The following is a 144,179-nucleotide window of genomic DNA, read 5'->3' as shown; positions in this document are numbered from 1 at the left end:
ATCCTTTCCTCCCTCTCTATCTCTCTCCCGAACTCTTCTCCCTCGGTGTACACACACGTACATTTTGCTCATTTTCATCCTCAACGTGTACCATTTCTTCCCTTTATCCTCTTTTCCTCCATGGTTCATTTTCCTCTTGACTTCCATGTGTTATTTATGTTAGAGTTTGACACATGAAAAAACCACCACCTGCAGAGGAAAACATGTGTATGGCAACCATCATATCTTACTATATCTAGCTTGCTCAAATATTCAGTAGAAATCTGTAAAAATGACACATTTTAACATTGCTAAACTAATATTAGACATGATCACCATGATTACAAAGTCTTTAAGTGTAGTTTTTGTATCACGTATTCCCATGTCAAATAGTTTGAGAATTCTAAATGATTGCTTTCGAGCACATAAAGACTTTCCTGCACAAAACCTGATAAATGGCACAGCTGAAGATAACAAGGTTTATGGTAGATTTTTAGAAAGCGTAGCACCACAAATGGTTTGTTAAATGGATCGTAAAGATAGTATGAGTTGAGTTGGCAAAAAAACATAATTAAGGCCCTGAAAACGTCTTTACGTAGTATCAGATTCTCACTCTGAGTAATGGGGTCTTACATAAACACACTGTTTTCTGACAAAGATAAACTCTTGATAATAAATAACTAAGGCTGTTGTTTTTTTCCAAACGTTAACTTAAATTTTTGCTTATTTAGTCATAAATGTTTAATACTATTGAAAAATACTGAAAATCAAAGCCAAGTTTTCGGGGCTTTAAGCTGGACCACTTAGAATCATTGTGTGACCAAGATACAGACACTATATTGTGAAAATAAGTTACTATGTATTAACAAGATAGTAGTGTACACAAGTTATTGGGGAAAAGATCAATTTATTGAGGGAAAAAGTTCCCACCAATAATAACTTCCAACAATTTAATATTGATTTAGTTCCCTTAAGATATTTCTATTTCTATTTTCTATTTCCTGCAATATAGTTTTATGTTCCCACAAGATCTTGTTCTTTCAAGAACACCATGTTTGGGGACGCTTTGGAGATTTTTCTGGTTTGAAATACTATGTAGTTCCAATAAGGTTTTTGCAGTAAATTTAAGTTTATTCCAAAGTATCACATTGAATATGTCAATCATGTATTAATGTTCAATATGTCACACATACTTCCTTCTTTTTAAATGCCTACCAAATATGTTGGGGAAGAAAAGAGAAAGTGTATAAAATTATTGGTAAGAGAGGAAAAAGAAGAGCATCAACTATTTCCTGCCGACAAAAACAGGCACAGCTGTGCATCGGTGCCCTGAAAAAAATCCTTCTGTTGAACACCTGAAACTCAATTTGCCCGTGCTGGTGGACATGTTTGTAGTTCATTTTGAGACACATGTTTTCAGAAAAGCTTAAAAAATCTCAGGGTAATACATGCAAAAGTCATGGGGGGCATTGAACTTGAATAGATAGATGAAATAATTAATTAATATTAGTTGTAATTATAAAAAATAATAGAGCTACAGCCAAAAAAATAGAAATAATCATTTTCACATTGTACAGCTGGTCTGCTACATGGATCACCCATAGTTTTCAAATAACACTAAAAGCTTTTATCAAACTTTAGTCACACAGCACACACACCATCTTTCAGTGTGATGAGCAATAGCTTGAATGTGTGTGTGTGTGTGTGTACATGCGGAGAATATGGAGCTTTATGCATACAAATAGATGTCTGCATAATAATAGGTCAGAGTTATACAGCCTGCTGTGCCTGTACATCTGTGTATGTATGTACGTGTACACACGCAGATGTGAGTATTTACATGCTTTTGCATGCACATGACCTCTCGCATCATTTAGTCGCTGGTGACTCTCCAAACAGGGCCGCCCCAGTGACAGCCCATAATACAGTGTGTAATAATGGGAGATTTGCTTTCATGAGCTAAGCTCCGGGAATGTTTGGACCTCCCATTTAGACTCAACAGGAGCTTGGCACAGATTCTGCACAGGTGCAGACTGAGAGAGGGGGGGGTGAAAGGAGGAGAGAGAATTGGTCCTGCAAACAACATTCAACATCTGTGTCAATGGCTGTTGCACAAATGTTCACCAATAAAACAGAGTAAGGGGAAAGGAGAGAGTCAAACAGAGAGAGAGGGATAAGGAGGAGAGCGGGGATTCAACATCTGTCAGTGCCGGTTATGCTTTCCACTAAATTGAGAGGGAAACTGAGAGAAAAGGATCTAGGAGCTTAAAATAGCTGAGAGAGAAAGTTGGTGGCTAGCCAAGCCAGGATGAAGCAATCTCCTTCCAGCTGTTGTACTGTTTGTGTATTAGGGTGAGGGGAGGCAGGGAGGACGGGGAAGGTAAGAAGCTACTGAAGGTGGGGATGTAGAGCGGGATGAAGGCAGAGCAAGGTTAAAGTAGTAAGCCATAAAAACCAGGAGGTAGTGAGGACGCAGTGCCTCCACAGGTTGGAGTTATGAATAGGAACTATATTACTGACTGTAGGACAGTATGTTTCTCTCACCTTGAACATAACAAAACAGTCACCCCACTCCAACTCCATCTTACATTTTTAAACTGTATGTGTCTTGAGCCTGATCTCACTGGTCCAAATACATACTTACTTGAAAAAAAAATGGTGTGTTTAAAGTTAAGTAAGTAAATCCATGTCCAAAACTTTACTGTAACTGCAATTATCTACACCCACGTATCATGTGCAAGGTTGTGGAGGGCAGGAGCCTGTCTCAGAATGCATTTTGCAATAAGAGAGGTGCATCCTGGACAGGTCACCGGTCTGTCACAGGGCTGACATACACACTCCACACGGAGAGTCCCCCAACAGTGCCAGCCACCCAACAACTGTAATTATTTATCACAATTTCTTTTTTTATGACAATAAAAAATATGGTGAATAATTTTGTGTTTAGGACTGTGTGTCCACTGTCCTTGAGCAATAGCGCAAACAGATTAATCCATTTGTGGGAAACAAATTAATATTTACAAATAAAACCATTTCTAATTTTTTTATTTTTTCAATAGCCACTTTTAAAAATAAAAAGGACAAACAATCCTATTCACTTCAAAACAGATTTATCCTTCACAACGGCACAATTTAAGCCAATATTAATTCACATTCTTTTTATCATTTACAATAAGCTCTGAAAAACATGTTTTTTGTTCGACAAAGCAGGCAGGACAAGTCAAATTGAAAAGATCGCCTTGCCTTTTAACGAAATTTTGATTTGATAAATAAGTGGCTCCAGTGTATTTGGTGGAAAAGTGAGTTCCACTTCTGGCACTCTTTTGACATCATGTCCTTGTTCATTTTTTTAACACCTTCTGTCAGTTGTGGCTGGTTCTTTTATCTAGCAATGATATGTGGCTTCTATGTGTGAATGTGAATCTTTTTGTATGTTTTACCACTTTTTGCTGGATAGATAAGTGGCAGTTTTAAGGGGAAAACGTTGCTTATGCTGAAATCAACAAGCTTTTGGAATTTGCCAAATTGACAGGCTTGAATAGGGAACTGAACAGGTGGAAAGTAATGCACTCTTAATGTGATTGCATGTGTCAGAATGAAAAACAAGCTTTTTTTTCATGAAGAGGCAATTTATTTGAGATGTTTCATTTTACAGTCAGAGGGCTAAAATGAAGCCATTTACAAGCTGAGTAGACTTGATGGAAAAAAACATGGTAGCCGTTGACAAGAACACATCTTCTTCAAGTTTTTATTTGCACCACAATTTTTAACAAGGTCACTCTAAGAAATCAATAAATACAATCAATTTCATGTCTGTTGCTGGAGTCAAACTGTTGTTGTCTCCAACTCCTGAGGTTGCTTGGACTTATTTTCAACACCCAGCCCGATCCTCGTTTTTTGGGTCTCAACTCACTCTCAACAATTTTCTCTCTTTTGAGTACCTTGCATTGACAATACCAGTAAAGATTGCTTCCTAGCTGTTATCCATGCATAGAAAATGCTGCCACAATGTTGTGGATTGCACACAATGCATAGAAAGTAGATTCTATCGTTATTTTTTGTGGACAGTTTTGGAATCTGTCAATACTGATAATGACAACCGTCTTTTGTAGTCAGAGAAAAGGTGTGTCCTTTCATTTTGTTTGGATTTTCTAGCAGTTTCTGGCAGACTAATATTCGTTCAAATTTTAAGAACAATAAAATTGCAAGGATGAAGGAGATATTTGTTTTTCAAAACCAATTGTAATGCAAGGAACAACATTGTATTTTTAACACCTTTCGAGATAAGCAAGGCAAATAGATGGATATTGGTGAAGTTATTGAGTGGCCAACTGAAGGTTGTCTGTCCTGGTAAGTTAGATGAAAGTGTGTGTTGTTGAAAAAGAGCATGTGCAATCAACCCACCCTCTATAGACAAAGTGAAGGTTATTTGAATTATCAAAGTGGTTAAAGGGTCAAATTATATGCACACATAAGCATGTGTGACAATAACATTCACATTGCTGTACGTATGTGAAGCTTCAATTATTTTTTTCTTACTTTGTCCTTTTGTACTACTTACTAAACGTACTAATGTACTAAAATGCATCTTCACATCTCCATTTTGTAGATTTGTTGCTGCTTTGTTAGAATTTATCTCCTCATTAAGATTCATAGAGGCACAAAAGTAACAGCTCATCAGTTTAATGCATAACCTCTCACAATTAGCAAGATTAAGGGACGCAGCTCTCTTTAAATGGAGAGAATGAGGCGAGTTTATTATTACTGTTTATGTCCGAAATGTGAATTATGTTATATGGTCTTTTAGGCAGTTACTCCTTCTTCTGCATATAGATCCAAGTTGTAGGCTATGTTCCTTCACTCCTTCTTTTCACACACATAGAGTTGTGTGAGCATATGCTTTTCAGATGCACACACACACACACACACACACACACACACACACACACACACACACACACACACACACACACACTCCTGTCTTCTGCGCAGGCTATTAACCTGTCTACTTTCTGCAGAATCTCTATAATTTGGCCATCAATTATTAAAATTCTACCTGCTGGCACATGGCGACTGAAAAATTCCCTGGACCCCCAAAAGGACTGACTGCTAACACACATGGGAGTGTGACGTCCTGGGTACTGCAGGTTTGACATTGGCCCACCACACTGAGTGGATAATTGTATATGCGAAGAGAAGGGTGGGTGAAAAGGAAGGGCTGGTGTTTGCTTAACAGTACGAATTTCATAAAAAATCGGCCACCAGTGGTGTTACTGTAATTAGGGACAGTCATTTCATGTACTTTATATATCATACAGTAATGGAGCCTTGATATTTAAACAAGGACACCAGGGGTGTCGGAGTGGGGGTGGAAATGGGACTGGGTACCCCAGCTGTGGATGCGGGGAGGGGCCCATAGAGAATGCCTTTCTACAGGGCCCAGAATGTTATGCTACGCCCCTGAAAGACACAATGTCATTGATACATACAACCTGAATCAGGCGGAGCAAATAGCAGAGACGACATAAATGTGTACATCTGCAGGTTTAAACGACTGCAGCGGCATTACTTTCATATACTCCTAATGATTGGTTGGTTGGCTCGTTTTTTCCATCTTTTCTTGTTAGTGGCTCACAGTACAAACAATGAGATGCTTTGCATTTAATACAAATATTAATTATCACTGACTTACTCAGAGAGAGAAGGGGGGCGGTAAATTAATAGATAAGTGAAATAATAGAATTGTTCGAAATACACTTTTTCATTTAGCAGTGTCAAGTGTTCAGGAAGTTATTGCACCCGTAACACCAAAACATGTTTTTTTTAACGCTTTGGTTTTGGTATGGATTTAAAAACGAAAATGTAAAGTCAGTTAAAGTAAAGTTAGTGAACTTTATACAGTAGGTGCTGGTAGGTGGGTTTTGGTACCTTTGTTTGGACAGAGCCAGACTAGCTGTTTCCCCTGGTTTCCAGTCTGTGAGCTAAGCTAAGCTAAGCTAAGCTAAGCTAAGCTAAGCGGCTGCTGTCTTTAGTGTACAGTCAATAGATGGTATCAATCTTTGCAAATGTTTGTATCTGTGTTTAGTATTATACTTTTGTGTGATTGCGTCCATTTTCAATGTTTATATTTGTATTCTATTTTCATTTGTGTAGCGAATACTAAACGAGAAGTATAGTATTACTCAACAACTTATACAGCAGCATGGAATTTTCAAATTGATCTACTATGTTTTTGCAGAGGAATGGCGGACATAAGTTGCTCGTGTAGGCTTGCAAAAGAGAAAATGCAAAATACAGCAGACTGCCGTTGAGTGTGTGGTTTGTGTGTTCATTGTGTATTTATTTCTGCAAGATTATGCCAAAAAATAAGACAATATACCGATCCATATTGAAAAAGGAAGAACATCACCACCCTTTCCTTTCAGTCTAATACGAACCATGCACTCCCCCGCGACAGCTCGCCAAGAACAAAATGGTAATGGTGGAACGTTGAGGGGGTGCGCTTGATTATTTATTTGTGTTCCAACAGGGGAAACCGGAGCTCCGTCACCACTGTGAGGCTATGAGTCATAAAAGCCTGTTTATTTAGAAACTAGAACTTGCTGCTCGACAGGCCGTTACATCTGGTGGCAATTATATCATTCAGCTCTCTATCCCACATGCTGAATTCAACTCATATGTGGGAGTTGCATCACACCAGTGTGTGTGTGTTTGTGTTGTGTAGCCTCACTACATGGTTTTACTTGCGATCTGAAAAACAAAACACGGCATTACAAAGGAGACACATTTTTTGACTCATTACTTTACAAGAGAGTTCAAATCCAAAAAGTCATATTTCTGTCCCTGAAAGATGAGTCTTTGACCGTTGACATTCATTTGACTGAGAATGTCAGTTTGTGTTCTCGTCTTGGTCAAGATTGGTTTCCATTAGCTTTTATCGCTGAACTGAATGAGGTGTGGGTTTCAGAAGAATGACTACGGTTTCTGTTGTGGCTTTTCTTATGCGGCTCCAGATCAACAGCTGCTTCCCGCCTTCACTAAAACAGAGCTTGGACGTCGAAGGAAAACATCTTGTTTCATTTTAGCCGTTCTGTTGTTAAAGGACTTGGAACACTCGCTCTCTCATCTTCTCGCCGCTTGCTCGCCCTCCTCTTGCCTCCTCCCCTCTCTCCCCTTCTCCTCACCTCAGGTCCTGTCAAACCTCTCACCGGGGGAGAAACGGAAGGTGTGTGGCTCCTTGGTGATGTGTGTGTTTTTATGTGTGTTTCTGCATTTGTGCATGTGGGCTTGCGTTTAAGTGCGATCTTGTCTGTTCAGCTGTGTGTGTGTGTGTGTGTGTGTGTGTGTCTGTCTCCATGTGACTCAGTGTGTGCTCTGTTTAAACCCGCTGTCTCTAAGCCTTACAAGACTCCCTGTGTATAATTGGTGACCTATTACTTTCTGCCCATTGCATTTGACAGATATGAATTGGAGACTGCCAGGCGGACATGCTGATTAATGACAACTGCAAGTGGTACATTTTAATTGCCAGGGATGAGAAGTCAGGCACTGCAGAGTGAAAGAGAGTCGAGAACGATAAACACACACACACACACACACACACACTTTTGCATACATCTGCAATAATAGGGTTGGTGTTTGTTTGTGTCTCTGTCTCTACATGTATGGACCATTTCTGACACTGGGCTGGAGTTATTCTAATCAACCAATGGTGGAGCATGATGGAACCAGCTGTTTGCCAATGACGCTTCTCTCTCTGTCTATGTGTGTGTGTGTGTGTGTGTGTGTGTGTGTGTGTGTGTGTGTTTTCATGTATGTTAACCCATATGGGGGATTGGGTCTGCAGGGGGATGGCATTAGTAATGTGTGTAATTTAGCACATCTGGTCATATACACTTCACAAGGGAGAGAGGAGAGTTATATTAGCGCGCACACTTGAACAGATCTACACACCGCTAATTAACCTGGTGCTTCTCACAGCTGCTGGCCCCGACTTTGCTCCTGCAAAAGCGGACGTGGGTGGCTCCTCAAACTAAATCAATCTGCACTAATTGCTGGTCTACGCTCCCCTGCGTCTTTACCTTGCTGCCTGTCAGCATCCTATCTACCTGTCTGATTTGACAAGCAACTCCCACATCTTTGAGCCACTGTGATCACTCAGGAAACTCGAAGGTCTCAGTGTTTTGACGTCACCACAATGTCACTTACATTGCATTGCCGAACTGGCTGCAAGCTTATCAATGACCTCTTGCAGTCGTGAAGCGTTTGAATGAGGTAATCTGTGGTTAAATGCATGTATCGCTCCTCTGTGAATTCTCAACCTGATAGCTGAACTTTTTCTCACTGTACTGTGCCCTTACTGTGCAGCCATTTCCATCCGGAGTTCACGTTAAGGCTGCTAAAACTATTCATCACATTAGCACTGACAAAAAAAGCCTCCCTTCTAAATCGCACATTGATTCAATGGTGAAGCACGTTGAGTTAGATTTAGAGTTGAGGTTTGGAGATGAATGAGGATTAAGATTCATGTTAGGGTGAGTCTCCACTCACAGTTTTCTGCCTCTTTTACAACTTATCTGGCATGCTAACCTATTCTTGTCGCAGATGCCTATGATCAATTACACTCACTCCATCCGCAGCTTGCAAGCCAACCAGGAAGGGTCTTGTCATCAATAAGCAGGTTGCCAGGATCCCTGGGTTGAGAACGGGACCAAGAACTGAGGTGGAGGCAACTGAATTTATATGTAGCTGAGGAGCTGAGCAACTCACAGCCAGCAGAGCCTTAAAAGGGAATAGGTATAAGGAGAAAGTAGCTGTTCTGTGTCATTTCCACAAAAGCAGACATCTGTCTTATTATGGCATTTCTCCCCATGCTGAGTTTGTATTGTGTTAGCATGAGGGTAACAGTGATTCTGTCCAACTCAACATGGAATGATATGAATGTGACAAGAAAGGCAAGGAGCACATAGAAATAACAGAAACATGAAATAAGAGCCTACAGATGTAATTCATTTGTGAGAGAGGTTGTCCATAGAAGGCCATTCATTTTACCTTGAATAGGTCATATAACTCCATATTAAAAATGCAAAGAGATGATGGTAGAATGAATCTATCATTTAACTATTTGTGCTTGTTTCACTGTTGTTACAATTGGACCTGAGCCCCCTATTAGCTATAAGCATAGGGGAGGGGAATTATGTGAATGTGTGTAGCAGGGGAATTGGGAGAGAGGCACCATACCTCCCTCTTCCCCTCCCACCCTCAGACGGCGCTGTAAACAGCTGGAGGAGGGTTGCAGAGGGGCTACTGAGAAGGAAAAAAAGCACTAAAGAAAAGGTGGGGGCACTGCGAGTCCTTTCACTTTTCTTATTTAGCAGTTGTGTGAAACTGTTAATCTATCACCTATATGTCAGCAGAGCTGGTAGCACTAACAGACACATCTAGTTAATATTTAATTCAAGTGTATGATGTGTGTGTGTGTGTGAGCTCAGTGGGGGACGACAAGCAGTATTGTGATGGTGTCACACCATACAGTGAAAAGCGGTTTGCAGTTATGAGAGAAAGTGTCAGTGAGTGTGTGGAGGAAGAAATACTGTGACTCCATCCCATAATTCCTATATTGTACGTGCTGCAGTAAAATGAGCTTATACAAGGATTACAAAGAAACATTTGACAATTTCAAGCAAAAGTGTATTTTGTAGTATTAAAAACATTTAAAAAAATTTTTTTTTTGCAAGGGTGACAACCAAACAACATAGTGATACTTGTCTCTCTGTCCAATTGATGACAAATTATTTCACACTTCCACATGTGAAACAAATCTTGAATTAGATTAGTTTTTGTCATTCTGTATACTTGACTCGACTGGATATGAGAAGGATGACATGAATGAATGCAGCGTGTGTGTGTGTGTGTGTGTGTGTATCGTGTGCGTGCGTACGCGTGCGGCGGCGTGCGGCGTGTGTGTGTGTGTGTGTGTGTGTGTGCGTGTGTGCGTGTGTGTGTGTGTGTGTGTGTGTGTGTGTGTGCCCCCTACAGAGTGTCTGCTTCCCACGAGGAAAACATTGCCATTCTGGACTTTTTCTGCCATGTAGACTCACGGCTGCTTTCTCCGATTTGAGGAGATTTGTCAAAACCGATTTTTGATCAAATCCATTTTAATGTTAACTCACAATCCAGAAAGCCCTATGAATAGTAGAGCGGTTGACAGTACTAACATTCACATAGGCACAAACTTATACTCGCATTTGAAAACAATAACCTCTATGTTAAATGCCAATATTTATTACAGTGTTTGTGTCTTTTCTATGGCTTTTATATGACCAGCATGTGGATTATATATGAGTATTGATGTTATTACAGCTCACTGGCAGATGAGTATTATGGTAAGAAAACATAAACGCAATTTATGCAGCCGTTTCCTTTTCCACATTACTGCCTAGTTTTTTGCCATTAGCAGCCCTATAATGAAGTTTAGACCAGAATGGAGTCAGGTCATGCTCTGTCTAACCACCCACCTCGAGGCTGTCACAGTCCCAGAAACCCTCCTAAGTCAAGGGGACGGGGAGCAGCGAGCGCTGGGGCAGTCATGGACGGCTGTACACCGACTCTAGAGGATGACTGGGAGGCAGAGAAAGACAGACTTCAAACCCAGATGGGCTTTGATACGGACTCTGAACTGGTCCCTTGTCATCTAATAGATGGTGGTAAGAGAGAAATAGAGTAGGGGGGAGGGGGTGAAGGAGAGGGAGAAGGGAAGGAGAGAGAAGGCCTGAGGAGTTTTTCAAGTGAATATACGTGTATTATGATCAAAGAAGAGCATGGAGAAAGGGAGGAAAGAAAAAAGACAGAGAAACCTAATGCCCTTCAGACTTTTTTTTTAGCGGGAGTGAAAGTTAAGTTAAACTTTACTGAACACATGGCTTACTTCCAAATGTGTGTGTTTTTTTAAATAATATTTTACAGTTACAGAACTGAATAATAGAGAAAATGTAAATATGAAAACAATTCAATACAAAATGTCTTAACAGTCTTTATATGAAAGTAACTAAACTACGGTATTTAAAAGTATAAGGTATATAAAAGTGTTTAAATTAATTAACACAATAATAGTGAGTTAATGCAAATTCCTTTTAACGGCACAAATTTTTGACGTGCGTGTTCTGTGATTTCGCTTCATAGTTTGGGAAATCAGGAAGCGATGCAGCAGTAACGTTGTGGACAGTGTTGCCAACTTGACTTTGTCGCTAGATTAAGTGACTTTTCAGACACTCTTAGTGACTTATAAATATATTCAAATATATTTATATTGTAATTCATTCCCATGCAAGCAGTCCACGGCTCCTCTGTAACTGTGCTCTTGCGCAGCAGCACTGCACAGGCAGTCAGTAGAGGGGGTCTTTTCAGTTTCAAGGCAAGTTCAGTTTCAAAGCCCTTGTGTGCATGTACTGTCGATGTGAATTGAATTATCACCGGAGTACATTGAGTCTCAAATACCATTTTACATTTAGAACAGATAGCAAATGTGCGATTAATCGTGAGTTAACTATGGACAATAATGCGATTAATTGCGACTTAAATTTCAATTCATCGACAGCCCTAGTTTAAATATATAGTTTGTGTTAATGCATGTGCAACACTGTTTTTCTATACGTCAAGTATCCCCCAAGTGTTCGTGTAGTCATGTAGCTCTGATCAAATCTGTGTGTGTTTGTGTGTGTGCTCTGAGTTTCTATGGCCTGTGTTCTGACATCTGTTTTGGGTGAGAGTGCTAAATGGGTCTTGGACTTGCTCTGTGACCAACTGTCTGTCCCAGAGCGCAGAGAGCTTGACTCTGTGACCACTAAATCAGCCCAGCTGAAAAGCTGCCATCCAAGCTGGACTTTTTTTTTTTTTTTTTTTTTTTTTTTTTGTGTGTTTTGTTTTTGTGTGTGTGTGTGTGTGTGTGTGTGTGTGTGTGTGTGTGTGTGTGTGTGTGTGTGTGTGTGTGTGTGTGTGTGTGTGTGTGTGTGTGTGTGTGTGTGTTGTTTTTTTTTTTTTTGTGTGTGTGTGTGTTGCATTGTAACTTTTCTGAAGTTGACAATACATTAGCTAGCCCCAATTTGCCCATACAAATTTTGAGGTCATGTTAAACGAAATTTGTACATATTGCTCATATGACATCACAAAGATAGGAATATAAAGTGAAATAAAAAAGGAAGATGGGTTTAAAGGTTGAAAGTGGTTTTAAGAGGAATACTTGTTATCTCTCTGCTTGATTAGCACTTCTCTCTCTCGCTCCCTCCCTTATATCCTCTCCTCTGGGCTCATTTTTAGTGGGAGAAGTGGTGGTGGGAGAAAATGTGAGATCCAGATGTTGAGCCCTCACTGCAGATGTGCTCTTTTAGAGGCCAAGAAATGCTAATCTGCCTTGCCGTGCCACGCACACACACACACACACACACACACACAGAAGCACAAAAGTGAGCACACACGTTTAGGCCTACATAAGCCCACATTTTCATGAAGAAAACCACATTCACAGAGACAGGACTGTTCGTAGTTTTAAAACCAAAGAAACACAAAGAAAAAATGCATTAGACCTGCTTTAATCTCTAGAGCAGAGTCAGATAGACAGACAGACAAGACAGACAGACAGACAGACAGACAGACTGCTCTCCTCATGCATCAAGGACTTTTGGTACAAAACCTCTCTGCTGCATTTTGTTTACTTAACAGTCACCACACACACACACACACACACACACACAACACACACACACACACACACACACACATGCTTAATGGTTTTCAAAATGGTTTCAAACATTAATGTTTCCTCTGTTCGCTACTTACATGCCTCGTAGCCCATTATTGTAGAAACAAGCTGCGTTCGAGAGACCTCGGCTAGCCTTGTCCAAGGACATGATGCTAATGAAATGAGCGGGGCATGGACGCATTGAACCACTTGCATTAAGGCCATCACACAAAAATAAAATATGGGACAAACCAGGCACAGGTATTTAATTCCCGATTATGTTCTGTGAACTGTCGTCACTGTAACAAGCAGTGGACTTGTTCTGGTGAAAATGACGGTTTGAATATAGACAGAAGTAAATGTTGCAGCGGAAAAATGTAAGAAACAGGATTTATTAAACTGCAGCACATCCACATATTTAAAATCACTTTAATATTATTTAAACCTCTTCTTGTACTTCATGTTGAATTTAGGAGAGATGAATAAAATTGAATAAAAAAAACTAATAGATCTTGGGCTGCATGAATTATTTTAATCATCAATAAAAAGTTTTTAATCTGTAATTATTAACTTTATAATGAAATGAAACAGAGAAAATCATTATATTGGAGAAGAGAAGAATGTTTGGCTTTTTCCTTGATAAATGAGTTAAACAATTAAACTATTATCAAAAGTGTTTCATCATTTCAGCCGTACATAGAAAAGAAGAATTTTAAAGATAATCCCCTGTTACCTCATCCTGCAGGAAATTTTTTAAGGTTCCTATTATTACGATTGACATTTCAGAGACATTCTGAGTTGATCTGTTTTTTGTTTTGCCTTTTAGCTGTATTTTGCCTGATTGTTGGTTATTGCCCTTTTTTGCAGTGCACTGATGATTCAATGCTTGGATCTGCTTAGGTGTACACTGTATGAAGTGTGCAGTTCATTGCGTGTCTCTCTATCTCTTTTTTTCTCTCTCTCAGTGTGTGCCTGTGTGAGTGTGTGTTGGGGGTCATATGTGTGAGACATCAGTGTGTATATTGGGGTGAATGGGTGGAGCTATAGAGTGGCTTTGAAATATTCAGTTGAGAGTGAGTGTGTGTGTGTGTGTGTGTGTGTGTGTGTGTGTGTGTGTGTGTGTGTGTGTGTGTGTGTGTGTGTGTGTGTGTGTGTCCTTGGCCCGTTGCTCAATATTCATCCTTGTGTCCTCCCGGTCAGTGATTATTGATTGGGCCATGTTAAGTATGGAGAGGGCACCTTTTGGTGACAGTTTGACTGGTGCTGCAGAGCCTTGATCTTCTCTGAAGGGAGGCAGGGGAGGCAGAGGGATGAAGGGAGGGCGGGAGGGAGGGAGGGGTATATTGCGATGTGAAGCTGCGTGTAAACTTGGAGGAAGATGGCTTAAGTCATAGGCTGACCAGGGCTATGCAATTTGGGGAGGGGCTACTCACTGATCCCCCTATAACTAGTAACTTTTGGAAAATAAGGTATGCCAGATTAAGTAGGCTTCAGCTGTTTTTTTGTGTGTCAGATACATATTTGATCAACATTTCGGTAAAAATAAGTTTAAGATTGGATCAGACTTCTTATTGGCAGATACATATACTAAAGGACTCCGATCAGGATCAAGGCCAAAAAAACTTGATTGGGACATCCAATTTATATACTGTAGGATACACAAAATGACAAGAGGTGCCATTGCCAAGTATTGTGATGAGAAACTTGAATATGAGGAGCCAGGGTCATGGAGGGAGAATTCAAATGACAGGGCTAATACACTGTGGTAGGAGCATGTAGCAGCAGGAATGAACAAAGTACAACCAGCAGCACCAGCATAATGAAGGAGGAAGCACTTCTAATGTTATAACGACCGCCTCACTATTTCATTAAATGTGATTGGTGACATGTCAGCCGACACTGATCAGTTGTGACCAGCAATGACTTTAGTGCTCTGCCAGAGCTGAAGCAATTCTTCATTTGATCTTCCATTTGTTGGTTCAATTACTCAGCCCTCATAGCCTGGAATGCATAATGGAAGTTGTAAAAGTTCACATCGTTCATGGAGAACTGAGTTGCAAAACATTGTTTCTGATGCTATGAAATTTATCATAGACCCATTTATCAGTTTATGACTCAAAATAGTTTCATGTAGGACCTGCAACTGGATCCTGCAACCAGTCTTTGGCTTGTTCATTCCCCAAATGTCCTAATCAGTGGCTCCGTCATTGACTGCTTTGACACTGAACAGTTACTTCAAATGAGCCTGAGGCTGTTTTCATCCAGCATTGTGTTCCTTTAAAACATGCTGTTATTGCGCATTCTTAATAACCTTTAACAATTGCTCCATTTTCATCCTTGTTTTATAACCCTGTTTGCTTTTCTTCTATACATATTTTATTTGTTGTTTACCCCATGGATTCATTTAGTTACAACATAGACATTTATAGATTAATTCCTAAAGTTTCATATCTTATCTTGAATTATCCTTTGTTCTTACTATTATTAGTAGTAGTAGTATTAGTGTTGTGACCAAGTCATCTTTGCTCAAGTCCCAAGTAATTCTCAAGTCATTTGGTCTAAGTCTGAGGCAAGTCTCAAGTTATTTTTTGCGGGGCAAGTCACAGGTTATGTCAAGTCAAGTCAAGTCCTTAGTTAAGGCAAGTCATGTCCCAAATCAAGTCACTTTTTCTACACCCAAGATACACACACACACACACACACACACACACACCTCTTACCTGTAGTATTCTGATATTTGCATGTCGGGCTAACTTTAGTAAGCAAGCTAACGTTAGCTGTGAGTGAACAGATTGTATCAAGCTAATGTTCTTGCTAACATCAGACCTTGTGGCAGACATTTACCGATCAGAATTAATCTTCAAATGATGAACAAAGTTTGTGAGTTTGGTCCGACTAATGAGGCTTCATCAGGGGTCTTCGATGTTATGTGTTGCCATAGCAAGGAGTTTGACTGACAGCCAGTCATCCAATCATGACAATCACATACTGGGAAGCTTTTTGAGTCATCCAATTATGATTCACAGTTTGCGCTGCTGCTGCTGCATAGCATACTTGATAGCTAGACAGAAACGTGACAACAAAAAATTATATTTTATAGCTAATGTAACCCACTCTCAGGGCGTCTGCCGCCTGGAGGTACCTCTCGGCACTGCTGCGATACTCTGCGTTGTGTCGTGTTAGATATTAAGGGTGAAGTGCGGAGAGAAGGAGTCACGGGACGCTGGGTTGAAGATTGTGGCTGAGACCATCAGGTTTTATTGTCACAGAGAAGGCTGGTTCCCTAATCCCCTTAACATAGCACATACAGTTTTAAACAAACATGGCTATTATACAAACAAGTTTATTTAAATAACACTTGCCTGCTGGCTTCTGCTGTCTGCTGCTGCTACTGCTACCGGCAGTAAGATGAGTACTTAGGGACGTCTACAAATTACAACACTGAAAAGAGATACGACAAAAATATTTATTAATTTAACTTATTTTTTAAAAGTGCTGTAGTACAACTAGCAGGAGTTATAATTTAGGTAAGTTTGGAGACACTACCTTATTTAATCATTACATAACCTCATACATAACATAATTTGTACTAGTGTAGAAGTTTGGTATCATTTTGGGCATTATTAGTGGGGTAATGTACAAGATACACTCTTGGATCCATTAGCGCCTGCACTAAGCTATTCAGCTGATAACGCTAATTCTCCCAATATTTGGCCCAGGTGGTCCAAAAGTGGTCCCAAGCTTCTGGGGGGTTGTTTGGCTTGAGGTCATGGTGCAAAGGACCTTTGGGTGAAATTACTCCGAACCATCACTTTAAGGCTACTACCTTACACTAAAATTCAAACTTATGAATACACACAAGTCATCTGAATCATGATGCCTCGAGTCAAGTCAAGTCTCGAGTCATTAACTTACAAGTCCAAGTCGAGTCTCAAGTCATTTATGTTTTGTCAAGTCGCAAGTCACCAAAACAGTGACTCAAGTTCAAGTCACCAAGTCTCAAGTCCACATCTCGGAGTAGAATTGTTGTTGTGCATGTGCAGCAGTTACCAGTCTTGCTGCTACCTATCACTACAATGTCCTAAGCCGGGGCCCTGTGAAACAATCCAACCTCTGGAATCCAATAACACATATTTTGATTTTAAGCATGGTCGTGCAACTACTTATAGCTAATAGCTATCGTCTTGCTTTACCGAAGGGGACGTATAGCTCCTTATCCATCCTGGCTAATTGTGCAGGGAGTGAGAGGACACAGGTATGCCTGGGATACTGCATATTGTGAAAGGGTAAAACAAGATGCCATGGCATTACAATACATTGAGACATTGAAAAAGTGTTATAGTGATCTATAGGCCTAGAGAATGTGAAACCAGAAGCTAAGTCTAGAAGCTCTATATTTAATACAACTTTTGGTATACCCCAAATCATAACTTATCCTGTGAAAAGAAGTGTTTTAGTTTAAAGCAATTTCTTTGTCCCCTGTGGAGAATGTCTTTTTACTTAATAATTTCTGCTTGCAAACCTATGAGTCAGATCTTCGTTGAATTGTTTATTTTTGAAGAAAAAGCTGAATCTATTTATTACATCTATTGAATCCATTTATTTCTCTCATTGTGGTTGGATTGCCACAGATAACACGCCACTATTCATTCTGTTAGTTTAGGATTTGGAGTGTCGTCTGTTGGCTTGCATCAGTGCCCTCCTGTTTGTTTTCTCCACAAGAGTCGATGAGTCAACTGATTGGCAGTCAGACGGTACGCTAGATGATAGCACTAAACCTTAGCCCCGCTGTTCAATTATTCACAGAAAGAGAAAGAAAGAAAGGAGTGGTGTGTGTGTGTGTGTGTGTGTGTGTGTGTGTGTGTGTGTGTGTGTGTGTGTGTGTGTGTGTGTGTGTGTGTGTGTGTGTGTGGGAGAGAATGAGGAAGACAGAAAGAGAGAGAGAGACAGAGAGAGAGCCAGGGAAAGAGCGAGAGAGCCAGGGAAAGATAAATAAAGAAAGATGAAAGAGGGCAATTAAAATGCTGAACGTCACCTAATTTTACCAATTGCAAAAGATCTTATTATGATTCTTATTAGCATCCACCTTCATTGGTGCAAGCACTGGCTAATGCATTAATGTTAATGCTAGCCACTGCCACCCACCACAGAGTGAGACACAATAAAGTAGCACTACCTCTGCCTACACCAACACACACTCCAAGCACTCCAGCATATGGGTCAGATCTAATCGCAATAATTTCATTTCCCCCCTCATCAGCTCCAAGCCAGATAGACTAAGTCCCATTTGTAACCACTGCAGCGCTACTGGAAGGAAATATGATAGATAAGAGGACTCTTGTAATAAGCTGGCTGTGTGGATCTGATAAATGAAGAGAGCTTTTGCCAGTTAGCTGGAAAAATATATTGTGGAACTGCAGAAGCCCAAGTGTGGTGGCTTGAGGATTCATAAAAATAAACGGGGAAACAAATTAACTTTGTTGATTAGCGGCAAGATGGAGGAAGCCGCTTGGAAATGACTCGACGCCGCTTGGGAAATCTTGGGAGCGCGAGGCGGAGTTCTGGTATCAAGGAGACAGAAAAAAACATAGATGTGTAAGATACAGTAAATCCTCGTAGGCATCTTTTCATCGACAGAGTCACTCCTCTCTTTCAATAACAAATCTCTTTATCTCTCTCTCACACACATATCCACAAACACTGTCTGCAGAGAAAAAAATCCACACTTTTCAGCTGTTCCTAGTTAAAAGACAGATGTGCAGCGCTGCTTGTGACGGAAAGTGTAATACCTGTTTAGAGCCTGGGCCTGTATTATGCCCATATGGTTTTCAGTGAGAGAGGTGGAGTTGCTCAAGCGGAATTTGAAACGTAAATAGAAGAAAGGATTGTGGGAGGTGGTTAATTTCAGCTGTTTCCATGGCAGGTAAGCCCCTCGGCAGGGCTGTGATGTTTATTTGTGTGCCGTTATTTCTCTACACAGCATGTAGAATTATGTTTGACATGCTTTGCACAGTTCAAGAATATGCCTGAAAAGGTTTTTTTTTATCAGCAATAAAGGTAAAGTTGCACTGTAAGAAAATTACAGTTTTACAGCTAGATTTTTATAGCAGGGCTGTTTAAACAGGGGAAGAATTGGGGTGAAACGGAGAGCTGTTTGAACATTATCTTACAATTCTGAACAATCTCTGAAGAGGCTGTCTGAAAATTTGTAGATATTTTCTGCAAAGCGTATTCCCATGAAAACGGGTCAAAAGGAAAGTCGAGGAAGTTCTCCTTGTGTCGTGCTCTCTCTAGAGAAATGCTTCAGTGCATCTCAGAGAATCATCCATGCGAGACCAACACATAAACAGTCACATTGTCAGTCACCTTGTCAATCAGTCAGCCAATCCGTCAGTGAGTCAGTAGGCCAGTCCACCAGCCTCGACCTCTAGCCAACCAATGACTGATCGTTCTCTTTTCTTCCCATCCACTCACCCTCTATCCTCCAAACACCCCAACACCATCTCGTCCACTTACTAATACTTGGGAGATTTACAGGCCAGGACCTCTTCTTCTTCCCCTACACATCCAGACATGCTGCTCTGCGTTTTTGGGTCAAAATGATTTACGTTATGTTATTTCTCTTTCATACTCTGATTTCATATCAGTTTACTTAATGAGTCAAAAGCCCTGCCCTTGGGGCGACCTCTAGCTCACCCAGTAAGAGTGTGCACGCCATGTAGGCTGAGGCCTTTGCAGCAGCTCGGGTTCGAATCCGACCTGTGGCCCTTTGCCGCGTGTCATCCCCCAGCTCTCTCCCACCTTTCCTATCTATCCACTGTCACTCTGAAAAAAAGGGAAAAAAGCCCCAAACAAATAATCTTTAAAAAAAAAAATATATAAATAAAAGCTCTGCCCTTTTGGGGACATTATTTAACCCACGGCACATTGGCATAATGACACGTATTCAATAGGAAAGCTTAATACACCTAACCTACCAGTCATCATCAGTGTAACAGCAGACATTTTCATGTTTTTTAAACAATGAACTACACAATGTATTTACATTTTATAAGCCACTTCATCTCACTCCATATCGATTTAGAATCAAATAAAGAAAAAAATTGTTTCTGTCTTTTTTCTGCTCTTTTGAAAAGAAATAGGTGTGCTTGAGAGGGTACTGAATTGGCATAATTACATGGGTTTAAATGCAAATTTACAATGTGCTTATTAATTCTATTCTGCTCATTTCAAATGACTGACTGCACTTAATTAAATCAGATTGATTAGACCTTTTCTAGACTTTCCCTTTACAACCACATAATTATGACAAAAAGAGCCACTTGACACCAAATCTAGTGCAGAGGACTGAGCTTTCTTTTCTCTACCATTCAGGGTCATTCAAGTCCTGCACGGGGATCTACAGGTGGGTTACGGCAATGTCCAAATGGGCCGCCACATTATCCTGAAGGAATACAGTTTATTTCTAGAGGGATTTAGGCCGCTGACCTGTTGTTCACATTTTACCTAACCATACATGAAAATATTACATCAGCCATCTCCTCCACCCACACACAACATTTTACTCAAACACCCCAATTCCAGTCTGAATCCTCTAGACAGATTGTGCTTGTTCCATTTCATGATGTTCCTCATGAGCACACCCACATATTCTGGAGAAATGGACCACACGTGTAAATGGATATTGGATAAACCAGTATAATGTTGAGTCTTGCTGAGCTCCTTAATTGGAGCCAGGATGTGTAAAATAATATAGATGATGGCTCAGTATCAAAAAGTAAGCAGTTTCTTTAATTGGATATGATTTCCCGCTGTTGCATACAACAGTGGTGACTCCTTTAAGGTGAGTCCTGAAACTGGCTGTCTGTGCTGTTTGTATTTGGTCTCCTTTCTATTTCCTACAGTCTAATGAGCATACATCAATTGTTGCTGTTGACAGTGTGAGTCAGTAACCAGAAGAAAACCAATCTAGAAGCCTTCTTGTAAATGTGGTCCTTTGTCTAATACAGTCTAGCGAGGTCATGCAAGTGTACACAGTACAAAGGGATTGGGAAAAAAAGAGTGATTAAGTGCATCAACTTTTTAATATTCTTTTGTCAATGCAGTTACTCAGCTTGAATATTAATACATCCCAAACAGTGCTAATGGTTAGTTGAAGACAAAGAAAAATAGGAATAATAATTAAGTAGAAAAAAACATGTGGAAAACACATTAAAAGAAATGTAATATTTAAAAAGCAACACCCCAGGACCTGGCAAGTTAATGGCTGAAAGGGCTCCTGCTCCTCAAGTGTTTTTCTGAGCTTTGATTGCAATTTGGAGAAGGAATTATCTCGTTGGGGTGCGTGGGTGGAGGGAGGTCGGATCTGACTGTGAAGTGCTTGTCATTACCAAGATCTCTCCCTTTCTATTTTCCCTTGTTCCCTTTGTCTACCTCTTTTCCCCTCTGCCCTTTGTCTTACTCCTTTAGTTGTGGTTGTTCTGCAACTGCAGCTTGACAATGTCAAAATATTAGTGAGTACCATAACACCACACACATTACAGTATTCTGTGCTCTATGTTTATATATTAAGCGATACACTAAAACACATATCTATACGTTTGTAGCATGATATTTAATACCATCCAACATTGACTGTCCTGGGAAAACACAACTTCTGGTGTAATCCTTGCAGTCTATGATTATTGGATTGATTAATACATTTTAGAAAAACATAAGTAAGAACATAAATCCATGTATCTACACACACGTACCTGCAGTTCATTTACGTTCACCTTCACACGCAAGCGTGTACATGCATACTGAATCTGTCTTTTTCATCACGATGCACCCCATCAAGACAGGTTCATTTTCCACATTCCTTCCCCCTCCCACTCCTCCATTGATTTGACAGTCACTGTGTAATCTCGGGTATAAATGACTCTTTTTAAAAATGCCGTGGTCAATAGGGTCATGATATTTCCCCTTAATTACTGTGCCACATTATCACCATAAAGCACTTTCCACCTCTCTCGCACTTGTAATTACATTGTTCCGATTGCCGTGACACATCCTTTCATTCGCTGATGCACTTTGCAAGCAAATGTGTGTGTGAGCAAGAAAGGAGAAGAGCAAATAAAAAAAGGGGGAGAAGGCAGCACCATAACGCAAGCTAGTAGTCTTCATTACAGAAATGCTCTAAATCATATCCACACTCACTGAACACTTGTGATTTGTTGCCGTGACAGTTATAGTACTGTTGCAACAAAATAAAGAATATTCATCTGATCTGAACAACAGAGGAATGTGTGCCCTGTACTCAGGATAAGACAGTTGAAGGCAAAATAACACATGGCATGCACAGAAAAGGCTAAATTACTAATACCCAAAAAAGACAGGTTGGTGTAAATTTAGTAGTGGTAAAATAATATAATAAGTTTATTTTATATAGCACCTTTAACAGACAAAGTCACAAAGTGCTTCACATGACAAACATTATATTGTTGCACCATGTTGTGAAGAGGACATTGTAAAATCTCATGTGGATCACAGTAAGTAGATACTTTTATTTTGGAGCGTATGGGTTGGCATTAACAGTGTTATACTCTATTTTCATTATGTTCCTAATAATGGTGTTAATATGTTAAGAATATAGTTGCGAGAATAAATGTAATTTCATGTAAAGATCGGTCAGCGAGCTTTACTTCCTGTTTTCACTTTCTTCTGGGAAGAATGTAACGCGTTTTATTTACTGTGTTTACTTTCAGTATTTTATTTATATATATATATATATATATATATATATATATATATATATATATATATATATATATATATAATATATATATATATGTGATGTTAAGTTGCTTTCAACAAATGCAGTCAATATATTGAAATTGTAATGGTTCAGAGCTACAACTGTGCTCGTTTTATGCATACATCTGCTAATTAAGGCAAAAGTTGTAGAGATATGTGAGGAGCACGGCTGCCGTGTAGACCTTATATTGTTACACTGGCGCGGGGAGCATTTATGCAGGAGCAACCCTGTAAATGTTTCTCTTCATAACTCCAGGTATGTGACTTTATGCAAGGTTGTTGTTTCTCTACTTTTTCTTAAAGAACGTACAGTATTTTGTTATTTTTGTAAATTGTATTTTTTTTCATTTCATTGTAATGTAAGAAGTCATATGCTTCCTCTTTTCACCTGGACTTTATTCTGGGAGGGTCGCGGGCAGCATTTATGCAACAACCCTGTGAATGTCTATCTCTTCATAATTCCAGTTGCTGCTGAACACTTTGAAATAAAATGCTTAAAGACCTCACCAGAAAGTGCAGTTCTTACCTTTCACACCACACAAGGCAGGGTGAGATCCATGAAACACATACTGAGAACACCGTACCTTAATGAGAATTAGTAGGAGTACACGTTTGTATCTTATTCTTATTAGCAGTATTTCCTCTGAAATATATCAAATTGTCATATCAGTAAGTTCTCTTTCAAGATGGTTTTCTGTCATTTCTGCTTCTTTCTTCAGTGCAGTACAGCAGAAACAGACAGCAAAAGCAGGAGAGAGACCGGAGGCGACGTAGTGTTGCATTCGGATGTTAATGTCTGAGGAATACATCCAATATCTGTCTAATACCATCAAACGACTGACACATTCCAGGGTTCTCCCTGGGTTTTTAGACGGCTTAGGCGCAAATGATGTCTTACGCTCATTTCAATATTAGTGATGTCATCACCCAATTATTTGCATAAAGCTTAGTGGTTGTGTCAGTCGTAGTAAGGGAGAGACCCCCTAAAGCCATATGAGAGAAATCTTAAGCCATATAATCACAAACTCACTTCAGGGACATAATATAACCTATTTGAGTACAATTTTAAACAATCTACAAAGGGAGGGAGACAACTTTGCTTAATTAGATTAAATAGAAAAATCCTCAAAAAAACATGTTACTGGCATGAAAGCTATGGCGCTTACACTACTACAATGCACCACTTTCTCTTGCTTCAAAAAGTTCCAATCCAGCAAAAGTTTCAGAGCGAGAGCTTCAACCTAACTACAGAAACTTATTACAACTAAACTTCCACTCCTTCTGCGTCCTCCTCCCTGCCCCACACCTACTGACTGACAACGAGCGCCTGTCCTGTGCCTTTTTTAAACCACATTATTACATCTATTTTTTTTTTTTAATTACTTCACTGTTGGGGCAGCCTCTAGCTCACCCAGTAAGAGCGTTTGCCCCATGTTGGCTGAGTCCTGCAGTGGCGTGGGTTTGAATCTGACATGACATTTCTCTCCCCCTTTCTGGTCTATCCACTGTCATTAAAGGGAAAATCCCCAAAAAATTATCTTTTAAAAAAAATAAATAAAATGTACTTCACTGTCTTTCTATACACTCCCTGGCAACAGTAGAAGTAACCCCCAGGTTACAAGTACCCCTGGGTGAATCAATAGGCCCTTAATGGTTAAGCTGGCATTGGAAGTAGTAACACAGCCAAATCTGCATCTGTGTACACACACACACACACACACACACACACACACACACACACACACTAGATGCTTTCTGAATGCCCGTTCAGTGTAAAAAAGCAATGCCAGCGCAATGACGGATCTTCTTTATGGCAGTATTGTGGAATATCTGTGTAAAAAAAGCTACTGATTTAAACTGCATGTATTCACCATGTGCAAGGCATTTCTCTTAAGTTGCTTCACAATAAAAATTATGTTTTAGTTACTAGGAAAATCTTTAAAAAATATTTAAAAAATATACTTGAATTAACTGAATTTAGTTGTATAAAAGTAGTTAGTTGTATAAATAGTTATTATTCATTGTCTACAGAGAAGCTCCAGGGTGTGCCTCTTAATGATATTCTGCCTACTGTTTAGCTTAAGGTGAGACGTTCGAATTAATAAAAGAAAACTCAGCTTTACAGTACAGTAGGAGGATTCTGTGTTGGGCTTTCCCATTTTAAACACTCCCACCCCAATTTACTTGTCACCGTGTTCACAATCTATTATGAGGTCTTTCTACTGGTTTCAGTGTGGGATGGAGGGAATAGCTTGGGGGCTGCGGTTCAACCAGGTGGGCTCTCATGGTAAATGGCCAGTGCTCACTTAATGTGCCCATTAAGGGCAGTTAAGTGTTGGACAACCCCTTTCTGTGAACACTGTATGAACCCTGGTGTGCTTCCATTGTTGGTCTACATTTCTTTTACTCTAGTCTGTCTGTCTGTCTCCCTCTTCAAACCATAGCCGTTACACACTGACAGTGAGAGTCATGGGCCCAAGCCCTGAACCCTCACAGACTTAACTGGTGTCACCTGGTAAGTGACTAAATGCGAGAGGCTGCAGGGGCTCGAATGGGTATAAATACAAATGTGACAGTAATTGGCTGTGACTTATCCCGTTACCTTGATGACAACAAAACATGTTGCGTTGTAGGTTTGGGACTTTTTGTTATACATTTTTTACTTCCTTCACGGCTAAGGCACTTAAGGGACCGACTGCCTGATTTGAACGTCTTCCAGGCTCTTGCCTCACGAAGTAGACAAGAGGCTTTTGTCAAACAATCAATTTACTTGTTTTTGCAAGCATCATCAAGCAAAGTTTAAAGAAATGGTTGATGAATTAACTAGGTGTGTATACAGTATATAACCTCAGCTTGCATTCCTCTGATTTAATGTTTTTTATGTATCTAAAATCTTAAATCCTTGTTAATATTTCTGTGTAAATGTAATATGCCAGACTGAACAGTCATGGGCCAGCCCTTCTTGATTACTTTTTTAAACTTTTAAACGCTTTCGGGCTTCCCCTAGTAAACCTGTGTTTTAACAATTTAAATTGTGGGTAATTCCTAGACTGATCTGCCGGCAATTTGATTTCGCCCTGCAGCTCAGGGCTGGAAACGTGTACGTTCATCTATCCTCTATTCCTTTACACATTTGCGGGAACCAATCACAAACTGGCTTATCCACCTGGCACACTATTGGCGGGTTTAACACGATGACGATAGAGAAGCGACCAAGCAGCTTCTTGTTTACATTCAACAAGCCGACCACCGAAGCGCAGCAACCCGTTGATGCCGCTGTCGCTGCTACGTCACCCGGATCGTTGGTCTGATTGGTTGAAGGACTATCCAATTGCATTCAGAGTCATTTGAACTATGCCCGTTGATCACGCCTCTAGTGCAGTAGAAAATACAGAGCAGACTCCCCAGACTAATGTCCAATCTTAAAAGATTGAGCTTGGTCTGGTAATAGCCAGACTAGGCAAAGTCCGCAGAGATGTGGACCTACGGAAAGTGTGCAAAAAGGGCTTAAAATGTTTGCGAGAGAGCCCTCAAGCACTTGACGTATTTGACAGTGGGACAGCCCTCGTGGAAGTACCACGCCTGCACTAAGCTATTCAGCTGATCACGCTAACTCGTCCAATGTTCGACCCAGGTGAAAAAAGCTTCTGTGGGGTTGTTTGGCTCGAGGTCATGGTGCAAAGGACCCTAGGGTTAAATTACTCCGAACCATCACTTTAACTCTCCTCAATGAAAGATGGTATAGGCTGCCTTATTAGCTTTGCCATCTATTATCTATAGTGTGTGCATGTGCGGACAGCTTCACCAATGCATGATTACAAATTTTATTAAAAACATTCAGTCTTACAGTAAATCTTAAAATATTGCATTTTAAAAGGAAATCATCACTTGCACATTAGAAATATCTTTGCAAATTGCAAATGTTATCCTCATTAGGTTTGATGAGTGTTAAAGAAGTGTTAAAGTTGGCTAGTAGGCTAATATAATACTGCATCTATTCTGTTGCTAGTTATTTCATCTGTTGCTATAGACACTGGGGCTGTGCAGCATCAGCACTGGTATTTGTCTTTAACATACGTCCATGCCACATTCAAGTAAAATGTCATCTTTCAGTTTTGGTTAATGTGCCTCAGGTCGAATATGATTAACCTAAATATGGAGTCCTCTGTAATTTGGTCAATCATTACTCCTCAAGATAAACAGATTAAATACTTCCGAAGTAGTATTTTCTTTTTACCTATATTTTTATAGACATTTAACAGGTTAATTGCATTACTTCAAACTAAAGTCTCAACATCTTTTAACATTAATAAATCCAACTTCATGTTTTATTTACCCTACTGCTCCTGTAGTTGTGTTAGGCGGTAAGCATTTATATGTACAACAGATAGCCTTTATTCATAGATCTGAGTATCGTGTATCCTACATTGTCAGCAGTTGGATGATCGGCAGTCATGCAATGCCATTACTGTCATGCTTTTGCCATTTGCTATTGTTTTCCTATAAAATATAAAATACAGGTATATGGCTCTTCCATGTGTTACTATAGCTACCATATTACATATATCAGTATGAAATAGGCACTGTCCAAGGTCACACATTTGCACAATACCCTCCTAATATAATACAAGACTTCGCTTATCATGATGACTTTTCAATGCTGGGGATGATGTGGAGGGAGATGGATTGCTTGAAAGGGATGAGAAATGGATGGGTGTGGGTGAGGTATCAGGGTCTGTCCATTTGTCAGTGTGTGATTGCATCTGTGTGTGCATACGGCACATTGGAAGCAGCAATAAAGGTAAACATTAATAGAGGTGTGCGTGGGCCGTATGTGTTTCTGCTTCTATGTATGAATATGACTCGGTTGTGCGTTGCTTTCAGCCTTTGATGACCTTTTGCGTTTTGCTGCTGTGAGCAGAGTGACCCGGCTGTACTCATTAAAACCAATGGAACGGATCATTCCCCGCTAATTGTTTTCCACTGACAAATGGCTCCTCTGACTCCCAAAGACTGCTGCAGGGGCCCAGCCTGACTAGAGCACACTGACTTCACTAATGAGACTGCGTGCGCGTGCACATGTGTGTATTTTTGCTGCCAGTCACTGTGCACTGGCATGTGTAAAGTCGGAAACACTGCTACATTAGGCTCAACATAAGCCATTAAGGCATTTTTGTCTTGTCAATCATCCTAACACCAAGATATTGTTAACACTGCTTAAAAAGTCTTTATTTACAGTCGAACACATTTCATGCGATGTGGGGACGGCATTCATTTTAGTGAGCTGGTGGTGATATTGCCCTCATTTACACTGTAGGTAAAATATTTCTACTGTGTCAGCTTTAGCGTGGTTGTTATTACAGATCAGGTGAAAAAAAATCTGATACCTGCTTCTCCTAAACCACCCCTCTTCTCTGCCCTCCCATTGTGTCTGTGTCACATTTAATCGTTTTGTTTTCAGGCAAACGTAACAAGGTCATCTTTTGTCCAACACATCCTCCGCGAATGATGCTTATAAGCATCTCCTGGTCTGATGCACCTATCGGCTACATCAAATGTGAGTGCCTCCCAAAACAGCTATAAATCACTGTTGCACAAATAAAACCAGCGAGCGCCACAATTTGGTTAGGTCTAGTCATGGTTAAAAGGTCATGTCATGGTTAGAAGAAACCAGCATTGTGTGTGGATGGAAGCGAACAGCAGTCTCCCGTGTCAAAGCGATGTGACAACACTATGGTCATGGTTTGGTTAGATTTAGGCACACATGTCGTTTTTCTCTGGAGGACAGTATCCTTTTGTCTTGTTTGTTCTTTTTTTTCTTTAGCTTTTGGTGTATTTCAATGGTTCTTCCACCATATTCTCCTCCCCTCATCGCTGCCGCCTCTCTGATTTATGCTCCACTCTTTGCATCCTTCCACACACACGTCTCTTTCTCCCCGTTGTCCCTCTCTCTCCTTCCACCTGTCCCATGGTCCACTGGATGACTGTTGACTGTTAGGGGATACCCCTCAGTACCACCACCTCTTCCCCAGCCACGCTACCTGGCACTAATCCATCAGAGGGGCAGTGAGGCTGTGCACCACTCCTCTACCACCCAATCCCTGATACCCGCCAGTGCCCAGTGCTGCAGCAGAGGCCCCAGCTGGGGGACTGCCAAAGCTTGGTCGTTATCAGATGACGGATAGCTTCATATCAGGTGTATAAAGCGGGCGAGCGTTGGCGAGGGCCATCTGGCCGATGATTTGGGGGAAGTTGGGAAGTCGGGTCCGCAAGCGAGGTATAGCACGGTGGGTGATGATGATGGATGGGGCCAGGAGCATCGCCGCCAATCACAGCAATCTTCAGCAGCTATTATACATACATGTTTCATTTTCAGTTTTTTTCTGTTTCAGTTTAGTTTATTGCCATTCAAACATAAGACATGAAGTAACGGAATTTGTTACCCAGGGTGTAATAATAACTTAAAATAAGTGTGGAAGTCTGTATCACAACCACATAAGTATGCAGGCATGTTTAGACTATCTGTACACACAATCTCTCTAGTTTCACCTTTCTCTCAGTCATCTCTTTAAATCCCTCCTCTTTCTACCTTTTATTTTTCTGATTGCCTTCCTTCTCGATCCTTCTCCTGTCTGTACAGTACATTTGCTGTTATCAATCCAGGCAGAAAAATGCTAAATCTCATTCAAACGTGCTGATATCATTTTAAATTCATTACCTGAGGCTGAGGCATGAGTATTCTCTCAGCACCTTTACATGAGGTTTGGTGAATGTAGCAGGCTCCCTTTGAAGAAGTCCCATTTTAGTTCAACACTGTAAGAATAGCAACGATTGGGACACACTGACCTTTTATCCATTAGCTGATAGAGAAGACAAAGTGAGTCATTGTCATTTTAATTTGGACGGTTCAATTCAATTTGTATATACTTTTGGACTTGTTGTAGTATTTCAATCTGCTAGTATAGTATAATCATAATGCAGTTATCATAGTATCACCAAACAAAAATAGGTCAAATGAATCCAACATAAAAGATAACATCACTTTGTCAAAATTGTTACTTGTGAAATCTTAATGAATGCATTGTTTTCCATGATATTGCTCATGCATCTATAAGGCATTATATGTGTCCTATGTGTGATGAGCTCCTGTACAATTTAGCAGTTAATATTACATGCCCTGCTGTTTTTGAGTTGTAGCGTGTGTAAAATCCCAAGGATACGTAAAGTATACCTGGCTTCCGAAATTTCCTGAGATGTTTTTCAAAGGTCTCATTGACTGAGTACACTTCCAGTTGTTAAAACATGGTCTCGTCTTGGCAAATGAATTCACTCCATCATCCCCGGTGTAAAATCAGGACTCAACTTTCAGAGGTTCTGCTCACTTTGACAGACTTTCTGCCAGACCAAATGACAAGGAAAGCAACAGAACATTTCTCGCATCTTGTCTGTCTTCCTCTTGTCTGTCAACTTTTTTCTTTTCCCGACCAGAGGGAACACAGGAGTGGCGAGAAGGGGAGGAGAGGGATGGGGTGTTATGGCAAACAAGAGGGTTTTTTTTTCACGGGTTCACATCAAATGCACATGGAAAACTACAGCACCTCAAAGCATTGTGGGATACCTTTCAGGCCCCAAGAGAGAAGCAATGGCAGGCGTATACAGTATATCTGCCATTTTGGGATTTGATGTACGCAAAAGACAGTACAGTGGGGATATTGCTATTTTGTCTTTTTTCTCTACTTCCACAAACGAAGCATCCTCTACATCATATTTAAATGTAATATATTAATTAAGATGACAACCTGTCTGTTTGCTTATTAGATATGGATTTTGTCCTGTAATATACTATGACATAATAAGACATCGTTACCAACAGTATGATTTGAAAGTTATTGTCTTACATGTTTGCATGCTGTCAGGATATTTAGCCAGTCTTCTCTAGAAGTTGGAATGACTCATTAACATTCTCATGGAAGACGGCAAGGTTGTCAGTTTTCGCCCACTTAGTTCCTCTCCTTTGCTACGAGCCAGACGGTAGGTTGAATTCCAAAATACCCCAGTGTGTGAGTAAGATCCCTCTCCAGACACTGCACCTGCATAAGATGCTGCACTGCAGCTGCTATCCCATCATGCAACTCTTTCTCTATTCCTCCCTCCCACAATTCCTTTCCATCTCTATCAAAGGAGGTAGGGTTGGGGATTCCGTTTGAGTTGAATTGAATTGAGTTGAATTGAATGCATTGCTTTTAATACTTTCGCCATGAGTGACAAGTATTTTGTGACATGATAAATAATTGTATTTGATTCATTTAAGTTTTGGTATGTCAATTATGGAATCAATGAGTCATGCCATGTGGCAGAAATACTTCAAGTTAAACCAAATACCCCTAAATATTGCCTCAAATTTTAAATTTGAGCCAGTTAACACAACATCCCGCACTCTTTCTTGTGTGTGCACATTCTAATCAATTAACCTTGGGTGGGCATTCAATAAAAGCCACATTTCTCCCTTGACAGGCTGGCACTCCTTTTCTCCATCAATGCTACTTTCATTTTTTTCTATAGCAGATTCATCAGGTTTTTAATCTTTGCTGAATCACTTGAGGACACTTTTAAAAGGTACTGTTACCTTGGACACAATTTTATGAAAAATTAATGTATTTGCTGGTGTACCCCCATTTTCTCTTGAGCTGTTCACCACAATCCAATCTGCAGAGGATTTTTGCGGAGGAACTGAATGTCCTCTATTCAATTCCTCAGTTCAGTACATTTGTTGTAACGTATGTGGTTTATCTGCAACCCAATTGCCAAACAAGAATGGCAGTATTAGACGATACAAAAAATGGCCCCTGGGAGTGTTTAACTATTCTAGATTATATCACTGGATTATTATTACTGGTGCATTAATATGTATGTAGCATTTTTATTGTTGCAGTTGGTCAAAATGGGTCTAATTTAAACTATTTTATATACAGTTGGATAGTTTAACATTGCTCCCGTTGTTCCTGTAATATATATATATATATACACAAAGACATCACTGCCCATTTTGGAGACTAAAACGCTACAGAAATCATAAGAGATCATTAAAGTACATCTACACACTGCTGACCCAAAAGTAGAATTGAAACGGCTCATTATTACCAGGGTTGAACACAAAAGCACGACTCAAAGAAAAAGGTAGGTTAAGTTAAAAGTTCAGTGCTACTCGTGGTCAGAAACAAGCAAAAGTCAATACTAGATAGGCAACTAAGGTAAATCAAACTCATCCAGTTGGGGATCAGGCAGGGACTGAAGTCTAGATAGCAGGCAGGGGTTCATGCAGAGAAGATGGCTGAAATGCTAAATTGAAACTACATGAGCTATATACTACAAGAGCGGCAGCTCTATGCAGAGCTTTCACCATAGCCTACATAAGTGGTCTTTGGTTTATACCTGTGCGCTGGTAACTGCGTTGTTCTAGCGTATCTCTTTATGACAATAGGGCCGGCATGTGTGTATGCTGGGGAGTGTATGGTAGAGCGAGTGAGAGAGTAACCCTAACCCTAACCCTTTGGAGCGAGTAGGGACTCTAGAGGCATAGTGGGAAAAACAAAATTTTTTGAGATGTGCACGTCAGGCTACGCTGTAGTGTTCGGCGTAGGGTCGATATCTTTACATACCTACGCATGTACCCATGGCATCGTAACACAGGACCATAGATTGGGCTTAATGGGGATCTGGGAACAGGTGGGAGGGGTAGGTCAAGTGAAGGGTGATACACAAGGGTTATTGCAGGGCAGGAGGAAGTGGCTGGATCTGAAATGACGGGAGAGATAGTATATGGGGAGTGAGCAGATAGAAAATGTGGAAGTAGAATTGAAAGTGTCAACGATCTAAAATTGATTTGATTGTGAAGAACAGAAGCATTGTTATTTTTATGCGTACCTTTCTGGCTTCAACTCAACTGTTGATGTATTTCACTAAGTAAGCTACTTTACTTTAGTTGTCTCTCTGCTTATGTTGCTTTTGGAACCAGTGGTGTTGATGATGTTAATGGTAGGCTGCTTGGCCTCAGGCTATGTTGACCCAATGGCAGAATAATTACGGGGGGGGTCAAATGGCACTTGTTTACTGTCAACACCCAACTTAAATTCGTCTCATTCTGGCTTTGTTGTCTCCATGAATGTGTGTGTGTGTGTGTGTGTGTGTGTGTGTGTGTGTGTGTGTGTGTGTGTGTGTGTGTGTGTGTGTGTGTGTGTGTGTGTGTGTGTGTGTGTGTGTGTGTGTGTGTGTGCGTGCGTGCGTGCGTGCGTGCGTGCGTGCGTGCGTGCGTGCGTGCGTGCGTGCGTGCGTGTGTGCGTGTACATGTGTGTGACTGTTACAGGTGGCCGCCCAGTAGGTGGGAAAATGCAGGAAGTCTGCTTGTCTGTGTCCACATGTATCAGACGCAGCATGTTTTTCCCTTTCAGAGGCGAGGTATCCTGTGTGTGTGTGTGTGTGTGTGTGTGTGTGTGTGTGTGTGTGTGTGTGTGTGTGTGTGTGTCGCTGATCACACTGGGCGGCTGACTTCCAGGAACCCCTGCAGCAAAAACAGGCACTGTGTGTTTCCTGATCTCACGCACCGTTATCACAGGACACACACAAACACACACAGATCATTGCCCTATTCTCTTTTCCCCTTGCAGGTTTCCTCAACGCCTATCCTTGTGCCTCCGGCTGTCAAGATGTTTTGCTGTGATTGCCATGAGAGAACTTGCTCTCCGGGAACAAACCAGAGGACACAAATAGGCGAGGAGTGACGGCATCCTCACATCCCGCTGTTTTTTTCTGACCACCTTTGCTGGCTGAGTTTGAGTGGGCACATTACCTCTGCACCTTTCTCGTGTCTGATTCAGAGGCCACTTCTTTTCTCAGACATGCATTCACTCTTCCCTACTTCATTTGTTTCATTATGAACCACGTCTCATTTTCTTTTCCTCTCTTCTGATCGTTCAATATTCCCTCCCTCCCTTTCCTTTACTTCCCTCACCTTCTCCCCCTATATCTATTCACACATCCTGTGTAGTCCACTGCCTTTGTCAGAGATAGACAAAGGGACCCAGACTGGAAAATGGAAGTAGAGCACAGAGTCCTTGCTCTGGGCTCGTGAGAGTGCCAGAGACTGTATCTATCCATATTCCCTTTGAGAACACAACGCAACCCACCGCTAAAGCAGTAAGACAAGGGAGAGATGAGAGGGAGAGAGAGAGAGAGAGAGAGAGAGCGAAAGATGAAGTGAAATAGAGAAATGCACAATGGCACTCTTGCAAACAATTGCCATTAATGGCATCATCTTTTCCCCATAGAGATTGCGTTGAGGGAACAATGTGCTCCACGTTGATGGTGCGCTAACAATCCACTGATTGTCTTACATACAGTACGAGACAGACACAAGTGGAAGATGTTACTTTTGCTGTGATGATGATCCATAAGCTGGATGAAGTACATTACAGTAAACATTATTGTGTTAGTAAAAACAAAGAGTAATAGTTGTTGTTTTTCAGGTGGAGCCTTTGTATTGCCTGGAAATTACAGCCCATTTAACTAGCAGTAGTAATCTGACATCAGACAAGAGTTCTGACAATTCATAATTGGACATGTCTTGCAATTAAGTAAAGTTTAGTCGCTGTTGCAAACACTACCTTATTGATTTGTTTTAGCCAAAAGGCCTACAAGTGTATGAGTGTTGCAGAATAAAATACAGTACAAACTTTTAATTTATGAGATGTTACTGTATGAACAGGCTTTGGTGCATGACTTGTTCAACCATCCAGTTCAAGTGGACCGGTTGTTATCACCGAGTTGTAAACGTAGCTTCTGCTCTGTGCTTTCACTGGCTCTGCGGGCAAGATGACTTCCAGATGGTCCAGGGAAAGTGTTTGCCTTAGGTTACGGCAGGCCAGCCTGCCTGTGCCTTTTTCTGCTCGATAGAGATACTGTGTGTGTGTGTGTGTGTGTGTGTGTGTGTGTGTGTGTGTGTGTGTGTGTGTGTGTGTGTGTGTGTGTGTGTGTGTGTGTGTGTGTGTGTGCGTGTGTGCATGTGTGTGTGTGCTGCCAACCAGCTCCTCAATGCACCCAGTTGGCTGGGTCATGTCCATGACACTCTGCTGCTGTCTATGCAAAAAAAATAACCTGGTTTATTTGATGTAGCTGAGGTATAGGCATAAGTATTTTGATTTAATAACTTATAACTCTCCACATTAAGCAAACACAAAATTTAAAGGATAGCTTCACATGTTTTCACGTCTGTCTTAAAACAATGCCCACATGTGCATTGAAAGAGTTATTGGTCGCTGTATTTGTTGCTTTATCTGAATTGAATAAGAGGCATAATCTGTCAGAGTTAGACAAATTAAGTGTCTCTCTTCCAAAGTTTCAGTCTTTTTATACAGAAGTCCCTAACAGTAGCCAAGTTTCCAACCCCAATTTAAATTTCCAGAAAATCAGCAAAAGATAATGCGAAGTAATGCACATTTCCATCCATTCCTGTTATGTGAATATTAACAGTTGAGCGCATCTAGATAAGAGATACGAGTTTGTTTCATGTATTAATTTAAAGAAAGGTTACTGTCTCCTCATCGCTCCACACACATCAGATGTTTTCATTCTTTTCTGTTGCAGTTTACATTGTCAAGTGTAAAACAACAGAGTCAGACAGAGTTAAGACACGCACAGATGAGAAGGGTATGTATGGACTTATCTAACTCTGGGGGATACGGTGAATAAGCTAAAGTCCCAATAAGTCGGCGTGTTCCTTTAATGTAGGATACCTATGGGCATGCAAGTATTGTTTTAAAACAGACTTGGAAAAAAATGTGAACCTATCCTTTAATTCTTGACTAATATGTGATGACACACATGCGCCTTTGGGTCAAAAACCGTAGGGGTGATCTCCCTGGGAGCCCTTGACGTGAAGAAGCTTCGGGAGCCGCTGGTACAGTAGAAAACACTTCGACTTGACCTGACTCCGCTTTTTCCAACCTGTTTTAGGACACACAGATGCTGGCTGCTGCCCAGTCGCCGCCTCCTCCTCCTCAGCAGCGCTCCAGTCCCGCCCACCGCCACCTGGCTCTGCTGCGCACCGCCGACTGGAGGCAGAGTGCCGCTACTCCTCTTCCCCACGCCAACGGAGACGCAGAAAACAAGGAGCCCCTTGACCGAGGGTGTGTACATGTTTTTTTCCTCATATTTCAAAACCGATTTCTACAATCTAGACCGACTCGAGGTTTAAAGGATTTCGGAGGAAAGTGCAAAAGACGGATAGAAAATCAGACGGGTGCCCTGCGCTCTACTGCATCCTCCCTCTCCACCTCTGTCTCATCTCTCCTCTTTCTCTGCCTCTGCGCGACTCCCGGCTTCTCCCGGCTTCTCCCATCCCGAATATCCCTAGTGACTGATCACTTATTGCAAAGCCTTGAGCTGCCCTTCTTCTTTTGTCGGAGTTTGAACCCCATTTCTGAGCTGCTGGAAGTATACCGCCAGAGCCCCTGAGAACTGGCTGGACTCTGTAGCTTTCGTCTACCCGATACAAGCGGATCATCGAGGGGACCTTGCGGGTAGTTGGCTGCCCTTTGTCGGAGTTTGAACCCCATTTGAGCTGCTGGAAGTATACCGCCAGAGCCCCTGAGAACTGGCTGGACTCTGTAGCTTTCGTCTACCCGATACAAGCGGATCATCGAGGGGACCTTGCGCGGAGTCAAAAGGACTGGAAATTATTTAGCCCTCTCACATCAACGTACCGCATGGTGGGAATTTCTGCCTCTTTTCAGTGTAAGTGGCCTCTGTCTTTGCTGTAGTGATTATATTTTTTTAATTACGCCTTGGCTGAGTGTTTTGTGCCCTCATATAGATATATGCCTGACATATGTGCTCCATATTAAGAAAAAAACATGAAATAGCCACAGAATTTGACATTTATGATTTTGCTTCATTTGTTTTAATGTAAAGTAAGCAGAAGCTACGGGGCGCCACAATGACAAATGTGTGGCGATTTGTATAAAAACACCACATTTAGGCCTATATAGTCAGCAACTACATTATTTATTTATTTTCATTTCAGTGTCTGTGATGAACTGCGGTGACAAATCTAGGCTATTTAATCTAGGAACAATAATGCGCGCCTGTGCTGTGCGCAATAGTGTATGTTAGGCTACCGTAGTTACCAACGCATTTCCTTCTAATGGGATAAATAGGCTGAGCAGTGAAAACTGATTTTTGTTTGGATGAACTGAAGTTGAATATCGGCTATAGGCTAAATCCTAACAGCACAAAACTGACGCCCACTTGCTCACAATTAAGAAATATTCCACTAAAGCCATTATTTTGTCTTGAGGATTTGGTTCATTATTGTGTTATCGGAAGAACAATCGGCTAGCCCGATTGTTCCATGAATTACTGCTGGTTCATTTTGTTTAAATAGTGACGCCAACTCGCAGCTGTCCCTCTCTCCATAAGAGCAGATATGAATTCATAAGTTTGAACCCAGGATGGAGAGTTGTTATCGGGCAACAGGAAACTTAAGTTCACGGATCAAGTTTAGTGAATCCCCTTTCGATCTGTCAAGACCCCTTCCTAGAAGTGAAGTAGCCTTCACATCCGCTGATGAGCGCATGGACACCCAGACTTATTAGCGTGTGTTTTCATAGCGGGGCGTACATGTGTCTCCACTCCTCAGCACGGGATAGACAATAATTTGCCTGTGCTGAGAAAATGTGGGTTTTAAAATAAAACATAAACCACACAAGATGAATTCACTGGTTTCAATCCCCTTCTCACTGAATGAATAGAGCGTTCCTGAATTTGATGACAGAGGTTCTCTAGTTTCTAAAAGAAACACATTGGCATGATTCATTCTGTTCAACGAGATTGTGGTTGTTGATGTTTGTGTTGGAAGGATTGTTTGGATGCAGCGACTTTGCCATCCCTCTATGTTTAGTGCAGAGCCACCAAGCCTCTCTCCTCCTCTCCCTCCACTCTCTTTCAGAGAGAGACTTTGCATTTTAGAGTACATGCATTTGGAAACATGCTCCGGAGCTTTGTCCCAACTGTCAAACGCATCTCCTCGAATCCATGTAAAGTTTCCATCTCCAACCGCTGCGACTTTGTCATCATCACATAACCGAACAGCGCAAAAGCAGCGCATTTCTTTTTTAATTGAGTGGCGTAGGGTTGAAATTAAAGGGTTTGGGCTATATTTTACTCCAGTGAGAAATCTGTTCCCCCGACTGGGAAAAGAGCATGCGGGTTAGGGAGGGAGGCTGCTGGGGCTCAACCTGCTGTCGATGCCCGACAGTTCTCACGGCTCGGATTAGAGAGGGAGGAAAATATCTCCTGGAAACCCACAGGGCTTTGGATATTTTTTACGCATGGCGAATAGCCCCATGCAAAGCTTTGTAGGCATCCAAGAGGGTGATTGTTAACTCCTCTTGGCGTGACCCACTAAAGATCTTTGCGGAGTTAAATATAGATGCAAAGGAGAATTGTTTATGAGAATTTTGCATTTATATGAGCTGAATGTATGATGTAAATCAACAAGAAAACAAAGTTTATCAGTATTTTATAATTAGAAAATCTGTCTTCTGTGAATCCAAGACCCTATATTTCTATTTTGCTGTCATGATGCTTATGTAGCCTATATATGGTTAATTGAAGTGATCCAAATTGAGATTCAGTAGGCCTATTATCAAGTTTTTTTTATCAGTGTTATTATTTACTGTAGTGGCCTATTTTAATTGGTTGTCCTGGCCGTCATTTATTATGTCATCTGTTGTTGTTTTGGGACTTCCATTAAAGTAGTGACTTGACTGAAAAGACCATTACCTGGAGTGTGTGTTTTTACAGAGAGGGAGAGGGAGAGGGAGAGGGAGAGAGAGAGAGAGAGAGAGAAAGAGAGAGAGAGAGTAAATGAAAGGTAAACAAAGCTGGTGATGAGGGGAGAGTAAATGATAAGTGCTGTTTGCAGGTTATAACTCTTTGTGTGTGCCTGTGGTTGCACATGTGTGTTTGTGCACTGCTGCATTCACGCGCACATCCGTGCGCACTGTATAAACAGGGTTGTATTAACCTTAGCTGCTAACTCTCTGTGGTCCAGGCTCTGCAGCATCAGCTAGCACTTCCAGGGGCCATCTGCCCAGCCACCAGCCTGCCTCACACCTGTTCTCCTTCCCTCCCTCCCTCCCTCCCTCTTCCCTCCCTGCTCTCAGGCTATAGGGTCAAATGCATCAGACCGCTGCTCACAGACACAGACGTGGCCTTGCAAAAGTGATGGCAGCCATTTTATTCTCGCCTTCACACATACACAAATGCTTATATACTCCTGGTTGACGGGTTGAAAAAGATTGTCGTCTGCAGTGACAGAATGTGTACAGACACACATCACTATGGCTTGATTATTTGCTTTTGATTTTTTTTCCTTTTGTGCTTTTTGATTTTAAATACAGCTCATAGCCTTTCTAATGTGTTGCACTCAAACAGCTTATAGATCACAGCCTCAAACAATAAATTACTATTATTTTAGAGGGGAAAAAAGGTTTCCCCTTTAGCACAGCGTCATATTGAGGCTCCAAGTCTTTTAAGCATGACACACGTTTGGATGCGGTCCAGGTTTGCTATACGGTGAATAAGTGAGGATGACTCAACAGAGTTAATTTGCCGGCTACATCATGAAGCCCCCCTTGTGTATTTCTGTATTAGCTATAAGCCTACTTTCTCACAGCGACACGTTGATGCAAATATTCTCCCACCAAAAGGCAAAAGCCTGGTGTTGGATGATGCCCAGAAAAATTGCATCACCTGTATTGTTTCAGCATGCTCGTTTTGTTTTAACTAAGGCTAATTTGAGGGTGCTTAAGGCACAAAATGATCGGCTAGACACATCTTTTGTTTGGCAAGTTGGTTTAGCATGCAAACACAAGTTGCGTCATTTATGGGCTGACTACACTACATGTTATAAATGCTGGATGTTATCAAGAGTTGGACAGTTTTGTTTGTTGTATAATTCAGTACTTGGAAAAAGTGAGCTTTGCTGGTGCTTCAGTTGGCTAATAGAAATTTTCACGTAACTGCAATGTCCTGGAGTTTAATCTGGAAGGTTTGTTGCTATCTCACTCAAGGAAAAACAAGAAAAACGTACAATATTCATCTGTAATTTCATGAATAGTGTATAAAGATAGAGATGACGGAGCACACGAAATAGGCACAGGTTGCATTTGAGGCCACAGTCAGGGGGCAAATGTCAGCAGTAGAATTAGATACTGAAACCACTGTTGCGTGCAATCCTTCAAGATGTATAGATCTGTTCTGATTATTCAGAGCCATCTCTTACCAAGTCTCAGGGTGAAATATAGATGGCGTCAGGGTGAGAGTGTGTGTGCATGCACCTACATACACACACATCCCCTTGTAGATCGATAAGCCCATTGATGGTTATCAGCGAGAGGGCAGTTCTCTTCACTGCTTATTGAATTTCATCACCCATGAAAGAGAAGCAGCATTATAAAAGGACTCACATGTATGTGTGTGGTTCTGTGTATGGATTTGTGTATGTGTGTGTGTGTGTCTGTGTGTGTCTGTGTGTGTGTGCTGGCTCTTCGACACTCACAAAAGCAAGAGGTCTTTGTTTTATTGTAGTCGTGAGTTGGCCTTTACAGGGCTTATTTTAATGTCAAAGTCAACAGTGAGCACTACAAACTGATTTTATTGGCCTTGTTCATGTGTTTACTCCAGATAACATGACACTTACAGAGCAAGTGAAGAAGAGGCCAATAGGGCAAAGACTTGACAATCATGAAGTTTCATGGACGCAGTTAATTCTTCCTAGGTTTTTACATGTCAAGCCATTTAGGAAACAAATGGGAAATTACATTTATAATAGATTGGTTCCTGTTTATGACCAAATCAACTTCTTCCTTTTCTTAACTGTTGTAAAAACAGTAACATAGAGACAGCTGTACTAGCCGTATTGTTAAAGACAGACAGATTGGAAATTTAGTTTTTCACTGGCTAACTGTATCTACATTACAGCTCAGGGTTCTTGGACTAAAACACACTGATAGACATGTGCAGGACAACATAAACGCACACACACACACACACACACACACACACACACACACACACACACACACACACACACACACACACACACACACACACTGGTCTCTCAGTCCTTTCTATATAGACTGGGATTGAGTTGCTAATTAACTTCACTTTCTCAAACTGCCCCCCCCCCCACCCACACACACACACACACACACACACCCACACACACACACACCCCCCCCCCCCCCCCCCCCCCCACCTTTTTTTTTTTCATGATGTTTCAATATTCTCTTGAAAAAAAAAAAAAAAACACAAAAAAAAAAAAAAAAAAAAAAAAAAAAAAAAAAAAAAAAAAAAAAAACACACACACACACACACACACACACACACAATGTGCCATCCTGACAAGCCCCTTTTCTTATTCCCAAAGATAAGCCGCTGGATGTGATTCTGTGACTGTTTGTGTGAGCTTAAGTGCACATGTAGGTGTCTATACAGTGTGTCTAATGAATACAAAGGGACACACAAAAGTGCGTTTCTCCCTGCACTCTGCCAAAGGTAACAATATTGAATAGGCACTTCTTAGTGATGCGGAGCGTCGATAATGTGGCTAAGTGAAGATGTTACCCGTTAACGCTCACCTCTTCAATATTCACCTGTCACCCAATTTGCATTGAAAATGTAGTCAGTTGAAGGGGAAATAATTCAGGGGTGGTAGTGGAAGTGTGTCTGTGTGTGTGTGTGTGTGTGTGTGTGTGTGTGTGTGTGTGTGTGTTAATATGTGTTTCTGCATGTCTTTTGTGAAGGTTTTCATGAGAAGGAAAAGCGTGCACATGTGTGGGCACATGTGGTAAGAGATTACCACGCTGCCATCTCTAATAGCTTTTGTTTTCTGATTCAGGAGAGTTTTAGGATGTTGGAAGGTGGGAGTGTGTGCACACAAATGCTGAGGACAGGCAGGTTTGATTGATGGCAAGTATGAGCTGTGAAACCGTGCGATTAGGAGCTTTTTTTCTCCCCTAGTTCACGAGAGGACAGTTGTTGAAGAATGGACCGGCTTGCTTTGCTTCCAGTCCATAAAACCTGACCATGAAAGTCGTTTCTGTCCTTGTGTGTGTATGTGTGCGTGTGACAAAGAGAGGTGGAGGGGTAGGGGCAGACAGACAGCTCTTAAAACAAACAAACAGGCAGGCAGAAAATCTGACAAATTGACAAAGAAAGAGGAAAAGGATGAGAAAGAGGGAGAGTGATTGAGGGAGGGGAGAAACCTCACCTCAGCCCCGTCACGCTTTAGCGCTTTTAATCACCTCTACCGAGGTCGCTTCCTCCATAAAAATTCTACATTGTTAACATTGACCTGCATGAAAATGTGAAAATAATTGTTTTTTTTTTTTTTACCCTGGTGTCACTGTTTTTTTTTAAACAATATAATTAATGATCACTATCCCTGCTTATCAGCTTGGATACTCCTCACATTTGATTTACAGCTTGGTTCTCTCATTAATTTTGATGTATGGATTTGGACGGTACACTTTATGAAAAGGGCAGCCACTGGAGTGGAGGCCCGGCTAGCCTGGTAAAAAGAAGTGTAATTAAAGATCAGCAGACAGGGAGAGAAAGAAAGAGAGAAGCTCAGATCAATAGATGCAGACAGTGGACCCTCTGTCTTTTTTCCCTCAGAGTATTGACGTGTTCAGTCAATTGCAGCTAGAGAGAGAAGAAGAAGAGAATAAGGAGAGATGGTGATGTAGGGTGTGTGTTCAACTATGTGTGTGTTAGGAGCATCTGCTCACATATTGTGAATGTCTACACCCATATGTGTGGCAGTACATGGGTGTGTGTGTTTTGAGTTGGCGCAAACAGCCAATAGACATCTGCGGTTAAGATGTGTTTCTTTAATAATAATAATAAAATAGAGTCGACAACTGCAGAGCAGACAGATCCACTGTTGTTTTAGGACTTACAATTGCTCCAAGGCTTTTATCTTCCATCAGCAGACACAACTAAATCATTGTTTCCTCTCTTTGCTGGTTAAAATCACACCACTGCTGCCAAATAATGAGGCCCTTTTCTTTTGTGGTTGAATTTGACTTGCATGATGGGTATAGTAGGAAGAGAGGGCTTCCAGCTGTTGTCAGTTAGTGTCACAGACAAACAGGGAGATGGGACAATGGGACGCCGGTCGCTCGCTCTGTCCGATTGTCTTGTTGTCAAACCGACAGCAGGTGCCTCACATGATAAACGCAAAGTGTCAATTATTTCGAGGAAGGGCCATTTTAGAAATTGGTTCAAAGAGAAAGAGGGTGAGTGGCAGAGGAGACAGTGGGGGTTACATAAAGAAATGGAAGGAGCTGGTCCATTTTCCCAAATGGGCCAAGTAAAAGCCCCATTTTGTTTAACTTCTAGTGCATCCTGTCCACAGTATTCCCTCCCCCATGTTCCACCACATCCAACCTTCAGTGAATCGTTGCTGGCCACCCCGCTAAGTTTTTGTATGCTCACAGTCGATATAGTCTTTCGCAGGGGCAAAATTACAGTCTATTTTATCTCAACAAAAATGATATTTGATGGCATTTCCACCTTCAAAAAAAGAAAAATGTTCTTAGAATAATCACACTCACTGGGCTTTTTTTCTCTCTAAGGGGATACAAATCCTGGTTTTCTGGCTGAAAATGGTGGTTAAGTGAAGAAAGGGGGAGTTGTGAGGATTAGATGTGAGGCTGTAGCTGTGTATCGATGAATAGAGATCTCAAGAGCTGCCTCTCTGTGTGTGTGTGTGTGTGTGTGTGTGTGTGTGTGTGTGTGCAAGCGCGCCTCAGAACCCTTGGAATTGGAGAAAGACTGTAGTATAAAATCTATCTATCCATCTATCTTATCTATCTATCTATCTATCTATCTATCTATCTATCTATCTATCTATCTATCTATCTATCTAACACATCTATACGTCTGCCTGCCTCTGTATCTTTAGTGTCATCTGATATACATTCATGACCCAGCTGCTCTTATGGATTTGCGATTGACAGCCATTTCATCAAAGCATCTGTTCCTCCCCTCTGTCGTAATCTCACCATATGAACATGTCATCCTCAGCTGCACGTTTCATAGTAGCATAGGTGATTTGTCTCCTTGGTAACCAAACTCCACTTTTAGAAATAAAATATTAATTATGTTTTGACCCCAAATGTGCAGGATGCCTACACACACACACACACACACACACACACACACACACACACACACACACACACACACACACACACACACACACACACACACACAAAAAAAAAAAAAAAAAAAAAAAAAAAAAAAAACAAAAACACACACAGTGTCTGTATTGCAATGTACCTTGACATTTATAGTGTTTCATATCGAGTTAGTCGGCATGATAGTGGACTTGTGCAGATACTGCGGCGCTGTCAGAAGTTTTATGGCTCCTGCAGTGTTCGGACATGTTTGTCTTCTCTACGTGATAAAGCCATTTGTGGAAGAATCCAAAATTTTCTCGGGATTTAAACAGCTCCAGATTGCGGTTAAAACTCTTTAGTCCTGGTAACACTGGGAGAAGGCGCGGAGCAGAGGAGGGAGCAGGGCTCTCACGGAGCAATAAAAACTCAGGAGAGAGCATAAATCCATCTCCCCTTGTAAGGTCCGAATTTTTGCAGATGTTTCAAGATGTTTGGCCCAAGTGACGGTAATTTCTTGCCCATCTGTCTTCTCTCCTCCCCCTATGTCTCTTTATCAACATCTGGTTTTCGGTGCGGCACAGAAACAAGTATCCTTTATAAGCCAAGGGTTCCCAGTTCCCCCTCTGCTTGTGCTATTAACTTAGCCTCAACTACTGCTCTCTCTCTGTGCACACATACTCACATATGCTAACCATTAGAAAGTCATACCATTCAGAAAATGTAATAACTTTCAGTTAGAGGGGAGATAAAGTATTTTGGCTTTTTTTATTCTCTCTTCACTTTTTCCATAACTGCAAAGAATTTAGGGTTCTGGTTTTTATGTCTCCCTGGGAGAATTCTTGCTTAGTTGTTAGTTTGATGATGTTTTAGTCAAGAGGAAAGCCCCTTCCCCTTAAGCATTTGAGTGGCACCCTTGGGTGTCTGTCTGCACATCTACTACCCATTTAGTAGTGAAGAGCATAGAATCAGAGATGCATCAATTAACTCGCAGAAGGCAGACATGTTTATTTGGGAATGAATGCTCACTAACATTTTGCTGCGCACTTTAGCAGTACAGCACAACTAAGATCTTAATTTGCTATTTCCTCTTTGGCAATATTAAATTGTCCAAATAATAATTCACAGCTGTGCAAGGATTGTGTATTGTGGCACAGCTGCAACTTTATGTTTGCAAATTAAACCGTCTCACACACAGAGCTGAACTGCACATTGTATGCACACACACACACACACACACACACACACACACACACACACACACACACACACACACACACACACACACACACACACACACACACATCTACAAACAGACACACAGGTGTAGACTCACCAGATTGCTCTCTCACATGCTCACAGACAGTAAGAAGTTGAATATGCAGACAAAGACATGCCGCTCAGCACCATATGGCAGGGTTGTCAATCTAAAATGAAGTCATGCAGAGCGTGCTTTGAGTGTGCCATGTAAGGTGTACAATGTTCCTGGAGTGTGTTTGATAGGGTGAACAGTGTCATAACAGACCTGTATACACACATGTTCTGAAATAGAAATTGTTGCTTCTGTTTCTTTTATGCACGAACACAACATACACACACTCTCATTCCACCACATACCACTTGTCATTTAGTTGCTTAACAAAAGCATGCTGAGCTCATTGTTACCGTCAATTAAGTTCTATTAAATCAGTGTTGTTACTGTAACACAACAAAGTCTCACAATTTTGTGAAATGAACAATAAGACTAAAATGCAGTGCAAATACATTTTGAGACCACATTTCTTACCAGCTCATCAAAGTGACACGTTTCCTTAAACATTAATCTTTGGTTAAGGTCATATGCAACAAAATTCAGTTCAGACAACTAAAATAAAAGTTAGAATTAGGTTTTATTGTTTTTGCAGCAAAAACACTGTACTAGGGATAGACCGATTATCAGGCCGTTTTTTGACAGTTTTCAGATTATCTGTATCGGCGTTTTATTTGCCTAAAAGTTATAATTAAAAAGTGCTTCACTTTGGCTCCGCTACAGCTCTGTGTCTGTCTCTCTGCTTCAGTTTCACTCACCACTGAGTCTGACTTTATGTCACGCCCACAACACTATCTGACTGATCTTTTATTGTGTATTATGTTGAAAGTTTCTAATTTATTTAATAATTGCTTAAAGCATTTAAGTTTAAGTTTTTTGTTGGAGTTTGTAACATTCCAAAATTTTAATTTTGACTTAAAGTCCTCATATTATGCTCATTTTCAGGTTTATAATTGTATTTAAAGGTTGTACCAGAATAGGATTATATGCATATCAGTTCCAAATATCGGTTATCGTTTTTATTAATTAATAATAATCGGTATCAGTATTGGCCTTGAAAAAACAGTATTGGTCGATCCCTAAACTGTAGCACACACACTGGCTCTGTATTTAGATATATCAAGTCTTTGGTTTTGCCACTTTAGCCCAAGGCTACAACACACAATTTCAAAAAACATGCACCCACACACAACAGATGACCCTAACTGCCAAAGACGCTAATGCATTAGTCGTGCACTGCCCCGGGCTTATGCCTGATAGGACAATAACAAGACCAAGTCACCAGCTGATCAAGGGTGGAGGACACACACACACACACACACACACACACACACACACACACACACACACACACACACACACACACACACACACACACACACACACACACACACTGGTTCAAGTGTGTGTGTGTGTATGTGTGTGTTTATTCTAAACCCATGTTTGTTTACCATTAGCATATAAAAGGGATTACACTTGTAGCTAAAAACACAGTTGTTTAAATAATTCAGTGCAACTCACTTGACACACATTTTTCTGTTTTCATAGAACTCTGTTATATATCAACCTGAAACGAAGGAGGAAAGAGATGAGTTATTTCAAAATAAGATATTGAAGTTCAAAAACTAAACAAATGTAGCTTTTGTTTGAAATATTGAATAAGTAATGTTCAAGAAATTTGTTTAGTATTAGATAGTCGGGGTCTGCTATTGATTTGACATAATGCTTATTGATTAACACGTCTATGTATTGATGGCACAGGCTGTTAGACTTTAGGTACAAGAACTCAGTTAGACCAGTGGGAACGATCCAAAATGGGATTTTTGTGTTTTGGAATAAAAGCCATCTTATTAAGCAGTGGGAGTGAGGTCTGTGTGTTTGTGGCTCTGATGTAAGCCTGTTTGCCTGTGCCAGTTGGAGAATGAGACCCTGAAAACAGAGAAAGTGGGAAATGGGGAGAAAAGCAAGTGGGACACATTTGTGAGTGACTCTAAACCGCTGGAGACTGATGCCAAAGGCCACAGAGTTGAGTAGCAGAGGGAGAGATTGAGATACAGACAGAGAGAAAGAGATATACCCCGTATAAGATGTTCAACAACATGTATTAGTTTCCAAATTGCTGAGCTTGGATACAAGCTTCAGCTTTCAGACCTCTAATGTGTTTTTGAGATTCTCTGTCTCTCTTTTTAGATAGCCACTAATGCTAAACTGCCTCTACGCTGGAAGCATTTCAGCATTTGAGGAAAAAAAACTTACAAAATCAGTCAACGTATATTTAACTAGTACATGTCAAAGAGTTCACACAGCCAGTCTTAACCACAGCTACATGCAAGCCACAGTATACACTATATATAGCTGCTCTACTGTAATAGAAAATTATAGCGCAACTGGGGATTAAGAGGTTGGGGAAAATGCTGTATTTATGGTATGTGGAAGAAAGCTTGTAAAATGTGACACGGCCTGCAGCTAAAATAGCTTCTTGCTTTTCAGATGATTGCCAGTGTGAGGCTGACTTATTTCATGAAAATGGATAGAAAGGCTTACAGTTGTTTTTTAATAAGTGAGGAAAGACAAAACAACTCCTGCCTGTGCATCATGAGGGGAGCAATTTGAAATGTATTTCTTCTTCTCATTTAAAAATGTGCCATTATTTTCAATTACATCCTGCATATTAAATCAGGATCTGGAGTGTTAATGTGTAGGAACATTTATTAAAAAATTCACAGATCTTAAAATAGTTCATTTACAGAAGGAACGTTTGTTAATTTGTAAATTTCCCTGTGAAATGGCAGCAACAGAAGTGACAATATTTAAAATCTCTACATAATGCACTAGTAATGCCTCTACCACATCCACATTAGTAAGCACAGATGGATGTAGAACCACAAACACTCTGATATCCCTCCATTCCCTGAAAACCATCAATTGTGATACTGCTGAGTGGTTTTGATTTAGGGAAGGTCGTACGGTCTCTTCACTGTCTCTCTCTCTGTGGTGTCTGAGAGCAGACATAATGGTGCACTTGATGATGGTGCCAGTGGAAGAAGCTGTGTTTTATTTTACCAGCCAGACACATGGCCAGTCTAGTTAAAGGCAAGAGAAGAGAAGAACATAGGTTGGTACTCTGGTTCAGATTTTTGGTCTGGTTCAGAAGTCAATCGTAGTCACATATGTATGTTGATAGAGTTATTGGTCACTTTAGTCATTACTGGCAATAAAGTAGCCCCTTCCTGTACTGTAAGAAACAGGGTGCAAAACTATACTTCTATAGTTCTTCTATACCTTTCTGCTTTCTTGGCCTTTTTTTTCTCTCTTTGCTCTCTGCTGTTTTTCTGTCTGTCTGTCTATCTGTCTGTCTGTCTGTCTGTCTGTCTATTTTTTCTCTCTCTCGGGGTTATTCCAGCAATACCAATAGCCTAGAAAGTGCTAAAAAATGATCACTTAAGCATTCACCTGTCTTGTATATTTGCATGTGCATATGTGTGTGTGCATGCGTCCTTTGACAGTTTGGAGTGTCTGAAGAAGTCAGTTAGGACAGTGGGGTCAGGCCCTAAGCCATCGGTCCCACCACCACCCTCCACCCCTCTTCCCTCCTCCATCAACTGTCCTCCATCCGCCTTCAATCCCACAATTGCTGTTCCAACTTTAAGTACCTGAAAGCAAGCGAAAACATCCTGGCTCCGGAGAGAAAGAACCAGTAAATGAGTGTAATGCGTGTGTGTGCTTCTGTGTGTGCAGGTTTGTCTTTGCATGGGAACAAGACATTTATCTGCCACATGGAGACACACACGCAAACACTGTCCCTATCACACACATCCTGACCCCGACCAGCCAACCATCCCCACCCTTCTCCTCTCCCTTGCTCCCTGGGTTCGCATCCTCTGGGCTCCTATCCTCTCCCCCCTCCCAGATTCCTTCTGGTTCCTGACCAGTGGGGCTATCTCTGGATGGCCGGCGGTTCCTCTCATTCTGCCGGCCCATTGTGTGGGGAGTTGGGCTGGGCCCTAGGCCCCGGGGGCCGGGAGGGGAGCCAGGAATGGCCTGGTTCCTGTTGCTGTACTAGTTAAAGGAACTGTGGCACCGTTTCCACCAGTCACTCATAACTGCTGTGAAACTGTTTTTTTTTTTTTGTGGAAAACTGTTACATCCATGTAAGTCGTTTCTCTCGTTTTTGGAGAACTGTGGCTTTGATAAGGAGAATCGGGTAGCTTAATTGGATGCCTTGGGTGTTAAAGTAACTTAATAACACAATTTGTTCCACAGCCGGACAGGACAAATCTGTATTTTACATGCAGAAAATGCAGCCCAAAAAATGAATGGCTTTCCTCTGGGTCAGGATGTAGTAGGTGAGGTATTTACATACAAGACATTTTAAGTGATATTGACTAGATAATGGCACTGTCAAAATACTTTATGGTGCAAAAATGAAGGCACTGGTGTGCAGGGAGCCATCCATCATGCTTTTTTAACAACTTTTTAAAGTCTTTAAAAATGACCCTTTTCATTTGCACTAACAAATATGGACAGCAATATTTTTCTTAGGATCATTTGGTACCTTTTAGCCCAACACTGACTTAATCAGCAGCCAAGCATACCCATCCTCAAATGAGTAGCTCTAAAAGGCCTTTTCTTTTCCCACACCCTTTAGAATCACACTTGCCCCTCATTATCTTGGTCATTGAATTGACAATATGATGAAAACACAATTTAGTGCATGCATGTGTGCTTTAGACCTCTGTGTCCTCTGGTTTGAAGGAACACACGCAGTTCATCACACACTCACAGCCACAGCCATCGTACCTTGTGGCAGCTCTAACTATACGAGCTCCGTCCACTCTGTGCCCTGTGAGTTTCTCCCTTTGAGACTACTCGCTCTCAGTGTTGTGTTGCTACACAGGCTAGTGCACTCGGTTAATTATGACTGCCAAGCCAGGCTGTCACAGTGATTCACTATGGAAAGAGAGAGAGGGGATGGAGAGAGAGTTGGCAGGTGTACAGATGTATCGTTAGCGCCACCCAGTGATGCAGAGAGAGGAGAATAGCAACACCTACTCAAGAAAGACTTGAAGGGGAGTTGATTTTGACAAACTGTATGTCATTCTGTCTGTATCGCTACACATTTTTCTTTCCCCTCGTTTTTTTGTGCTCAACTCCCTCTATCTATTCTTCTCAAATGTCTCTCTTCTGCTTTCCTCTCTTCTCTCCATCTCTTATCTCGCACCTCAATCTTTCAACACCATGACACTCCCGTTTCTTTCCTGCCTGTATTTCTTTTTTCTCTCGCTGTCGCCACTTCTCTTGGTGATGTCAGGTGCGCTGTCTCATGTACTGTTGCGACAAATCAAGAGCTCCATTCATTTGGTGTCATCTGTGTTACAGATAAATGGAAATGTGCTCTCTCTCCTCTCCTCTGTCTCCACTGACAGCCACCTCTCCACTTTATCATCGCAGAGCAGTTCAGATCGGAACTGGGTCAGGTCATTCAGTGCTGGATAAATGGACGGAGGCCGTGAGTAAGGATTTATAGGATATGAGTTGGTTGAGGCAAAACTGAAAGGAAATGGGATAGTTTCCCAATGTGATCATATGGTTTATTTGCTATAGTTCCTTGAGGCACAGCAGGAAGTGCATTCAAATTGCAGTTCCCTAGACTATGTGTAAAAAGGTTTTTTTAATATATTGGAGAGTTTACGGTTTTCAGTGCTCTAGAAATCAAACATCTGTACGCAAAGACATCAGATCATGTGTCAGTAATCTGCAGCTATTTTGTGCCTCCAGGTGAGGAAGCAAAAATGGTTTCTGCATAACCATTAACAACTCTTACGGCAGTTAAGCGAGGGGTTTGGTAGCGAGCAGCTGAAATTGGAAGAATTCAGCAACCCATCCACCCACTCACACACACACACACACACACACGCAGGGCCGCACACATGCATGCACCCACAGCAAAAAAGTAATTTGTTCTACCTCATTAGCATGTATTGTGGCAAGCGGGCGTAACACACTGAAAGGTGAAATGGGTCCGCCATGAATAGCACACCAGTCGGCAGAGGAGAGGAGAGGAAAGGAGAGGAAAAGGAGGGGGAGGAGAGCAGGGGGGGAGGGAGGAAGGGAGGAAAGTGTCCAGATGGCTGGGGACCTGCCGCACACACAGGGAGTCTCACTCTCGCTTTTTTACTCCACTGATTGCACCGTTTCGACTACACTTTCATTCACTTGCTCTCTTTCTGCAGCTCCCCCCTTTTTTTCTCCTTTCCATCACCACACACACACACACACACACACACACACACTCAAAGGCCAACCCCATATGTAACCTCCCTTCTTCTAGAGTTGTTGTTCACATGCAGCCATCGTGTTTGTGCACGCACACACACACACACACACACACACATACGTATCTCTCACGGGCAGAGTGCAGCCCAGTAGAGCGCCTGTTGTGGCCCATTGCACTTCTACACAAACTGGACTCCTTCTTTCTTCCTCTCCTCCTTCATGTCTCTTTTATCCACCTTCACCACTTTTCTCTTCTCTTCTCTTCTCTTCTCTTCTCTTCTCTTCTCTTCTCTTCTCTTCTCTTCTCTTCTCTTCTCTTCTCTTCTCTTCTCTTTGACTAGGAACGAGGAGAAAGGGAGAGAAAGTCACAGACAGGAAGAGTACTGATGTTCCCTTTCCTTTTCTCTCAGTATTGTGTATCGCTGCCAGAATATCTGTTCATTTATTTTCCCATCTGTGTGTCTGTATATCTGTCTGCCAGTCTGTCACTGACTCTCTTTCTCTCATCCTTCTTCTCTTGATTCTTTCTCCCCATCCCTCCCCTCCCTCTCCCTCTCTCTGCTACACTTTTGCCTCTTTTCCTGTGTCTCCCTCAGACTATGTCTTCCCTGTGTCTGGTCGAGAATCACTAATGGTCTCCACTGGGGTGTAAACTGTGTAGGGTTCAGTGTATTCTGTAGGCTGTACACACACACACACACACACACACACACACACACACACACACACACACACACACACACACACACACACACACACACACAAAGATACCCACACATCAATTTTAGACAGCAAAGAAGCAAGGGTTAGTGGGCAAAGAAGACAGGAAAGGGAAAAGAGGGAAGGAGGCAGACATGTCTTGGTGTGTGCTGATGTGGTGGACTGATGTGGTCTGTCCAAACACAACCCTGTTTTTACATCGTTTTGCATCTCCGCTCTTTTTGCATATAGCTACCTCTCTTGCTTCCCTTCCCATTTTCTCTCACACACACATCACTCTGTGCCATTAAACACATGATGGTGGAGGCTGGTGTGTGTGTGTTGTGTGTGTGTGTGTGTGTGTGTGTGTGTGTGTGTGTGTGTGTGAGAGAGAGAGAGAGAGAGAGAGAGAGAAAGCATTTTGTGTGTGTCTCACTCCATCACCCCCACTATTCAAATCTACCTCATTGACTCATCATTGAGTGGGCCCTCCAAAGCTCTATTGAGTTTATCAAGTCTTCCACAAAACAGTCACTCCCATTTATTTCTCATTGAAGCCAGTTACCCCACCACCACCCTTACACACACACACACACACACACACACACACACACACACACACACACACACACACACACACACACACACACACACACACACACACATTGGCTGATACACAGAGGATGGCTCCGTCTCACACAAAACAGCCTCGGCGCTCCATTGAAATCCCCTTAGTAAAACGTTTTCTCCTCATCAGCATTGTATGACTATTCAGTTTGTTAACACGCCTATATGAAGAAAGCCTTTTAGTTGCCTGTTTTAAATTTAAGCACATATATTAACCCATATATTGAAAGTGACTCTTTAATAGCCAGAAGAGGAGCTGAAGGGTGGGTGAGGGTGGGTGGTGGGGAGGCAGGAGCGGAGACGAGAGAAGGGAGATCTATATTCTGAATGCAGCAAGATTACTGAAAGCCAAAGCTTCTTGACAAGTTGACTTGTTTAGTACTTGAATAAAGCAAGCCCCTGATGCTCATCACAGACACACTAACACACAGAGAGAGTAATTTAACACAGCACGACTCATATCCCATACAATTGTAAAAGTGGGTATTTGCAATGTGAGTGCCTCGAATGTATTTGTCCCTTTTTAACAAAAGTGTTCAAATTGCAGGGAATGCCATTATAAACAAACAGGTGAGATTACAGGCATTACAAAACGTAGACCAATGCAAACAATCATCACTATTCGGCCGCTGAGTTTTGGGAAGCTTTTGTTGTCAGTTAGATTATGTGTTTTGGCAGAGCTTCTCACTAAAGTATTTGTTTGGTTGTCTACGTCTGTTGCTGTTATTACATGTTTATGTTGCGGATGAGATGGTGGAAGTGGGACTGATTCCAGGCAATCTGGGACAGAGGAGTGAGAACAAATGGCTTGAAAAGAGGCTCCAGCATCCTGCAACACCGTGCTTCCACACATATGGAATGATTTCATTGGTGCTGTAAGCCAATAAATCCTTTCAGGCATACTGACTGATCACGTATTTGACTGGCAGCGGCTGATGCTGGTGAGCATGGCAGGCCTTCCTGGCACCAGTGTTGAAAATAATCAATAGCTGATCTCTGATTACAATAAATGGAAGGTGGGATATGAAGTTAAGCTCCCAACTGCTGCTGTTTATTGAATAAACTAAATCCATTGTATCAATGTCTGCTTATGAATGGAAATACAGTATGAGCTTAAAGAGAGAGACAACGTGTATGTGAATGTGAGAAATGTTTAAGGCCGCATGTCTCAAGGGAGCTGGTGGAGCTATTGCTGTTGTCGACTGGCGCACACACATGCACACACACATTTTCACTCTTATCTGTCTCTGTCTCATGTCTCTGTGTGTCTTATTTGTGTGTGTGTTTCTTTATCCCTTTCTCTCTCTCCTCCATTACTAGCATTTTAAGCAGCTCACTAGGGAGCATGAGGCTTGTTGGCTTGCAATAATGTTAAGATGCTTTCTCTCTCATCCTCCACTGTTGTGGGGGCATACACACACACACACACACACACACACACAAAGGGAGGTAAATGCAGTTTAAAGGAGGATCAGTGGAATGTCTGTGCCTTTTTTGTCATCTACCTTTCTGAACCTGAGACATGGTGCATTAGATTGTGTGACTGTGGGTGTGCATCCGTGCAGATGCCTGCAGGCTGACAGGGAGTGAAAACCCAGACATATGTTAATCAGATGTTGTGATGATGGCAGAGCAGAAGGAGAGAGGGAGAGAGCGGAATGAAGGGTGAAAAGAAGCGAAGAGCTTTTAAAAGACAGAGTGAGAGAGGGAAGGGAAAAAAGGGGGACCACAGTGGAGAGAGAATAGAGAAAAATGACAGGATGTGGTGCAGTGATTCATTTTCGAACTGCAAGAACCACTGCTGAGAATCGATCTATTCCATTAGTTTAACTGAATGGACCTACACTATAAGTTTGAGGTCACTGAGCAAAAATGAAAAATGTATCCTGTAGATACTGGATGCATCCATCCATACATGTGGGATTCTATTCTGATTTTAGTACGACATTGCTTCCTTGTTTTAGCAACATCTGATATCTGTATCATATAAATGAAACTAGTGTAGGGCCGGCGGTAATCTAATATTACAGTAAAGCTGCGATGATCATTATTTTTATTTTAACAATGTATGATGCTCACTTGGAGTGATGAACCCACCGAGAATTACCACCAACTATGCAGTTTCCTGTCAGCAGTATGGAGCTTTTTAGCATCTTTCAGCACATTGTTTTGGTTTTATGGCCCGCAACTTTACTGTTTTGGTTCACTCTCACTGCTCTCATCAATGCAGTTTTTTGTTGTTTTCATAAGGCAGCTGTTTTCAGGGAAAGAACTGTAATAGGCTGGACACTATCAGCTGCAAAACCACATGTCAAACAGACAAAGTTAGCAGCTAGCTGGTGAACATAGCAGACCATTTAGCTGCTAAATAGCCATAAATTTTCCTCAGGATATAGTGGAGAGCAAGAGCTAAAAGAAGAGTAAATATTGTCCTCAGCTGGACAAAAACATGACTCTTAATAAATGCTAATGCTGCTCTGTATTTGCTGGATGTGTTAATTAGCAAATGTTTGCTGGCAAGTGTGCTATATCATATTTATGAGTTGAAAATCAACATTATTTTTCTTTTTTAGAATTATTCTTACAATATGACATTATTTTGCATATATTTTTCACATCAAAATATAAATTTGATAAATAAATTCTGAGCTCTAACTTGATCAATACAGAGAGGAAATAAGTGGCTCAAAAAAAAACAGAAAACAGAAATAGAGAGAATTAATTAGAAAGAAGGGAAATCCAAGAGGGAGAGAATGGAAGAAGAGAGCTGGAAAGAGGAGAGATGTGGGGCATTTCTTCTCAGGAGAGTTCAGAGGGGGGCCAGTGCAGCAGCAGACGGCTGATCCAAATGGATTTTCCTTGTTTGTAATGAGGCTACTTCTTCTGCCACTGCCAGAGCATGTGGTGCTTTTGGGAGGGCTGGATGGAGAAAGTGATGGAGAGTCGTACAGAGATTGTGGAGGATGAGTGGTGAAAATGGGTAGATGTGGTAAAGAGAGAGCAGGAAGAAGGGAGCAGCAGGGGAAGGTGGGCGACTGAATGAGAAAGGAGGGTGAGAAAGAGCAAGAATAATAGGAGTGGGAAATTGTTCAATCGTAGATCTTTCTGATGGTGTTATGCAGTTGCTAGAGGGAGGGGGGACGGGGGACGGGGGACGGGGGACGGGGGGGGGGAAGAGGAAAGGATAAATGGTGTGGGAAAAAAATAATCAGTTATTGCAGGTATAGTGGTGGCCAGTGAGAGGGAAAGAAATAAATGGAGCGAGGAATAGGAAGAGAGGGGAGATTTGTGATTGAAAATATTGTGTTGTAGAGGAGAAAAGTGATAGCTTGGTGCTATTCCAAAAGTCAAGCTGTTAAACTGTGATGTAGGGATCAAAATATTAACATATGAACATACTCTGGTCATGGACTATACGTGTAGTACTTGTGTCTTTCCTTGTCCTTTTTTTTCAAACGGTGGTTCAGAGGGTTTAAATGAGAAACATGAGAGAGAGCTTCACCCAAGGCATAGCTCTGGTAATGACAGTGACCTGTTTTAGCCTTTCTTTGATGTGAATTCCACAGTTCTGAACTCATATTACCTTCCCACTTCTCTTCTCCTCCTGCTTTTTATTTTCTCCTCTCAACTTTCTGTTGTCACTCTATTTCTCTCTCTTTTGCGCTATTTTGTTCTCATCTTCACTCACTCTTCTCTGAAGAGAAACACAGTGTACTATGACTAAGATGGAGGGATATTCGACCTTACATACACTCCTTTTCATGTTTTTCATCTTTCCCTCTGGTTTTCTATAGGTTGTGTGTGATGTATTCCAGGTTTTATACGTGTGCATGCCCAAACCTTTATTAACTGCATACACACACATGTTTCTATATGACTAAACCACTTGAGGGCACCTCTTATTGCCGCTCATCTCATCTGTACATCTGATAGGAAGGAAAGGATGTTTAGAGGAGAGCCTCTGTGGCCTCTGCCTGTCTTGTTCAATTCCAGTTAACCTGATAAAGACCTGTCAAGTATTGACGCATCGTAATCTTGTATGCCATGATATAAAAAAAATACATGTAAATTGTCAATACACAGGTGGTGACATAATGCAGGAATCTGTGGCTTGGAAAGTCATCCGATAAGATGAGACATACTGAGAGACTGAAAGGAAGGGAGGAGAGGGACCCAGAGTTTATGAAAGCAAAAAACAAGGGCAGAGAACGAAGCAGAGGGAGAAGTCAGAGGCAGCGCACAGATGGTGAGCTGTCAGCGGCCGGCTGTGCGTGCGTCTGTGTGTGTGTGTGTGTGTGTGTCTGTGTGTGTGTGCGCCTTTCTGTGTGTGTTCATGCCATGCATATGTGTTCATGCTGCATGTATGTGGAGCACATTTCTGCCCTTGCTTTCTTGTGCACATCCATGTGTGTGTGTGTGTGTGTGTGTGTGTGTGTGTGTGTGTGTGTGTGTGTGTGTGTGTGTGTGTGTGTGTGTGTGTGTCTGTGTGTGTGTCTGTGTGTGTGTGTGTCTGTGTCCTCTGAGCTGAGGAGAGGTACTGTATACGCACAGAGCTGTTCTTCCCAGATGGCACTGGCAAGCAGACACTGCAAGGCTGGCAGAGTTGGCACGGCTACCCAGTGCACAGTTGGCACTGCCAGCCACCATGCTCTCCCCTATGTGCCGGGGCGAGGGTACCTGCTGCTAGCCGCCTGAGCTCATTGACTGACTGGCAGGCTGTCTACCAAGTGACTTATTCAGTTGTTAAAGTTTCTCTGCCTTGGTTTTATCCCAAGAGAGCATTCCTTTACCCTAAATGAATATGAAGAATTCATGGTTCAGAAGCAGCATTTTAAGCGGTTACCTTACGGCAGCATCTAATATAAAAAACACAGAGCCAAAGAATGAAGCAACATCAGATTACCTGTCACAAGGATTTACATCACACCTTGAGCATTGAAACAACATCAACTGTACGCAGCTGCGTTGTAATTACATTCTGTTGATTCTGTTGTTCCAGCAAGAGCTTTCATGTCTTAATTTCATTGTTAAATCATTAAACAGTGATGTGTCTTAACACACGCCTATGATCATGCTGATCTATAGGCCTCTGCTGGCAGGTTGCCAGCAGCACTGGAGACTTTCCAACTGAACGCCTTGATGTTTTCTCTCTGTGTGTTGAGCAAAACAAGCAGATACATACAAGGTTGAATAGCTACCGAGGATAAAGCACCGTATTAGCATGTTTGTGTGTGTATGTGTGTGTGTGCGTGCGTTTGTGTGTCGATGTGAGTGTGGCAGAAGCATGCATACGTCTGTCTGTGTGTGGGCTTTGGTGGTGTGGGAGTGGTGGTGGCAGTGTGTGTATTTGTGTGTGTGGGGAGTGAGGACTTTATACTTCCCATGCCTTAAACAGGAAGTGTAAACTAAGCACAGATGTGTGTGTGTGTGTGTGTGTGTGTGTGTGTGTGTGTGTGTGTGTGTGTGTGTGTGTGTGTGTGTGTGTGTGTGTGCGTGCGTGCGTGCGTGTGTGCGTGTGTGTGTGTGTGTGTGTGTGTGTGTGCGTGCGTGTGGCATGTGTGCGTGTGTGTGAAAGAGTGAGTCTATAAGTGTGTGTTGCCTCTGAGGAAGCAGCTGTGCGAGCACCAGCGTGTGCCAGGTCGGGAACACTTAAGCGAAACCAAGACATTTGTGTGTGTGCACGTGTGTGTGTCTGTTCTGGAGCATATGTGTGTGCATGTGTGTGTGTCTGTGTTCTTGTTTGTTTGTATGTATGCAGTGAAGGGGGTTATTTTGGCCACCCATCTGCGATAGGCTATTTCGCTACTGTTCCTGCAGGCACATACACACACACACACACACACACACACACACACACACACACACACACACACACACACACACTCACTCTTTCTCTCCATCCTCCACATGCAGTCACACACATAGAGGCATGCAGAGCACTGTGCCAGGCAAGCTGTTCACTAGCTGGCGCTGGCAACGCTCCAGAGAGAGTGGTGGCATCCATCTGTAGCACTGGAGAGCGGTTAGGCTGTGTGTGTCTGAGTCTGTGTGTTTGGGTTTATGCCACCGAAAAACAAAACAATGGGATTGTCGTGATGATGCTATTTGTAGTGTTGGCGGTGGGTGTGGTGACAGAGTTCAGAGTTGTGTTGGCTAAAAAGCTGCTGTTGTTTGATGGACAGTGGGAGGTGGATGTGGGAAGGACAGTAATCTAAAGTGCCTCCTTTAGAAAAAAGACTGCAACATGTGTCCCACAGTGCTGAGTTAACTTTTATACAGTAACGTTTGAGCAAAGTGTTTTGTAAGATTCAGGCAACTTAAGACTGCTAACAGACACAAATTTCAGATAAATGATGGCGTTGTCCCTGATGGAGTCCCTATGTTTATTGTCAAACAGGTCAAAATAAATTAATAATTAGAGTTAAACATGTGTGTTTATAAAATATTACATTTACATATACAGTATGAATGATACTGTACATATAAGGCTAATCAATTATCTTTTTCACCAAATTCCATTCAAATATCCATGTTTTTAAATGGAGCAGATCTGTTTTTAGCTTGATTTAAGGTTTAAAGTGTTTCTTTTATGTTTTAATACTGCTTGTTGTGCTAAAAGAAGATATGGTTCATTGCACTTACAGTAATGGGGGGGGGTCCTGTTGCAGTGAGGATGCCTCAAAAAGTGTTTAGCAAAGAGATAAAAGAAATTAAAAATGTTTTTAAATTGTGAGTACTTGACACAATAAATACTTTGTAGTTAAACTGCAGTATTTGAGCAGCCAATTGTTCTAAAACCTGATTTCACCTTCTGTTTTCACCTTCTGTTAGTCACAGTTTAAAATTTTGTTTTAAATCAGATACAGATTTAGTTTAAAAAAAGAATATTGAGTCCCATGTGCAGTACAATACAATATTATTACTACTGCTCACAGAACTTTTTTTTTCCAGCAACTTTGTGGTCGACTCTGTCACAGATGTTCCACAGGTCAGTGTATGTCAAAGCTTTGTTGTGATCTTGTCTTCTTGCCCATTTTGAGATCCTTTCTTCTTGTTTGTCAGTGGCCTCAGATGGCTGTGGGCTGACAGGGAGGTGAGACAGTGAAAGGTGAAACGGTGAGGAGGAAAAAGCCGAGGAGAAAGTGTGTAATGGTTAGATGAAAGGAGACAAAAACACATCGCTGACCTGGAATGGTCGTGGTGGTCCTACATGTGTGTATGTATGTGTGTAGAGAACATCCCTCTGCTGCCTCCTCCTCCAGACATATTCTACTCTCAGCCACTCAGAGCCATTAGCAAACCATGGTCACCATAACACACACAGGTACACACACAGGTACACACACACAGGTACACACACACACACACACACACACACACACACACACACACACACACACACACACACACACACACACACACACACACACACACACACACAAGTAGGCCTGGAAATGCCCTGATGCGAGGTCACACCAACCACCACTCTCTGGCTCCCTGCTCACCAGATGTGACTCAAACCCTGTTTTTAAACATCTTCTCCTGCAAGGGAGAGGGAGGGGTGGAGGAGAGGGAGTGTAAAAAGAAAAGAGAGTAGCAGTTTTCAGGGAAGAGGCGGTGAGAGGTAAAGGTTGTTTTTTTTCTGTTTTGCAAATCTGGTTCTACTTAGCAGAGCCCTGGAACACATTTCATAAATTGCAGACATATTTTTTCGGAGCGGTTTTGGGGAAGATAGTTAACCGGCAGTAATTTTAAACACATGGCAGCCGTCATGTGATATTTTGAAAACACCAGGGGGACAGGCTGGTTACCCCCCCACCCTCCACCAGGAACCCTCCCTTTATGTTAGCCTCTGCCCTCTTTTTTTCTGTGCTCGTCCTCTGCCTCTCGCATTTGATTTCCCCATCTGTCTCTCATAGGAGCTTAATGCTATCTCTTGTTTTCAGTCCCAGTTTTCAGCATCCTCACCTCCCTTTTTCCTATCTCTTCCTTCTTTCCACATGTGTTTCCCCCTTTCAACCATGTCAGTTGTTCAACCCATCACACACAGTAACTACACTCTCAGTTAGCCTGCATTGCATATCACTCCATCCATCCACGCCTTCATCCATCCTTCCTCTCCCTCTGTGTCTCTCCACATAGTAAAAGATAACTGTCATGTAAAGCACCAGGGCCTTTACTGTCTGTTGAAAATTGATTTTGCTCCTGAAGACAGGGATATGATTCCTTTTAGCATCCACACACACACACACACACACACACACACACACACATACATACACACACACACACACACACACACACACACACACACACACACACACACACACACACACATGCACACGCATGCACAGATTCATATTGCCTGCAGAGAGAGGGTTCCATGTAGCGTAGGGAGCTATAACAGTGAAAATATACAAATTGCCACTTGGGCATGTGTGTGTATCAGTGCATATCAATGTGTTTGTATTCAGAGATGGAGTGGATGCATCAATGATTTTAAATTGTGCTTGTGCTACAAGATTCAATCAGTTCATAGAGGGTTTGTGCATGTGTGTTCTTGTACATTTTCCCCTGACAACAAAAAAGCTTTGTGTGCATTTATAGACCCACAAAAGCAAGAATACACGGCCTACAATGAGATTCCCATAGTGAGTACTATAAAAAAGTGGTATATATGCTGCAACAATATTAATCCTCAGCCCCACAACAGAAATATTCACGATATCACAAAGGCAAGAAAGGTAACCCGCTGTCTGTGCGCAAAGCTTATGGAAAATAAAGCCATGTGTCGTCAGCATTAGGATGTGTGTTGAGTTTTGTGTGAGCTCTTCTCTCTTGGCGTAGAGTCTTGCCTGGGAAAACACCCAGATCCATTTGGGTTCACTTGGCCGGTTGTCAGCATGGCTTCAGAAATGAACCAAACTGTACACAGAAGGCAATTTCCAATAGGCCGGCTTCCATCAAATGGCCAAGCAGAGCTCACCAAGGCTTACATCTGATTTATATCGCTCTGTTTTTCCCCAAAAAGCAACATTTATATCATTATTTTGACATAATGTTGTTAAGGCCAGCTTTATATAAATAAACAATGCTTTTGATAGAGTTTTCTAAACATGTTGAGCCCGCTTGGCTATGCTGTGGAAAAATGTCTGATGGCAATATGTTTCTAGCTCAGCTATAACAAAGGTTTCGCTCTCTGTCACACTGTACATATCCTCATGTTTTCTTTACCTTTACCTCTCCCTGACCCACTTCTTTCCCACCCTCTTTCTGTATTTTTCCTGCCACCCATTCCCACTCCCTGTCTTTATTTTACAAGACCCTGTAGTTCAATTTTGCCTGGCAAAAAGATGGGGCAGGAATCGGTTCAATTTGAGAGAGGACACGTATCGGGCACTGTGAATCATTTTTATTGTTCCTTAACACTTGCTTCCCCTCTCTCTCTCTCTCTCTCTCTCCCTCTCCCTCTCTCTCTGTCCCTCTGCAAGAGAGACTTTGTTTCAACAGATGGGTGAAACAGACATTACTATAAACCTATTTTTCTAAAAAGAGCGAAGGACTTCTAATGTTATACGCCACATATGTTTTATTGTCCAGCGTGTGTGTAGTCGGAGGTGTTTTGCAGGATTTGTGTGTTTAGTTTATGTATTTTTGTGCATATGTGCATGTTAATGTTTGTGTGATGGAACAGATGGTGTTCAGACCTTTGTGTGCGATTGAGAAATCTCCATATGTCTTTGCTGGCTTGATGAAGTGTAAACACACGATGTTACACTGAGAGAATAATACAGATATGGTGGGAGATGCTAAAGGCTGTCACTGATCAGGAGCATATGTGTTTGCAGAGCTTTAGTCATGTATCAGACCATCACTCTTTCACTCAATGCTGTACATATAGCCTCCTATTTATGATATTATGGCAAGGTAGTGTTAGCAATTAGCTGAAACGAAGACAAAGTACGCACGAAAACAGAGGGACTTGTGTTGTTTTGCGTGAAATTTGTGCATGCATCCTTGCAGCTGTGTGTCTGTGTATGTGTTTGTGTGTTTGTGGGCGTTGCATCCATACATCTTCTTGACAAGCGGGTGGAGTTTGATGGGACATGCTCTGCATACTGCTCCATCTGGCTGCCGATGACTGTGTGTGTGTGTATGTGCGTGTGTGTGCGTGCGCGCACATGGTCCAGAGGAGAGGGATGATGGAAAGAGAAGAGAGGTTACTACACTTGCATACCGATAGATTTCTCTTGTTTGTCTGCGCACTCCGTCTGAATCACAATCGTCCCCCACCTGTCCCTCAACTGTGTTCTTTAACACATCCGTCCTCTCATTCTTTCTACCTTTATTTCTCTCTTGTGTGTGTCTCCTGCTCCCTCTCTCCACATCTGTACCCAGCACACAGAGCAATCACTTCAAGCCACTATCACACCATCGCTTCATCTATTCCATTACCTATCTGTCCCGCTCCCTCTCTTCACACATTATTGTGTACTGTGTATGTGTGTGCATGGGTATAACACACCCAGAAGCACCATTTTGCACAGCCATTGGCCGTTGTGGACATCAGTGCTCAATTCAAATGCTTCCTTTGGCTTCAGTGCCTCACGGTTTTCACTTGCGCTGAAGGTATTATGCCTGTCGTGATTATATTTTTGCTTGTGTGTGTGCTATGCATAAATGGGTCAGTCTATATGCATTTTTTCATTTAAGTCCATAATGATGATATCTTATGTCTGACTAATACAATATTGTGCTCACACAGGCACCAGTGCACCATAAATAGTTTATGTCACAGCCGCCAACTCTCGAAAATTCACCCAGCGTGATTGAAATCCATTGTCATTTTGAAGAATGGGATTTGCCTGTGTGAAGTACTCTCGAGTGGCATATTACTGCCACTGTTATCACATCATTTTCTGGGTCTCCAACTGTACGATCCCATTGCACACATACACTCACGCAAACACGTACACACAGTGGCAATTCTAGCTCATGAAGTGTGTAATGGAGATCGTTTGTCTCCTGATGATAGACTTTGAAGCCGTTGTAGCCTCTATGATTAATCTAAAATATCAAGGTTAGGCAATGGTGTCCCTGTTTCACAATGTGATTTGAATACGAAATGACCTCATGGCTTTGTGTGCGATGATGAAATGCATATGGTTTTGATATAACATTGTATTTTTTTTGCCCCGAGTTGTGGGTTAGCAATGTCCTCTGTAACATATTGAACTGCTTCTCTTCCTTCTAGATATCGTTCATTGCAACAACCTTGTTTTAGGCGAGTGATGTAACTTGCATGTAACCTTAGAAACGGCGTGTATCACAAGTCAGAGGGGGGATAAAATCTCTTTCTTTGAGCTCGGCTGAAAGAGGGTACGAGCAAGAGGGAGAAAAGCGAAGAAAGAAAGAGAGATTTTGCAAACATTGAGGATCATGTAATCATGGACGATGCAAACGGGTGATGTAAGTGTGAGGACATCCTTGTGAGTGGCAGATGGTTGTCCAGGGTTCTGCCTCATTTCTAGGATCGGTCGGTGAATCAGGGAACGTTTTTTTAAAGAGATTAAAGAAGTTACAAACAAGTGCAATTCAACCTATTGCTTTGTTCTGTTGTGTTTCAACAGGGAGACTGAGAGCATGTTTGGAGAGATATGGGCTGTATTGAATTTTTTTTTTATTTCATTCTCAAATGATAACATGAAGTACACTAAAGTTTTTTTGAAAAAGTGATTCCCAACCTGGAGCTGATTGATCACAAGATGATTAACAAAAAATATTTCAGTTACAAAGAATTGTTTATTTTGTGTGACTCGTCTCAAGTCTTCTTTTTTCAAGAACTTTTACCCATTCAGTCATCTTAAAACAATCTGAGAAAGGAACATCACTCTTTAATTGAACTGCTCAAAGCTTAAAGACGTGTGCATGTAGGCACGGATATAAAGTTTCACATGCCAAAAAAAAAAAGTGGTTTATACCAAAATATTTCTCACTACACAGCATTGTAACGTCACTTATGCTATTAGTGTAATCCCAACTTTATGTAGACAAAGCAAATAAAACCTCATCCCTCCTGGGAGCTTATCAGTCAGATATCAGTGTAATTACCTCTGACACATACAATATGATAGCTGGGTAACAATATACCTGAAACATTTAATGAGGCATCACCACAGCTCTGATATTCTTATGGGTTTATGTCTCATTCACGCCACCCATACTGCAAATATTTGTGCTAAGAGCTCCTTTATGGTACTCTAGATAAAACCACGTAGCAGGTGGCTGTTGTGAGACATTAATCATTGTCATCCATAAGCATGATCATCACTAGGTTTGGCACATCTGCCTGCAGAGATTGCACGAGTGAATCAACACACATTTGAGAGGCTCTTCTGTTCTTTTATAGCTAATTGCTGCCTCTTCAACAACCGTCCTCATCCTCTTCAATCCATTAATTCCTGGACAACAGCACTTCTGAGAAGTCGTAAAGTGAGTTAGGCAAAGTCAAAGCACTCATCGCCCCTTTCCATTAAAGCTCCGCACATCAATACCTGTCCAGTCCTAGAATACCATCCATTGGCCGGCCACAGATCTGCCGCTTCACCTACAATATTCAACTGGCGGGGCAGTAACAGGGCTAATAAATGAACAGTAGATGTGCATTAAGTTCAGCCATTAACTTTTAACAGATGTATTAGGCTGGAGGAGACGCCCGACTTTGTTTTCAAGGTTGTTTAAGGTTGCGTGTTCAGGTGGTGCTTTTTGAATTGAATTATGCATGAGTTTGCGAGCACTTGCTATTGTTCTGCCTCACTCTATTGCTGTAATAAAATGAGGACTTGTCTGACTGTCGTCTGCACGTATTTCTCTATTTTAAAATATACATGCCACATTTGCTCATAAAAATGGATAGCACACAGTCGTATGGCACAAGCTGTTTTCAATAATGTGCTTCAGTTGTAAGATGTATTTTTTTTATTTTCCCAAAGACTGGGTAAATTACCTTGCAAAGGCAGTATTGCTATTGATTCAAGTGGCATAGTAAGTGCCAAGTGAATGGTTGGCTGCAGCCCTTGTTGGTTAGTATAAAGCCATTGATTTTTATTCTGCTTATATGCTTTGCAGTGCTCTCAATCAAATCAGGAACAGAGAGATGCTCTTTGTGTGTGTGTGTGTGTGTGTGTGTGTGTGTGTGTGTGTGTGTGTGTGTGTGTGTGTGTGTGTGTGTGTGTGTGCCCCTGAGTGAGTGTGTGCGTGCGTGTGTGTGTGTGTGCTAGAGAGAGAGAGCATGTATTTGTTGTGTCCACGGATTTCACACTAATTCACTCTATATCTTTCATCTTATCCCCTAAGGGGCTGCAGAGTTTCAAATGCTTTCAGGGTTTATGTTTCTCTCATCTCCACCCGACCACTGTCATCCAATCATAACACTGACCCAGGTGTTAATCCCCAATTACAAGCCTGTAACCAAACTCATCTTTTTATGCTGCCGCAGGGCCCGCAGAACCATGCAGGAGTTAAGGTGGATCTTAAGTCTGGACTATTGTGCTTTATTTCCCTCTTTATGTGTTTTACATTGTGCTTCCTATTGACTTTTCAAGTCAAATATTTTAGGAAAAGCATTTTTCTGCTCCTGCCCCAATGAATAATGCTCCATCCCTCTCATAAAACACCCCACATTGCTCTAAATTGAAAAAAATAAAAAAAATTGTATACTTTGCATTTTGGGGACTGCTGGAGGTCAGTATCTGCTTTAAATTACATTGTAGGGATGCAAGTAATTTACATCATCTACCTATCTAGTCACAAATATTAGGGTCAATATGAGATGATTTGGATCCTAATTTGACGTCCTACTATCTAGCAATAGATCAAGTGAACTTGGCCAAAAAATTACCACACAATTAGAAAACCCAATATACAGGACTATGGAAAGCATGAGCTGAAAGATCCAGTGAAACAGGATAAGTACAACCATGTGTGATATGGTAACTTCTTTCTATTTCACTTAGGCTCATTATACATGTAAGGTCTTTGTGTTTGACTGGAAAATGATGAATTACCTTGGGTCCTGTCACCCGGTCGTCTTTTTTAATGACCTTGTATTTTCGTAGATCATATTTTAGGCAGGCATACAGGATATGATAGCTGGCAGCTAGAGGTAAGACTATATGTTTCCACTAGCTTTTCTGCTATATCCTGAGTTTATAAAATAAATAGTCAGGTCCAGACTTTCTTTTACTGTGTGGAAATTAGAGTAGTAAACCTTTCTCAGTCTGGCCAGGTCGGGAGGATGGAGAGAATTTTTGTGTGTGTGTGTGTGTGTGTGTGTGTGTGTGTGTGTGTGTGTGTGTGTGTGTGTGTGTGTGTGTGTGTGTGTGTGTGTGTGTGTGTGTGTGTGTGGTGTTAGCAGAAATGCAGCACAGTGAATAGACAGTTAAAGTTTGGACAGTCGCTCTGTTCTCTTTGTCTTCTCTTCGCATTGACTCTTCGTTCACCTCCAGTCCTCTTTTCTCTGCTTTCCTAATCACTTGACTTTTTTCCACTAATCTCTATTCTGTATCTATTCATGCAATTTATCCCCTTTTCTCTGCAATTCATTCCAATCCTCCTTTGCTGATCTCAAACTTGTGTTATAGTCAATACCTCAGTCAATATTATTTACATAAATAATTTCATTTCTACAGTATAATTTACCGTTTTGAGTGAAAAACTTAAAAGTCCCATATTGTAAAAAGTGATATGTTTAGTAGGGAGATGTGTGAACTTTGTCTGGGGAAGTGGTAATCCATTACTCTTCTTTTCCTGTCCTTTGACAGTATCTGACTCTATGGGTTGGAATTTGTTTGCCTTGATAATCTTTGGAAGCTTCTGGAGACTATTTAACAAGAAGAGAATACCTTGATAAAAGCGTATTGCTGCTACCTATATACGTCAGTGTGCCTGCGAGAAGCTCTAAGAATGGCAGCATCAGTCAGTAAGTTAGTTCAAATCATTTCAGTGTGATTGGACATAAGGAGCAGCAGCTATGAGCTAGTATGGCTTCTAGACTCTTATTTGATTCTTGGAAAACTGTTTAAAGAAATTCACTTTCTTGTATGTCACACTTCTTCTCAGTATCATTACTGTTTCTGAACATGTTGCTGGTCAGTATGTATTTATACCTTGTATATTTCTTGTGATTGTTTCTTTCATTTACATCACGTTCCCTCTGCTTATTTGAAATGGAGCTATCGAGTCCTCTCTATTTAGAAATTCAGTGACATCTCCATCTCTCACTTGCCTGCCTGCTAAAGCTGAGCTAGCGTGACTAAAATACTTAGTCACAGTGAACCTCGGCAGCAGTGAGCCAGAGTGCTACTGAGACTTGGGTCTAGCTAACAGGCTTAGGCTATCCTGTCTCTCTCACGTCAGTATTTCTCATTCATTTCACCTAAACTTAATAATCCAAACAGTCGTCACAGAGGAAAACTACCATTTATATAGTATGTAGTGTATACATTTTATACACAGACACTGTGGGGAAATATGCAAATAAACATACAGTAGGTACATGTAAAATATAAGACGGAAGTATAGAGTGCATTTTCATCTTGCAAAACACACACACACACACACACACACACACACACACACACACACACACTTACACTAGGGTCTTGAGTAAAATGTGGGACAGAGACCACCCTGTTTCCCTTACCACCCTGATTACAGTGTGTGTGCCTTTACCGTGGATGTCTTGTGTGTATCTGAGTCAAAGCACATACATCCACTCCATGATTACAGCTATGTGTTCCCAATGTCACAGATAGTTCTTTTGTTTCTCTTGCAGCTCCTCCCTTCCCTCCTCTCATTCTCTCTTTTCTCTTCTCTCCCTCCACCCCTCTTCCTCTCTACCTTTTGTTGTTGTTGCAATCTCAATCCTTCACAATGTGCCACACAGAGACAGTTGATAACAGTCTGTTTACTCTGTGTTACTGCTATTGCTAAGGGGAAGTTGTGTATCTTATCTTGCACAATATGGGCTCAGCCCTCACCGCCAGTGCAAGACTCTGATAATGTCTTGTTGTTGCTCTCATGCATTTGATATGGCCGGTTATTTGCTGAGCACAAAGCAACTGCACGAGGTGAAAACAGGCATGTCATCAAAGAATTGTCTTTTTTTGTGATTAAGGTTTTATCTCTAAAATTTCTCATGAGTAGTGTGAGTTTGAGCCGACTGGTTTTCTGTATCTGTTGTGCTTAAATTTCTTAAATTTGTTCATTGACTAGTTGCTTTTCTGCCATGATCCAGTCCTGAACAGATGTGAATACTGTATAGTGTGTGTGTGTGTGTGCGTGTGTGCGTGTGTGTGTGTGCGTGCGCGTGTGTGCGTTGGGCGTGTTTGTGTGTGTGTGTGTGTGTGTGTGTGTGTGTGTGTGTGTGTGTGTGTGTGTGTGTGTGTGTGTGTGTGTGTGTAATGAGCACTGCAGTCGTGTGCAGGGGAGGGGGGCAGGGGAGGATGCTATGTCGCCGTTCTGTACAGCGGGCATGCAGGATGGCACAGATGGTGGCGGAGTGAGACCCGTACTCGCTGCAGATTTATGCTCCTCTCTCGGGTGTCTGTCTGTGTGTCTGTGAGTCTCCCCTTTCTCCCCCTCTCATTCATCATCTGACATCGTCTGAGCATATGCATCAGTGTCATTGTGACCAGACACATGATGCGGTGAGCCATCTATTTCCAGAACAAGTTTAGTGTGGTACACCTCGTCTGTGCTTTGTTCATCAAATTAAATCCTGCTGCTGTGTATGTGCAAATTATGATATAGTTCCTCTCTATGCGCACAGATGTGGAATGTGTTGCCCTGAGCTGTTGTTTATTTCCTTTGTTAAAATATATCAGCATGTTATTTTTGGTATGTTATTATAATCTTTCACTTTGTTTGCCTTCAGATCGCACTGGGAAGCGCTCCACCATGCCCGACTCACCTGCGGACGTCAAGACACAGTCCAGGTTGACCCCCCCTACCATGCCGCCCCCACCCAGCACGCAAGGAGCACCGCGAAACAGCTCCTACACCCCCACCACATGTGAGTAAAGCTAGTTTTATAGTTCTGTGTTAAGGGTTTATGGTGTCACAACGGAGGTATACATCATCTACGCCATAGGGTCTTCAAAGATCTAACAACACTCATGTTGTGACATATTTGACATTTTAACAGTTATGTTGTCTCCTACTAGTTTTCAATGTACCATATCAGTGCAGATACTGACTTTATTAGGGGGATCTGGTATTGGCCATGACATAACCGACCTTCATTGAATGCTGTTTCTTTGTAAATGTCATCATAAAGTTTCCAGAATGCGTTACATTGTAGTCACTCACAGCAGACTGCCGACTCAGTTCTCAGTGCCGCGGCATCCCTGGCCTCATGTTCAGAGTTCCCTCTAATGTGGTCTACACATTTTTAATCAGGGAAATGAAAGCACTGGTATTGGATCGGTACTCAGTATAGGCAGATAGGCTGATACGTTGTATCGCAGTTATCTCGTGAGAAAAAGTTGGGTTGGTGCATCCCTATATACAATACTTTGGTGGTTGTTTCAACAGGTGCAATGTGATGCTGAACTATAAATAAATTCTTAGGTGATGGCGGGATGGCTGTACATCAGACCGCAGAAGGATAATTCCATCTTAAGTCACCCATGGAAAATAAACACAGCAGCTTTTTTAAAACAAAGCAGATATACATGTGCTTACACTTGGGAAGACAGCCGCATTATGCATAGGTGAAATCCAAAATTCTCAATTTTTTAAATGCCATCAGCAACATAAGACCTTTATAGCAAGTTGCATTGAGCCTTCCCAAATTGCACTCATTCCAAACAAGTTCTCCAGCAACGCTTGCAAACCGTTGCAATGTGCACATAGCCTGTGACGAGCAAATTACACCCTAGTATTCACTTAGAAGTGCATACTTAACCACTTGCGTGAAGAGCACTAGAATCTAAGAATCAAAGGCCTTCAAAATGCTCAGAGCTCTCAAGTCTGCGTTAGTAGTGCTGGTTCTTTGCAACAGAGGCATTATTTTGTTCTCTTTTAATCACTTATTCTCCCCTTTCTTCCTTTCTGGTATTTACTTTCTCTCTATATCTGCCTGTTTCTCTGTTGCAAACGCTCACACTCCACAATTAACATCAGGGCTTCCGTGCGATGAGGGAGGAAAGGCCCAGCTCTCTCATTACACATGCCGAAGGTTTTAACAAAGCAGTATGCTTTGATTTCCACCCGACATAATTGTTACCACATGCAGTTTGAGTATCTCGTCTCTCTCCTCTCTTTACAGTGGCGGCTTTGGACGGCAGCCAGAGGGGGAGTGAGTGGATCGCTAGTCAAAACCTAATCTCATTAGAGGGAAAGCTTTATGCCGCCTTGTATCTCTTTGTACACCAACTCCCCCAACACAAAGAGACACACACAGACACACACACTTCTCCCGTGCTCTGGCGTGACGGGGGGTCACACTGTCCCTGCTTGTTTAGACTGCAGGGAGGGAGGCAAGGGGGAAGGGGGTGCAGAGAGGCAACATGTCTCCAAATGCAGAAATATGTTTTTTATGAGAGGATGCCGCAAAGGATCAAACAAGCTGCTATGATTGGAAACAAATGTTGAGGATTGTGAATGTTTTCAGGGGAATGTAAATCATTCCAAATCAGTGGTTTGGTCTCAGTGAAGCTGACGTATGTTATTTCCTTTGTTGGTGTTTGTTAAAGGCACAGTCAGGGACTTTAGGTTATTTGTGGTGATTTGCAGTTAGCAAGGGCGAATGCAGTGTTACTTTTGCACTATGTTGAAAAAGTCATAGTTTTTTTATGAAATATTTCTCATTTTGCTCTCCTTTCTCTGAACACTATTCTTTATGTCCTTGTCTCACGCAGTAACCAATGGCAGCAGCCACTCTCCTACAGCGCTTAACGGCGCTCCATCTCCTCCAAACGGCTACAGCAATGGTCCTAGCTCCTCCTCCTCATCCTCGCTGGCCAACCAGCAGCTGCCGCCGGCCTGCGGCGCCCGGCAGCTCAGCAAGCTCAAGCGCTTTCTCACAACTCTACAGCAGTTTGGCAATGACATCTCACCTGAAATCGGCGAGCGGGTCCGCACATTAGTGCTGGGACTAGTGGTGAGTGGCTTCTGTGTATGTGAGCTTTAGTTCAAAGGGCTCGTAGAGTGAAAGTTGATACCGGGCCTTAAGTTAGCAGGAATAAGTGAATCCATTAGTAGGTTATTTGAGAATAATTCTTTGCATTTGTTCAGCATGCCTGAAGTACCAGATGGAATGAGTTTACTAAATCAAACAGTTTAAGTAATCTCAGGTTAGTTGTCAGTCACTGAGATGAATACTTAAAATGCTTTGAAATACTTATCGCTGATTATGAAAACCTCAGGGGTCGTTTTTTTAAAGGCTTTTTTATTTTCAGGCGTAAGTGTAAAATAAACAGAAAGATTTGCGAACCTCTGCCTCCGGAATTGACATCCATCAGTACTTTGCAGCCCATTATTCACTGTAACACAATGCCTGACAAAACAATGGCAGTAGGTTGTCCTCTGTGACAGGATAACATCAGACTAGGACACTACTGTCTTTATGCACCTGATCAACTTTGGATTTTTTTGTTTGTTTTACACTTAATAAATTAAAATACAACATAGAAAACCATAGGCCTGGGGCAATAAAGATTCAACTTGTTACTTTAACATCCAAATAATGTTTTCACTCAGGATGTGCAGGTGTCTGACAACCTAACATGTTTCAATATTAAAACCTAATTGATTTATTTAGCTAAACCAATAGATATATAGGATAATAGGAACTGCAACTAAATGATGATTGTAGCTTTGGATGCACAAATTAAAGCATTACTGATAATCACAACTTCTAACCCAAATTAAGATCCAGCACATAAAGTGGATAAAAGCAGCATGTTAGAATTTGTATTCATTTCATAATTATACAGTATATAAACAACACGTATGCAAAGAATAACAAGAATGAAACTGTGTTTTCTTCACCAGAGACATGAGAATGAATTGGTTATACTGCAAAATACAAATCAAGCCTGCAAACATCAAACTACATTTATCCAACCGAGATTTGACAGATGTGTTCCTCCAGCTTAGCTGACATGGTTATATAAAGGCAATATAAAATACATGTGCAAATCTAAAGATTTACCACATCTATGGGATCTGAGAAGATTTGACTTAACGAGCAGGGGGGATACAGAAATAGTGATTGAATGTTGTGCAGAAAGGAGGAGGCGGAGGAGATGGAGGGAGGAATGTTTTTAATTAGCCTCACAGAGCATAGCCTCCTTTTGGCTTCACTATGTTTATTATTCTCACCGTCTGCAAATGCACATGCCTCTCCTGTGTCGTTTTGCCTTGCATACCCCTCCATATCTCTCTCTCTCTCTCTCTCTCCCTCTCTTCCTCTCTCGCTCACTGTCTCTCTGTCCCTCCCCTTGCCTTATTGAAAAGAGTGACACCGTTAATTAGCTAGTTGTGTGCTGGGGAGAGGGAGAGAGGGAGACTCAGGAGGTTTCACTAGCTGTCAAGAACAGCCCCTACGCAATCTGGGTGAACAGATGTAAAGCTGAATGTAACAAAATTCAGTTCTGGGAAATAAACACCGAGAGTGTGGGGAGGAAAAATCATATCTGCTGCTTTTTATAATGTTCTCCGTCTCGCATTTTTTTGTTCTTGTTTGTATTTTTGCTTGTTATATAGCAGATTCTTCTCCCATGTGCACACTCATCTCTTTCTTCTCTCTTTCTCACTCTTTCTCTCTGCTCTGAATCGAATAGATATAAAAATAGTGTCAGTCACCGCTGTCTTGTCAGCCATTAATGTGAGTTACAGGCAACCAAAAGAAGGAGAGACTTTGTTTGGGTTGACAAACTGAAATGTATAACCTACTTTGGACCCCCCACTGCTCCAAACACACACCCCTTCTGTTTTCAACAACACAGAGAACACACAAAAACCCCTCTGACTCTAAATATACTACACCCTCTCTGTCCTGCACATTTTCCTGGTCCATAACGTATTTTGATCACCTTGGTCTTACCTGGTCTCTGAAAATTGCCAGACAGTTATTCGGTTGGCACTGATGGAGAGATGTAGCACAGACGTGGAGCATTATGGCACAAGTGTGTATTGTACTGTGTTGATAAGGACAGGGGTGCCATGCATGTGTACAACATAAGCATATGTGCAAACAATCAAATGGGTGAAAACGAAAAAGAACCACGTCGTGTGTTGTAGGTATGTATTTTATTGGACATACACATAGGACACACATTATGAAATACACTCCAAATATGATACTCAAAAAATAAATATATATTTTCACTTTCTATTCATAATAATGAACAAGCAGACCTGAGCTGATAGACTTAATAGACTGAAATATATATTAAAAAAAAAAACTATTCAACTGCACTTAAATGTTAAGGTAAAGTGATTGGTTTTTAAATGAGCCAATAACTCAAAAGGAGCATATTTGGTAAAAAAATAAAATAATAATTAGGCACATTTCTTCCTCATGCAGCATATTTTTGATGATGTGACTCCTGCATGTGTATTTGTTTTGTTAATTGAAGCCATGTGCGAAGCGATGTGCGTCTTTGTTTTCTGTGGCTCTTTTCACTGCGGCCTGCCCATATGCTTTCTATTACAAAACTCGAAACATTCACTCCAGGTCAGGATGTAGCTTAGCGTCCAATAAGTAATATTATCACTTAATGCCTTCCACATGGATTCATGTGTTTTCTCTCTGTCTCTCTCTCTCTCTCTCTCTCTCTCTCTCCTCCAGAATTCCACGCTAACCATCGAAGAATTTCACTCCAAGCTCCAAGAAGCCACCAACTTCCCTCTGCGACCTTTTGTCATACCCTTCCTAAAGGTAGATATTTAAATATGCAGTTACTACAGTTCGGTCTTATTGAGCAAACCTAGAAAACATTAAGCCAGCCCAGATCCAGATGTGCATACTTATGTTTGTGATATTTCTCCCTATTTTTGGTATTTCTTGTTGTCTCTCAATTGTACCTAATCTGTCTCCTTCTTCCTTCTCACTCATTTTCTCTGCAATTTCACAAAATATTGTCACTCCCGTTCTGTCTCTCACATACTTTTTTTTTTCTCTTGCTCAATCTGTCTGTTTCATTTCTTCTCCACTTGAAACAGTGCATAAGTCATGTTCAACTATAATTTTTCTGTACAATGTTTGAACCGCAAGATGTTTTTTTTGTTAGAAACTTGCTTAACGTGTGCTGGAACAGAGCACAATGTGTGTGCTTGTGGCTCGATGACAACGTCCTCTTTCACGTGCTCCTTTCCAGCCTCCTCCACCACTTTCTCTAAGGCTTGTTTTATCAATGATTCTTCGTCCCACTAAGCTACATTTCCAGCGAGTATTTCCCATTTTCAGCCATTAGCATGGTATATTACGCGAGGAAGGAGCACTCTTTTAAGCATCCAGTCGTGCCCTTGCTTCAGCCCATTTGTCGCCTTTTTTTTCAGTCACAACGGCACGGCTCACATCTCTTTATTCCAGTCTGGGAGATAAAAATGAAGAGGGATGGTGGATTTTCTGTTTGTATCTATGTGGCCATTTATGTGCATTTGGGCTGTTTGTGTCAGATAGGTGCATATTCTGAATGTCTGCAGGATTTGAGGAGCTAAAGCAGTCTGGAGGTGAGACTGGCGGTGGTGGTATGATTTGTTTTGGTAGTCAAAGATGACAAATGGGACTGGGGGTCTATATTGAGGGATGCACTGTGCAGCAGCCGCAGCAGTTCAGATTGTGTTATGGGGTCTAGGTGAAGCTGAGATCAATATCACTATGGTACTGAGAGATGGAGAGCAGGGAGGGGCATGACATTTAACACAGAGCTCATTTGTTTCTATTACAAGCTCTGTTTTGTTTTCTCACTTTCTTTTCCCCCCTCAATCCTCTTTTCAATTCTTTCGCCTACCCCTTTCTCTTTATCTTTTATCCATTCCTTATCTAGCCCTCCCTACCCTGCTCTATGTGTTTGTGTCTGACTGACTGACAGGCATTAGGTACAGTAAATGTTAATTGTGAAAACAAGACAGTCAGTTCTCCCTGAGCAAGATATCATCTCACTTTACGCTGTCTGTATGCACGTACACATTTGCAGATGATGTGTGCATGTGTGAACTGACATTCACAAGCCTATATTATCCACTGAGGTCCTGCGTTGATGTGGTATTGGTCCCACTAGTATCGCTGTTACTGTTAACGACAGAAACAGGGACTTTGTGTCCTCCCTGTCTCCTTCCTCACATCACTCCCTTATTCTTAACTTTTCTTCATTTGTTCTGCTTTGAATCACAAGGTGATTTGTTCTCCCTCCATATCTTTCTGTCTTCATCGCTTTCCTGTCTCTGTTTACTGTTCCCTTATCTATCTATCCTCCAGTCCCTCCTTCCCTTCTCCTTTCCTCGCCAGATGGTTAGTGTATCACTGGGATGGCTGCGGAATCAAAGATGCAACTCTTTTTTTTTTTTTTTGTCGCTCCTTCTCTGCCTGTCTACCTCCCCAGTCTAATTTTAGGGTCTTCCCACTGCGGAGCCTTTAATGCCAGCTACCATATGGTAGCAGAGAGCAGTTGGAGGTGTAGGGGAGCTTTTATAGGTGCGTTGAAGCACAGCTGCAACAATGCACGTCAGGGCTCCGAGTTTTTCATTATGCTAATGTTATACCAATCCAACCCGTCCAACCCCCCAACCCCACTCCCACCCTCTCCCAACCCCTTTCCCCTTCTCTTAATACTAAACCGCAAATTGGTTGGGACTCTTTACTGGAAGGAGGCAATCATAAACCACACAGCGCCAGTGACGTGATGTGTTGGCGGGACGCCCGCCACACGAGACAACAGGCTTACAGAGTAACAATGTTTCTCTGTTTTCAAGCTAAAAGTGAGCTTATTTTAAGTCTGCCAAGTGTTTTGTTTTTCTTGTGTCATGCTGAAGTGAGAGGAGTGCTGTGTGGCAGAGGAATAAACACATTTGCCTAAAGAGAGAGAAAATCGTGATAGTAAATAATTGAAATAGGACAATATAGATGTGCAGAAATGAAGTCTCCTAGATTCTCCTCCAACTGCAAATTACACAGAAACAGAAAGTTGATGAAGTGCAGCATATCCTGAATGTGGCAGATTCTGAATAGTTTTTTGGCACCGTTTGACAAAATGACAGATCCAGTATTTTCACAATAAATCATCCCGGGTGGATTTTAGCTGTGGCTGCTGAACACTACTTGAAAATTTCCTTTTATGCAAGTGCAGATGTTGGTTACCATAACTGCACAGAAGCAAATCGCCATACTTTGTCATATGAAAAATGATCCAGTGTCTTCAGTGGTCTGCATTTCTTGTTTCAGTCCTTTTTGTTAATGCATCCCACATCTCTGGCAATTAGGATGACCTCCAATTAATGAAAGATGAGTTCAGCGAGGTCAAAGCAATCTATTTTATGCTCTTTTTTTCAGAGGGTAATTACGATCATAAACTATCAACGGACCATTAACTCGGGCAGGTAAAGCGAAGGCCAACGCTTGGTATTTCTTTTATTACCAGCCAATTACTGGAGAGGGATTTTCTTATTATGAAACATAAATCCCACCAAACAAATCATGGTTGTGTTTTGCAAGTATTATTTCTGTATGCAGTTGGCAAAGATGGGATGGAATGGTCAAAGAAACGGAAGCAAATTTGTGAGCTTATGTAGGAAGGGAAGAAAGAAAGAGGAAATAAAAGCTCATAGATTATAAAACAAAAAAAAAACAAAAAACAAAGCCATCGACTGAGAGAGAGAGATTATGTTATTCAGGATAAAATATAGATTAACAGACCGAAAATTTACAAAGATGGCCTCTCCAAAGGCTCTTATGATGTACCTCATCAAAATAGCCCCCACTCTTATTCTGAACCTGCCTGACGCAACACTTTCATCTTCTTGCTTCAAAACGCACCCCATCAGATGTCTTTGAAGTCAGTGTGCACATACCTGCATGGCCCTGTAACTCCACACAAGAAAGCAGACCCCCTTGTTATGTCAAAGAGATTTAAAATAGCTGCTGTTTCTTTAAAAAAACAGAAAAAAGTATACACCACAGAGATTTGGGTGTTAATGCACTCTGGGTCACAGGAAGTGGTTGGTTCCGTGGTAATGAGCAAACAGGGCACAGATGACGTGGAAGAAATGGATCTCAAATAGATGTTTTTGGAATGAAAATACTGGGGGGAAACACTTATTATACCATCATATTTTGATGTGCTTTAGGAGCTTTATATGTTTTTTTCAGATCAAAGAGATACATCAATCTGGTTGAATTGATCTTTGTTGTAATATTAATTATCAACAACATTATAATTTGCACAAGGCAAAGTAGAACTTGTATATTCCAAGTGCATTTTTCCTCTTTTAAGAGCTTAAGCTGACTTTGATTACCCTTAAAGCAATACAGACACAACTGAATTACCATTGTTTCGTGCAGTTCTGAATCTTAATAATTATTGTTTTCCCTACAAGATATATCTGTTGAAGACATCGTAGTAAAAACAGCTCAGCTCAATCGGACAGATTATTATCATTGTCTCCCAAATTAGCCGAAAAGGAAGCAGAGAGCATTTTAGAGAGAGGTTTGAGCGAGTGAGTTTTGTTCCCCATTTGTTGAAAGACAAAAAGGCATATTTTTGTTTCTCTGTAAGAAATCAGTGTTGTCTAAATCATACGGCGCAGTTGTTACATTCCTTCTAGTAATACACTGATGTTTCCTTCTGTAGGCCAACCTGCCGCTCCTTCAGAGGGAGCTGCTGCACTGTGCAAGGCTGGCCAAGCAGAACCCAGCTCAATACTTGGCCCAGCATGAGCAGCTGCTCCTGGACACCAGCACCACCTCCCCAGTGGACTCCTCTGAACTCCTGCTGGACGTCAACGAGAATGGCAAGAGAAGGACGCCAGACAGGTGGGTGAATCAGGAAGTCAGACCATGATTTTGCCAGTATGGGACTGATTTGGTTTATACATTTAGCAGCTCCAAACATTAAAGCAGCTCAGGCTTTCCCCTCTATTATGTGATCTCATGCATGAATCCCTTTGAGTCTGCCTGCATCATCCCTATGAACCCAAACAATACTCCATAGACACAAGCTGAGCCAATGCAAGGCAGTAGTGTGATGTGTTAATGTATGTATGGGAAGTGTCTGTCAGTGTGCCACCGGCCTCATGACGTGCTCCATTGGACATCTCAGCTCCCCGGCTTCTGCTCTTAATGGGCCAGAACTGAGGAGAGGAGGAGATGGGAAAAGTAGACCTGGCTACACACACACACACACACACACACACACACACACACGCACACACACACACACACACACACACACACACACACACACACACGCACACACATACACACACACACACACATCACATCCTGAGGACAGAAAAAGGGAAGGAAGACATATGTATTCTGTATAAGTTATCATTTTCTTCCATGCTTGATCAGTGTGTGTCTGTCTGTCTGTCTGTCTGTCTGTCTGTCTGTCTGTGTGTGTGTGTGTGTGTGTGTGTGTGTGTGTGTGTGTGTGTGTGTGTGTGTGTGTGTGTGTGTGTGTGTGTGTGTGTGTTTCTCTGCACTCCCCATCCCAGCCAAATCATTATATCCATTTGTTGTCACAGACTTTGGTAACGACTCAATGTTCTCTGCTCTAATGAACAAGCAGTGAGACATGCCGTCCAGGAACACACAGCCCTGTAAAACTCTATAGTCCTCTCTCCAACAGTCTTCCCCCGAAGCAGCACAAATGGAAACAAGCACAAAACCCGCCAGACCAACGGCGAGAGTGTGTGCATGTTTAAGACCGTGGATTATTCCTAGCACAATAAAGTACATTTTATTTGGTAGTGCTGCTATACCACTAAAAAAAATAACTACATACATCTACATATATATTTGTATGCATTTTCTCCCAGAATGGCTTTACAAAGGGATTTCACTAATCAGATTAATAACTGAGATTAACAAGCCTTTAATAAATGTAAATAGCTATGCTTAGACTGATGCAAATATTCTTTCATGAAACATTAATAAGCATTGTATTTAATTTCTTGAACATAAGTTTGTGAATATTTGTGCATTGTTTTGAGTTTGTGCCTCTGCTTCAAGTGCAATGTGAGCTAGGTCTTTTGAAATAAAAAGTAATTCCCCAGGCGTCCAACATTTTTAAATACAGGCAGAAGGGGAGAGGAACATTTACTTTTTCTGAGGGACAAAAATGCTGAAGCGATATTAATAATTCTCAACTTTCTTTTCCCCCAACAGTCAGATAGGCAGACTTTTTCTGTAATACCTGCATATTTGCAGCCCGTCTGGTACATAGGCGAGTGATCTAGGGGAAAAGGTGTGGTGTAAATGTGTATGAGAGAGAGAGAGAATATATATATATATATATATATATATATATATATATATATAAAATGTGGTCTGTTTGTGTGAATTTGTGTGTGAGTGATTCTCTATCCAGTGTAAAGGCATGATAGGTTCACGTAGGTGCACCTATGTACGTGTGTGCGTTTATGCGTGTGCTTGTGCGTGCGTGCCTAGGGAGATGAGCTGATAACACTTACAGATGAGGCTCTAGCACCAATATGGCTGGCTAAGCACCTCTGGTTTCTGCTTACCTCTGCTCTGCGTTCCCACTTATTGGAGCCCTGTGTCGGAATATTGGGATTTGAATGGGAATCCTAATTACAGACAACAATGCACCATCAACGCAACCTGATTAATACTGTACCATGGTGTGCAGGATCCTGACCAGGATTATTGCAGTGTAATATTCATATGAGAAAACAAAACATACATATTGTGTTTACAGTAATTTTCTGACAAAGACGATATTTTAATAATAGTTTGGAGAGCAGATTTTGTGGTACCTGAACGGTAATGACTTGCATAGTAAATACAGTATAGATCAGCATATTTTCACAGCATTAATTCTGTCAATCACATACAAAATAATTAAACTATACTCAACACTATTTTTTTTAATTTTGGTTTTTAAGAGAAATGCTGTTCTCACTTACTTATTGATTAATTCTGATCCACTCTGCTTTTGTCAATGAAACACTTATCGCAGGTGTTTCACAATAAATGTTTTACAGGCGAGTGAAGGAATTACCCTCCCTGAAAGGTTTTTAATGTGAAATAGGGAAACTGTTGAATTTATATAAAAACAAAGGGGTGCAGATCCAAAGGCTTTTTACTCAAATCTAATCAAAAATGTACTTATTAAACAATGGAATTTACAAACAAAAGCCCTTTTTCTCATAACTACCAGTCTCAAGTGAAGGCATGGGTCTTTCTTAAGTAGAGGTAAAAGAAAATTTAATTTACTGTAAAAATAAATAAAAGTATTCAAATGCCAGGACATAGGTATGTGCATGTAAATTGGGCCCATATACGTATCTACAGTAGGTATATTATGTGTGCACACATCCGTGCATTGCATAGGTGACTGTGACTGTGTGCATGTGTGTACTCCAGTGCCTGTAGATATAAACATTGTTGCAGCAGGGAAGCTGGGGAGATAAGAGTGTGGTTGAGGGGGAGAGAAGAATGGATGGATGAGTCGAGGGAGGCAGAGAGAGATGGACGGATGGAGGGAAAGAGCATATGGAGAGCTGTGGATGAGCATTAGGAGCCCATAAAAACAGCTCATTAAGAAGTTCAATCTGTTCACAGAGAGAGAGGGATGGGGAGGAAGAGGGAGAGAGAGGAAAGTGGAGGATTGCAGATAGTGGGGGGAGGTTGGCAAGATTTAACCGTGAACTGACAATGCTCAGAACACATACACAGACACATATGTGCAAGCATGCGCGCACACAAAAGCACCTGGCCACATTAATCTTCGGAAGCAGCCTTACAAAATTTCACCTGATCCCTTGAAAGCTACTTTAGTGAATATATATGTATGCGTGTCTGCGTGTGCGTGTGCGTGCGTGCGTGTTTGTGTGCGTGTAATTTGTGTGAGCACACACTTTAGTTGCGTGTGTGTGCGTATATTTGAATGGATATGTTTTCCATGAAAGAATTCCAGGATGAAACAGCCTTCCACAGCAGTTCTTTTGTCTGTTACCAGGGCAACTCAAGCGTTCAGTATACAGCACAAAGGTGTGGAAGACAGTTGTGATGATATGTTTCAAGTTTGGCTTTTGTATGTATTAACTGTAACAACATCACACCGTTTTTTTCTCCTGTGTCATCTACTTTGTCCTTTTAATTCCCTTTCCTTTTTCAACTCATCCATTGGGCCTCGAGAGATCTTTTAATATTTGCCAGGCTTTCACTGTAACAAGAATAGTTCAAGTCTGTTATCAACAGCAAAACTTTCAGCCATATTTGGTTTTATATTCAATCTCATTTTACTTGGAATAAGTGAAAAGTTTTGCCAGTAGGTTGAAATAATTCTGTATGATCCTAATGCAGTGGTTTCAGGATTCATCCTAAAGAGTCCATTAAAAACATCCACTGGAAGACAAACCTACTAACAACATAGAGGGCTGCATGCAGTGACAATGAAATACTTAAAATGTGTATCTTTCTTTCTTTCTCCACCCAGAACCAAAGAGAACGGCTTCGAGCGAGATGGCGCCCTGCACCCGGATGTTCACCCTAGCAAGCGGCCCTGCACCATAAGCCCCGCCCAGCGCTTCAGCCCATCCAATGGGCTCTCCTACCAACCCAACGGCCTGCCGCACCCAGGCCCGCTCCCTCCGCAGCACTACAGGCTGGATGACATGGCCATTGCCCATCACTACCGGGACACCTACAGACACCCCGCCTCTAATCATCGGGAAATCCGTGAGAGAGCCAGGCCTATTGGTGAGAACATGGGGAAGGAGGGTGCATATTAGTGCGTGTGCGCATGGCAGTGTGTCCATACGTTTGGATTTTGAGACACAAACCAACTCCCCTACATGGCACACTGTCAAAGCTTTAACTCTGTAGTAGTATCAAGAGAAACATAGAGGAGGATTTTATATACAAAAGTAAACAGTTACAAAAGTTACATCATTTTTACATCATTTCTCAGGCGTCTCAGTTCTTTATATACCACTGAGATCCGTATCCGTTTTAATAATATTGATAATCAGTCAGTGTCCACTTCAGCCTGGTGGATGCTTTTTGGTACAGCAGACTTACAAACCGTCTCTCTGACCACAAGGCCGCCCTGCTGCCTCAGAGATGCCGAGGCCACCACAACCTGATGGCTGACTGAAGTAATGCACTGTGAGATGTATGAGTGCACAACAGAAGCACATTTAGGCACAGTGTCGTGGTATTAGAGACATTTTTCTGCCTTGATGAAGCTGTAATGACGACTTTGGCTCAGTTCTAAAAATAGGAGAGACATTTACCATGTCTCGCCTTGTGATGGATGTTTAGTGGACTAGAAACTCAGTCATTTTGAGTCCTGCCCTCAGGGTGGGAGAGAGATATGGAGACAGCAAAGGAAAGAGGGAGTGAGGGAGGAAGAGAATGAAATTGATAGAGAGAAAGTTTTAACCAGGGACCAAATGAAGGATAGATCAAAGGGAGTGATGGTGTAATGTTACATTGATCCTCTTTGTTTATCTTTCTATCTGTCTGTCTGTATTTCTATCTTTTCTTTCTTTCTTACAGGTATGCATACAGGGACCAGGCAGGAGGAAGTGATTGACCACAGGCTGACAGACAGAGAGTGGGCTGAGGAATGGAAGCACCTTGACCATGTAAGAAAAGTAATAACATTTTTTATTACTATACCTTAAGTAACAGAGATTTAATTATTTGTTTCAGTGATATTAAATAGTTATATATCACAGTTATATTGTACTGTAAGTCTTAAACTGTTAGGAGAAAATGTATGTTGGTTAACTGCTGTACAGAACAAGTTTTGTGTGCTATTTATAGAAAATAGTCTTTGTGAGATCATTGTAAGAAAGGTTTGACATTACAAGCATATCAAGACTAATAGTCAGGGTTTCTATATAGAATGGAGACATGCATGTTTGCATGTAAATATATTTGCCTGCAGTGTATCAAACATATAATGTAAATATTGTTAAATTGTTGCTTGTATGTTCACCTTCAGTGTTTTAATCCAGTCCCATAAATGAAACATGAGAGAACATCTAATGTCATATTTGTGATGCTGTTTCACCTCACAGTTGTTGGTATGCAGTGAAAATTGAATCAGTCAATCACAAATATACTATTAAGTGAAGGGATAAAGTAAGATGTCAAGTGGAGAGATGTGACAAGGGACCTTTCAAGGGTGAGAGTGTCTCCAAAATATACGCTTAGTGTTTCACTACCAAACTTCACAATACAAATAAATATATTATTAATGCGCTAACTAAAATAACATCACAGATGTTGGCTTTAATTTAGAATATCACCCGCCGCCAATACCCTTGCTTAATTTAAATTGATCCCTCCATGTCTATGTGTAAACTCAGCGCCTTGTCCGCTCCCTGTCACCCCCAGCTGCTGAACTGTATCATGGACATGGTGGAGAAGACAAGGCGCTCACTGACAGTACTGCGGCGGTGCCAGGAGGCCGACCGCGAAGAGCTCAACTACTGGATCCGACGATACAGCGACGCTGAAGAGCTGAAGAAGGGCGCCACTAGTGGGCAGTCAAGACAGCAGAGCCCAGCAGCACAGGAAAATGTAACACCAGGTAGGGGATCACACATACTGTACATGTATTTGACAATATTTTGCAGTACTACTTGAAGCCCTTTTCCAGTAAGTTTAATGAGTTATGTCAATGTTTTCATTTCATTGTAAGACATGTCTTCACTAACGTCTTTCTTTGTGTTTATGTATTTTAATATACATGAAATATTAATCCGACCAGCTGTCCTTTTTTAGCTCTCTTAAATATGCAGTTTTAAAACTACTATTAAGGAAGCCCTATAATCACTTATTAGTAGCTGATCTAAAATCTTCAATTGTTACTTAGCTGGTTTGCGTCCTACATGAAAGTGATGCTATTTATTTTTTATTTTTTCCAACAGTTCTATATCCAGAAAGGCTGATAGTTAAAGTGGAGTTCCCCAGGGTTCAATTCTAGGTCCTCTACTGTTAAGTTTGTACATGCTGCCAACAGGCCATATCATCTATGTTATCACAATTATACCAATGACAGTCAGTCAGTTGTACATTCTCCTGTCCCCTGTAAACTGAGCCATTTTATATCTCACCAGTTTATTGCATCAGTGACGAATAAACTGGATGTTTTGTGTTATTCCTTAAACCTTTTTACAGAAACATCAGGTTAAACAACAGGTTTTTTTGTGCTGTGTCATGCAAAACATTGGTGTATCTCTGATTACCATGGCTGTCTTGTGTCTCCCCAGAAATTCACAGGGAGCTGCTGCACCGGCCCGTGTCTGGCTACGTCCCTGAAGAGATCTGGAAGAAAGCTGGTGAGCAGCACCTCCATGCCTGCGATTTTTACACACAAACACTTTCTCTTTCCCTTTATCTCTCTGCAGTTTTTAAGACATTTTGCTTTGTAAAAAATAAATCCATTTTATTCACCTAGACGGCTCAGGGCTGGAAGTGGATGAGAGGCACTCCTTTGAACCTCATTCTCACCTCTAGTCCCCCTGCTAGACTTGAACTAATGTGGCTTAGAAAATCATTTATATTAAGAAGTTAAAAAATAAGAGTTTCACCACCACAATATGCACACTCCAAATATGATGTCATGTCATAAAACGATTTTATTGCACCAGTGAAATAAGGAACATAAGTAGCTTTAACAGCTGGTCCAGTGGTTATGCTGTTAAAAGTACAGTAGCAAGACTTGGTATCTTCTTGCATTTGGCACTTTTGTAATCCCCTTAGCGACAGACATTGCAGCTATTCTGTTAAACGAAAGTGAAAATTGTAGAGAGAAATTTTTAGAGCCAGTTAAGATCAAGTATTGAAACAAATTTGTTGCTTTAACAGCTTTCATTAGATGCCATAAAAATGTTAGCATACACAAACAGCATTCTTTAAACTCATGAGCACTGCTGCAATCACCATTATCGCTGTCCTGAAAAACTGAAAGAATTTTCCACTGAGGGTTCAATGCTCGAGGAATCCACTTTGTATTCAGCGTCAGTGATACAGTATATGTGCTTTTTAAACCCCTTGGAGAAAATAAATTGTCCCCTTGCTTGACCAAGCATGATGTGCAGATACTCAGAACAAGTAATATGCATTTAAATTGAATTGAGTATCACCATCGGGACTCTGCCTGCTCTCCAGTACTCTCCTCCCCTCACCAGCTTTGATCGATCCTCCATCTAAGGCATTTTGTGTGTAATCACAATTCCATGCACAAGGCATATATCACACGGCACCAGGGCAATTTCCATGACTTCAGGCAGCACAGTAGGTTAAAGACAAAACCACCCTGGTTTGAAAATGTAGCTCAATCGCGATGGAGAGAAAAGTCTTTAGAAAAGCACAAATTCTGTCTGATATTGAAAACAGATTTACATTTGTAATACAAGCAGAATGTGTACAAAGGAATTAAGTAAAGTGAAGCATATTTGTTAGACATAAAGCTTTTTTTTTCTGTAGGATAAATAGTGCCCGCTATTTTTCATTCTCTCTGCATTCTTCAGTCTCATATGTTGTGGCTGAGGAGAGACTGATTTAAATGTGACCCAGGGAGGATTGCAAAATAGGTTTTTTAACACAATGGAGTGCGGTGGTGAATACATCTGTTTGAAATGGGCAAAATGTTTACAGTTGGTGATAAATATTCAAGCACCTTGCACGATCTCCTACCGGTTTCCCACTTCCCCTCACCACATGGCCTTGTGGGATCACAATGGAAATGCATAATTTAAATATAAATTGCCTGATTTGCATACACAATTAGTCAAGTTACAGGCTTGATGGGAGCAAACAAAAAGCCCTCTTTTTGCTTTAACGTTTGGTTGGAATTCCAGCGCTTAACACCCGTGCGGCAAGGTTATTCATGACACAAAACAAGTATAAAATAACACATTGCTCCATCTCAAAAGCACGTTTTCTGAATGATTACCTGTGAATAATGAGCTCATGGGCATATATTTCAAATTAGAAGAAAAATACAGATTTTGTTTTCTCATCTTTAAATAAGATCCGTTCGACATTTGAAATGAAAACATCCCACATTGACCCATTAGAGGATCTCCTTTAACTGAGTTAACGTGCCACAGTCACTGTTACTTTCTAAATGCCTCAATGATTAAACGAAAACAATTGATGATTTAGAAAATGTATGTCTGGTTAAATTTGGTGTATGCCAATGAGTACATGCAGCTGATTTAGGAATAACAAAAGCTAAATGTGAATTCATTCTCATCATTTCCAGAACTACAAAGCATGTCTTTTCTCAGATTTTGTCCTCACATAAAAATGAGTGAAGGCATCAGTTTTATGGTTATGGTTTCTGTCTTCCAGATGTGTTAGAGGTTTAGAACAGCTTTTACCATAAATCGTTTTGAAGGGCCCAATCTGTACCACTGCTGTCTTATGAAACTTTTCAGTTGTTTCAGAAAAATGTAATTTAATTGTTTACATTCAGAAAACATGTAAATATAAAAAAAAAATATGTAAAAACCTCAGTGAATTCTTAAATTTAGCAGTGTTCTAATAAACTCCCAACAATAGGATGATACAATGCACACTACATTGCAGGTACTGGAGGCTTGACTTCCTCTGTCTCCACACTCTTTCCAGAAGAGGCTGTGAATGAGGTGAAGCGACAGGCCGTGTCAGAGCTACAAAAGGCTGTGTCAGAGGCCGAGCGTAAGGCTCACGAGATGATCAGCAGCGAGCGGGCCAAAATGGAGCGTACTGTAGCCGAGGCCAAGCGACAGGCTGCCGAGGACGCACTCTCCATAATCAACCAACAGGAGGACTCCAGCGAGGTAGGAGCATGCACTTCAAAACATCAAAGGTGTACCCTCCATCTTTCAAACACATCATGAAAACTGTCATCGCCATCCTCTTGTTTGGTAGTTTCTTTGTTGTCACTTTGACTACACCTTAGTTGCCAGCTGTTCTAGTGACTCCCAAATGACACGAATGATAGGATCTTCTCTACAAAGAAGCTTTCTGTTGTGTTGTGTTTTATTTTATCGTATTATTAAAAGCAAATCATTGTGCACTTTCTTTCAAAGATCAAAGAGATTGCTGATCATTTACAGCTTTAAAAGTGTTCCTGCAAATAGAAGGCATTTTATAGTCAGGAGGGAGAGCAAAGTAAAGCAAAACGAGGTCAACCAAGCATCTATTACCCTTGCTTCACTCCTTCCTCTTTTTCTTTCCGACAGAGTAGCTAGCATGTTTAGAAAGGTGTTACCAATTCAGCTGAGAGGAAATAAGGGAAGCAGCTTTCATTTGCTAATCACCATTAGAGACCTTGACGTTTAATCAGTTAAGTGAGAGAGAAATATGGCTCACATCTGTCATTAATTGTAGGAGTGATGTTTATGAGAGAGAAGTGCCCCAAAGGAAAACTTTCAGAAGCTGTTTGTAACCTTGTTCTTGTGTTTCCTGTGGCTATGCAGCCGCCCTGACATGCTCTCCCTGCGGTTTCCGATATATATCAGAGGCCCTACGTGTAATCAGAGATGGGTTTTTGATCTGCCTGTGGTTTGTTTTGAGCTTAAGTGTTGTAAAAGGAGAGGCTAGTCCTGTTAATGTGCAGACTGGTGCACTGATATCTGTTGCTAGATCTCTGTTGGTGGCATTTTGCTGTCGCTAACATATGGTTATTGTTTTGTGTGAATAGAGGCATAAAATAAAACAAACAAGGGGTCCTAATAACCGTTTCATCAGTTCATCAGTTCATCAGCTGAACTGTCCATTTGTCTGAATTATAAATCCTTCTCCTGTATTATTTTTGTGTGAGTTAACTTTGTCTCTATCTGTCTGTCAGAGCTGCTGGAACTGTGGCCGCAAAGCCAGTGAGACGTGCAGCGGCTGCAACACGGCACGCTACTGCGGCTCCTTCTGCCAGCATAAGGACTGGGAGAAGCACCACCATGTCTGTGGTCAGACCCTCCAGGCCCAGCAGCAGCAGCAGCAGGCCAGCCAGCAGCAGGGAGGAGTCCCAGGGTCAGAGACCCCTGCTCCCATCAGCTCCTCCGCCTGCACCCCAAGCAGCGGGACTGGGAGTCCGGCTGCTACCCCGCCTGCTGCTACTCCTCGCTCCTCCACTCCCAGCACCCCGTCCTCCTCTGCCCTGGATGGCACACCGCGCTAAGAGACTCACACAGAGGATGGAGGCAAAGGACACCCCTTAACCCCACAAACAGCATGACTGTCTACATTGCCTTGCAGAGATACTAAGCTAACATGGCTAACAGAGAGAGATGGCAATGCTTCTGTCTATCTTGCAGCGTAGTCATAGAAGGAGGAGGAGGTCCATAATCAGGTCATATTGACTTGCCATGACTTTAAAGAAACACAAAGATATTCTTTGTTCTGAATGAATGAATTTAAATATTGACATCCTTTTATCGTTACACTTGCTATTCTTGTTGTCCGTTTGTCGTCGTGCCTGTTGCTGTTAATGTTGTTGTCATTGTAGCTTATCTTATTGTTTCCTGTAAATATTAAGACTGAGCAGAGATAGCCGTGAACTTGAGACAAGTATATCTGACCTCCCCTTTTTTTAAACGTTTTTTTTCCATCCTGGAATTAATGCTTTTTTCCTTCCTTTACCTAAGACATTAACCTCATTTCACCAAACAGCATACCAAGGGAACATGACTAGCTAGCAGAACGAGTGAAGTCATCAATACTATTTGTAAAGAAAGATATTTGATTGAAATACCCTGACAGACAAACCAATGGATGGATGGATTAAAAACGTTTGCTGCCTGGAGAGAGGAGAGGGATGGACTAAATCTCTGGCCAACAGACAGCACGAAATGGGCAGATGTGCAGCAGATTGCAAGCAGAGCCAGCTGTTCAACCAATGTTACTTCCCTCTCACTTGTAATAATATCCAGGTCAGTGGGCTGGGAAATACAAATCCGTCTCCCTGAAGGATGTAAAAGGAAGAATTCTTGGACAAGTTACAAAACTTTGCCCACTGCACATGTGGAGGATGCACTGACTACAATTCGCACATGCATGCTCGGTGGGTCACAGAAGCTCTCAAACAGGAAGTGAAGTCATCGTCCCACCGGCGAGACTGTCAAGTCGCCACAACAGCAGCCGCTAAGCCACGCAGAGCTAGAAAGTGTTGAGAACTCAGTAGGATGCTCATTCTGCGCCCCAGACGCTCCCCTCCTGTCTCAACTCTGAAAAACATTTTCATCTTTCTTCGTGTTCTCATACTTTTTCTGTAGATGTCATGATGTTTAAGACTTCTGTCCTGTGGTGTCACCAATGGTTATTTATTGTATATGTGTTGGACAATTGTGACAATGCATAGTACTTCAACCAGTCACAACTCTATGTCGTTCATAACTCTCTCTCTCGCTCTCTCTCTTTCTCTCTCTCTCTCTCTCTCTCTCTCTCTCTCTCTCTAGCAAAAAGAGATAAAAAAAGAAGTGTTATCTTATTTCTAAGCTGCTTTTCTATTCTGTGTAAGTGGTAGATCCCTCGTAGTTCTATAAGTTTTACTTTCCTTCGTCCTCAAGAAAAGACACAAGCTATATCTCAGAGCTGCTACTTGAGTCCGACCCAGATCTTTTCTGAGAACTAGCATGTTGCGCGGAATGCTAACTTAAATGTTTTGTACAAGGGACATACATAAATGTATTTGCACTGTCACAGAGGTTATTTCAGCATGCTTCTTTTCAGCATACTTGTGTTGTCGGTATAGAGCCAAAACTCATCAACCATTTCGTACGTAGTTAATAGAATAATCTGTTTTCACATTTTGTTGGGATAGGGGGAGTTGGAAAAATGTAAAATCATCAAAGACTTCTTTTTTTTCTCAACATAACAAAAGCGGCCATAACAATTTTTTTTTGAATAGTTACAGACAGTGCATGCACATTACTGAACGTTTGTTAAATATTTGTTATTTTTTAGAAAAACTCAAAAACAACCAAAAAAAGTACAAAAAATACAAAAAAAATATTCTAACCAACTAACTTTCCAAATGCAGAGGTGTAGACTACGATTGACAGCTTTAACACTGCAAAGCACCAGGTAACACACAGTATTAACACAAGAGATAAACAAACAAAAACACACCAAAAACAGCCAAAGACTGACACCAAGGACCAAAATCCTGATTTAAACGATTTTCAAAAGAGGTTTGTTCACACATATATTTGGTTGTTTATTTCACACATTTATGGAACAAAACTAACTTCAGTGTCATAAAAGTCATTTATCTCATCTTATATTGTGAAATGAGCAAGTGTCATTTCAACACAATGAACATTTTCACAGCAGTGTTACATTTTAATGGAGCAATAATAACTATAATGAACACTGATGACTTCTATGGTCATTTCGGAAAAGAAAAACTTTGAGATATTTTTTGATCTTGTTAGTGCATTTTTGCATTACACAAATGCCAGACTAAGTGTCCATTTCAGCTTTAAGCAGTTAAGTTCTTTATTCTTAAAAGAGGTGAATGTGAGACTGGGCTTTCACACCAAGGCCATTTACAGTTGTTTTTTTATTTATTTATTTCAAAGTATGTCATTTTTGCTGTTGGGATAGATAATCAGTCGCAGCTTTTGTTGTAAACCTTCAACGTAAATCAAACAAACCTCTCATTCGCAGTAAGAAAGCACTTATCCTGACGACGCACACAAAGGCTCTACACCCCAAACACCTTGGTGCTACACAGAAGCGCGTTACAAATTCTGACCTCAAGGAACAAGTAGAGGCCCACAAGGGTTCTGGGCTGTTTGCTCCCTCTGTACTTCCTCATATCTCCCTTCTTGTCTAAATAAAATACACACCTGCATTCTTGACTCTAAAGGGTTAAACAATCCAAAAAGGTGTCTGACACCCTACTAGCGACTCCTCAGAAGCTGTGAAGACAGCCAAGCTGTTTTAACACTAGTGTATTTGAAAGTATACAATAAATAACGTGTGTTCATCACTGCAGGGCAAAACCTGGGTTTTTAAAAAAAAAAGGAGAAAAAAAAAACGAAGACAAACATTATCGCTCAATGGTTCTTTGAGAAGTTCCATTTTTTTTTCTTTCTTCCCTCCTCTATGTGTGTTTTGCTACAAATTCCTCTGTGGCAAACAAGTCTCACTCTACCTCTTACAGCACGATAAGAGCATCAGTCACAGCGCTGATACTGGTCTAGTCTAAACCAAATGGGCACAAGAGAACAGGAAAATAAAAAACCCAAAGTTGAAGCTCATACAGCTGCAAAACCATATCATTACTTGGTAACAATGCAGACCTCATAAATGAAACATAAATGAATAGAAATGAGAGGGGAAAAATAACCTGAAAAAACTTTTGTTATGTTCCTTTATGCCTGTGGCGTTTTTAGAGTACATCAAGAGTTTCAATTGTTTGAACAGATTTAAAAAAAACAACCATTGTGCTAGTTTTAAAGAAACGTGTTGTCGATTCCTATTTCGATGATACAAGCTGGGGTCACGGATAAGAAATGGTGTTTCTCTCTCGCTCTTTCTCCTCTCCTGTTTCCCCTCCACCTTTTTCTCCTCTTTTCTTCTCTGTTGTGAAGATATCCTAAAGCGCTTGTCGACTTGTCAGCGGGGGTAAATTCAAAAGAGGTGATATACAAAAGTCAAAAGCTTGTAAAAAAAAAAAAAATGAAAATGAAAAAAAATTAAGGCTATGAATTTAGGCATGCCTGTTTTTCACAATAAGGGAAAATGTTATTTGAATTTCCTACTTATCAAGAAACATTGTGGAAATGTGTGGGGCCAACAGTGAACAACGAAGGCCGTAGCATTAATCTGGGGGAGGGAGTTGAGCTTCAGGGGTGGGAGTTTTTTTTTTTTTTTTGGGTTCTCGAGAAAATTTATTGTGAAAAAAGAGCTGAAATGATTTGAAGTTGTTGTGCAATACTTAATTGAGACATGAAAACCACAGGTTAGTGGTAGGCTGACACTGGGCGGTCTCTCCATCGCCTAGAGTCAGTGTCCTCTAGAGAGCTTTCCAGTCTACTATGTCAGAACTGTGGTTTCTTGTTTTTTTTTTTCTTTTTGTTGATTTTTTTTTTATTCTTTTTTGGGCTGTAAACTATGGTCTGTCAGTCTGTGAAACTTTGCAGTATAATTCTGGTATTGTTGTTCTCTTAACGGTGTAATAAATATGTTAATACCTGTCTTGGAGACTTCATTACATTACAGCAGCAGTATCCAAGCTCAGCAACACAATCCAGATAAACACCAGCATTTCTCAAATTAAAAGGGACACTCCACTGATTTCACAGTTGATGTTCAGTTAACATGTCACTAGTTGCATTATGAGAAATGTAGAATCCGGCAGCAAGTGTTTTTGGAGCTTGACCATTTAGAGAAAAATAGGTCAGGATATCATGGCCTTTGCTGCTTTGAGTTTTACCATTCTTTTTTTCTTTGTGTAGCCTGCCTACCCTTTAACATCCTGAATGGTCCTTAAGCTAGATATGCACAAAAAGTGCATGATCAGATGAGGCGTTATCCACCATGTTGAACAGACAGGGGTGGAAGTAACACATAACACTAATGTAACTAACATAGGCTACTCTAGTCACTTTTGTGTAGCCTTTTTGAGTAGGCTTTTATTGTTTTAATCAATTTTACTTAGCCAACTTTTACAAGTAATGTACTTTGCTACATTTCAAGTTTCTTCCCTCACAGTAAAAAGAAAAGTCACATGGAAAAAAAAGTCTGATGAACTGTGTCTGAGTGAGAAAGGAACAAAAGAAAGGGGATAAATCAGCTGCGGGTCATGCCTTCGCCTGTCCCTCAGGACCATCCATTCAAGCATCCAACGACGGGTGGATGCCGTGCGGGAACTGTCAACAGTAGGCCTACAAACAATGCGCAACTATGCATTTAAATAAAGGATCGCGTGCATGGGTTATGGCTACTATTACTGTACCTCGTATGGCATAGATACAAAAAGATTGCATCTACCTTAATAATCACTGATTTAATGCACCACCCAGCGCGCACGCTAAGGTGACCGCGTCATCAACAGGTGCACGCAGTATCTGGCTAATAGCTAAATGCTAACATGCTCATGGTGGACCCTGCAGTGGTGACTTCTGCGTTCATTGAGCAACTTTTACCGAGATGTGTGAGGACTTTCTGCTGTTTGTGACAGCTAGACACTAAGTGGACTGGTTATGCTTATATGCACTGAGAATGAATGAGCAGTGAAGGTGAACCTAGAGCACATTGATGAGGACTTCGCAGTGCTCCAGTGACGTTCACACAGGTGAGTAGCCTACAATGACAAACGCTCACTAAACCATACCGTGTCATTTCGGAGACCGCTGTTCGGCCTTCGTGGAATTTGAAGGATGCTGCCGAGGTAGACTTCGAAGGCTGCGACCTCCGAAAGCTGCAGTCCCCGACAGAGCTACAGAGAACTCATTCTCCAGATAAGATGAGAACGTCCACAACCATAGTAACCTGGCAACGTAGCGTTGTGTGTGTGTGTATGTGTGTGTGTGTGTGTGTGTGTGTGTGTGTGCGCGCGCGCGCGCTACATGATATGTAAAAACTGCAGCTCTTTTTGCTTTATTATGTGTGGCTGCAGTCGCGGCGGAGTTTATATTGTTTATACACCTCCTGTTGTTGCTTTGGTGATGTTTTATTCTACTGTTGATGAATTGTCATGCTGTTTACTTTATGTAGCTTAGTAGCCTATTGCTTGTTTTATGGTTGCACTCGCCGTAGTGTCAATTAGCTCTTTTAATTCATCATTAATAATCATCATTTCAATTTAAAATGTAACTATCTTGTTCCAGTTTGAATTGATTCAGCTGGTTGTGCTGTAGAGTGGACATCCAGGCAGTAAGAAGTGGAAAATCTATTGACGGTCTGTTGAAGGCTTTAGCATGACTGCTAAGTACATACACAGCTTCTTCATTTTTCCACCTTGCTGGCTATTTTACCAGATTCCTGACCTTGGACTTCACTGTCTTTATTAAGGAGCTCAGTGTCTTTATACTTTTCCAATGGCTTGTTCATCCTTTAGCTAGAGACACAGTTAAAGTTTGGAATCTGCACATCTCTTTTATTTTCATAGATTGGACTTGGGATTTTACACCTCACAAATCTCTGCAGCTTTCTAATATTTGTAATATATAGATGAAAAAAAAATATTGTATTTGTATTTAAAAGAAAGGATGTGAAAAAAACTCATAATGACAAGGTTGTATAGCTGTATCTATGAAATAAGCTCATTTTGGAAAATGTAAGTAATATTGACAAACAGATGTAGAAGAGTGAAGGACTTCATTCATTATATTATTATTTTTTTGTGGGATGGAAAGTAGTGATGGAAAAAAATGTCAATGTTTTCATCATTTGAGAGTTCAAGTCATCAGACAACTTAAGATTTTTGTAGAGTTGGTGGAGTGAGGATAAAAAAACTGTGCACTGAAAACATAGCACTATATCCATGAAATGTTGGTTTATTTACTTTAAACGATGGACCTCAACTGACTTTAGGCACCCTTTTTTTGCATTTTCAGGAAATGCGAAAATGCTTTTTCTGCATTTCTGTATTAACTGACAAGTTGGATTTATTGGGGCTGTCAGAAAAATACAAATTTCCCATTTGACTTCAATGTTGATGTGAACTGGTCAGGTACAGTAATTAAATACGCAATAATACAGTTACACATGTCAGGGAGGGTGTCTTTAAATTTCATGATCCTGTCTGACTGGCTGTAAAACTATTTTATTGCCCATTTTGTAAATTATATCGTCTTAAAATATCCTCTCCATCTGCAAGTGGGCTCTTAAGAGAGCAAAGATCAGTTGCCATACTTGACATGAATGAGTAGAGGTAGCTAGGAAAACTAAATGATTGATTTTGATGGTGCATGACAGTCTCAGGTGACCAAATGTTGGGGCTTGCTGAGCTCAGGTTACTTGAAAGACGAAACACAATAATAACAACCATCTAGAGCCTATGTATGACCTTTTTAAGTAGTTATATCTTTTCACGATATGTTTTGGAGATGTATGATAGCTTACTAATATAGGAAACAAATCAGCCTACTGTGAGAAATGTATCCTTTTTTCCAGTTTCATCTTAAACACTTGATTATACAACCAGTGCAATAACCTTACCCTGCGCCTTAAGCATGGTGACAGGGCTTAAGGAACTGTTCAAATTAAGCAGTGATATAAAAATTACATCAAAGCTGTTTAGCTAGCCTTTGATAGAGCTATTTATATGCCGCTTTGTCACCAGTACAATTAACCTCCACACTAAAACCTAACTAACCTCAGGTTTTTGCCTGACAAGATTGTGTTGGACCTTAAATAGCTAAATGAATGACAGTGAAGCCATAAAGCAGCTCGTGAGTTCCTGAAGCCCTGCTTTTTTATGACACCCTCCCCACCCTCCAATCTTTATCTCTGTGTTAAACCACTTTGGAGTTGATAAAGCTCAGGGATGAGTTGGACTGCTGGGATATTCCTGCCACATTCTTCTACATAAAGTTCATTGTTACCAGAGCTCTTTTCTTCTTCCCCTCATCTCCCCCCCCCCTGTCTTTTCTCACTCTCTCTTATCAAGCCAGGCAGAAGCAGACAGCGACTTGAATTAAGCCCTGGTCGGGGAGGGAGGAGGGGGGGGGGGGCTGCTTGGAGCCGATAACAATACAAAATGGATTTTCTCAAACAGAGAAAAACAGCTGTCTCCATTATTTGAATGCTTCACCTTTCCCCGCTCCATTAATTGGCTCTTTGATCACAGGCAGAGGTGCACAGTAACTGATAAGGAATAGGTTATTAGTAAAGTAGCCTGGAGGACCGAGAGGCGGCTGGCCGTGCCGGGCTGCAGGAGATGAGATAAAGGCGTGGTAATGCCGGCGTGAGAGAGTGCCGGTGAGTGATAGGGCCGTGCCGGCTGGCCCTCACGCTCCAGCTTTGGCTCACGGGCGACAGGAAAAAGAGCAGCAGCAGGACGACGTGTGATATAGCAGCTAATGCAGGATTGTGATTCAGCTTGTGGGGGGGATAGAGCGTGTGATTTGATTCCATAACGACATGCTCCTTTAAGTGGTAGATCTCTCTCTCTCCTCTCTCTCTCTCTCTCTTTTTTTTTTTTTTTTTTTTTTTTTCCAGTCTGCCCCTGCCTCTAAAATCAAACAGTTTGACAGTAAATTCCCCCTGCGCTTTTCATATTGGCCTGATGTGTGGTTAATGTTAGGCCTATGATAGCCCGCGAGGAGAAGAACTAGAAGGAGGGGGGAAATGACACTAGCCCAACTAGGGCCTTTAAAAAGATGGGCGGCTCCTTTGATGTTGCACAGAGCTAAATTCACTGCATTAAATCTGATGGAATTTTCACTATAAGCCTGTTTATGTATTTTCTCACATCCATGGACAAGGGGTAATTTGCCACACTTCTCAGCGGAGGAAAGGCATATTCAAGAAGTCACTATCTTGTAATCCTTTTTTTTTTTTTTTTTTTTTTTTTTTTTTTTTTTTTTTTTTTTTTTTTCTCTCTCTCTTCAAGAAATAGGACTGGAGGGGACTAGCAGGATATTTGTGTGTTGTAAAGCGTTGTAAGAAAAGAGGGGAAGTGTTGATATTAAATTACCGAACACAAGGTTATCTAGTTCCTGCACATGGCTAGGCTGCCCTGGGCCAAGGGTAATCTGCTAATAGCGTTCACACCGAATGACATTATTAAGGAACTGGGCCCATGTGTCAGGCCTCTCTGTCTCTCTCTCTCTCTCTCTCTCTCTCTATCCTCTCTCTCTCTCTCTCTCAGACACACAAGGAACAGTAGAGGGGGAAAGTAAAATAGCAAAAGAGACAGGGGCAGAGATGGATGAGGAGAGCTGGAGAAAGAGATAGGAGTGGAGGAACCAGACTGAGCGAGAGAGACAGAAAGAATAAGGGGAAGCGTGAGGAAGTCAGGGGTAAAGGATAGAAGGTTGAAATGCTTTATCAGTGGCATTTGTTTAGAAATGCCCTGCAAATATCAAAGTTCAAAATGATTTATGACTGCGAAAGCATATGACAGAACACTTGTATGTAGGGAATAGTGACCCACTAAACCACTTTGAGGAAGGTCATGCATCAGGGGTAGTTTGTTAGTCCAACAGAAGTGGTACCATGCAATAACAGACAAAAGTCAGGCACCAACTTGCAATTACACCACGAACACTTGCTGTGCGAGGAACGCCCTAACCTTACGTCTCCTCAGCAGTGCAGTACAGTGTATTCTGCTGTGGCATATACAGGCCAAGGACAAAAGCCCTTGCAGCTATCAAGTATGTCAAGTAATGTCCTCCATACACTGCCCAGCAGGTGAGTGGGGAGAACAAAATCACTATGCTTCCTTAAGCCCCTGGGGGATAGTGAAAACTTACCAAGAGGATTCAACAGAAAAAGAAATGTATCTTCTATTTTTTTTTTTTACACTCTCTCCCTTCATCTCTCCCCCCCTCCCACCTCCTTAAATCTCACCCTTAGCCATGGCAGCATCCTGTAATGTACCATGCAGTTGTTCTAGTTGAAACAGCCACAGTTGTTTCACACATGCTTGTTCAATGTGGGTGGGTGGGGGGAGGCTGGAAATGAAGATTTGCACATGTGTATGTGTGGACGTTAAACATGCTGTTAAATGGAACCATTTTTATCCCATTCTTTTATAATTTTTAACATTACCAATGGGAAACTTTCTCTGATATAGTATCCGAGAATCTCCTGTACGAAGCAAACAATAAATCTTGCTCTACATAGTAAGGAAGATGACAATCTATAGTTTCATCATTAAAAATAGCTGTGAAATTATTTTACGGAAAATGTTGCCCGTTTGCGGTGCTGAAGGACTACCTTTGACATTTTCAAATTTCCCATCAAACTGTGTAGGACAAACAAGCTATTTTACTTAAAGAACTGGGGGACCATTAAGTCACAAATAACCAGCACTGCATTCTCACAGCGACTAACCTCTCAATATTTTACATTGACTTCATGGCAGAGAGAATAAATGTTTTCACCCGTGTGTGTGTGTGTGTGTGTGTGTGTGTGTGTGTGTGTGTGTGTGTGTGTGTGTGTGTGTGTGTGGTGTTTAAGTGCTGAATTGAACATCTTGCTAGGACGTAAGTCAGGAGGTCTCTTCCCATGCAGGCAGCCAGTAGAGAGGAGGTGATTGATGGCTAATGAGGGCTGAATGAGGAGCCGAGGCCAAACACACTGTATACTGCCTACTGTGGCTTTACCACATGATGGATGGCACGCTGAGACACAGGGCCCACACATGCACATGATACTGCTCAAAGTGTATGTGTGTACATGCTTATATGTGTGGTCTGTATGGAAGAGTGGATGTAAGACGTGCATTTTGATATGGAAAGGTTTATTTGGTATTTCTGTAATTGCTTTATATGTGTATAAGTGAGTGTCCTTCATGTACCAGGTAATACACTTTACTCTGACTGTGCATACCACTGACATTAACTGGTTTCCATTTATCACTACACTACATACAGTAACTTTGGAAGTGGTTATCTCATGTAGCATTTTCTCTCTCAAGCCATTCTGTTCCACTCTAAACCCAGTGAGCCGAATCACATCCAAAAACAGTTTACCATGACGCACAGTGGGACATCACACTCCATCAGTCATCCCACTGAACCCCACTGTTTCCTGTTCAGTGGATCCCTCCAATACATTCAAACGCCATGCAGACTTCTCCTATAGACGCTGCATGAAGCCTCGTATAAACCCCACAACATATGGATAGTTGGGAAAATGTATTTTATCTTCCAGGTTAGTTTGAGCTGTGATAAATTGGTCCGCACATTAAAGGTCCCATGACATGGTGCTCTTTGGATGCTTTTCTATAGACCTTAGTGGTCCCCTAATACTGTATCTGAAGTCTCTTTCCCGTAATTCAGCCTTGGTGCAGAATTACAGCCACTAGAGCCAGTCCCACAATGAGCTTTCCTCAGACTGTGCCATTTCTGTGTCTGTAGCTATTGAGGAGGAGAGAGGGCGGGGCAAGGTGGAGGGTGGGGGTGTGGCCTTGACCAACTGCCACTTTTCTCGTTTGAAAGCCATGATGTCTCTCTCTCATGGGTTGGCCAAATTCTCTGGGCGGGCAAAGCAGAGAAAGGGGAGTTAACCTCGCTTGTTATGACCTCATAACAAGCAAGATTCCAGATCTGCCCATCTGAGATTTCATTTTCTCAAAGGCAGAGCAGGATACCCAGGGCTCGGTTTACACCTATCACCATTTCAAGCCAATTGGGGACCATAGGCAGGCTGGGGGAACTCATTAATGTTAAAAAAACCTCATAAAGTAAAATTTTCATGCCATGGGACCTTTAAAGCCTAACTTTGACTGCGATGTTTGTGCATGCAAAAAAACAGACAGACTTTAAACATACAAGCGATTAGGGCTGCAACTGCCAATTATTTTTATCACTGTTTTTTTAATTAATCAGTTAAAATGATGAACAATGCCGGTCACAATTTCCCAAAGTCCAAACTGATGCCTTTAAATGTCTTATTTTTGTCCAACCAACAGCCCAAAAGACAAAACTATTCTGTTTACGATGACATACAGCAAACAAAAGTAGCAACTTTTAAACAGAAGATTTATTTCAATAATTAAGCAATTGTTATTGATTATCAAAATTGTTACCAATCAATTTTCTGACTAATTGTTTCAGCTCCAAAAGTTATTTGTTCATTTATCTCATGTGATTACAGTGTTTCCTCTAGGATTTTTTTTAGCAGTGGGTGTAGATCTGTCGGGATCTATCTATTTATTCACCTCTATTCACACACAATGAGGCATATTTTCATTTCATTTTCATTGAACTGTATTTTTGAGGAACTGTAGGTCTACAAAATTAATTCTACAAGAAATTCTTCATAGGGAAACCAAAACCCAAAGTAGGCTATATATAGTATGAAACCATTCATAATGAAACTAATGGCGTTTTTCCATTACATGGTACCTGCTCGACTCGCCTCTACTCTACTCGCCTCGACGCGCTGTGCGTCCGTTTTCCATTGCAGATTCTAGTACCGCCTCAGCGTGGCTGGTCGTCATAGCGACTGCCGTGGGCGTGGCTTAGTAGCGTTGGCTTTTCCCCGACTCATTTCCTGGTTCTCCGTCTCCGTAAACAACATGATATCAAAGAGATAGCTAACGTTTACTGCTCCAGATTTCCCACCGTGGTCAGAAAGAACTGGGGAGACTCTTTGTTTCTCTCACATATATATGACTCTAGAGTCGCTACTCGCTGCGGAGATAATCGCCGTCACTCTCTCACTTCTCCCTCGCTCACCAGCTTCCCACACACACACATCACACATGCACACACCAGCGCACAAGTATAAACATCAGGCCACTTGTATGCTACGGAGAAAGCTCTGCGTGGAGCCTCCGGCAGCAAAAAAACACTGCTGGCTAAACTATTTATAAATGCCATCTCTCGCTAGCAATGCAGTGATCGGCGACTATTCTTTCCGACCAGTCAGCAGCCTGCAGGTTTTCACGTCACCGTTTCGGCTCGCCTCAGCTCGCTTGGAACCTCGACTGAGGTGGTACTAAAAAAGTATCTGTTAGCAGGTACCAGGTACTTTTTTTCGTAATGGAAAACCAAAAAAGGCGAGTAGAGTCGAGGCGAGTCGAGCCGGTACCATGTAATGGAAAAGCGCCATAATTGCATATTTGCCTCAGTGGCAAAGTTGGCAGTCTTGCAGTGTGCATTTGATTTTTCTTGGCTTTTGGAAAAATAACTCCAAGGCTCGGTTACACTAGAACGGCCAGGACGGTCATTTTGAATCGTTTTGATATTTATATGTGTAATAACTTTGCTAAATAAAAAAAAAAAAATCCTGCTGGTACCTGACTTTTCCTAAAAGAGTCTGTATTTTCATTTAAATAGTTTTTATATACTGTACTTTACACAAAAGGCAAAGAAAATACAATCACTTTTACCTATTTTGGCCATACACTGTCATATTGACTGCTCGGATTTTTGCGGTTTTGTTTTTAATCTTTTGCGTGGTTGAAGATGCATCTTGGTTGCTTCATAGTCTCTGTCAGAGAAACGTAACTAGCGGTCTCGAGTAACAAGTGTGGGCAATGCATCACCGATGGGCCGAAGGCAAAGCCAGAGTCGGTAACGTAGGCTACGGCGTGGATGGACTCTGTTCTGAATCAGAAGAAAAGCACCGGGCGATCGCTCTGTGAAAGGCGCGGTACACGTCGTAGATGGACGGTAGCTGTCTACGTGTTCATATAACTTTATACATGCTACAACTGGCTGGAATCATTGCACACATCCTCTCCAAGGAGTGCACCAGCTGTAAAATGTCCCGGAGGAAGTTCATGCAGCAACTGGCAGAGGAGCTGAGAGCGGAGTTTATGGAGGAAAAAAAGGGCAGCGGCGCACGGTCCAAACAGCGCTGCGCACCGCAGCAGACACCAAATCGGAGGCAGTGCCTGCCAGGTTAGGTTAGGTTATAAATGTTCAAATAACTAAATACTTTTAATTGTTATTTGGCTGTGAATGATGTTGAATGAATTTCCCCCAATATGTTTCATGAATGTATGAAATAATCACGGTTTAGTCTACTATGCCATGATATGATATCAAGGGCGTTGTATTGAATCAACAGCCACGTGCAATTTAGCTAGCAGGTGAAGGTGAAACTAAAAATGTGCAAGAACTATAGAATAATACAGGCTTAAATTAACTTACAATATAAGTTATACGACTTACAGTTCTCAAGAATGCATACATGCCATCTCAACCGGGTCCTCGGACAGCCTATCTCTTTTTTCTTTCTCCCTTTTCTCCTCGTGTTGTGAAGCGCGTGTCTGCGCTATTCTCTGTCAACGTGCTCTTTACAATCACTGCTGATAGACGGCTTTTTGTATATATATTTCTGATACCGTGGTGGGAGAAATCTAACCGTGGCGGACCGCCACTTGCCAATCAACATAGAGGAAACACTGGATTATGACACAGTATAATGACCGAATGAAATAAGACAAAATACACAAACATTGCATAAAAACTTTATAAATTGTACATTTGATTGAAATGTTTTTCAAAAGGGATAACAAAAAACCAAAATGTTAATGCCTTTTATATATAAACGAATAACATATGTGGCTTCTATGCATTAATCAATACATGTCATTGTATTTTATAACTTTTTAATCTTTCTGTCTGCATTCTGAGCAGTAATAAATAAACCTGTAACATACACAAGGAATGGTAGTGTGTTTCCCTGAAATAACTCATTTTGGAGGCACATAGAGTTCTTAAACATCACGGTAGTATCTACTCCTGTTTATTAAGGGACAGTAGAGAGCACATATTAAAGTTTATGTAAAAAAAAAAAAGTCACTGTGACCAAGTGTGCCTGATAAAACTGGGCTTGCCACCACAGCAACACCATAACTGCTGTCTGGACAGACAAGGTGACGCCATAAGCACCCGGAGCACTCCTGAGGAAATGTACAGCTTATTCCTGAGCATCCTTTACACCGTCTGGCCCCACTTCCATCCACCCATCCCTGGTCCTCCATCACCCCCATAGCCAGCACCCTCCCCCCCGGCTAACCCAGCTGTTGTGCACCTGGATGCCTGCCTGGGAGAGGGATAGGAATGCATGCCATCCATCTTTGTGTGTGTGTGTGTGTGTGTGTGTGTGTGTGTGTGTGTGTGTGTGTGTGTGTGTGTGTGTGTGTGTGTGTGTGTGTGTGTGTGTGTGTGTGTGTGTGTGTGTGTGTGTGTGTGTGCGCGCATGTGTGCATGCATGCTAAAACTAAATTATAAAGCTTTGGGTTGGTGCTGCTACAAAGGCCCTGCATTTAATGGTGGTCTTTAATCCTAAATAAATGTCATAAGTTGGGGACGTCATGACTATCAAGGGTGTGCTAAAAAGGAATCTGTTAATGCATGCAAAGGAGTCAGTATTCACCTTCAGTCTGCGAGTGGGAGGGATGATTCAGCCAAAATCTATGAGATGACCAAAAGAAGTTTGGTATGCTAAATAAGCCCTAACGGTCTCTGAGGCTTTACCAATACACAAAGTTAATGAACATGAAACATGTCATCTTCAATGTATAGACTACTACTGACAATATAATGTTGATGTGTTTGTTGATGTAAACATAGATAAGCACAATGCAACACTTTTAAGTACATTTGTATCAGAATGTGTGCAAGGCCTTCAAGAGTCCTGTTGCTTATAGATATACACATGTAAGCATTGTTTAAACCCACAGAACCTTATTTCAAATTATATATAAGAGTACCTCTATTTTTTTCAAAGTTTGCCTTTTTAGTTTCCTGCTAGGATAAATGCTTTAACAGTACCTACATTATTGAGTTCTAAATATTTCTCCAGTGTGCTATTTTACTTGTTATGTTTGTCCTAGTTGTCAGAAATGAAGTGTTCATATTAATGAGATGAAGAAAGCATGACAGGACCAATGGAATATTTATCACTTCATGAGGTTGTCCCTGTGGACAATATAAAATTAATTTATTCCAATGCTATTTATTAATAAAGGTGTTTAAATGTAATAGAAGCACCGCAGGCACATCAAGCCATCATCTTGATTAAAAGCTATTTTATTGGTGAAGGGTTTGTTTGTGAAATCAATTTTTCATTCTAAATGTCACATTTTCCGGAGTTTTGCAATGCATATTGGCTGAGATATTTTGCTGAAATATACATGGGACTTCTTTGCTGTCCCATGGCACACAAATTTGATTAGTGTGAGAGGGAAGGAAGATGGATGAAGACTGTCCGGGGTTGGTTGTCTGGAGACCAGGGGGAGGTTGCAACATTGTTCTATATCTGCGTGAAATGTCTCAGATCGGAAATGGCAGCTCCCTTATGGATTCAAATCCAGACACATCCTGCATACTAATGAGCAAACTGAACACAGACCGAGACATACAGAGAAGTTGTGTGCATGTCACAGCAACAGACATTTATACAGACGGAAACAAACCTAAAGTAGGCCTAAACTTGAAGGACGTAACTTTGGTTCAACATTGGGGGGGGGGGTTTGAGATCTCCACTTTTGAGCAATATTGAAATTTTCAACGTCCAACACATCATTTCATGCATTCTGGTGATTTTTCTTTTCTGCAACAATTTGTGCGTTTTCTGCATCAAGTTATTTGTTAATAGTTTTTTGGGGGTGGGGTGCACTGGCCAGTTTTGATTATTGGGGGCATACGAATGTTTATGCACTACTGAACTCTAACTACAGAGTTTTCAACCATACTGTTACCATTAGCAGGTCAAACCAGCTAATGGTAACTTGATAACTCTACAGTTTATTGACAGAAGCTTTGAGTCCTGGTCACTTCTATAGATGATTAGTGACCTTTTTCACTTTTTGGTGGCGTAAGGGCGTTGATAAACACGCTAAAAATGAGATATGATCAGTCTGGGGTCTGTCAGTCATCTGCTGTAGTTTTACTGGTCACCTTGCTATTTTATAGTTGTATCAGGTAGCTACCTGGTTACTTCACGTGCAACTTTACATTCTCCTATGTGCTGATTTACTAGCCCCAGAGCCGTTGAAAGAAAGAAGAAGAAAAGAGGAAGAAAGAAAGCTAACGTTAGCTAAAATTAGCTCGTGGTAGCTTAGACTGCGGTTAGATTTTTGTTGTATACAGTTCGGGACTACAAATACAACAATCTATCTGCTTGTTTAGGTACACATTCAGCCAGTTGGAACAGAAGAACACAACAGAATAGGCCTGTTTAGTAAACAGGATTTGATAGCCGCATTCCTACACTTATAAAATGCAATTCAATGTGGAAGTAATCCAAGTATTCAGAATATGTAACGGAATATGGTACAAATGACATTTTTGGGCATCTATTCTGTATTCTGTAACGGAATACGTTTTGAAAGTATCCTTCTCAACACTGACTTAGCTTAGTGTACAAAAAAGGCTCACTCTGACATAAATATAAGACCAAGGGGAAAATTAGAGTTCCCTTTTCTCTTTTGAAAGGGAGCTGCGTACAGTATTGTAAGGAAACCAAAGACATTAATACAGTATGAGCCTAATTTGTCTGTGGAACTTTACTTAGAACTCCACAGCTTCTCCAGTCGCTCATTTGAACCACTCGGCCAGCTAAGAATTGCTTTGTTAGCCTGCGACTTTTAATCAGACCCACAAAATATCCTAGACAAGTCAAAGAACTTCTGACTCCCACACACACAATATACTGCTCTCGTGGTTTTATCATAATTTAAGATAATTTCAGTATACAATACAGCTTTAACTTTCCTGCCAATGGTAATATCCAGAGAATGAGGTAGATTAGATCCCAGTGAATCCTGGCTCCAACTAATTTCTTTAATGGGGTCAAATAGCTACTGGCAGACCATCATGTAACTTTTGCCTCCATCATACCTTCCCACTCTCTCTCTCTCTCTCTCTTTCTTTCCTTTGACATCTTGGATTCATCTTTTCTTGCAGCTCATCCTTCTCACCCGTTCTCTCTCCTGCATCATCTTGTATTTATCATTTCATCTGTTGTTTTCATCTCTGCTATTACTCTTTGTCAAGTGACATCTTGCATTTAGAAGTCCATCCTTTACTATTCTAACATGTTGGACCAATCTATCCTTCGTCAGTTCATTGCTCTCTCACTGTCTGTCTCGCTGTCTCTCTTTCAAATCTACAACAAATGTTTGACCAAGCTGTTCCACACTGTATTATTCAGCGCTGAGTTTGAGCCGCCGTCATCAGACACGTATGTCTGACATGATGCATTGTTTAATTATAGAGATGCTGAATAAATATTTACAGATGGTCGATCCGTCTTCTCGCGGCCTGGCTCACAAGTGTGATTTATGAACCGTTAGTTAATACAGTAGAAAGGGCTGTCATTGTTTCTGTATGGAGGCTGGATATAATACACTGTATGTATGTATTACAACTAGGGGTGTCACGATTCTCCAAATCCTCGATTCAATTAAATTTTCGATACTAAGGTCACGGTTTGATTCTTGATTTTTACATTTATTTTTTTTAAAGCACAGGTTGCTATGCCATTTTTAGACTAGACTTGTATGCAATATAATATCTGATTTTTGTTCGCAATGTACCACACTACATTGTCAAATTTTAAAACATTTATTAACAACATAATGTAACAATAACTTATATCTATAACCTGCCATCTAGTTTCTCTTTTGTAACTGCAGTCTTCTTCACAGATGACATTCAAGTTCACAACAAAACAAACAAAAAACAATAAAACAGCCATGTCCATAGTCTTCTCTGAACAATTAAGTGTCTTACATGCAATTGGCTGCTACTGTGAATCTAGATGGAATTTGTTTCTGAGTTTAAACAGGTTCTTGAGACTGTATCAGCCTGAAGAGGTATTCCCGTGGTATTAGCTTCAAAAACCTGTCTGGTCTTGTCAGATATGATATTGGCAAGGGTAAAGAGAGAATGGAATATATTAAAGCTTTAAAACTCTGCCCTGAAATAACCCACTTGACCTGGTGTGTGGATTCCGTTTTACTTTCCCCGAACTGAACTTTACTACTATAATATCCACAGGGTCACTTTATCCCTGGCTCACTTTTAAAAATTACCTTGTTGGTAAAGTAAGAGCAATTTGTTAAACGTAGACACATTTTAACATAAAACATGTCAACATCAAATGAAGAATGCGCTATGTTCATTAAAAATATCCTTCGATTAATTTAAAATGAATGCAAACAAAAAAATTGTTTTCCAATTTAGGGGTTGGGGAGTGTGGGGATGAATAATATACCTGACCTAATTCGAAACAGAGGGAATTGGATCCTGAATCGAGCCAAACCCGGAGAGTCAGGCTAATCGGGTTTGGGCTGAGATTCAAAGCTCTAGATTATCAACCCATGGTTTCAAAGCATCTTCGTGGGCGGCTGTGTGGAAATGGAGGAGCTGCTAGTTATGATGAACTACTGGTACGCAAATACTATGCCTTTACATACAGTATGCTTGGAGAACTTTCATGTGATGAAAAAAAAACGTGACTTGTAGCTAGACTCACATTTTTTTACTCAGTGACTTACTTTACTCAGTGAAGCAGGTGAGTGAATGTGCACTGTAAAAACATAATAATGCTCAAGCAGCTTTGAAAGATTAAATTTGCATAGAAATGTACAGCATGACGAAAACCTTAATCCACATTAGATCCTTTCACACAGTATAGCATAGTTATCCACTTAAAGCTCAGTTGTTAAAAGATTGTTTCAGATATATTTTCAGAAAAGCGTAATTTTTTTTTTTTTTTTTTTTTGTGTTTTGGAGTAATTTTAATTATAAATATTAAAAAAAAAAAAAATAAAAATAAAAAAAAAAGAAAAAAAAAAAAAACAAAAAAAAAAAAAAAAAAAAACAAAATAGTGGGAAATGGAGGGTGTGGGGGGGGGGGTGGGGGGGGGGGGGGGGGGGGGGGGGGGGGGGGGGGGGGGGGGGGGGGACCAGGGCGGGGGGGGGGGGGGCACACAAAAAAAAAAAAAAAAAAAAAAATTTAAAAAAAAAAAGAGGGGGGGGGGGGGGGGGCATAATGATTTTTTTTTTTGGGGGGGGGGGGGGGGGGGGTTTTTGGCGGGGGATTTTTATAAAGCATGTGCGAGAAGCGGTCCACTTGCATGAGTATCTGTGTGTGTTCTCATGTGTTGGTGTACTTGCCTGCCTGCTGGTGCTCCACAGCCATCTGGTATCTGGTCAGTCTAGTGAGTCTCTGGAGGGCACCTGGCCAGCAGCTTGCTCACCTGGCTTTGCTAGCCCCTGCCAACCACCACACCTGGCCTGGCCAACACACAGGGAAAAAGGAACAGATTGCAGAGTGCAGCCAAAAGCACTGTTACATTGCAGCATGAAGTAATGCAGTGATACATGATATATTTGCACTGTTATGGATGCTACAAAGACTATAATATTTTTAAGGCACTACATTAGAAAGCACAAAACTCGCCTGGGTAACTCACTTGGTAGAGTGTGCGCCCTTATAGAGGTTCACTCCTTGACGCAGCGGCCAGGGGTTCAACTCCGACCTGCGGCCCTTTGCTGCATGTCATTCCCCCTCTCTCTCTCTCTCCCCTTTCATGTCTCCATCTGTTCTATAAAAATAAAGGCCAAATATGCCCAAAAAAATTATCTTAAAAAAAGAAAGCACAAAATGTTGATTTTTACCAGACACAACGCCCCACTGATCATTCTCTCAACTCTCAACATACTAATATAAGATTCCATAATGTTGACTTCTACTACATCTGTCCCAACAGTTTATGCCAGTCTGTGCCAACCCATCCATTTAGCATATGATGGCACTTCCTTCCTGCAGGTTGTCCTCTGCTATCAATTACACTCTCCTCTCGCTGCAAGAAAGATGCTTTTTGTCCCGTCGCGCACACACACACACACACACACACACGCACACACACCATAGACGCAGAGGGACAGACACCTGCAGAGTGTTTGTCACCTCTTCTGTTGACATCTGCGACCGCACGGCATTGTGGGAGAGGCGGCCATCTGGTGTCGGCAAGGCTGGATTGGAAGGGGGCAAGCAGGCGCAATGCATCATGCTGCTCTTTTCTGTTGGTCTGAGCTGTGTGAAGTGTTGTGCTGTTATGTTTTGTTGTTTTCACTCCTATTGGCGTTACTCAGGTAAAATATTATAGCAACAGGAAAAATTATTTTGCATTTGATAAGCTACAAATGCAACTGCGCCTCAATGTTAAAAGTAATTGTAGCTTCTCTTGATGGCACTACTTTTTTATGTGCTAATTAAACAAAAGCAACGTCCCATACAGATTGTTTTGGATTCATTAAAACTGCATGCAAACGGTTGCCTTTTGTCAAATTGAATACTCTCCTAATTATCTTGGAAATGTTTACCTCTCTTCACAGGGAGACAGCACATGAATGCTTGATTGACGTGACAGTGGCTGCAAAGTTTCTTCAATTATCCTGGCAAGGTTACGATAGCTGCCTCTTGATTCACAGCAGGTCCTTGTCATTCTGAACACAGAAATAATAAACTCTTTTCTCTACCTACGCTGCTGTAACCTATGAATTTTAAGTCAATTGTATATAAATGATGGACAGGGAGTTAGGCCCATTAAAAATGATTGTGGTATTTAAAACATGTGGAGTGAGCTGAGGGCAGCTTTCACTTTGTTTTTGTCGATCTGTCAGTTAGTCCACCATTTTGGTCCAGAGACTAAAATATCTCAACAGTTATCTGAAAAACTGCCATGAAATTTTGTACAGCCATTCATGGTCCCCAGAGGAGGAATCCTGCTGACGTTAGCGATCCCCTGACCTGATTTTTGTGCGATTCTTCATCAGCCTCAACTGTACCTTGTGTTACATGCTAATTAGGAAATGTTTGCATAGTTTGTGAACATTATATATGCTAAACATCAGCATGTTAGCATTTAGCTCAGAACTGCAAAGATTAATCAATTAGTTGTCAACTATTAAATTAATCTATAAACTATTTTGATAATCGGTTTGAGTTCTTTTTTATGAAAAGAAGGTCAAAATCATCTGATTCCAGCTTCTTAAATGTGGATATTTTCCAGTGTCTTCATTCCTCTGTGACAGTAAATTTCTTTGAGTTGTGGACATTTTATAGACAAAACAACTAATCGATTAATCGAGAAAATAATGGACAATGAAAATAATCATTAGTTGCAGGCCTATTTTAGCTCAATGCAAAGTTGCTAGTGTAGCTGTAGACTCTTGTTCAATTGTACATACAAACAAAAGTTAGAATATACACTCTCAACTATATATGAACGCAACGAGTGTCTGTCCACGTTCATTGTGCTGAAGAAATTCCTTCGTGTCAATGGGCTCGTTTGAGATGAACTGCGTCTCGCCTGTGGAAGTGACAGAAGCACTGGTCCAATTTAATAAAATTATATCAGACCCATATATCAGCTCGTACACAGTCTCCAGTTGTTTTTATTATGACAGAGTAGCTGTCAAAATTCTCTACATGCGATCTGTTGCTGATTTTAATTAACAACACACTGTAGATGATCTGTAATCTGAAGGGATTTAGTCTCTCTGACTTCTAATCAATGATCAATTCTGCGCAGATCTGGCTCATCTCGAACGAGCCTAATGTCTCTGTTTACAATAGCAGGTGTGCTTGAAATAGTATACATATTGGCCAGAGAGGTTAGAAAATACAGCTGAGCAAAAAGGACTTTTTTATACACATCTTACTGTAACAACAAAGACAAATACGTGGTTGAAATATGCACATGTTCTAGTTGTCACTGGAGGCAACAGCTACTTTGTGAACTGTGAATTTGGAGGAAAAACATTTGCTTAACAGAGGATGTGGTCTTTATCTGGAGGAATTGCTACAGAACAAAGAACAAACAATGACAGCATGACTCTGGGTAGAATGAGTAGAGATTGGATTGAGAGAACAGAGATATTAACCCACATATTCCTGAAGTACGTTCACTTGTGCAGGACGCTCATTTGGCTGGTTGGTTGGGTTGTGGGTCTGCTCATCCAGCCGGCCTGCACATCGCAGACAGATGTTCGACCAGCCAAGCCTGCAGCGCCACAGGCAGTGTGTGTTCTAGAAAAACCCGGAGACCAGATGCTGCTACCTGGTGTCCCACCCGCCTGCTGCTCCGCTATACTGGGCATGCTCCAGTGGCCATCACTTGACCTCAAACTGGGTTTTGAGATTGTGCGGCGTCAATCATACTGATGATGGAGTAGAGTGGAGCAGGAACTGAAAGACTTCTTAGGGTCAACTCAGCAGGTGCGCCACTGTGTATCTGACAGGCTGAATTCATATGCCAGGTTGTTTTGAATAATTAATCAAATATGGTAGCTATAAGAAAGTATGAAATACTCTCATACATATGAGTCAGAGGATTTGAATTTTTTTACAATAGAGAAGTCAACTACAGTGTAAGGAATAATATCAAAATCTAATAAATGAATGAAATGAATATCACACAATCAAAACACACATGTAACATCAAAAGATAAAATGCAGCATCTATCTCTTCCAGGCTGATTTTCCATCCAGTTTTGTTCCCCTAATATATAAACGTTTTCTCCCAAACAAGCAGAAACACAGATTATTCATCCCTCTCTACGGTCCCTGTCATTACCCAACCCGAGAAAAGATTCATAGACATTCAAGATTAAAGATTTATTTGTTCTTTTGACGTTTCAGCACTGTTTTTGTCTCTTTTTCCGTCAAATGCAGCGTGGTAATGGTGTTTTCGCAGTGTGGTTGGTGCTGACCCAGAACTGCCAGAGAGGTTGCTGGCCTAACGGCCAGCAAAACTCAGGCCAGGCTCTTGTCTCAAAACTCCCCCTAATGAGGGATGGCTCAGTAATGGCATCGCTTCCTTGTAACCTCAAAGGACAGACAGTTTACTTGCTTGTATTCCAACTGTTATTTATATATTATATTGTGGTGTGAAAAAGAAAAAGACTAGGAGGAAGCTGAGTTATTAGACTAGTACATCTGGGTGGCTGTTTTGTAGAATCTTTTCATAGTATCCATGCTTCAAATCTCTTTTCTAGATTATTTTTCCCATCTTTTAATCTATATCAAATATGCTCTTTTGTTCAATGTGTTGATTGTGATGAAGAGACAGTGCTGTTATTGTCTTGTACATCTGGTGTCTTTGTCATCTCTTTTTCTATTGATATGCATCAATGGGTGCAAGCAAACTTTCACCTTTTCTCACATTTGGTTGCACGTTTTAGATTTAATAGTCACACATGAGTTAAAATGCTCTGATTTCATGCTTAGATTTCAATTAAGCTTTGAATTCCAATAACACCTCATTGTTCTTGCTTTTATTAGCTGCTTTATCTCTTAGATTCATCAGGCATATCTCAGTGTGCTGTGCATCAGTGCATCTCTCTCCTCATCTGCTCCAGAGAATCATACTGCCCCCTAGTGCCCACAGCCATTAGTAACACAACAGAATTGATTGTGCAGCCATCAACCAGACAATACCTTGGTACTCTGCCAGTGGCTCGATACCAAGATCTGTCATGGGCAGCGATGCACGACAATAGATTCTACTGATTGGAGTGGTGCACACTCCTGGCTATGACACTGGACTGCCGCTCTCTATCGAATGGCTGTTTTTCTCTCTCTCCAGTCAAAAGCCCCCTAATTCAGCAATCAATGTACTCATTTTAATAGCACCACTGCTGTTGCCCCGAGGAGAGTAGAAATCAGGGTGGGCCAGTGTCGAATCATTTTTTTGAGGGGAAGACCGCAATTTAGGCTTTGATGGATCTCTGAAAATGACTATACATGTAAAAGTGCTGCAGTGGGGATATCATGCTGGGCAGTGTTTGTCAATGGAACCCGTTGCACAGACAAACGTAATACTATAAAAATGTTGATTCATAGACAACCACAGATAACCATGCAAATGATAAATTAAGCCTTAACATGTAGTACTAAGATCTGATGATACAGAGAGTAGAATATAAAATCAAAGAAGAGAAGGACAGAGACAAGGCGCCTTTTGTCCTTCAGCAGCAAACACAGACATTTTCATCATATCCATTACAGTAAAAGCTTTCATCCAGCATCCTATGTTCTGTTTTTAGCTAAACTATCACTTTCTAGCTCCAACATGCAATGTGAGCTCAAGCAGCCATCGGCTCCTCTAAAGACATCCTATAAGTAAGTGCTCCAAATGACAAGACAGACTAAATACCCTCAAACGATACAAGACTGCAGAAAGCGGTTTAACAAAGGAGGTATGTAATAAATACAAGGTGCCTTCTCCCCAATATATCATCCTGAGTGAATTTTCCAATGGTAAATGAGAATGTATGCACCCGCTACTCTGTCATTCTTTACTTTTTTCACCCCCATGAGGTAGCCATGCCATGCGAGACAGATATTTACACCAAAGGCAATATCCCCTCGCAGTAATTATATCAGAGCGAGAGAATGGCTCATTAACATATGCTAGGCATGTCAGGAATTTACAAGCGCCTTTTGTAGATGCCTCTCGTCAGTGTGCTGCTCCCATCCGTATGGTGTCTCCTTTGAGGATGCAGCCTCCTCATTTCCATAGATGTCAATCAAGCTGTGCGTGTTTTTTTAATTTATTTTTTTATAGAAATATTCTGTAGAAAAACACAGGGCCCTCTGAATATGGCAATCATAAGGGACAGCTCAGTGATATGGAAACAGTGTGTCTGCGCACATGTGGGGGGTGCGACTATGTGTTTTGTGAAGCGACATGATGAAAACAAAGCGATGGGGGCAGAATTATCTTGATGATGTGTCATCAATGCAGAGTGGGTGGAGTGATTTGTATTTGCTTTTCTGCAGTGTGTTAAAGAAGCCTGTGTGTACAGTACGTATGAATACATGCATAAAACTTGACACCAGACACCAGACCGACTAACAAGTCCCGGGGCCACTGAGCTAGTGGTGCTGCTGATGCTGCTGCTCCACTGCTTCAGGACCCAACATCTGCTGCATTCAAGAAGACGCGTACCGTTGGTCTTTCAACCATTAGTATGGTGCCAGCAGAATGGACTGACCTACATACACCCCTTAAAAACAATTTAGGAATTTGTGAGGTCATTATGTAAATCTAGTGAATATTTAGTGAAATTATATATAATTTATGGTACAATTTACCCTCGAACAAAACGGTGTCTGTGTAATCTTAGTCATGGTAATTAAGATTTTAAAAAGTTTTAATGTAAATGTGTGAACACACAGCTCTCTTCCAGTGCCAGAGGCAGGAGAGCAAAGTCTGTAGTGATGTAACCAAGCAAACTTTCCCTGTAAAGTACTGTGTATTTATAATAAACAAGTGTTGGATTTTATAGGCAATATGATGGTACCTAGTGTGATTATTCAGGGGTAATGTAACATTTTTAAAAGAACGTTGAATGTTATTTTGAATTAAAGAAATAGTGTACGATTTTGGGAAAAACACTTGTGCGCTTTCTTGTCAGGAGTTAGGTGAAAAGATCACTGCCAAAATTATGTCTGTATGGTAAATATAAAACTACTGCCAGCAGCCGGTTAGCTTAGCTTAGCACAAAAACTGGAAACGGAGAAACAGCTAGCCTGGCTCTGTGGGAGGTAACAAAATCTACCTACCAGCACCTGTACATACATCTCATACAACTCTCTGCAAGAAAGTGAGTAAGGGTATTTAATCTTGAGATGATCCTATATACTCTGTTGATACTTGGTCCTGCTGTCAAATGCTGGAGACAATGTGAATGACAGAATTATTTCAGTTTTTGCATCAAGCATTGATGGGCTGCATATTGCAAATATACATTATAGTCATATTTAATTGAATCTTTATTGAAAATGAAACCAAAGTCCATAGTATGTAGGGCAAATGCATTAGCTCAGATGTTGCTGTGCCCCAGTATCCCTGACTGCTTCTCTTTGTCTGCCTGACCCCAAGGCCATGTCAACGAGGCCAAGACAGACTGGTGTGGTGTTTATTTCCACCACACTGGCTGACTTGGCTAAATGCTTTCATAGTCTAATTGAGTATACAGTAAACTAACTAAGCTGACTGGAAAAGGAATTCACATCCACTTAAACAGATGGCAGCCTCACTTTAGTTGTTCTGTGCTGTAAATGGACAGTAGCTTTAAAACTGACTTTGTAAGGTAAGTGAACATGAACAAAATTTTTTAAAAGGATATGGATTAATTTGCTGGGAGAGAAAAAGTGGCATAACAGGAGTTTGGCAAAAAGCCTACAAAGTGAGATGGAGATAAGAGAGAAAAGTAATTTTGTGTTTTGAATAACTCTGGTCTTTTTGCCCCAGCAAATGTCACTGCAATGACTGAAGACCCAATGTCCATTCCATCACCAACCACGCTCTCTATCTCTCTTTTTCTTTCTCATTCATTGTCATTGCCTTTTCCCTTTAAGTGCACTTTCGCCCACACCACTTGGAAATTGATTGAAACAAAATGTCACAATTATGCCCTGTAGCTCGCCGCTTCAATTATTCATCAATTAGGGGCTAGGCTCCTTTTTTTCTCTCCTCTGAGCTGATTTTTCATTCAGTTTGCTCGAGATGTATGGCTCCCCTGCTGTTAACCAGTCCAAAGTCATTAGTTTCTGGGTTTGCAATTAAACCTGATGCCTTATGCATGAGGCTCCGACTCAGTAGACACACGCAGCAGCGGCCGCAGCAGCCAGCGAACGAGCTAGCTCTGGAGGCGTGGATGGGAAATTAATTTGCTAGAAATTAAGTCTCGCTCTCTCTTTCTCTCTCTCGCTCTCGCTCTCTCTTTCTCTCTCTTTCTCTCTCTCGCTCTCTCTCTCTCGCCCTCTCTCTCCTAGCAGGTTGGAACCGATGCCACTGGCAGGGGACAGAGATAGAGATTAAGGCAACTATGAAGTCTCAGTACAACTTGATCAGCGCTGATAAGGGATTAGAATCCCACTAGATTTACATAGACAAAATATGTGTAGGTGATATATGCTTGTAACATTTTCAGTCCGGTATTACTAGAATTTTGTCAGCATGTGTAACTATACTAGGTCTATACACCAGTGTATTAGATACACCTAGCTACAACTAATACAGTCTAATTCAACAGTCCTGCAATAAATCCTTTGCTTACTGTATGTAGTTAAAGTGTTCAGTTTTTGTTATAACTGTTTTAAAGAGTATTATAATTCAACATTATGATCATTTTGGGGCTGTAGTTTATGATGCTGTAAATCGGTATTGCATTATACAGAGAGGTGTTTCCATTATTTAGCCTACCCTCATTGATATACATGAGGTGGACAAAATAATACAAACACCTGTCAGTAAAACACAGTAGAAAAGACAATACTTTAAAATAAAATGTAATTGTAATGGTTGAGCCTCCATGTAGGCTTCATGTTAAACAAACATGGTGAAAGTAGCAACAGGGTTGCCAGTTAGATATTACATACCTGCACTGACAGACCAATGGGAAGAAAAACCGTTGTAGCAAAGCCACCATGTATCTGGTATCCAGCTGTTGCAGTGTTTTACCATTATTGAGAATTGTATGAAAGCTGTTGTTGGCATACAGCATAAATATATTCTACATGCTTTTAGTTTAGTTACTATAAGTGTTAAAGCAGGAGCCGACTAGATCAAAAATGTTCTATGTTCATTGGATGCCATCTAGTGACCACAGAGTCAAATGGCATCTGTGAGATGTTTGAAGGACAAAAACCTCACCTACTGAAATCATAGCACCATATTAATAATCTACCACAACACATCTTACTACTGCCATAAATGTATTATCTTGGCAAAGTCTGTTGTTAAATGTGTGTATTAACAGATCTGTGTCCACAGTTTTAGCAAAGAGGTTAATAATAATTACAAAGAGGTTAATAATAATTACAAAGAGGTTAATAATAATTACAAAGAGGTTAATAATAATTACAACCTCTTCTGGTTTTACTGAAAAAAAAAAAAATGATACGGGATGGTGATTGCGATCATGTATAGTACCTTTTTAATGAACTTGTATTTATCTTGTAGCAACACCATAGTAGGAGTGTCCATCTGTATTAAAGCATTTGTATGAACAAAGAAGGGCACGCACTGGAATAGTCTGCGAACTTCTCATTTTCATGTCCTGTAACACATATAAAACATGACAACGCACATTTAATTACTATGTGAGACACTACATATTCATCCTAAATCCTGTATTTATCCGAATCTTTTTACACAATAATATAATGCAATGAAATTTGGGCAAAAACATTCAACCAACCTTCTTCAGATTGATAAAATGTACACACTCCAGCCAGGTGGTGAGGAAGGGGTCCAGGCAGACCGCACAACAGCTGCCATTGGCCAACAAGGCAGTCAGGAGTGGGTAGTGGGGAAGCATCCTGTGGACCAGAGAGGACCTGTTCCTGTCCTCCCGCAAGACAAATCTGGCAACCAGTTCCTGAGAAACAAAGATGAAACCAGAATAATCCAGTGTTGCTGAATAAACACACAGACATATTGTGAGATAACTTACAATTACGGAAAGTGTTCTGTCTGCTGTACTTCAGTGACACTTTACCTTTAACGTAAGCACCTCCACATCCTGCACTGACGACATGGGCTCACAGCGCACAAACCTGTTGCCTTCATAGTAAAGCTCCTTCAGGGACAGCAGGTGAAACTACACAGAGCAATGTCCAGCGTCATACAGTGACCTTATTCCATATCTTGTAGATGTCACTATGGCACAGCATTGTGCTGCTGCATTACCTAACACTGTATACTGTACCTCAACAGGGAACATGAACAACTTGTTCCCAGCCACATCCAGAACTTGGAGTTTTGCCAGTGCCCCCATTCCCTGGGTGAAATGTAAGGTAAGCGTTTAAAGTGATGGTTCGGAGTAATTTACCCTAGGGTCCTTTGCACCATGACCTCGAGCCAAACACCCCCCCAGAAGCTTTTTTCACCTGGGTCTAATATTGGGCAGTTAGCGTAGAGTAGCGTTAGCCGCTGAATAGCTTAGCGCAAGGGCTAATGGACCCACGTTTGTATCTCGTAAATGACCCCACTAATAATGCCCGAAATGATACCAAAGGTCTACACTAGTACAAATAGGTTATGCTCTCATAAAACGATGGATTGTTAAGTTTGTAAGTACACCAGAAGTTTATGAACACTTGCCTGCTCTCTGTTGCTGCTGCTGCTGCTGCTGCTACCTGCAGTTAGACGAGTGCTTAGGGCTGTCTACAAATTACTACACCGAAAAGAGATACAACAAAAATATGTATTAATTTAATGATTAAATAAGGTAATGTCTCCAAACATACCTCAATTAGTCTCCTGCTAGTTATATTACAGCACTTTAAAAAATAAGTTAAATTAAAAAATATTTTTGTTGCATCTCTTTTCGGTGTTGTAATTTGTAGACGACCCCTAAGCACTCGTCTCACAGCAGCAACAGCAGCAGCAGAGAGCAGAAGCCAGCAGGCAAGTGTTATTTACATAAACTTCTGGTGTACTTACAAACTTTACAATCCATCGTTTTATGAGTGCATAACCTATATATACTAGTGTAGACCTTTGGTATCATTTCGGGCATTATTAGTGGGGTCATTTAAGAGATACAAACGTGGGTCCATTAGCCCCGCGCTAAGCTATTCAGCGGCTAACGCTACTCTACGCTAACTCGCCCAATGTTAGACCCAGGTGAAAAAAGCTTCTGGGGGGGTGTTTGGCTCGAGGTCATGGTGCAAAGGACCCTAGGGTAAATTACTCCGAACCATCACTTTAATTATGTAGCTGACATATTGTACCGTTAATTTTTTTTTTTTAAATCACATCCACAAATACCCACCTCTGGTAGGCTGGTCAGCTTGTTTCTGGCTACATGCAACTTAGTTAGTTCTTTACACTGACATAGCTGCTGAGGTAGCCAGGACAAATTATTGGAAGTGAAGTTTATCTCAGACAACATGGTGAGATGACCCAACTCAACAGGGACCTCTTCCAGCTTATTGTCCAGCACACTGAGATGTCGAAGCCTACTCAAACTAATGGAAAAGACAGGTTTGCATTTGTGTTTTTAACACAGAAATACATTATTCGTAACCCCTTTGTGACCTTCATTGGACAATTTCTTGAGAAAGAAAGAAAGAGAGAGAGAGAGAGAGAGAGAGAGAGAGAGAGAGAGAGAGAGAGAGAGATGAAAACAAGTTTATCAGTCAACAAAAGAAATAATTTAGCCTAAATCGTTGGTCATCTTTGGAGCCTATTATGAATAATGGTATGAAGATGTTGGATACCATGGTGCCATAAATGTACCTTTTAATCTCTGGTGGAAGTCTTTGAATCTGGTTGTGGTTCAGATTGAGCACAACAAGGTTCCGTAAGCCATCTGTAAAATATAAATGTCAATCATTTTAGCATTGTTTTCTTAACAAATCTTCCGAGGTGCTAATCATGCAGAACAGTGTGAACTTACCTATCACATCAGGTGGCACTACTGTAATTTGGTTGCCGAACAGATACAGTTTCTTCAAGGACTCCAGATGGCCCAAAACAGCGGGAAGCTCCTTCAAGGCATTATTTCCCAAATTCAGCTCAGCCAGCTTGCAGGCATTTGCAACACGAAAAGTATTTAATCACAAATCTGCGTGGTGTGTAAAACATTTAAAGAGTTGTCCTGGAACATTTCCAGCAAACAGAGATGAGCTCAAACAAACGGAGCAGACTCACATGTTGTAGAGAGAGCAGCTCGGCAGGCAGGGCGCTGATGGAGTTGTTGTTCAGCAGGAGAACTGACAGGTTCGGTAATCTGGAAACACACTTAGGAACGGCCTTTATTTTCTTCGAACTCAAATTTAAAGAAGCTGCTTGACCATACAAAGCTCTCACCACTGACTCCGTCATTTCTAAAAAAATTTAAAAAAAACAACGCCAAGCACTCACATTTAAGTTTCTATGGCGACAAGACGCTTTTTGACGATCGATTTGCTTTAAGGAAGTCGCGGCCTCTAGTGGTGACAGCTAAGCATAGCAGGAATGTGTCCACGTGCTTCAGTGTGTTGATAAATCAAAATCCCCAAGAACAGAGTAGAAAAAAATGGAGACCTTTTGATGCCCGATGCCGCTGCAGACTGCAGTGTATTGATATATATGTCAATCAATGGTATTGATGTATATGTGTGTTCTGCAAATATAGGTAGGCCTACTGATTTTAATATTTTTAACTTTTATTTTTTATTATTCAGTGGGTTTTCTTCATGTGATGCATTCTGTTATATTTCATCTTTTTTTAATAACTGTTATGTTTATGTTCTTTCTATGCCCTTTTCCCTTATTGTATTACCATAGGCAGACATATTTTTGAACTATTTATTAAGTTTAAGCATCCTGAGGGAGACCATTTGTGGTCAAAGTATAATGACCGTCTTCTCTAGACTAAAAGAATTGGGACAAATTGAGTCAGTAGCGTAGCTTCATCTTTTTGTACAGATAATTGTTGCTAAACACCTGCAAAGAATTAATGGATGTGCACGTTCCGCCTGATAATCCCTTAATTGAAAGAAATAAAATGGTCATCTCTCAAGAGTCTCATGTTGAAAACTACAGTATTCATGTAAAATCAAAGAATATTTACTCATCAGAAATATTTAAAAAAAATAAAAGTGACACCCCCTTTATTAGTATTGTATGTGTTTATGTAACATTAATATGATTTAGAAGTTCCACAATTCAATTTATTCTAAGAACACTACAAGAGTTCATCAACCCCTCAGTGACTCTGTTGACATTTGGAGTGACATTTTGGATAAACAGTATATGGTATACCACTGCTTCCCAAAATGGGCTGAAGTGAAACCTGGGGGTCATTGGAATAGACAAAGGGTGTCCAATGTACAATCATTAACACATTTCCTTTCTATGTTATATTTTTCAAAAGCACAATGATACAGTTGTCAGAACTAGATTTCACTCTCCCATTCTGAAAACAGCAACATTATCTGTTAACCTCAGCTTAACAATGTCTTCAATTAAGGGAGGGTGTCTGTATTTAGGGCCCTTGGTGGTCTGAACACACTCTGCATTACACACATTGGTTTATGTCACACCAAGACTGAGCTGCCTCTCAGCTGTCCTCTGCAGTGGCTGGGTCCTTTAGCCGCTCCACAGAATTGTAGTGCTCTCCTAGTCCATAGGCATGACGCATATAGCTGCAATGGGAAAATATATTCTGTGAGTCAAGAGTTCTGAGGTAAACCTTTCCAAATTCTTAAAAAGAAAACTTTTTTAGAATGTGTCATTTAATATAGTCAATGCATAGATTAGAGTTATACAGGTTTGTCTGTCTACATCGGCTTTAGTGTGCTGTGTGATAGCCATGATGTCATAACATTTTTTCATATTTATGTGCGGTTACAAGAGAGTCCAAAACAATCCATTATGTCCTTCATGAACAACTACATAATTATACATTTTCCTTCTAATTTAACTGTATATATTTTAATAATTATGCTAATGCCACCTGAATCCCAGACAAACAACAACATATACAGAACGTACACGAGGGTGATGATGGATTCACTATCAAATTCCTCCCCAATTTTTATAGTCGGGGAGTCGGCCTGGATCACTTCCATTGGCAATTGAAGAACCTGGGTCAAAGCTTTCAACTGTTAGGGAAAAGACATGCATGAAAAAGAAAACAATTATTGAAAAGAGCAACAGCACAGTGCATCTGTGACATAACTTTTAACAACTCACTTCCAGTTGTCCACCCCAAGCTGCTGTGTGCTCCGCGTCACTGCAGTATTTCTCAAACTCATCTGGAAACCAAAACGCACACAAACACTTGCATGAATACTGGGCATACTCATAGTTACTTTCTAAAACATAACATGTCATATCGAATATTTTTGGTCTTTAATGTACTCATACTTATGACAAATTGTTTCTGAAAACCTAAACAAAGATCTAAGTGTTACCTGCTGTGTACATGTCCCCAGTGTTGGGGTTGGTGAGGAAAGGCAGGAAGTCATCAGCATGGCCTCTCATGTACTCAGCAGTGCGGGACCGCAGTTCTTTCACACTCATGATTAACCCTGACTAGAACAAACCGAATAGATTATGTGTATGAACATTAGGAATAACATATGTATGAACTTTGTTGAAAGTTTGTCAGAGCAGCATTGTGCCATTTTCAATTGTAGCAACTCTGGACAGTGCAGTGGCAAGGAGTGTAGACTTTTTCTTATCACATTTCTGATTAGGTATTCAAAATACAGCTACAGAGCTATAATACTATGAAAATATGTACCTTTGATCGCTGTGCCAGCTGGTCTTCAATGGCACGGTACATGCAGTGGCCATCAGAAGAGATCTCCTTGATCTGAAGCTGTTGCTGGGACAGTTTCTGAGCCAGCTTCAAACCCTCCTGGTGCCTCACACCCTGCAGATTTTGCACCTCAGCCTCTGCTATCCTGCTCTCCCTCTCCTTCTCCTCGGCTGCCTTCTTGTCCTAGAGAGGGTCATTTGAATAAAATTAATTTGATTATTATTTGAAACCATGGCTGAAACAACATTAAAAAGGAAAGCAAACAGATGGTTGATTAAACTACCTAATAATCTGCTATATTACTACCGAATAACCTGCTATATAGGTACTGACATTTGTTTATTATTCAGAGTGGTATGTTTTGTGAATGGGAGTTATAGTAAATAAATATGATAGATTATTAGCCTGATGTGTGCTTCTTAGATTGCTGTGGGTAAACAGAGGTTAAAACGGTCCTATTTGACATGAGACCGGTTATCTCACCCTTCTCTTCTGGGCTTTGGTTAAACGTGGCTGTTTGGCCTCCTCTCCTTTTTCTTCTTCACCACCCTCCATCTTCATGGTCTCCACTCCATTTAACACCTCTTCCACCTTTTAAGATTGAGTGAGGAGAGCCTTGGTTATGTTGCACATTGATGTTTATCTAATAGACTTCATATAAGCATGAATAATGAGATGCAAATATGAAAAAATGCATTCTGTGCAGTACACATTTGCTTATTTTACAATGTACCTCCCAACCGATTAAATAAAACTATGTGAAATTTCAATACAGCAGCAATTAGGCAGCCATGTTTTAGGATGTAAAATCTTAATGCATAGACAGGAGATTTGTCAGTTGTCTGAATGAGGACATCTACCTCTGGGTCGTTGGTAGATTTGAGTTGCCTCAATTCCTCCTCATGTTTCTGGCTGAGGTCAGCTTCTATTTTTGCTATCTCCTCTGTCATCTGTTTCCTCCTTTTCTTGTCATTTTTGGGGATTGCATTTTTCATGCTCTGAATTTTAGCTGAAAATGAAGCACAAGAGCAGACTGTCTGACAAAGCAACACTTCAATAAAGCCTACACACACTAAAAACAGAATAGAGCTCACACTCGGCTGATGCTGAATGTTGTTTCGGAAAGGTTAAAAATAAGTTAGATGGCCAGGATGATCAACATGAAGAAGAACACACTCACAGATCGTATTAATGTACCTCAATGTAAGTTTATTGGTTAAAGACATCAAGATAAAAATATTTCTTGAATACAGCAATCATATGTGGCAGTCTGGCAGAAAACTGCTGCTGCACCTTTTTCCAAAATAGTTTAGCATACATAACATGGCTGTGACATCACAGATTTGGCCACGCCCAAATCTGTGATGTCACAGCTTTTATTTTGCCTTTGACAGGTGATGAAAAACATGGCATCAACGACTGGAGCTCAGGTGACGGGCATAAGAAGCTTAAAAGTTTCAGCCCATTAAGATTCACGGAGATCTGTACAGCAGCTGTTTTCTACCCTCTATCATTCACTGTGAATTTTACCCTTAAAACTCCAATCATTGTGAGCTAGTGACACATGGACTGGCAAATACCTAAGAATGGTAACACTATCATAGCAATTTTCTCCTGTGATATGACATTGATTGTGCTAAATTCCAAGATATTAAAACAAAACCTGAGATGCAGAGAAACAGTTGAGGTTACCTACCTTGCATATCTTTCTTTTCCTTGCGGTGCTGCTTTGCCAGCTGCTCCTCTGGTGTTTCCACTATCTCATCCTCCATGACTGGATGCTGCTCACTTTGTTCAGCGGTGATCTTTGCGAGCTATACTAAACTGACACGCGTTAAATAAACAACGTGTTATGATGTCCCTGTCATAACATTGGCCACATCACTGAAAAGAGATATAAATATCTATTCCACAATAAATAAAGCGTGCCGATATGGCCGTGACCGGAAGAGACGACGGAGGAGGGCGGAGCTTGCTTCTTCTTCTCTTAGCTAAACTCCGAGATTAAGCTTGCTATGCCGCCTCCTCTTGGCTATTTAGTATACTACAGGTATCTTCTGACTGCTGCCAGCTGTAATATGGGTGTTCATTCAAAGCATCCTTTCCATTTGCGTAAATATTTATTCAAACCATGTGATACATTTCAAGCAGGATCTTATCTTAGACCAGTGAGAGAACACGTTGTTCTAGATACAGGGGCCTTTAGTCATGTAGGCTAATCAATGTTTTAGATTATGTGACCATGCAGCTGTGACATGCAGCTGTGACAAAATGCTGACGCTTCCCCTTTTCTCTGTGTCTTATAGTTGCTCAGACATCACATCGCTATTCCCTCCTATTCTTTTAATCACAGTTTCCCAACCAGTGTTCTCATCACCCTAATAGGTCGAAAGTTTAACATAAATCAAAGTTCATAAAATGATAAACGGAGCCTTCGACCTCGCAATAGCTTTCGCGCAGCTTTCTAAGACTTCACTATGTACTTTTTTACACACGCTGAGTCACAGTCACTCGATAAACTATTCCGGAATTAGCACTGTTTTATGTTTTTATGTAGGCCTATAATAATACATTTCAGGCTATTGCAAATATCCATACTGCTATATTCAGGGGTTATACCCTTCAGTGTTCATTGTCTCTGGCCTATAGCAGTATGGGCCACATGCCTAACTATTATAACGTATTCCTGTAGGCCTATACTATACTATTAAATTTGTAAATTGACTACACTGCACGTTTAAGCTTTACAAATATAACTGTCTGGGAACCTTTAATGCTAGAGGTTCTCTAAACGTTTTATGTCATCTTCAGGCAACGTCCCCGGAGGTTGTCTTGTGTTTTTTCAAGAATAACCTTCTGGGAACCTTAATGGAACATCCCCCAGAGTTTTTTTTATTTTTTATATATTTCATCAAAATAACCTTCTCAAAGCCAAGCCGAAGAGGTGGTTGAGACCAGTTGCATGGTTATAACGTAACAAAACTGGCCATATCTACAAATATTGATCTCTGTTTATGGACACACCATGCTTTTTGTCTCCCACCTGCTTCAGTTATGTTCCTTTTATACAAACGGCATTAAGGGATCTAGCTTATATTGTTCCTTGGCTATATTTATAAATATAAAATGTGGCTGTTTACCAACGCAATATTATCTAAATATACAGTATAGGCTACGTTTACAATATATTCAAAAAATTTATGCAAATATTGACCAATGATAATGTAGACTATACAGTAAGCCCATAATAATATTTAATGGAATAGTTGTATTAGGCAACTTAAATTAGGCCTGCCATTAAAACGTCTTTAGTTTTATTGGTGACATTAGCTAATTGGATGAGAAACTCCTTTTTGTAGGGCAGCCTTGCTGTGTGCTGTGTGACGTGGCACGGGGGGCGGAAGAGCTTGTTTGTGTTTTGGTTCTAGGGGAAGTTGCGAGAAGAAAGAAAGGAGGAGACGTGACGGGATTGTTGAAATTATTTTTTGGTTCCCCAACACCACCCCACCACAGTGTCCCGGGCTCCGTGTGTAAATACTACAGCAGTGGTATTTGAAGTTCAAAACCTCGTCTGGCTCTCAGGTAGTGTACTTGACATGAATCGACAAGTTGTGGTTCCAGCTGGCTGACAGCCTGACGCTCATCGGGGACTAACGTTAGCTAGCGCTGTCGCTAGCTGCCTCTAGCTAATGTCGGTGATGTTTGATAGCTAAGGGAATGCAGAAATACAGGCCTTTATCACATATTACCGTGTCCAGCTGTTACTCTTCTGTGTTGATGTGGTGCCAAAGTGGCTAGTAATGTATGGTATAGCAAGCTGAATGAGGGTTGACTTTGTGATAGCTAACGGCTAGATTGATGGAATCAGGTCTAACAGTGCTAGCAAGCTAATGTAAGTGTTTGTTAATTGAGGGGTTGGCTAACATTAACGTTAATAACTTGGTCCAACCTGAATAGCATTTCAGTTTGATGTCGTTGTGTAGCAATACAACGACTAGCTTGTTAACCCATCGTATTTGTTTTACGTAGCTAGCTTAGTTAACGTTAGCTGAGCCTGTTGTTTTATGTTCTTTTCATAAAATGATTGGGAGGCTACTGGTGGCCAGCTATGGTCGCTAACAGCAAGTACGCTAACTAGCTTGACAACAAAAACAATTTGGAAAATGGTGTCCTCCTCTAAAATCAAAACGGATACATGACTACAGCTAAGCAACTGTGTTTACAGTAAACTAACGAGAGTCAAATTCAAATATTTTGTGAGCATTGCAGTGCGCAGCGTTTGTTGACAGTTCCTGTCGTGCGACTGAGTAAACGCAGTTACTGTTTTTACGGAGCAGTTTCTTATGCATGCTTCTTTTCTTCTTGCTTGCCTGCTATTTATTGTCAAATGTTCTTGGTTAATATAAGCATACATGTCTGACCTAGCTAACTACCTCTGGAACGACCTCACTAGTCACTTTCATGGGCTTTGGGTTCCAGAGCTTTTTATTCAAAAGGACAGTCTTATTCCCCATTATTGGTATTGCAACATAAGTCAAGGTTTTACACACACAGGTTTAGGCTAAACTGTGGCCTGAAAATTCACCATAGAGACCATGAACACCTCTCAAAGAACGATATCAGCTAACAAACATGTCACTAATATGCTTAACAAAGATAGCTTTTTTACAGAACCATTATAAGTTATTGCATTAGAGAGCATATGAGTATGATAAGGTATCTGTATCTTTGTTAGTAAGCATAATATATGTATCTCCTGGATAAGGGAGTGGTGGGGGTGCACAGTGAAGTCATAATAGCCTGGGAGATTCCACAGATCATGCTCAGGACAAATTCTCCATGCAAGTCGGACATATAGACTGTGATTCTCCTGAAAACAGCCATCTGTTGTATACAAATTAGTCAGCAGTTCAGTCCTAAATAAGTTACTAAGCAATGCATGAATGCATGGCATGTATCTATACAGAGGTTCTTGTAGTTGTAAGATGCTCAAATAATGTGGGTGGGTGAAACTCAACTGGTCCTTGACAAGGCTTCCTTTGCTTTATGTTACTGTATGTGGTTGTGATGGGCTTTCTTTTCTTTTTCATAAAGGCAAGGGAATGTCTACTTGTGTTTGTAACCGTGGAAAAATTGTGTCAACGATGATAGTTATATTTAAATGAGGCTTTGCATGTTTTAAGTGCTTTCAGCATAGCCTGAATTGGGTGAATTTAAATGACTTGAAAATGATTTTACAGATGCAAAAATGAAGGAAACGATTGCATGGTAAGCAGCACTGTAATTACATTTTGTTGACATATTAATTTATTCAATGCATAATTTGAATGTAAACTTATTTAATGCTGTCAAAGGTGAAATTCATAACTTTACACACATTGTCTCCTTTTGCAGTGGCAAAAGGTAAAGGGTGTTAAAAAAAATATCTGCAGTCTTGTTGTGGAAGTTCTGCAGAAGCCTGCTGTTTATTTGAAATTGCACAACTTGTAAAGTGCATGATGTGCTGAAGCTCGAATTTGACATGTAAAGTAGGAGTGTAAAATGCATCACTTTCACTTACTGGCTGTTTAATGTGGACATGATTGGCACTGTCACAAGTGGGACAGGTGGGACCAGACAAGTTTATTCAAATGCATTCATAAGAGAATAGAGATCATCTCAAACTACAGTGATGGGACTGGTTTCTTATACTTATACATGACATAGATATATTAGAAAAATACAAATTAAGACTTGACCAAATGATCTATAGTAATAAGGTAGAGCCACCATATTAATTACTTCCATTAGTTCTGTCAGTCTATGTATCAGTCCAGCTCTAGATTGTGATTATTTTTTAATTTAGTTTTCATTTTACATGGTTGTGCTTGGCATTGAAGACTCTTCCTATTTTTTTTTTAGCTTGATCTTATTCTAAATCAGCTACAAATACTCACTTCTCTTATTTGGCAGATTACATATGTACACCCATTTATTATTATATATGTGTTAAGTCTTGTTGAATTGCATCAGAAGGGCTAATGTTTAAGTTATTTTTCTACCAATATCGTTCAGAATTCTAGAAATGCCCAATATCACAAGTTCATTAGGACAAGCCAGGGAAAAGGTCACATCTTAAACGTGATGTATATTCCACAGTTTGAGTAACATAGTCTGCACCCTGTTCACTTACACAGAAGTAGAACAGACTTTTTTTTTACGGTGTTAAAAGTTTTAATGCATTTTATACATGTCACCCTTTGGCAGATCAAGTTCTATATCTCTAAATCCCTTTGGATATTACCTATTACTTAAAACCACCACTAACTGCTTGCACAAAGTTATTACTCTCAGTAGTAGGGATGCATGATATATTGGCAATCGCATTGGTATCGGCCGATGTTAGTCATTGTTTTTGTTTTATATCTGCAACTTTTATTCTGAGCTCAACACATGTTTATTTCTCGTTGATACTTAGTAAAGCCATTTGTTCTTTGCGTCTTGCAGCAGAAGTCCTGATAGTGAGGTTTGGCACACAGGGCACCGGGGGATCTGACTAGGTCATGGCCAATCGGGGAGGAGCTACGAGACCCAATGGACCCAATGCAGGGAACAAGATCTGTCAGTTTAAGCTGGTACTGTTGGGGGAGTCAGCGGTTGGGAAGTCCAGCTTAGTGCTCCGCTTCGTCAAGGGTCAGTTCCATGAATTCCAGGAGAGCACGATAGGAGGTGAGCTTCATGTCAACAAACCCAGCTATTTTTCACGAGATGCCAGTTGGTTAATACCCAATGACGTGAATTAAAGGGAAGGTGCACTTTCTTACAGCCAATTGGGTGCTTTGCTACTGTCAGAACAGCGCCATAAGATAAGACTTTCCAAGCTCTAGAATAAAAAGAATTTGGAGAAGTGTACCATTTTGTTTTGTAGTCAGAATCACTGCCACATTTGGGACATAGCATGTAAATTGTTTGTCTCACATAATGAAAAAATTGACAATGGTTTGTTTTCATATACATATGACTTGCATTGTTTACATGGTATTATAAAAAAGTATTGTTTTGGTGTAAATGTTGATTATCTCTTGCCTTATTCTTTCATTTCAGCTGCATTTCTCACCCAGACAGTGTGTCTAGATGACACAACAGTAAAGTTTGAAATCTGGGACACCGCAGGTCAGGAACGTTACCACAGTTTGGCACCCATGTATTACAGAGGAGCACAGGCCGCCATCGTGGTCTATGACATCACAAACGAGGCACGTTCATTCACCCCTGACTAAGTTCTTTATACTATTTTACAGCATGTCTTCAAAATGTCAGATTCCTTCAGAAGTGTAAAACATGACATGAAAATGTGTGGTTTTTGAAAGGAAATATCTTTTGATGTTACTGATCAAATGAAGGCACTGACAGATCGCACAATTTTTTTTCTATTTGTAGGAGTCCTTTGCAAGGGCAAAGAACTGGGTGAAGGAGCTGCAAAGACAAGCTAGCCCTAATATAGTCATTGCTTTGTCAGGCAACAAGGCTGACCTAGCCAGCAAGAGAGCTGTCGACTTCCAGGTCAGAGCAAACAATCAAACTGTGTCTTACTCTTAGTTTCGCATTTCCTGGGAATACTGACCACCTTCTTCTCATGGCTATCTTGGTTTTGTTTATATGTTATTATATCCAAAACATACACGACAAGTGATCCGTTCCATTATTCTTCACTGCAAGGACTTGCAGTCTCGATACCACATCTAATTGTCATTTGTGGTCCCTGAATGCATGCATGTGTGAGGGCATATGGAAAACTGATGGTGTTTACATTGTGTTGACAGGACGCCCAGTCCTACGCAGATGACAACAGCTTACTTTTTATGGAGACGTCAGCCAAGACATCTATGAATGTGAATGAGATATTTATGGCTATTGGTGGGTAATTCTTAACACTTTATTCATAGATTTTGCCAGTGTATTTGTAGAGTGGTGCAGATAGGTAGATAGATAGATAGACAGGTGCCAGAGCCAACTGTATTATTCCTACTGGTATTTGATATGATTTATATTATATATTGCTTTTATTGTTGTTCATTGTGGTTTGTTTTTTTTCCCTTCAGCAAAGAGATTGCCGAAGAGTGAGCCTCAGGCTGCAGGAGCCAATAGCGGGCGGAACCGGGGAGTGGACCTGACAGAAGCTGCCCAGCCAGCCAAGGCTTCATGTTGCAGTAACTAACGTGAAGAACGCCTTCCCACCAACCAACCTGTAGAGCAGTAACTAATGCGGCCGATGCCCTGAATGCCACCGCAGTTACTAATGCAATATGTTGTACTCTTATCTCCAATTCTCTGATCTGCATACAAGAAAAGATGCCCTGTGCCCCCTCCCCCCTTCTTTTTGCAGTAACAAAGTCAATGCCAATACACTGATCTCCCCACATGGTCCTGATTCTTTTCCTCCATCTTGGTTCTGCTGCTACCTGGTTAAGCCTCCTAACCATGCTTTCCTACTTTCGGCTAACCAGCTTGTTAAATCTATCAATTATTATTGATAGATTAATGAGCAGATATTAGAGACATTAGCCCACCCTGCCACCCTTCCACTCATCTTCCTTCCAACGTGTAGATATGAGTTTAATTTAGAGGAAGTGGTTACTTCCCTTTTTTGTGGGATAGCTTAGGACTCTACCATTTCATTTCTTGTACCAGTCTTCTGTTTTTGTTCTTTTTTTAAATAATTTTGTTACGTATGGTTTGCTATAATTTTGTCAAAATTTCGGATGCACAAACCCTTATACTTACCTACGTAGAAAAATAGAAAAACGAGAACCTTTTGTCTGCAGTAGCACAGAAAAAAATGACTATTAAGAGAGGAGGAGTTTATACTTAAAAAGAGAGGTGTGGCTTAGCAACTCTAAGCTCTACACTTCTCTCTTGTCACTTGGGCCCTTATATCTTAAAGTTTAAAAACATTTGTGGACTGTAGTCCTTTAGGTCTCTCTCTCTCTCTCTCTCTCTCTCTCTCTCTCTCTCTCTCTCTCTCTCTCTCTCTCTCTCTCTCTCTCTCTCTCTCTCTCTCTCTCTCTCTCTCTCTCTCTCTCTCTCTCTCTCTCTCTCTCTGGGGTTCCCTCTGCCTGCCCACACTTACCCTCACTAAACCCAAAGTAGCACTAGTGTACATTCTCAAAGGCTCCATTCTGGGGCTATGCCTGCTTCTAGCTGTCCCTAGTGGCATTGTGCAATGTTTCACAGTATTTTCTCTGTGACTTGAGTGTCTGCAAGGACCAATGCAGCACAGCATGAAAAATACGTTCCACCCAGCTTTCTCCAAACAAGGCGTAGGGGTCTCTGAGGTACACATCATCAGTGTCACCACCTTCTCATCTCCTGATGCAGTGTCCTTGCATACATCTTGTGTTAATCATCCCTTTTGTGGTTATACTTGGATCTCTTGGTTTCTGTCTTTTGATGATTTAGTTTATGCAGATTACCTTTCCCCTTGTGGTAATGTTGTTTGACCGCTGCTGGGTTTGCACCTGGTAAAAAGCGGAGGTGATGGTAGCGAGCTGGGAGTTGCAATATGTAAGGCTGCTTCAAAATCACCTTTGAATCATAATGGTCATCTTCCCTTGTTTAGGAAGTGCTTTAGGTGTGTGTGTGTGTGTGTGTGTGTGTGTGTGTGTGTGTGTGTGTGTGTGTGTGTGTGTGTGTGTGTGTGTGTGTGTGTGTGTGTGTGTGTGTGTGTGTGTGTGTGTGTGTGTGTGTGGGTGTGTGTGTAGGGTGTGTGTGTGTGTGTGTGTGTAGGTGTGTGTGTAGGTGTGTGTGTGTGTGTGTGTTTCGTCCCTCTGAACTCTGTCAGACCTAAACATAATTGTACGTACACACCTGCAGTCTGTTACACCTCTCCTTCACTTATGGTGAGCGCACACGTTTTTTTCCCTGTCCCACTCCCCCAATATACATTGTTACACACAGCGACCCATGCGCACACACACGTACAAACCTACAGTACTTGTGGTCAATAACTCTTTACAGGTCTTACTCATGCCTTGCACTAATGATGCTCATGAATATATCTTGTCATAATTACAGCCAGTGTGATATATATAAATATATAAATAATATACTGTAAATAGGGTGTTGCGGTGTAGTCTACCTTTTTCAATTTACCAGTGACAGGACTAATGCTTGCTAGGAAGTTGTCTAGATAATCATAAAAAAACTGTACAGTTAGCAGAAAAAAACAGCTACAAACTGGGTTTGGAGTTTTGTTGCTGTTCCTTTTTTCACACAAATGGTTAAATTATAATCAGTGAAGGTCTTTATAAATGTATGTAGTGTTATTAACAAAAAATGACATTGCATTAATTTAGTCATCTGTCTTGTACCTTTTTTCTCAAAAGGAAAAAAAAATAATTTCCAAACATTTTGGTTTCTATTTTTTAACATGATCTATTTCTTGCATTTTACCAATTCTTTTTTAGTGGTATCAGGCTAATGCCCAGTACTCCTCCCTGTAGGTAGACCCAAACTTTCAGAAATACTGGTTGTAAAAGCTGCAGAGGAGTCAGACACAATACAAAACAATTTAGTCAACTGTCTGCCCCTCCATAACATCTCCGTAACCTTGTGACGATATTGTAGGAACAGTGTAACAACTATCTGCTGGCACGATGGTGATTCATGAATAAATGAATTAACACATAATAAGGATGTAAATTGTATGATTTTTTTTTTGCCGTGAACACTTAATTGCAGCAGAAAACATTTAAATGCAAGCATTTTACAGTACTGTTATGTAATGACCGAATAAATACTGAAATAAATTTGATAATTTATTATTGTCATCAGGATGTGTGTGTGTGTGTGTGTGTGTGTGGGGACCTCCTACAGTTTTTTTTTGTTTTTTTTGTGGTTATTATAGGTTATGACTTACAGTTTTACTCTCCACCCCTACCTCTCAACTTGACATCGAATTGATAAAAAAGCTTTTATTCTTTGGTCATCTCTGACCTTTAATCTGACTATTTTTCTGAAATAATTATTTGATTAGATTCCATGTTTTCTTTCCTTCAGGGGTTTTAACAAAGCTTTCTTCTATAAACAAAATTTATACATGGATTTTAATGACGATTTTTAAAAAGTCTATAAAATATTGGGTATTGGTATGAATTCCACTTATTCCTTTATGTTGCATGTAATTCCCACGATTCATTAGTCACTGTGTGCTTCGATATGCCTCCGAAATGTTCTCATTATTATAATTATCATTACATTTGACCTTGAAATTTTGCTACAGATGGTTGCATTTTGTGACCTCTCCTCTGAATTGTAGTGGCTTTGGCCTATCCCATTTCTGTCCCCTAGCGGAGGAAAATGGGCCTACAGTGAGAAATTGAAAATAAGGATGAGCGCCATGTCTGATCATCCGCTTGTGGAATAGAGCGGACGGCAGAGCGAATATTTCCCGGGCCGGCGGTCCCGTCGGGGTTCCGTGTGAATCATGGCCGACAGCGCTGGGATTCAGCAAGGTTCGCCGGCCATCGGTGCATCGGGCCTGGTTCCGGCCGCTCCTGGAGCCGGGGGGACGGAGGGCTCGGGCGCCGCTGGAGGATCCGCACGTATCGCCGTGAAGAAGGCGCAACTCCGCTCTTCACCTCGGCCGAAGAAACTGGAAAAACTCGGAGTGTATTCATCCTGCAAAGTATGCAGATGGCTGACTTTTTAAACACAGCGGTTAACGGGGTTTATTCTTAATGAATCGTATTTCTTGGGCTTCGTTGCAATAGTTTACAAAATGCAAGCGCAGCAAAGGAAGCCATTGCCGCACTTCATTTTTTTTCATTTTGCATGCACGAAGCAAATATTGAAAGAACTATATTAATAATCTAGTTAATGCAGGCGTTATTGTTGCAGGACTTTTAACCAGGAACCTTACAGCTGCATGCTGTCCACTGTATGTACAATGTTAATGTTTCTGTCTAGGTGGGGGGTCGGTGAACGTAAACATTGGCTTGGCGCTGGTACTTGGGAGTAGCTGGCTGTGTGCACAAGGGCTGCATCCCAGTGTGTGTATGCTCGTGCGCGGTCCACAGGCTTTCCACAGGAAATTATTCAGTGTCCCCGTGCCGTCTGTCAACGCAAGGTGTTAAATAGAGTGGATTTTATTGGTTTTATGCAGTATATCATCCGCAGAGAGGGACGGGGTCTTTGTTTTGACAGGGTGACAGCTGCTGGAGGGGCGGAGTTTGTTGTTGTTTCAAGGCGCATGCTCAGTGCGGCAGCTCCAGCTGACGCTGACAGGCCTCTTCATCGCACCTCCTGATAACAGTACAGATTCAGTCATAACAAATCTCCATTAACATGAGCAGCATTGTCACGTTTTAAAATGTATGTATGCTGCTATGGCCCATTTACTCTATATTAAAATAATACAACATTACTAGGAAACTGGTTAGTGCCCATGCTGTTTACTTTCAAGCACTGCTAAATAGCAGATGTAGTATGCAAATGACTGATAACAACAACTCCACCTGTCAGTCATGAAGCACCATAACCAACTTTACAAACAACAAATAATTTCAGAAAACAATTCATTTATGCTTGTTTCCTTAAAATATCACTAAAACCTGCATCAGTTTAAAGCTACTCTGACAACTGACTATAAATCATATGTTACACAGATAAGGGTGGTTAGTTTGATAAGATGGGTTTACCCTCATCTGTATTCCTACTTGTACTCATTTAAACTGTGTTTTTCCTAGGCTGAGGGAGCCTGTAAGTGTAATGGCTGGAAAAGTCAGAACCCCCCTCCTACACCCCCACGAACTGACCAGCAGTCCAGCACAGTAAACCTGCAGGAGCCTTGTCGGAGCTGCTCTCACACCTTGGGTATGTGTTTAAGTCTAGGAAAAAGCTAGAGCTAATGATAATACTAAACAGTACAGATTATGGAATAAGTTAATTAAATGTTATACTTTTATTAATCCTCAGTGGGGAAATTACAATTTATACTCTGTTGTTCTTACACACTGTTGTTATTACACACTACACACAGGCCTGAAATACACACACCCACACACACACATGCTCAGGTCCTTTTTACATGCACAAATGGAGCTCTCAGCCGTTGGGGGGGTTCGGTGCCTTGCTCAAGAGCACCTTGGCAGTTCCCAGGAGGTGAACTGGCATCTCTTCAGCTACCAGTCCACACTCTGTACTTCGGTCCGTACGGGGACTTAAATTAGCGACCCTCCGGTTCCCTAACCAACACCCTACGGACTGAGCTACTGCCAACCTAGTCTCGTAGCACGGGGGCCCAGTGGTTGGCACTGTGGCCTCACAGCAAGAAGGTTCTGGGTTCGAATCCAGGTTGTTTCGGGCCTTTCTGTGTGGAGTTTGTATGTTCTCCCCATGTTTGCGTGGGTTTCCTTCGGGTGCTCCAGTTTTCCCACCATCAAAAAACGCTGCCCTTGATCAAGGCACTTGAACCCTGGGTGCTGTAAAGGGCTACCCACTGCTCCCTTGAGGGATGGGTTAAATGCAGAGAATGAATTTCGCTATGTGACAATAAAGTACCTTCACCTAGTCCACATAGCATTCTGGGATGGGAGAAAAACGTGCTCTGGCCTTTCTTCAAACCAATCACAAGCTCCACACGGAGCCGCTGCAAAATAGCCTTGGGTAGGAACTTGTTTTGGTGGAACGTGTACGTGCAAAAGTTGTTTTATTCATGCAAGAGAAAACTCAGATTGGACAGATAGTCTAGCTAGCTGTCTCAATTTACCCTGCAGAGATCTGAGGAGCAGTTTACCATAGTCCTCATAAATCCACCGGAGTTTAGAATTCCAACACAAAGAAAGCGTAAGAAAACGGACATCGGCAAAATTTCCTGCGGCACCGGAGCAATCTCGGAAGTGGAACGTCGTGGATATAGACTACTGCTACCCCAAATATACAATAGATAGATAGATAGACCATTTTAAGGTTTATTCTTTTCTTCCTAGGTGATCATGTGACCCATCTAGAAAATGTTTCAGAGGAGGAAATGAACAGACTTCTTGGTATTGTCCTGGATGTGGAGTATCTCTACACATGTGTTCACAAAGAGGAGGATGCTGACACTAAACAGGTCTACTTTTCCCTCTTCAAAGTAAGCCTCTACTATCTACTACTCTACAATCAAATTACACAAACAGGATTTACTGGGTATTGGGTACAAGTGAACATTCCCCTTTTTCTGCTTATTTTTCAGCTGTTGAGGAAATCCATCCTACAGATGGGTAAACCGACGTTAGAAGCACAGGAAAGTCCTCCGTTTGAAAAACCCAGCATCGAGCAGGTAATCAACTGCAATACAAAAGCAACACCATTCAACACAATTTCAGTGTTTCCACATTCCCAGTTATTTATCTTCTCTTTTCTAAATAGGGGGTGAACAATTTTGTCCAGTACAAATTCAGCCACCTGCCATCTAAGGAACGTCAAACCATTATGGAGCTGGCCAAGATGTTTCTCAACCAGATCAACTACTGGCAGCTGGAGACGCCCTCCCAGAGACGCCAGAGGGTTCCCAATGATGATGCAGCTGGATACAAAGCCAACTACACCAGGTAGCAGCACTACCAGATGTCCTGCCAGATATCCTGTTAAACATGCATCACACCTGTTTACTGTCATAGTTATTTCTGTGGTGTGCTCGTTATAGATGGCTCTGCTACTGCAATGTGCCTCAGTTCTGCGACAGTCTACCCCGGTACGATACCACTCAGATCTTCGGCCGCACACTGTTGCGTTCGGTGTTCACTGTGATGAGAAAACAACTGCTGGAGCAGGCCAGACAGGAAAAGGACAAGCTGCCGCCTGAGAAACGCACACTCATTCTCACACACTTTCCCAAGTACGAGATCACACACAAAGAAATATACCAGAAACTTAATTATATATTCAAACTAAACATATAATTAACCACACAGCAGAGACACTCATGCATGCACATTTTCAATATCAAACCACACAGTAACCACATATGCCTGCTTGACAACCTTTTTTTTTAAAGTTAAAGTTTAAAGTTGTGGTTGTTTTGTTTTCTTTGGCTCAGGTTCCTGTCTATGCTGGAGGAGGAGGTGTACAGCCATAGTTCTCCAATCTGGAGCCATGACTTCTTGGCAGGAGCCCCAGCAGGGCAGATACCTATCCATACAGGTAACACACACCCTCACAGTCATAACAGAAACACACACCCTCACAGACACATCCTTCAAGCTGGCTTCTTGACACTAATGTCTTTAAGAATATGATAATAAAAACATGTTCTCACAGTATTACTAATGTCCTCTCTGTTTCTCTGTAGTTATCAGTGCGCCCCCTGTGGCCAGGCCATTGTACTACAGCACTAGTCCTGTGTCAGTGGACCCGTCCACCTGTGGCAGTGGCAGTCCTGCCAGGAAAACAGCTTCTGTACTGGAACCAAATCCAGGTATTACAGTTAAACTGGTAACTACCCATAAGGTTACAATGATTCCACATTACATCTCACAGTAAACAGTGAGCACTAAGGCAAAGTTAGCCTTGTGTTACCATGTCGGTGTGATTGTGGCGTTTGCACCTGAGCCTCCGTAGCTAACATAGATTCATCGTCTCCATCTGACTACTTATTTCTATCAATTGCTTTAAAGAAATGTTGTTTTAAAATGAAATGTCCCATAGGTACAGCTAACACATTTACTCAAATACTCAAATTTGAATGTTGGCCTTAAAGCTGTATCAAGAAATAGAAGTGAAAAACCCCTACAACTGCTACTAACATTATTATGTTAGTATGTCAGTTTTCCCATCATGCATAGGCAACAATTGGAGATGAACCCATAGTAAGCTAACCTTAAATGCTGGGTAACTTCTTGTTTAGATTTTGATGTAATGAGAAAGATATGATAAAACTTGATTTATCCCGAGGCAAATTGCTGTGCAGCAGTTGCAATACAAAGTGGGAAAAGTGCAAATATAAAAGATAACAGTACCTTCCTCTGTGTCCATACATTATCACAGTTGGAGAAAAACGTAAACCTTCAGAACCTCTCCCCCATGAGGAAAACAAGAGACCCAGGGTGGTGGGCGACATCCCCATGGAGCTCATCAATGAAGTCATGGCAACCATCACCGACCCTGCCGCCATTCCAGAGGTAACCAATTCCATTTTGGCTTACAGTTAGAGTTGGGTATTGACATTTTTTATTTTGTATGCCCAAAGTATAGTTGGTGAAAGTCATATCAAGTTTATAGAGGAAAATAATGTTCTTCATTTTGCAAGAAATGTAGAAATAAAGAAAAACACAACATATGTTTGACTACATTTGAATATCTTACTCCTGTTAATGATCCAAGATAATTTCAGTAATAGTGACGTGTAGTAGTAAGGAGTGGTTTGTAGTAATCTGTTCACACTTGATGATGACAGGGATGCTAGGAACAAAGGTGATCATCATTATACCTTCCTTCCTGTGCAGACCAGTCTGCTGTCAGCTCACTCTGCACGCGATGAAGCTGCCCGTCTAGAGGAGCGCAGGGGGGTAATTGAATTCCACGTTATCGGTAACTCCCTAAACCAGAAGCCTAATAAGAGGATCTTGATGTGGCTCGTCGGCCTTCAGAATGTTTTCTCTCACCAGCTGCCCCGCATGCCTAAGGAGTACATCACGCGGCTGGTCTTTGATCCGTGAGTGCAACCGTACTTTATCATCACTCATCACAGGATGTAGCGGAGGCACATTCAAACTAAAATTCATCTCTCTTTTTTTTTCTTTTTTTTTGACAGGAAGCACAAGACCCTGTCCCTAATCAAAGATGGCCGTGTGATCGGAGGGATCTGCTTTCGGATGTTTCCATCGCAGGGCTTTACGGAAATCGTCTTTTGTGCCGTCACCTCCAACGAACAGGTCAAGGTAATAGCACTTCCTGTTTTACAGCTTGATGAATTCATGCTATCTGATTGGTCAGTTTTGACCATTGCCTTTTTTTTGGGATGTGTGGCTTTAGGGTTATGGGACCCATTTAATGAACCACCTGAAGGAATATCACATAAAGCATGAAATCCTCAACTTCCTTACTTATGCTGATGAGTATGCCATCGGCTATTTCAAGAAACAGGTAACATGTTATGTCCATTAACGTGCATGGTACATGCTTATAATTCTATGGTTATTTTGGTCACACGATGCAATATTCTCTCACTTCCCCTTCTCTCCTGAACCTCTTCAGCATGTACACATAAAAACCTTTACATGATCTGCAAAAACAGAAGAACCATTTGATTTAATTTCACTTGTTTCCAGTGTTAATCAGCTTGTTTTAATATATTGTTTTGAACTTTGCTATTTTTGATACTGCTGCAATCTGTCTTGTTTTACGCTACTAACCAACATTTCTACAAGTACAATTACTACCGCTTGGCAGCATTTGTACTGTTATCACGTACTTTTACTTTAATTTTTTTTGGTGTTAGGGTGTCATAATGAAAATAAAGACGAAATTACATGTGTGATGTTTTTTAGTGGGCTCATTTTTGTAGTGGTATAAGTACTGCTGCAAGAAAACAGAAATCTCCTCCCTTTCAGGGTTTCTCGAAGGACATCAAGGTTCCCAAGGCCAAATATGTGGGCTACATCAAGGACTATGAAGGAGCCACACTCATGGGCTGTGAACTCAACCCCAGCATTCCCTACACAGAGTTTTCTGTCATTATCAAGAAGCAGAAGGAGGTGTGTTTTTTTTGCGTTCAAATCAAGTTTAAATGCCTCCTTTTCTATTTTTGTCCCTGCACTCACTATATTTTAATCTTATTTGTCTCCCTCAGATCATCAAGAAGTTGATAGAGAGGAAGCAGGCTCAGATCAGAAAAGTCTATCCGGGGCTTTCCTGTTTCAAGGAAGGAGTTCGGCAGATTCCCATTGAGAGCATTCCTGGCATACGTAGGTTATTTACAGTATTGACATTACAGTATACAGTATATCTTTCTCCTACATTATTTGTATTTAACATTTATGGGTGTATTTCGTATGACTTATGAGGTTTCTTTATATCAACAGGTGAAACTGGCTGGAAGCCTGTGGGCAAAGGGTAAGTGTGACTCTACTGCACAAGATTTGAACTTAGCAGAATGCCTTTTCTATTGCTTCACACAATGACTTGGCTTATGTCAAACTTCATGTTGTTATCTGTTACTTATTGTACTTGTAGAAAGGAACTGAAGGACCCAGATCAACTGTACAGTACTCTGAAGACCATCCTCCAGCATGTGAAGGTGAGGGACAGACACACACATAGACATGCAGTGTTCCTCTAATACAGTGGTCTTCAACGTTTTTTAAGCCACGGACCCCTTAACTGAGAGAGACGGATCAGGGACCCCCTACTACATATATTGAATAAAATGAACTTGCATATTAAACTGGGCCTGCAATAACGTGTGGGCATCCTTTTTACATACCTTTTTAGTACATAGAATACTAAGCCAATAATATGTTGGATTCATGTTAAGACATTTTAATTTTTGACAAAACTTTCAAAACATTATACAAATTATTATACATTATACCATGTATAGGGTGGCCCCCCTGCAGTAACTTTGAGGACCCCCTAGGGGTCCCGGAGCCCCTGTTGAAGATCTCTGCTCTAATACATATAGTACACAAACTTTATTCTTACCAGACTGTTTTTTATGTCTTAGAGTCACCCAAACGGCTGGCCTTTCATGGAGCCAGTGAAGAAAACAGAGGCTCCTGGGTACTACCAAGTCATTCGCTTCCCCATGGGTATGTATACAGTATCTGACAAGGGAGCAGACGATTTAATAGGCAGGCCTAATTATTTACAATAATGAATGATAAAAAAAAAAACTAATGAGGAGTAAGGCATTGCAGAAGAGGTTCAAGGACACATCAGCAGTGCAGAGGCATGCTGGGTTTGAGGCTTTTTTCTGGCTGAAGCTTGGTTTCCATAAGAGGAATTGCTAAACCTTTCTTCATTTGTGTACCATGCTCCAATTTTGTTATTCCATTCAAAAATAGTTTGCACTTCTATTTTGAATTTTAAGATTTAGCAGCTACAGTGCATCACATTTAGCACAATTCAGTTGCACTTACTCATAGTTGCTACCAAAGTGCCAGTCATATCAGATGAAGAATGAAGTGTGCATAAAGAGAGGAGCTCTTGGTTTGGTAGCATACATATACAACCGACAGTCAAAAATTCAAAAGCAGTGTAAATTATAGACTTCACATTTTTTCTCCTCACAGACCTTAAGACAATGAGCGAGCGCCTGAAGAGCAGGTACTACACAACACGCAAGTTGTTCATGGCTGACATGCAGCGCATCTTCACCAACTGTCGTGAATACAACCCTCCAGAGAGCGAGTACTACAAGTGTGCCAACTTACTGGAGAAATTCTTCTACACTAAGATCAAAGAAGCAGGCCTCATCGAGAAGTAAAAGAGAGGAAGAAGAAGTTTCTCAACACCTTAACAAAAGATGAGACTCGCACTATAAATGGTTAAGGATAGGTCATGGGTAATGCAGAAGACAGCTATATGCATGGAGAAGTTAAGAATAGGACTACTGATACTGGAGCGATTAGGTTTCAGAAACCCATATCTTAAAAGGTGGAAACGGGTCTCACATCAGCACTCTTTTTATGTTTGATGCATGCTGGCCCAGATCCTGAATCAGTAGCTTAGACTGATATAAACACTGAAAGATAGGCCACAAGGGAAGGCCTCAATGAAGGCCTGTGAGACTGTTGCTAACATTAAGCAAAAGAAGCATTGCGTCTTCATATTTTATCACATATCCCAAAGTCCCATGGAAAAACAGGAAAGTGGAAGGCATAATAGTGATACTTATTAAACAGGGCTGAAAACTTCCGTTATTATTTGTGTGTTAGACGTTGAAAGGCGACACAGAATGACAGCTGATTGGAGATTCACCATACACCTTACTTTGTCTCTCTCCCTCGCTTCTCTCCTTTCTTTTCATACTTTCATCCCCTGCCTTTTTTTAATGTCTGCCTAATTCCTCTCAGTTGACTCAGGTAGAGTTGTCAGGAGCAGTAACCACATCTACATTGTTTTAAGTCATTACACAAGTGTTACCTGTGAGGAATGTGACTGAGTTCAGGTTTTCCTGTCTACTTTACTTTATTCCTGTGAGCAAAGTTTGTCTATGATGAGTTCATCCTGCCAAAAGAGGAATACATACTTTAAATTTGTACAGATTTGAATTATTTTAAAGCACTTATTTCCACTGTATATTTTAAATGTGTATATAACATATATTTTCTGTTTCAGAACAAAAAAAGAATCTCTTTTTTCCCTATTAGCCGCATAGGGCAGTTTGACTATCGAAATGCACTTTTATTTTTCCAAGTATTAGTTAATAACAGCATCTTCTTTTCTTCAGAATTTGTTTTAGGTATAAATTATCGCTGTTGACTAAGGACTAATTCAGTTATCTAAAGTTTATTCTTATTTATGTTCTGTAATTTAAAAGAATTGTGCTTAAGACAAGGTCTTAATTTATTCTTTTTTTTTGTCCTGCAGATGGAGATTGATAACTTTATACTTTGGAGATAAATGAAAAGATCGTGCAATACTATGTAGTTTTGCTGTTTTGTAAAAAGGTGTTTGTACTTTTCAAACTTTAGGAAAAAAATACATTTTGTAATATGTCTGGAAAAAATATTTCATGCTCTTTGTACAACTGGTTTTAATTACATAGTATTAGCCTATTTTATAGACTGAATAAAACAGAAGTGAGGCTAATTTAGTGTCTGTTGTTTTTTAACTCAAGGATGTCAAAGGTTTTCACTTGCAAACATGACATGACGCAGCTCTTCACTAGCCTTTCAGGTCCGATAAGGGCTTGAAATTGTAATAGTATATTCTACCATAAAACATGTCCTAGTATAGTATGCCATCAAAAAGGTCATAAAAAGTCATCGTATAGTATGTCATAAAAAATTCATAGTATAGTAAAGAGTCAGTGTGTAATATATTTCTTTTAAATGTATTTTTTTTATTAAAAAAATTAAAAAGTCATCGTATAATATGCTATGAAAATGTCACTATGTCGTAAAATAAAAAGTCCTAGTATAGTATGCCATCAAAAAGGTCTTATAAAGTCATAGTATAGTATGCCATCAAAATGTCATAAAATGTGATTGGATAGTATGTCATAAAAAGTCATAGTATATAGTATTTCATTAAAAAAAAATATATATATATATATAAATATATATATATATATATATATATATATATATATATATATAGTATAGTACGTCATTGTATTGTATGTCATTTAAAAAGTCAGTATACTATGTCATTAAAAGTCATAGTATAGTATGTGATACAAAGTCATAGTATGTCATACAAA

General features: G+C 41.0%; 5 protein-coding genes across 17 annotated transcripts; 3 read left to right on the top strand and 2 right to left on the bottom strand.

Annotated features, from left to right (window-relative positions):
• The first annotated feature begins 35,522 nt into the window (after window positions 1-35,522).
• runx1t1 (RUNX1 partner transcriptional co-repressor 1) lies at window positions 35,523-93,069 on the top strand. Of its 9 annotated transcripts, none has more exons than XM_039820852.1 (12): window positions 35,984-36,072; window positions 36,209-36,298; window positions 69,600-69,737; window positions 71,587-71,828; window positions 74,523-74,612; window positions 78,523-78,704; window positions 82,357-82,619; window positions 83,421-83,518; window positions 84,267-84,462; window positions 85,145-85,213; window positions 87,471-87,703; window positions 88,717-93,069. In XM_039820852.1, exons 2-12 carry the CDS (start codon window positions 36,271-36,273, stop codon window positions 89,041-89,043), a joined length of 1,866 nt encoding a protein of 621 aa, XP_039676786.1. In that variant the 5' UTR covers window positions 35,984-36,072; window positions 36,209-36,270; the 3' UTR covers window positions 89,044-93,069. The 9 variants fall into 9 exon arrangements, with proteins under 9 accessions (XP_039676785.1, XP_039676786.1, XP_039676779.1 ...); XM_039820845.1 differs by lacking the exon at window positions 35,984-36,072 and adding an exon at window positions 56,747-56,909 and having other exon boundaries at window positions 36,128-36,298; XM_039820851.1 differs by lacking the exons at window positions 35,984-36,072; window positions 36,209-36,298 and adding an exon at window positions 35,523-35,691.
• Window positions 93,070-117,440: 24,371 nt separating this feature from the next.
• lrrc69 (leucine rich repeat containing 69) lies at window positions 117,441-120,460 on the bottom strand. 2 transcript variants are annotated; one of them, XM_039820170.1, is made up of 8 exons: window positions 120,193-120,460; window positions 119,939-120,029; window positions 119,779-119,851; window positions 119,312-119,507; window positions 118,244-118,315; window positions 118,034-118,135; window positions 117,734-117,913; window positions 117,441-117,592 (listed from the first exon to the last, which is right to left on the bottom strand). In XM_039820170.1, exons 1-8 carry the CDS (start codon window positions 120,364-120,366, stop codon window positions 117,485-117,487), a joined length of 996 nt encoding a protein of 331 aa, XP_039676104.1. In that variant the 5' UTR covers window positions 120,367-120,460; the 3' UTR covers window positions 117,441-117,484. The 2 variants fall into 2 exon arrangements, with proteins under 2 accessions (XP_039676104.1, XP_039676103.1); XM_039820169.1 differs by having other exon boundaries at window positions 119,939-120,065; window positions 120,193-120,458.
• A 1,040-nt stretch (window positions 120,461-121,500) lies between these two features.
• Window positions 121,501-124,763, bottom strand: otud6b (OTU deubiquitinase 6B). Its single transcript, XM_039820172.1, has 8 exons — window positions 124,488-124,763; window positions 123,652-123,800; window positions 123,275-123,382; window positions 122,774-122,974; window positions 122,442-122,562; window positions 122,221-122,282; window positions 122,020-122,129; window positions 121,501-121,670 (listed from the first exon to the last, which is right to left on the bottom strand). The coding sequence occupies exons 1-8, from the start codon at window positions 124,561-124,563 to the stop codon at window positions 121,586-121,588; spliced, it is 912 nt and encodes a 303-aa protein (XP_039676106.1). The 5' UTR covers window positions 124,564-124,763; the 3' UTR covers window positions 121,501-121,585.
• Window positions 124,764-126,196: 1,433 nt separating this feature from the next.
• rab5aa (RAB5A, member RAS oncogene family, a) lies at window positions 126,197-131,195 on the top strand. 4 transcript variants are annotated; one of them, XM_039820168.1, is made up of 7 exons: window positions 126,197-126,373; window positions 128,032-128,059; window positions 129,310-129,499; window positions 129,875-130,026; window positions 130,211-130,333; window positions 130,594-130,687; window positions 130,873-131,195. In XM_039820168.1, the coding sequence occupies exons 3-7, from the start codon at window positions 129,334-129,336 to the stop codon at window positions 130,986-130,988; spliced, it is 651 nt and encodes a 216-aa protein (XP_039676102.1). In that variant the 5' UTR covers window positions 126,197-126,373; window positions 128,032-128,059; window positions 129,310-129,333; the 3' UTR covers window positions 130,989-131,195. The 4 variants fall into 4 exon arrangements, with proteins under 4 accessions (XP_039676102.1, XP_039676101.1, XP_039676100.1 ...); XM_039820166.1 differs by having other exon boundaries at window positions 126,198-126,373; window positions 129,278-129,499; XM_039820167.1 differs by lacking the exon at window positions 128,032-128,059.
• Window positions 131,196-134,132: 2,937 nt separating this feature from the next.
• kat2b (K(lysine) acetyltransferase 2B) lies at window positions 134,133-143,566 on the top strand. Its single transcript, XM_039821086.1, has 18 exons — window positions 134,133-134,456; window positions 135,517-135,643; window positions 136,759-136,904; window positions 137,007-137,093; window positions 137,183-137,364; window positions 137,460-137,651; window positions 137,853-137,956; window positions 138,105-138,230; window positions 138,800-138,933; window positions 139,258-139,466; window positions 139,566-139,692; window positions 139,787-139,897; window positions 140,365-140,508; window positions 140,604-140,718; window positions 140,836-140,866; window positions 140,987-141,050; window positions 141,477-141,561; window positions 142,045-143,566. Exons 1-18 carry the CDS (start codon window positions 134,256-134,258, stop codon window positions 142,236-142,238), a joined length of 2,379 nt encoding a protein of 792 aa, XP_039677020.1. The 5' UTR covers window positions 134,133-134,255; the 3' UTR covers window positions 142,239-143,566.
• The last annotated feature ends 613 nt before the right edge of the window (window positions 143,567-144,179 follow it).

Source organism: Perca fluviatilis, chromosome 13, assembly GCF_010015445.1.
Source record: "Perca fluviatilis chromosome 13, GENO_Pfluv_1.0, whole genome shotgun sequence".
In the NCBI taxonomy this organism is placed as follows: Eukaryota; Metazoa; Chordata; class Actinopteri; order Perciformes; family Percidae; genus Perca; species Perca fluviatilis.
This window is presented reverse-complemented; position numbering and strand designations above follow the sequence as displayed.

Coding starts and splice junctions, on each gene's coding strand:
- runx1t1 (XM_039820844.1), top strand. CDS start 50,451: ATGTGCTCTCTCTCCTCTCCTCTGTCTCCACTGACAGCCACCTCTCCA. Junction 84,463..85,144: donor ACAGGAAAATGTAACACCAG/GTAGGGGATCAC, acceptor GTGTCTCCCCAG/AAATTCACAGGGAGCTGCTG. Junction 85,214..87,470: donor AGAGATCTGGAAGAAAGCTG/GTGAGCAGCACC, acceptor ACTACATTGCAG/GTACTGGAGGCTTGACTTCC.
- lrrc69 (XM_039820169.1), bottom strand. CDS start 120,366: ATGACGGAGTCAGTGGTGAGAGCTTTGTATGGTCAAGCAGCTTCTTTA. Junction 119,852..119,938: donor AGTGCCACCTGATGTGATAG/GTAAGTTCACAC, acceptor TATATTTTACAG/ATGGCTTACGGAACCTTGTT. Junction 118,136..118,243: donor TGTTCATGTTCCCTGTTGAG/GTACAGTATACA, acceptor TGCTCTGTGTAG/TTTCACCTGCTGTCCCTGAA.
- otud6b (XM_039820172.1), bottom strand. CDS start 124,563: ATGGAGGATGAGATAGTGGAAACACCAGAGGAGCAGCTGGCAAAGCAG. Junction 123,383..123,651: donor AATCTACCAACGACCCAGAG/GTAGATGTCCTC, acceptor CAATCTTAAAAG/GTGGAAGAGGTGTTAAATGG. Junction 121,671..122,019: donor GAATCCATCATCACCCTCGT/GTACGTTCTGTA, acceptor TTCCCATTGCAG/CTATATGCGTCATGCCTATG.
- rab5aa (XM_039820167.1), top strand. CDS start 129,334: ATGGCCAATCGGGGAGGAGCTACGAGACCCAATGGACCCAATGCAGGG. Junction 129,500..129,874: donor CCAGGAGAGCACGATAGGAG/GTGAGCTTCATG, acceptor CTTTCATTTCAG/CTGCATTTCTCACCCAGACA. Junction 130,027..130,210: donor TCTATGACATCACAAACGAG/GCACGTTCATTC, acceptor TTCTATTTGTAG/GAGTCCTTTGCAAGGGCAAA.
- kat2b (XM_039821086.1), top strand. CDS start 134,256: ATGGCCGACAGCGCTGGGATTCAGCAAGGTTCGCCGGCCATCGGTGCA. Junction 139,693..139,786: donor CCTCCAACGAACAGGTCAAG/GTAATAGCACTT, acceptor GTGTGGCTTTAG/GGTTATGGGACCCATTTAAT. Junction 140,867..140,986: donor TGGAAGCCTGTGGGCAAAGG/GTAAGTGTGACT, acceptor TTGTACTTGTAG/AAAGGAACTGAAGGACCCAG.